Source organism: Primulina tabacum, chromosome 5 (assembly GCF_025594145.1).
Source record: "Primulina tabacum isolate GXHZ01 chromosome 5, ASM2559414v2, whole genome shotgun sequence".
Taxonomy (NCBI): Eukaryota; Viridiplantae; Streptophyta; class Magnoliopsida; order Lamiales; family Gesneriaceae; genus Primulina; species Primulina tabacum.
The window spans coordinates 13,854,478-13,969,557 of NC_134554.1; the positions used below are offsets into that span (position 1 = coordinate 13,854,478).

The following is a 115,080-nucleotide window of genomic DNA, read 5'->3' on the forward strand; positions in this document are numbered from 1 at the left end:
TTTTTTCAAAATTTCTTTTTGAAGTTCCTACGCCTATTTGATAACACTATTTGAAATATTTGATAATTCATCGAAGTATGAAAATTAATAAAATTGTAGTAATACATATCAAATTCTTTTTAAAATTTAATTTCTTAAAAATATAAATTTCACTTTTAATTTCAAATTTAAATCTAAATATCTTGAAAAAATAAATAGCATCCAAAAATTTGAAATCGGTTCCATAACATTATTTAATATATTGGTTCTATCACACGATTCATACCAACGAGGTTGTGCTGAATATAATTTGAATTCAAAAATATATATAAGGTGAGTTTTTGCCTAAAGTACTAAGTTTCCGTCAAAATGATAATTCTAAAAAAAGAAATATATATCGTTAATCTCAAAATAGGTGAACTGCAATAAATGATTGAAATTTGTTAATTTTATGCGATTTTTATTAATATGTTTGTAATAAAGAATTATATATTTTCTTTAAAAAAAATTTCAAATATGAATATTGAAGAAATTTGAAAATATAAACTTCAATTATTACTTGAATTGATTATATAATTTTCCTTTATTAGTTTAAATTTGAATTTAATTTATTTTTATATAAATTTAAATGTAATATATGAATTATATGTTTTTAATATTCTTTATTCAAATTGAAACTGAACTCAATTGAAAACATAAACTATTTTAAACAATTCAAAAATATATTTAGCGCTTAAACTCTGATTAGTTCGTTGATACGATCTATCAGCATATAGAAACAACAGAAAATCAAGTGTAAAATGTATTTTTTATTATTATTTTTTCCATGCATTTTTTTATTTAAGGATATTATTTATATTTATTTTATTTTATATGATTCACACGCACATACACACTGTGGGGACCCGGACGCTAATCAATTCTTAATCGTCATCAGGATCAATTTACTAATCAAGTAATTAGGGTCATAAAATTTATTTTTCTTTTTAATGCGGAATGTAGTGAAATCAAACTAATATACAACTCAGTATAAAATAAAGTACAAGTCCTGTACCGTCTACAAATCAGTAAAAACTAAGGTTCAACATCTACTTATCAAGTGCCAAAACCCTATATACATCAAAGTCCGAAATCTCCACTCTATCACGATCTCTCCTCATCTTCTGGACCATGATCATGTCCCACCTGTTGTCATGTACACATACAAACAAGATAACAGCCAGATAATTTCGGTGAGAATATAATCCCAGTATAAATCAACGAAACATGCAATCATATAAACAAATATAAAGCATGTAACAGATAACAGCAATATGTATCAAAATCTGAAACATAATCAATATCAGACTGTCGACAATACTCGTAACTCTACAATTCAGACTAGACTCAATCCTAGTCTAGGGATCCCGGTTTCCAGAAGTTGGCATTCCATATCGATCACCGGTAATAGAAGAAATTCTGATTCTATCCACATCGATATGGTATCGATCACCAGTAATAGAAGAAGCTCTGATTCTATACACATCGATATAGTATCGATCACAAGTAATAGAAGAAACTTCGATTCTATCCACATCGACATGATATCGATCATCAGTAATAGAAGAAATTCTGATTCTATCCACATCGATATGGTATCGATCACCATGAATAGAAGAATCTCTGATTCTATCCATATCGATATAGTATCGATCACCAGTAATAGAAGAAACTCCGATTCTATCCACATCGACATGATATCGATCATCAGTAATAGAAGAGTTACGATTCTATCCACATCGAAACAGTACCGATCACCAGTAATAGAAGAAGCCACATTTCTATCCACATCGATAGCCAATCATCCGGTGACAGACTTTGGCACTATCGCCAATACACTATCTTGTGACATCGTGCAATGTGCCCGTGGCGATCCCGCCACTATCAGGCACTTCTGTCACAAGATTACTCGTCTAATACCTGCTATCTATAAATCAAGAGAACAAGTACATCAATCACATCAATGCAAATATCAATGCAATAAAGTAAAGTATGTGATTTAGGCAAACTTAAGTCTAAACCGACTCAAGTCGATCTCTCAATACCACATTGACTTATACCTTTCTTTCGTCGGTTTCTGGCTTAGTCAAAGTCCCGAACTCAAAGTCTGTCAATACACAATCTGACAATGACATATCAAATAATCCCGTGTCAATATACCGCTCAAAACGATACCAATCTAATTAATCTGGATTTAACTCAAAATCAACGGCATAACGGGACAATCTTAATATCCCCGTCAATACAACATTACCAGATAACAGTTACAATCCACAACCACTATCCAATAAAATCTGTAATCCAACCATAATTCAAATCTGTCCAATATCAATCAATATACCTCTGAAAAACCATAACAATTCCATAATCGATCTGTTTCTTAATCTGACTTCGATTCTACGATGTCTAGCATGCCAAGAACGTCATATATGAATTCTATTCAATTCTGACAATATCATAATTTCAAGACATGTCAAAACGTAGTAAAACTTACGTCCAGTTGTAGCCTGTGTTGATAGGAACACAGTACCGTAGTCAGATTCAAAATCAGATGGACGGATTCTCGCAAAATCCCACTTTAAAATCAAAATGTGAAGTTGGCTTCAATTTCTCGATTTCCTCTCTTCTTTCCCGTTTCTGAAGCAATGATATACATATATATATACCTTGCATGCATTAAGCGACGTGGCCCTTTCCTTCGCAAAACACGTCTCGCGCATATGCGCGACCCTCCTCCGCGCATATGCGCGAGGCGATAAGCCCTGGCGCGTGTCTACACGGCATCTCGCGCATATGCGCGCCCTTACTCGGCGCATATGCGCGAGACCAATGTTCAAAAATGCCAACTCTCGGGTTATCTCGCGCATATGCGCGAATCTAAGTCGCGCATGTGCGCCCAACTCTCAGGACCTCTCGCGCATGTGCGCGTATTGAGGTCGCGCATGTGCGCCCAACTCTCGGTCTCTCATTATGGCTTCCGCACAGCTCGCGCAGACCTTCGGTCCTCGCACCAACAATTCCCACATAAAATCTCCTTTTGTGTCTCGGTTAGCCCCTCTCATAATCGTCTCGATTAAAATCAATAATCGTAAGTTAACACGATATTAAATCTCGGGCATTACACACACACACATATATACAAAATTTTTTGTCAAAAATAATATGTTATAAAAAAAATTATCATTATTAATATATTCACATATCACATTAATATTTGAAATAAATAGGATATAAATATGTGATTAAATGTGAATTGTTTTCAACTTATTTTTTACAATTCAAATTTAAATTTGATGTTTTTCGAAATTATAAACTATATTTAAGTATATGTATTGATTATATTATTCTATTTAATTTCACTTATGATTTTAAGTTGTGTGTTACTTTTATAGAATTTATGTTTATTATTCTTTATCATACTAAATAAAATACGAAAGCTTTTATATAATATTATGTTTTTCATTTTTTTTAAAGAATATCTGTAAATTGTTGTTATTATTGTTATGTATCTTAATATGTATCTTAATAGAATTTTAAAATATGTATTTTAATAGAAATTTAATATAAATATTTTTAACATGTCCAAAAAATAAATATTTTTTAATCAAAATTTATTCATATAATAAAAGACAAAAATTTTGAAGTTATAAAAAATGTTTATTTATTCTTTAAATTTTTTATAAACAAAATAATATAAGATTTTTAAAATTTTTTTCTATTCTTTTTATTTATAGTCCATTTAACCAAGATAATAAATCAATTTAACGACAAAATATTGTTATCATCATTTGAACGTTATTTCAAATGATATTAATATTTTGATATAATAATTGTTGATAATTATATTTAAATTTTAAATATATTCATTATATTATATCAATAATTTTAAATAATTATTCAAACACTAATACTTACTAATTTTTATCATTAATTACATAAAATAACACTCCGTGCATCGCACGGGTGAAATACTAATTTTTTAAAAAATGAAGTTTTATTAAACTTATCCAAATATCTCGATGATATATTATATTTCATATTTAATTATTTTGGTTCATATAAATTGGTAAAGATAGAAGTGATGGGATAAACAGAGAAATGGTATTGCTAACTATATATAATACAGTTAATTTGTGTTTTGATGGATAAATTATTCGCAAATGATTTGGTCAATGTAATTTATTTAAGTAACATGATTTGTATTGTGGGGACCCGGACGCTAATCATTCCTTAATCGTCTTTAGGAATAATTCAAACATTTATAATAAACATGGTCTAAAATTTTTTTTTTAAAATGCGGAACGTAGTGAAATCAACTAATATACAACTCAGTATAAAATAAAGTACATGTCCTGTACGGTCTACAAATCAGTAAAACTAAGGTTCAACATCTAAATATCAAGTGTCAAAACCCTATATACATCCAAGTCCGAAGTCTCCACTCTATCACGATCTCTCCTCATCTCCTGGACCCTGATCCTGTCTCACCTGTTGTCATGTACACATACAGACAAGACAACAGCCAGATAATTCCGGTGAGAATAAATCCCAGTATAAATCAACGAAACATGCAATCATATAAACAAATATAAAGCATGTAATCAGGTAACAGATATATGTAATCGGACGGACGGATTTCTCACAAAAGGCGTAAGGATTTTCAACACATATACAAGAACCTTTCCTCGATTCTTCTCTTCGTTTTCCGCTGGGAAAGTAAAGTGTATATGTATATATATATCAAGTTGCTCGGTTAATGATACATGTCTATTTTTTCATGAATTTCGGTCGGCGCTTGGGCGGTCGCAAGTTACCGCTCGGGCGCGGAGCCTTCTGCCCGATACATATCTTTGTTAAACACTGGCGCTCGGGCGGTTAAAGATTGCCGCTCGGGCGCCAGACTTTCTGCCCAAACTCCAATCTTGCGATGCATTGGCGCTCGGGCGGTCACAAACTACCGCTCGGGCGCCGCATCCTCTGCCCAAAACATGCTCCTGTTGAACATTGGCACTCGGGTGGTTATTTTCTACCGCTCGGGCGCCAATAGTTCTGTCTAAAAATTGCACCCTTCATATGTTTTGGCCAATCTGGTCTCGTAATAGCCCATCTATAATTATATCAATTCATAATCAATAATCTCATATTAACAGAATCAAAATCTCGGGACATTACATGTATATTGTTATATTAGTTCGGAATTTGTCATTATACATTAAGAGAAGCATAGTTTTATAACTTTTAAGAGAAGCATAATTTTATATATTAGCTATATTTTTGAAGGAGCATATTTTTTTAAAAAAAATTTACTACATCTAATTTGTTTATAATAATTAATAAAAATTAACAAGAGGAACAAATACTTAATTTTGAAAGAAAATAATTGCATTTTTCTGTCCCTGAATATTTACTTATAACATTTTTAGTTCCTAAATATAAAAAAATGTGACATATTTAGTCCCTGTTGTTAACATTAACTAAAAAGTTAATGGCGAAGATTAACTTGTCAAACTTTCAGATTTTATGGACCAAAAGTGCTATATTTAAATTTTATTTTGTCTTTTTTTATTACTATATGCCTACAAACTTTATAATCATGAAATTCTAATATAGGAAAAAATTCATAGTAAATTTTTAAGTCAATCAATCGAGTTTATTTTTTAAAAATAATTTTTCTGAATATTTATAGATTTTATATTAAAAAAATGATTTTAATAGAATGGTATGGATATTCACGCACTTAATTATAAATAAATTTGAATACTTTCAAATCATTTGTGTAAATTTATTTTCAAAATGTGCAATTTTTTTTCATTAATATAGTTATAAAAATAACAAGATAAATAACTCCATAATGTAGAATTATTTTATAATCTCATTCTTGTCATAATATTTTTAGTCTTTGAATATTTTAATGCAGTACTTTAGTAATGTTTTTTGAAGTTTAAGGATCAAATTGTTAAAGTTAAATGTTCAGGTATCGAAAATGTATTGACATGAAAATATGGAGACTAAAATCATCACTTTCCTAACTTTGGCTTTTGTTGAGTCATCTTATTTGACCTCTCCTATGATTTTCTCTCTTTCTTTCTTATAAAGAAAACCTTTTTCTTCGTTTTGTCTTTTCTCAACTGTTTTTTTAAGAACAGTCTCATATTTTAGCTTCTACAACAATCTTTTTTTTTTTCAAATAATAATAATAAGAATGATGTACATTTCATTCATAGCCATGTAACTTTCGTACTACAAATATTTGGAAATATATCAAGTAAGGGTAAATAATATATATATATATATCAAGCTATAATACCAACCAAATGATAAAACAATTGGAGGCGATCATTGTGTTCTGTATGCAAAATAATGATCAAGAGACATCTAAATCCAAAATAAAGAGGAACCCTTACAACAAGGATTCATACTCAGCACACTCGCTCCCTTCACTAACCGTACGAGAAGACGTTTCAGTTTTTTTCTGAACACTGCACTCGAATCAGTACCGACACAGCTCAAGGACAAAAAAAAAAAAAGGGTACCAAACTCGTCTGGTCAACTATACCTCGTCACGAACCAGGATTCAGGCGCCCCAACACAGGAAAAATAGTTACTGATGTCTAAATGAGACCGACAAAAAGTGATGGCAATTAAACTGCGTGTGATTTTGCATTACCAAAACAAAACTCAAAAAAGATGTCTAGAATCAAAGATCAAGTGTTAATATGCCGACAATTTAAGAAACGAAAATAACACAGCAAACCAGTCAAAGAAAATGCTCCACGGAGATCACATGAAAAGACATAAATATACATAGTGCATAAACTTCAATAACATTTTGATACAATAACTCCATTATTTCAAGTTCGAGCTGCATAGAAACGGTGGGGAGCAGACGAATCTTATTTGCCACCTAAGGTAGGGAACTGTCCTTTATCTTCTATTGAAGGTGCTTTAAAGTTGCTCGAGTCACTGGCTCCGCCGTAGCCTCCTCTAGGGCCGCGACCACGCCCTCGTCCACGACCACCAGAACTGTAGTAACTTTGGCCCTCGGGAGGCTTCAAGAACTCGTTGATGCTGACAGACTGAATCATTGCAAATAGTATCAGAATTTGTTGGACCTCGTCACCGAAAATCCAGCTATGATGACAGAACACAAAAATAACGAATGGGAATTAGTGTTACGGATGACCGTGCATTAAAATGCATGCCATTGTCAACACCGCCCTACTCAATCCCCGATCATTTTCATTCTCTTTTCTCATTCTTCTTTTTCGATTTTCTTCTCTGTTTTTCCTTCACCACTCTCAGATCTCTCATTCTTTCCCATCTCATCAAATCACACAATACTACATCGTAGTTTCACTTTCGTGATCAAATGCTGGTATATATATAATTATTGAGTAAGCAATACATACATAGTTTAGTAGAGGGTAAAGATTGTATGTGCAACTAAAAAAGTCGTCGTTGATGTTCTTAAATATTTTAGAAAATGTTAATCAACTATGTATATTAAAAATTTATTGTCAAGTGCCTTATTTCAATTCAATGGATGCTAAGGTCCAAGGCACAAATCAGCATTGAAAAATTAACAAGTTTGGCTCACATACAGAATGCAGTCACAAGAACTACACGGTATACAAACCCTGGCTTCACATACAGAACAAATTAGACAATTAGATACCTTCTTGGCCTTTTCTTCTTTCTCAGCTGACTCTTTTCTCTTATCTTTTTCAGAGCCCTGTAAACATTACTCATCAAATTTTAAACAAGGCCACAAAAGTGGTTTGCCACATCCATGAACTGTGACATTTCAAGAAAAGCAAAAATATATTGAGAAACTGGAAAAAATGAACTCTGGGAGAAGAGTAGGCCAATTCACCAATTTGACAAAAATGTCATCAGAAGTTTTCTTATTTGCAAGCTGCTTCATAGCTTGAAACTCTTTTGCATCAACCTTCCTTTCCTCAGATTTAAGAGCTTGAAGACCCTTCCTTTTCTCCTCCCGAACTTTCTCATACTCTTCAAGAGTCATTTCCTGCAGTTAGAAGGAAAGATTATTTCAAAATCAAGGTACCAAATCTGTGGCCATGTTCATCACGAAATTAACTAAACATTTGAACAAAATTATAAGATTTCCAAAGTGTGTTAACTATTTCTCTGAGTACTGTTACAAAATCAATTAACCATGACTAGAAAGGACCTATAACTGATGTGTTTGCTGTCATGCACAAGCTCGAGTTCACTAACTAAGGTTGTTGTGGATGTCAGGTAAGTCACAGGGCCAACTAATTAGAAACGAGTAGGCTAGCAAGACAAAACGTCACAAAGAGAAATCAACTCTCATATGCGACAAGCCTAATTCATATCAACCAACAAGTATAGTAGTGATTAAATTACCAAAAATCAAAATATCAAATCAAGGCAGGCTAATACAACAGCCCACATGGGATCAAACTGGTCCTTTCACAATGTAGTCTCTAACTCTCAAGGTCAAAGACTAACAGATGATCTTCTATGAGAAAATACCAACGCAAAATGCTTTTAAAAAACACACGTGCAAGAAAGAATCTGTAGTGGATAACAGCATGTGCTTGGTTTGTATGATGGAGCCCAATCAGACAGCTAATATGCTGACACCACTTACTAGAGAAGAAATCGTTGCCATGCGTGATTTCAACATTTCTCATTAAATAACAACAGACAAATATCATAATACACAAGATCACAACAATGTAAAAGAAATAAGTCGGTTATTTATATACACTCTGGGACTGAAATTTTATAGTACATGATGGATAAGAAAAGTAAGGAGCAAGGGAAATCACGATCGAGTCCTGATATGCAGTCTCAATACAAGTGTATATTACGGTTTTTAATCCAGCAGCAAATGTAAGTTTTCAACCACTTAATCATGAACTAAATAGAGTTTCTTTTAGTCTTTTTTTCTAGTTATACCTCGAAGAGCAACCCGATATTTGTTGTTTTCATAATTCCATGTGTAAATTAGATAAGAATCAATTTAATAGGGGAAGTAAGAGACTAGGACAGCACTTTCATGGAGCACAGAAGAATAAACAAAGAACTGAAATCAAAATGATTGAAATCAGTATATTATTGACAGACTTTTTACCTTGTCCTCAGGTTCCTTCTCCTCAACTTCATTTGAGGCAGCTTCCTTGTTTCCATCAGTTGCAGCATTCACCTCTCCTGGGGGCTTTTCAGCGTCCAGAATTTTCTCTCCTTCATTAGGAGCCTCTTCGACCACTCTAAAATAACAGGAAAGAAAACAGCAGAGTTGTACAAAAGTGGATAAAAGATAAGCAAATAAGAAAGCAATGCAAAGTCATCTCATCAGTGGAGACAAAATACTCACGAAACTGGTTCATCAATCTGTGTACCCCAGTTCCCTCGGCCAGATCCCTCACGTTTCAACTCGCCTCTGGCAAAAAATAAGGTCATATTGGAAATTAAAGTAAAAGATCCACAAAGGAACAGCCCAGAAAAAATAAGCCAGAAGACAACAAAAATCAGCATACCCACGCCCAGTTCCACTATGGCGATCAAATGCTCGACGAGGATGGTCGCGTTCACCTTCATCTTCCCCTCCATTGCTGAAACCACCTCGGCGGCCACCTCGAAAAGGGCCACGAGGTCCACCATAGCCACCACGCCTTCCAGAAGAAGCCCTACTATCAGCCTCGTCAGTTGCACCCTGAGCACCCGATATTGCCTTGTTTCCAGGTGAGTTGCTGGTGTTGGTTGCGTCCCCGTTGAACCCACTAACAGCACCACGACCGCGCCCATATCCACGTCCACGGCCACTGCTGCCCCCTCCTCGGCCAGATTCAGATTTTGCCTCTCTGACTGCTCGAGTAGGCAGAAAATAACGGAATAAACAGAGAGAAACTTAAAAAATGAAGTTCAAACTACATCAAGAAGGCTCACCTATTGTTACTTGAAAAAACTTACAGGCACATAAACAATCTTTACAAAACTTTAAATAATCATAACCAGAAAATATTTCAAACTTTATAATCGCAGAATCTCTATATCCTATCTAGTTTAATCCAATGCGCTAGCCTCTACAATCAATATCCATCAATATAGCCAGTAGATAACCAAATAATTTATTCAGGATGTTTCGGATGTGATATGAGTTCTTCTCGAATCAATAAATATTACGAACTGTGCCTCTAGCGTGGACCCAAGGTAGGTGCCATGTCAAAGCATGGACAGTTGAGCCATAAGATTCTAGAACACATCGATGATTCTGTGCAAAGAAATTCAATCGTACAGCATATGTTATACAGTTTAAAATCCACTCACTAGCATAAAAAATTAAAACATTCATTGGTGTACAAACTAATATGAATCGGCTAATTGAAATTCTTGCATTTCAAAGAGGGGCTAGAGCCTTTAGGGTGGGGAACACACACTTCACTCATGAGGTGTCGGGACAGGATACGCCTCAACAAATACAATTAATTGCAAGTAAAACTTTTCAGATTCACCGATGAGAAAATTAAAGATGCTGACATGATAACAAGACCCCAAATAATACGTCCACGTAACGACGCTAGGCTCCAAATGCTTTACTTCTTTTTCTTCCTATTTATCGTATACAAACACCATTAGCTCAAGTAAAACTGATAAAAAGAGACGGATGGAGTGAGCTAACCAGCTTCGGAAGGGGGGAGCGGCTTCGAGGGTAGCTTAGCTGGCGGAGGCACCGGCTTTTCAGGCGGCACAGAGGGTTTCTTCGGCTCGATCTTCTTCTGGTGGGCAGCAATCAACAAAGATGGGTCCTCCGTGTCATCGTCTTCCAGTAAATCAAATGGGTTCAGAGTCGCCATTGCTCCCCCACCCCAACGGAAACAGAAGCACAACTGGGATTTCGGATCTGTTGAGAAGATAAGCCGTTAATCCGACTCTTTATTCATTGCTAGGACTGATAAAGGTAATGGATCCATCCATAAACTTGAACCGAGAAGCGAAGGAAAGAGAGAGAGAGAGATGGAGGATTCGATGAAACCCTAGCCGCAATGGACAGCGTACGAAGAGGAGTGAGACTGGGGAAGATTTATGTAGCGCATACTTTAGGCTTTGTTTGGTATTGGCCCTAAACCCACGATTGGTGCATTTTTTTTACTACTCATTCTTTCCACCGTACCAATGAGCAACTGGTATTAAATGTGGTTAATTAAAATCACCTATATTAAGAAAATCCACATACACATTTTATTCCAAAAATGTCCTTTGTCATATCCAAAAATAAAAAACAATCCCAACTCTTTTTTTTTTATCTACCATGTTATCATCATATATTATATATCCTTATCTATCATTTATTTACTGATCATTCAATAATCATGTCATATTATGTATATATTTATATTGTAAGATATTATTATTATATTGTGATATATTGTATTTAATATATCATGAAATTGTGACAAAATGTATTGATTTTTATGAGGTATGATTTGATATATAAATATTGATTTACATATAGCGTCACTATAACTATAGAGTAGGTCTCTTGTGAGACGGTCTCACGAATTTTTATTTGTGAGACGGGTCAATCATACTGATATTCACAATAAAAAGTAATATTTTTTCATGGATAACCCAAATAAGATATCTGTTTCACAAAATACGACCCGTGAGACCATTTCATACAAATTTTTCCTATAACTATAATTATTATTACATTACAATGAAAAACATATACGTTATCTTATCTCTACCTTTTTTCCTCCCAATAGAAATATTTCAAATGCCTTTATTACTAAATTATCCTTTAAATCCAAAATCACTGTACTACCTAGTGTTTAACTTAAATTTACAACATCTTTTATATTCGATATCTGAAAGTAATTAAAGATGTATGCTTGAATTCTAATATGATGGATCGGAGGAGTCATTGGACCCATAGGTCCAACTTAGGTACATGCAGTCCATTGTCACACTTGAGTCCCAATAGATGTTAAGCCAAAGGTGTTGGTTGGGTTTCTAGTGAGAATAGGCAACCTCCGATCCAGAGTTAACATTGTTTTTTTCCCTAATTCCAAAGCTTTCTACAAAAGCAAGAGGGGAATATTAAATGGCCCACAAAACAAATTGCCAAAAACTTGGGTGAGACGGTCTCACGGGTCGTATTTTGTGAGACAGATATCTTATTTGAGTCATCCATGAAGAAAATATTACTTTTTATGCTTAGAATATTACTTTTTATTGTTAATATTGGTAGGATTGACCCGTCTCACAGATAAAGATTCGTGAGACTGTCTCACAAAAGACCTAATGAAACAAACTAACAGATTATTTTATGGTCAAAACAATAAAATACTTGGCTAATCATTTCAGTCGCTAAATTTATTGTTAGCTGAGTGAGTGAGTGTACCCAGCAGTTTAAAGACGTATGATTCATATATTTTAGTAACATGAATTTTTTAAAATATGTATACATACGAAATTTTCAAGTAATAGCCCTATATAAATTACTTTTGTCTGCGATAAAAACAAATTTTCAGAATCTTTATTTTTAATTTTTTTAAAAAAGGAAATATAAAATCTTAAAATAGAGATAAAATCACATGTAATGGTCCCTACACTATATCCCCATCTCCTTTCTGCTATTGCCACTCCGGCGCTACTTTTGACTTCCAAACTGTTATTATTAGTGTTTTGCTTTTTTTCTTACGGTCAATTTAAATTTTCAAAAATATTTTATATTTAGTGCCATCGCTTCATAATAAAATTTTATTCATTATTATTTGACATTCAACTCAAATATTTTAATAATTATATTATATTATACAAATTTTAATCATATGCAAAATAAACGCACCATTAATCTTTCGAAACAAGCCAGATAGTCTCCACTTACCCTTTGGTGTGGCCATAGCCAGTTCTATCTGTCCCCTTCTCCTTTTTCTCACGGTGAACACATGAATAAAGCCTCTTCGAACGAAGCAATAGAAATAATACGGAAAAAGAAATTCTGAAAAAGCAAAAGCGATAGCGATAGCGATAGCTGCAATCACCCTTCTGTACGAATACCCATTTTTTCCTACTATTATTAATCTCTTTTCCCTGCGATATTTCAAAATTCCAAGAAACTGCTCGACCTGTCGTCTACTTTTTTTTTCCTTTTCGCATGCTGCGTTTTCTCGAGCTCATTCTTTAGCAATTATTGGACATTTGTTTCCCTTCTGTGTTTCACTGTGATCGATTACTGTGTAGTGAGACCCAACGAGGAAGGTAAATACTTGCGTATGACTGCAGTTTGTTTGTTTAACGGGTTTTCTCAATTTCCACTTGTTAATGCTCTATTTGCTCGTGTTTTGCTTTTGGGCATTACTGCTGTTCTTTTTTAATATGGGTTTCTCGATTTTTCATAAAGAATGAAATTCCCAGATTTTGATGCTATGTTCTGATTCTTTTGGTTGTTTATTTATTGGGTTATGTTTCCAAACCGTTATGTTTACGTGGAATCTAAGTTATATCTATTCTTGCCTATGTGTAATTTTCTATTTTAAGGTATCGAAGCTTGATTTATGATTTATTATTAGAGTATGACAACGTAATGCGCAAGAAAGTTTAAAGTTCTGGTGATCGAGCTTGGGATCTTTTGTAATTTGTTTTGTCATTTTAAGCTGGTGAGTTTCTCGAGGATTCTGTCTATCGATTGCTTGTATATTTTTTTTCTACATAAAATTACTTACCTGTGGATATTTCATTTAATTTGGGTTTTAGAAGTGATATTTGTGTAAGTTGATTTTCTCCCAATTACAAGTTAATATCTACACCTGTTTCTTGTAGCTAGGCTTGGCACTCATTGTGGATTTTCTGCCTTTCTTTTTTATTATTCACAAGACCTTCAAAGTATTTGATAGTTGATTTTATAGATTTTCAAGGAGTATTTTGTTGATTGAAAATACCATTGCTTTATTAAGCTCCGTTCTCCATAATGTTAAGTATTTTATTTCTTAGTAGTTTAGTCAGTATTAGTTATTTTGATGAATAAACAAACCAATAGTAGATTTTACGGGAGTTTAATCCGTGAAGTGATTTCAGTACTATCGTTTCTTGTTTTGGCAGAGTAAATTAATGTAGAGATTCTTGTGATGATATATGCTTATCTGATATGGAAAGGATACCCGAATCCCTACAACTTCCCAGGCAGCTGCCTTTTGCGGCGAAGGTGAAGAGTCACCCCAATTTGTCCGGAAGAGACGAGGTTCAAAAACCTTCCCTGATGGTGGAATTTTCTGAGTTGGATTCACCTACTCCTGCCAAAGCAATGAAAGGGAAAATCTATTTGCAAGAGGATCAAGAACACATTCCAGGCATTCTTTCGTTTAACATCAGCGGCGATGCATTTGAAGATATCGGCTCTACTTCATTTCATGGTGTAAGTCATCCTCCTGAACCAGTCGACACTGATTTGATGAGACCTGTCTATTTACCAATTGGTCAGAACAATGGGGATGGAAAATATGTAGTTGAAAGTATGTCTGTAAAGGGCCCTTCTATGGAAGATTTTTCAATCAAGGTGTCGGGTACTAAACCGATCCCGCCTTCACCCACGGAGGTTGTAAGCAAAGAAGCTATCTATTTAGCTGCTGTATCGTACCCATTTTCAGTTCAACGTCTATCCCGAAATACCGAAGCAAACCCCCTCAGGTGTTCAGAGGATAAGGAATGTGTATGGGACACGTCATTACCTCCAAGTGGGAATGTTAGTCCACATAGTAGCGTTGATAGTTTCGGTGTTGCTACGGCTATGAGTATGGGAAATAGCTGCACTAGAACGTGTCAGAGCGATGGGATAATGAGTGATGGTATGCTTAGTGTGGACAGGAACTATGAGAGTACGAAAGAGAGCATTCTTGGGGATTCGCTCGAGAGTACTAAATCTAGCCTTAGTCGAGCAAGTGATAGCAGCGGACTAAGCGATGATAGTAACTGGAGTAACATTACGGGCAGCGCAAATAAGCCTCACAAGGGAAATGATCCTAGGTGGAAGGCTATCCTTGCTATTCGATCACGTGATGGTATTTTAGGCATGAGCCATTTCAGGTTAATGAAAAGACTCGGATGCGGGGATATTGGAAGTGTGTATCTTTCCGAGTTGAGTACAACTCAGTGTTTCTTTGCAATGAAGGTAATGGATAAGGCATCCCTTGCTAGCAGGAAGAAGTTGACAAGAGGCCAGACGGAACGAGAAATCTTGCAGTTACTTGATCATCCGTTCTTGCCAACATTGTACACACATTTTGAAACAGATAGATTTTCATGTTTGGTCATGGAATATTGTCCTGGAGGAGATCTTCATACCCTGAGGCAGAAACAACCTGGGAAACATTTTTCAGAATATGCTGCAAGGTAATCATTATGCGTTTAACCTCATAAAGTTGATAGTTTGTTCTCCTGTGAAATTTCTTTGCCATATGAGACACTGTGCATTTTGTTTCCTTTTTCTGAAATCTGCTGAACCAATGGGAATTGCAGACATGCTATGATTAGTGGTGACTGGTGAGCTCAATAACCAGGACCGGGACCAAGATTTCTGTTGTACCCAAATAAAACTTGAAAAATTATGGGCTCAAAGTTTCATTGTCTCGAGAATATTTTACTTCTCTTTTCATTTGAAGGGCGACTTGATAATTGCTCTTCTTTCGATAATGGTCCATCCATGCAGACTAACTGATTTTTTAGTTTTTATTTTTTGAATGAAGCGATGATATGAGATTAATTTATGATTCAAGTTTTGAGGTTTGCTAATTTTTTAATGTCAGCCCGTGTCAGCATAGATCACAAAGTTAAGATTCTTGGAACTGCTAGATATTACTTGTCTGGCTGTTCAAATCACCTTAAGTTATTCGAAGTCCAACTAAACTAGTTTTAAACATTTAAATTATTTAGATTTTACCAAGTCCTATTTCTGGAGTTTCTTAACATTTGAGAAACATGAAACCTACCCTATCGATTACGGTAATGAATTATTCATTCTTGGATCTCTTGATACACTCTCACTATGTAGGAATATCTTAACCTCAATTTAATGGATGCAGGTTTTATGCTGCAGAAGTTCTATTGGCACTCGAGTATCTTCACATGCTTGGAGTTGTCTATAGGGATCTGAAACCAGAAAATGTTCTAGTCCGTGAAGATGGCCACATTATGCTTTCAGATTTTGACCTTTCCCTGCGATGTGCTGTTTCACCAACCCTGATAAGAGCTTCTGCATTTGATTCCGACCCCTCCAAACGAGGGGTTGCGTTCTGTGTACAGCCAGCATGTATTGAGCCCACCTCAGCATGCATTCAGCCTTCATGTTTCCTTCCTCGGATCTTTCCCTCAAAAAATAAGAAAAGGTTTGGAAGGCCCCCAGCCGAGCCTGGGAAGACTTCTGGTACACTCCCCGAGCTAGTTGCAGAACCTACTGCTGCACGTTCCATGTCATTTGTTGGGACTCATGAGTACTTAGCACCCGAAATCATCAAGGGCGAGGGCCATGGCAGTGCAGTAGACTGGTGGACTTTCGGTGTGTTCTTACATGAACTACTCTATGGTAAAACACCATTCAAGGGTTCCGGAAATCGAGCCACTCTTTTCAATGTTGTAGGGCAGCAGCTCAAATTCACTGATTCGCCAGCTACCAGTTATGCAAGCCGGGATCTTATAAGAGGATTACTAGTTAAAGAACCGCAGCATAGGCTCGGTGTGAAAAGAGGAGCAACAGAAATAAAGCAGCACCCTTTCTTTGAAGGCATAAATTGGGCTCTGATACGTTGCAGCACGCCGCCAGAGGTGCCAAGACCAGTCGAGCCGGAGCATCCGGTGATGTCTGGGCAATTCCAGCCTGTCGATGTGGGCACTGGCAGCAAAACGATTGTAGGTGCAACAGAGATGAAATCTGGGGGTAAATTTCTGGATTTTGAGTTCTTTTAATTTATAAGTATAGGATTCTTGTTCTGTGTTTTTCTCTGTCAACTTGAGTTGTAAACCTCGAGATATTTGGTGATATATCTCAACCAATTAGGTGTGAAATTCAACGTTATTATATTCTTGATTTAGTAAACGATTGTGGAAATTGATTTTTGCATTTGGGAGACTGGCAACGGGGTTGTTGCACATAGAAAAATCAATTTATTAACATATGAATTTATCAAGAAAATAAGCAATAGAAACATATTTGTGCTGTATAACTCTTTTACTAGCAACCATTTTCATCAAAATTTTAAAAGTAGTGATTTAGTATATTTTGATACTATATAATATTATGATATTTGATTTTCATTTTTTTTATCAAATATAATTCCACTCCACTATAGTTAGACACAACTTCAGGCTTGACTTGTGGATGTCATAACAATGAGAAGTCAATATATTTTATTAGGTAATGGTTTATGACACAATTTTTTTCCTAGAATCTTTGCCAAACATTGGACAAAATAAGAATGTCTAATGAATTAATGTTTTATTTTCTGCGCCAAACGGTGTCTTAAAGTTGTATTATTTTGTCCCTTCAAATTATTAAAAAAAATTACACATTCAAACCACTGATATTAAAATTGGGTTATTTGCATGTACTTCCCAATATTTTATGCCTTATCACATGTATAGGGAAATGAATATCAAATACATGGAATCGAGGGGAGTTGGATGCAAGTTACTCATTAAAAATCGCATCAATTTGCACCGGTTCACTATATGTAGTTATTATTGATTTTACCAATTATTCAATTACTCCAAAAAAACAAAGGCAAAAACTTGTGTGAGACGATCTCACGAGTCGTATTTTGTGTGACAGATATCTTATTTGGATCATTCATAAAAAAATATTATTTTTTATGCTAAGAGTACTAGTTTTTATTGTGAATATCAGTAAGGTTGACCCATCTCACAGATAAATATTCGTGAGACTGTCTCACAAGATACCTACTCAAAAATAAACTTAAAGATCCAATATTTTAATATTGTTTGAAATTAATTATAAAACTAATACTTTATTTTACGAGTAAAATTCTAAAACAATATGTATGTTAAATTGTTGAAAATATAAGTTGATCACAAAAAAAAATCTGAAACTCAAATACTTAGTCATTTGATTTTAAAAATGTTTCAAGTTTTTTGTCATATAGTTTTTACAAACATAATTTAAAAGTATCAATGAATTAATATTATTATGATAACACTTATAAGATATTTTGAGTTAACATTTAAAACCTATCAGCTCGTTTAAATAAACGACGAAGTGTTCGAGTTTATATTTTCTAAATAAAATATTGCATAAATATTTGTTCATAGTCATAGCAATATTTTCTATATTAAAATTTAATTTATGTGTCAAGATGTACCAGTTTAAATTAAATAATATATGTATTTTTTGACATAATAATATATGCATTAGTGGTACACACTTGCATTGATAATGGACGGATAAAGAGGGGATATTTTTAAATAAATAAATAAATTTTTTTTAGATATTAACACTGATAATTAGTTCTATTAAATTTATCGAAAATAATTTGTGGAGAAAAAATCGAAAATAAAAAACTTCTTTCAGATATTAATACTAATAATTATTTTTATTAAATGTATCGAAAAATAATTTAATAAAAAATTTATTTTAGATATTAATTAATACTAATAATTATTTCTATTAAATTTATCGAGAGATAATTTTGGGGGGGGTGGGGGGGGGGGGAATCCAAAATCCCTGGAGGGGACTTCGATTTAACTGTTGTTTTAATTGAGTTCAAGATTCTCTGTCTTTTGCCAAACAACCATATTGAACTTGTGAGGTTTGTTTCTGGGACACAAATTTTCTCTAATTCTCTTTTTATGTTTTTTTTTTTTTTTTTTGTAATTTCAATTCTTGATCATTCTTTTACGCTGTTCTTTTATTTCACAAGCTGTTTGTGAATATGCCCAAGAGATTATCTGTGAACTCTATTTAATTTTTTTCCTCGTTTCGAATTATTGGAAAGCAGCTGTAGGATTTTGCAATGGATTAAGCTCAACTTCCTTTATGTTTGGATGCTAATATTTTAGCACTGTTTGATCTCTCTACTTTTCCTTAGCTGATCGTTTTTAAGAATTATTTTGAAGTGCGTGTACGAAGATTGCATTTTGTTTGATCACTTGAAATGCCTTGTTGGATTTTGAGAATTATGGGCGTTCTTCACAAACTATGGGTAGTGGCCAAAAAGGGATCTTGCTCAGGTGAACTTAGATAGAAAGTAAATAATTTTATGTGTAATATTTTAAAAGGTTCAAGCTTACTCTCGACATGATCATATTGCTTCCAACTTTCACCCATTGATTCTCTTCCTTGAGGTTGCTACATGTTTCCCAAAAGATTTTATATTTTGAGACTGTTATTACAGACGTTTTGCACTCCACGTAAGAATTTTCTTGCTGCGGGGGAAGTGGTAAAAACTTGAAGCAACAATTGGTATATCGTGTTTATTTTATGTTTTTTTTATTTATTGCCCAGTATTAATTTCCAGTGTATCATGGATCGCTGGAGTGGAGTCTTGAAAGTTCAGTTGTATCCAAATAGCAGTACTTTCTACCGAATTGCAGCATCGCTCGGCCTCTCTTCTTCACCCAAAAACCTCGCTGTAAGTTCTTATAAGTTACAGGACAATGACTTTCGTTAACTTGTCCATATGACCAAACATAGTATTTTGGAGAGCTCAAAGTGGACCATAGAATGTGATTCTTATAAGTTGCATTCTTACTTGAGAGGCAAAACTAAAAATATTTAGACTTCTATATGGTGATATTGATTTTTTAACATGAGATAGGTACCTACTGGAAATGCGATATTCTTTAGTGGAGATCGAGTGGACTGGACTGGAAATCCAGTGATTGAGAGATTATCCGATCCTCTGAAAATTGCTGAAATTTTGGTTTCAAAGTTTGGGGGATCCATTAATGCTTATGTTGTCGAGGCATCCATTTTCAATGGCCCTTTCGCAGTTTTTAAGGATTTTATCCCGTCTGTTAATGAGAATGGAGAGCCAAAAACATATGATGCTACTGGATTCCCAGCTTCTACATCGCTGGTCCTGCTTTTGTCAAAGTTTCTTGGAGAGGTAGGGCTTGCAAGATTGCTTGAGATTTCATTTATCAAGAATTTCATATATTTACCTTTTGAAGTTATTGCTTGCGTCCATAATGAATGATCGCAAGATTATGACTTTAAGCCAATGATTCTTTCATTGGAAAGGGTTGATGAGTTTCTTGACTTTGTGGACGATCATGGTTGGAAATTCCTTTTTTTTATTAACTACCTCTTTTTGGTCCCAAACTTGGAGGAAGTAGGAGAGTGAAACCTAATAAGCTATATTTTGCATACCTCGATCTGTTTCTTCAGCTACACTGATTGGGTATTGCCACATGCCAAATTGTCTAAAATGCTTATTGGGGGATTGTATTTGTGATGTATCTCTTGATAATAAACTGTTAGTGTCGCAGATAATGTACTCCCTAGTGTTGTTAATTATATGGATAACATCAATACACCTACTATGCAACGAAACTACAAGAACTGTGTATATCTTTATCTCACTTCGTCAGCAATCATATCATAAGATTCATGTTTCCTATCATCGCAGGCAAAGAATGCAATCTTGGGGAAACAGAAAGAGCCTTACCAGTCAGAAGCTTCTTCGTCATCTTCACACAAACCTGAGACAGCAATTCTTGGATTCAGCAAAGGAGGCATCATACTGAACCAGCTTTTAACCGAGTTTAGTTTTTATGAGACCCAAAAAAATACTGTGAGTGGAGGAGTAACTACCCAAGAAGACAGCTCTGTCATACCCACCTCAAAAGAAAGCCTCTTAAGCAGCATATCTGAGATTCATTATGTGGACGTCGGCTTAAACTCTAATGGAGCATATCTCACAGATAAAGATGTGATCGATAGAATTTCTGAATGTCTTTCTCGTAGAGCAACTGGAATCCGGTTTCTTTTTCATGGAACACCTAGACAATGGTCTGATGAGAGGAGGATTTGGATTCGAAAGGAGAAGGATGCGCTAAGTTCGTCTACTCAAAAGGGCAGCTGCTGCAAGGAAGGATATAGATAAGTTACTAATTCGCGAGAGATTATATTTTCCTAATAAGCTTCCTAATCTGCAAATGCATTTTGAAATAATTGAAGTTATGGATGTTAGTTGACTATAATGATGCACGTGAAAACATTTATGAATCGGCTTAACTACATGTTATATAATTGCTAGTTATATTTCAGATTTTACACTTCAGTTTTTGAAAAATCAATAATCCGAAAATCATAAAATCGCACACGTGTTCGTGAAAATCTTCGGACTCAAGAACTATGTCAAGCGTTTCTTGGTGATAACATTAAAAGAAGGAGAATTGAGCACATTGTGCAACCCTCCTTATCTTTCTCAAAACTGTAGTCAAAGCAAAGCCAAGAATCAAGCATTAGTAAGTACGTATATATAAATCGATTCTTTGTCCCCTCAATTTTCAACATCTCAAAATATAAATTTATTTTTTATTAATTGATTCCTTGCTTGAGTCAACAACCTTAAACGTCATAAGACACTCCAAATGTTTTTGCTTTCACTCGTCTTCCCAATACACACGTCTATTTCATAGCTCTTTTTTTAATCCGTTGACATATTCACCATGGGATTGTTCTTGAGCTTCATGGGAAAAGGGTAGAATTTGATTTCCTTAATTCTTTGTTAATCATTTATTTTCAGGGATGGAACAGATATGGGAGGATAAAAAAAACTCGATGAATTTCAAAAAATAAAACGTCATTTATCTGTATAATGTTATCTTAAATCAGAAATTCAAGTTTATCCTTGATTGGTTTTTTACGGCAATACTACTATATGTACTTAATGAAGAGAAAATTAATTTAAGCTGCAATGGAAAAAATTACATGTATTACAATAAATTTGAAAATGTACATAATTCAAGTCCGGTTGGATGTTACGACCCAATAACCATTACCTTTTTCGATTCAATGATTTTAGGTTTGCCAACAACACATATGCTAAGTTTGGTGATGGGAACACTCCACAAACAACTCATACAGAAAGATAAAAAGAATTTTGAGGAGTTCCATTTGGAAATTCTTGACATTTTCAAGTAAATTTTTTTTACAATAAACTTTTTTTAAAATGAATCAGCGGTAATATCAATTATCAAATATTAATGTTAAAGCCCTTTAAATTTTCAAATATTTTTTGAAATTTTGGTGGCAACATAAACGAAATATGTCCAACATTTCTTGAGTTGGCCTTGAATGCCTTTCAGCATCGTGAATGCAGCATTGCCAGGCAAACATTACGACGTTCCTTGACCAGACGAAGTTGAGGTCCATCTCTCCCCCCTGATCTCTATGTTTCTGTACATACGCTCAATCCAAGCTAGGCTTGAACTTGGATTTTACTGAAGTTGAGTCGAGCTCGAGTACCTTCTACTCAGACTCAAGCATTCATCAAACCACTTGAACACGAGCAATGATTATCTATTTTTTAACGCTTAGTTTATTTACTATTCTCTTTAAATCTTTAAGAAATTGCATATCTAAATAACCAACATTTGTGTTAGTTACCCTTGTTCTAAATGGATAGCAACTCCACCTGTTCAAACGCAGGCATGTTATGATGAATGGAAAGGAGCAGAAAACAAGTCAGAAAAAGGGATTTTCATCAAATTTATGAAGAATGTGAATATTGCAGCTGGACTTCTAAAGCCTCCGGCAACCATGGCAGCCAAGAAAGCAGGGGAGAGCCTCCCTCAGGTCAAACTGATCAAGGCCATACCTAATGTCATCTTTGTGCCCTCAGCCACAGTGCTGGCGCTTGTTTCCGTCAAGTTATCCAGGAAGATGTTTCTTGGTAAAATGGATGACATGAAATAGATAGCTTTTCGCACTCTTCTCACGATCTGTGACAACACTTGCAGAAATTTGAGCTCCGATACTTGCAGAAACATAACTGATTTAAGTGGAAATACATTCCAAGTGATCCGCGTGGCACATATTTACAAAACATGAATATCTTGGAAACAAGGGTACTACAGATTATAAATATCAACAATATTAAAAAATTATTGGGCACTTTACATTATAAAATTATGTTGAAGAAAATTATACACGATTATCATACTTCTTAAAATGATGGTGACTAAAGTGTTTTATATAAACATAAGGATGCTGCATTTGTTCTCCATTTAACTTTAAATCTGATACCATCCTCAAATTTCATGCGCAAATTGTCATTTTTCATGCAAGTTGCGTAGCTTCCGATTTCTACTTCGTTTCCATCCTCGAAACTACTAGCGATTTCATATTCCCGCACATCGGATCATTACAGTAAAATAACTGAGAAACACAACAGCTCAATCACACACAACATCGGAATAAAACCCTATGGTCCTCCTCGTGCAATCTTTAATGCTCAATAACTCAACATCAAAAACTTCGAACTGTTTGGAGCTAAAGAAAGTGGAAGGCCCCACCTGTTAATGTTTTCTCATCAGTAATATAAATGTCAATGTATGAAGAAAAAATGAATGGTTTTAGCTTTTTGCTAACAAGAACTTGTTCCAAGTATGATATTAGTAGCTACTAGTGTTGGTACTCACAGGTGGTCCTAGTTCTGGAGGAACTATCAGTCTTCGTTTACCCCCAGGCTTCATGTCCTGTATTCCTTCCTCAAATCCTGTACAAAAATTTGCCAACACCTTGGTTACGTCATCATACTATGGAGCCAGAGACGCAGCATATTCCTGTTATTGAGCTTCACACAGCTGGGGTGATTCCGAGAATACCAGGGAGGGGATGAGATGGGAGGGGTAGGCGCTCAACAGGATTTAGAGGGAGAAGATAAATTTTTAGAAAAACTACCACTGAAGTTTTTTAATTCTTTTGCCCTGAACAGAGAGAAAGTCATTCATGTACTATTGGCTCAGTTCCGCCCCTGATGAACAATATATTCAATGGCTCATACTGCTCATGTGCACATGAGTGCAGCATTAGATAAGCATTGATAAGTATGTTCTAAAACCTAATTATAACTTTCTCATGTTTTGTTACCTGGAATTAAGGCCTTAGTACCCAGTCGAACTTTTGCAGGCGAACCTTGTAAGTAGGTACTATCTATACGCCGGCCAGATTCATTGTAACCAATGTAATGAAAAGTCACCTTTCAAAAAAAACAAAAGAACGGAAATTATCCTCTTGTTAGAGGATATACTTCTGTAAAATGGAGATTAAAAAAACAAGCTATTGCAGAGAAGTTTACAGTATTCAAGACAACACCTATTGGTAGTATCGACTAAACTCATCTTGGATAAGGTTATTTCAACAAATAGCTGGAGTAATACAACTTAATATAAATAAATGGATCTAATTCTAAGCAATTAACTGGACTCATGATTCTCATTTTATATAATCAATTATCGATTTCAGAAAAGCAACACAAGGCATTCCCAAGCGAAACGAAGGCAAACCTGTTGGCCAGCCTTTGGACAATCACCTTTACCAACTTCAACGTCCCGAAAAATGAGACCTGAATCTCGCTTAACATAATCATCTGATGTCACTACTCTCACCGTAAAGCCTGAATTTACGGTTGTGATATGATTGTGTGAATAAAACTCAAATGGGAAAAGAGGAGTCAATGAGACAAGCAAGAATAAACCTTCTCTAACAAAATTAGGGAACTCATCGGGTACACCGTTCTCTTTCTGTATCCGCCTGTTCTGCTCTAAAAGGCGCCTCTCATCATATGGGTTTTGTTTCTTTGTCTTTCCACAAGACGGCAGCGCAGGAAATATACCGGAACCGACCAAGAGAACAAGGAGAAGCCTCCGCTTAGTATTCTCCTCAAATTTGAACGAGCTTTTAGTCTGTTCTCTAGCCATGTAGAGTTGACATAAGCAAGCAACCATGGCAATGAAGCATATTAATAATAGAGAAATATGGTTGCACTTGCGTAATTTCAAAATTGTCATTACCCGTTTCCCTGTAGATTACGGCGAGAACAAGAAACCAACAAGAGTCTCTTCTGAATGGAAAATGATCCGAGTGCTGGATAGATGGAAAAAGTAATGCCTGAATATTTTACTAACGCTGGATTTGACAAATGAGGGGCATATAAATGAAGTTCACGGAGAAATGGAAATGGATGGTCGCATTATTCTTTCATCAGTAGTCCAAGGAATTCCAGCAAGAGGATGTGAGAGTTGAATTTTCAGAAAAGTAACAAAAAAAATTCAACTATTTTCACATTCTAGCTCGTTGTGTCGACCACTCTCCAGAGGCAGTACCAGCTACAAAATTTCACGTATTTGCACAATTTTTGGTGTGAGATTTAGAGTTTTATGTTATTCTAACACCACTGTTTCTCATATATTTCAAGTGCCGCCGTTATCAGGATATCAGTAACCAACAAATCTTCAAATTTGAACAATGAGAGAAATTCTGTTCATTCGGTTTCAGAGCTTTACTATTTGCCAGCAAAAACCACAGAAAAATAACTCAAATTCACTTCGATTCATAAGATATAAAGAGTGACATCCTTACACAAATTTGATACACGGTCGAATAACTATACAATAACTCTCAAACGGCAACCAAATTACTTGCATAAATCCCAAAATTCCAACTTAAGCCATAGAAAACAAAAATAGACTTACACGAGAGATGGCTCCCAGAGGAAAGAATGGGAAACGAGAGGAAAAGCATGATCTATCTATTTTTCCTCACAAAATTTCAACATTTTGCAAGTGCAGCTTCAGCTTTATCCTTTTCAACATAAATGGACTACCATTTATACCCTTATCTTTCTTCCAGTATTTGACGTCTTTTTTTTCCTCAGAGTGCAATTTTAGTGCAAAATCTATTCAGGACTACGGTGTAAAAAATCAGAAATTTTTACTACATATGTTTCATTTGCTGGTTTATTGATGCTTTAATGTCTCAAAATAAATATTTATGTGCCAGTTGTAAGAATTTGATGAAATGTACTCTTTGATACAGTTTACTTTAAAGCAAAAACTTGTGTGAGACGGTCTCACGGGTCGTATTTTGTGAAACATATCACTTATTTGAGTCATTCATGGAAATTTATTACTTTTTATGCTAAGAGTATTACTTTTTATTGTGAATATCGGTAGGGTTGACCTGTCTCACAGATAAAGATTCGTGAGATCGTCTCACAAGAACGCTACTCATAATTTGATGGATGAGATAGTCAAAATAGATATCTTTAGGTATAATTTTAATATGCAAGATTAATTTTATATTTTTCAAGATAATGACCAATTATTATTTAAAATTACCTTCTTCTTTTTTACTAGATTAAGTTTAGAAGATAGGCGTGGATGACAGTCATTGTTGTTCTTTTGCAAATTCATTCACTTTCGTTTTTCCCCCTCAATCACCTTGAATAACATCTATTTTGTGTTTGAAGTGAAATTTATTTTATCTTTGTCTTGAATTATTTCCGTTTTCCCGATTAATTAATCTGTCGACAGAATCTTATACATACTTTAATTCTTGAAAATTATTAATTTGATACATGTTTTATATTTTTGCCATAAATCAAGGTTCTAAAGTTCGCCAGACGTTAGTCGGGCGTCATACCAGCGCCTAGCGCCTAGGCGGAGATTAGGCGCAGCTAATCGGATTCTACGGTATCAACATAATATCTCACATGCTAGAACTTCAACACAACAACATCAAATTTAAAATGTGTTCAACATATTCCCTATATAATCTATTGTGTCATCTCAATAAAATAAAAAAGAATTCACATGGATTGTTTGTCATTGTTACTCTCCAAATCTGTTTGATTCCAAGAAGCAAAATAAAGAGAAAAAATTATGTATTAAGAGCCCTAATATATTAAGAGCCATATAGTAGTACTGCATAATTAGTAGTGCCCAACATCCACATATACATTAAAGAGCCATAACATATTATGCATGATTAGTACTGCCCAACATCCACCAAGTTTTTTAGATGATGGATATGACTTATGAGAAACACATATAGAGAATCAGTACGAGATCCTACATAGTACATACACACAGGAACAATAGCCAAGAAAAACCACAATTTACCACTGACAGCAGAGATGTAATTTAGAAACAATGATTCAGAATTGAATAGAATAAGTTAAGTTTTAAACTTAGCATTTCCAAAGATAGCATCAGGGGAAGGAAAATACGATAAGGAAAAATACCAATGCTAAATAATTGAATAGAATAAATTAAGGTTTAAACTTAACTTAGCCGAGAAGGGAAAAATGAGAAGGAAATTATCAATGCTAATACTACATGCTTTTCAGAAAATACCAAGGACTTTCACACTCATCTGAAACGAGGAGATTGAGATAACGATAAAACCAGAGTAAGTTGCTTAATAAAATGGTACCAGAATCAGTGATGAAAATTCTTCAAATCTTTTTCATGTACTTGAGGTAGCAAAAATAGATATATCAAGAAATGCAAGAAAGCGAAAGAAAAAAGAGGTAGAAGAAAGACATCATTGCTGCTCACAAGACGGGAGATATAAATATTTCCCATCAGGCTTCTCGATTTATTTGGTGATGCGTTATATTTAGGACAGCCTCTTTTCAACTTTTAATTGGGCTTTAAAATATTAAAACTCCAAACAATTTTTTTCACAACAAATCAGGCCTATTTAAGGGCGTCCAGGCCAGCCCAAGAGCGCCTAGGCACGCCTAGCACCTTATCGGTGCGGTAGGTCGCCGTCTAGCGCCTCCTAGGCGCCTAGGGCGCATTTTAGAATATTGCCATAAATATTTATGCATTACATTTTATGTGATTTTTGAAGAATATATAATAATTAATTAAAAATTCAGAAATAACTGGTAAAGTTTTAACAACACTCAGTTTAGCAAGAAAATTTGAAAAGGACATTACCCATACACCAAACCATTGGACACTTGCCAAATCCAGTTATGAATATTTTACTAAACTTGCAAAGGAGTGAACCAGAAACTCGACCAAAAGGGACAAAATGGAGTAATTTAAATGATTTTGTAAGGCCAAATTTGCATTTTAAAAGAAAATGCATATAAATTCATGCCCCTTTTGCTCCCTATTGGACCCGTAGGCAACCGCAGACGAAAACACACAAAATGGGAAAGAAGAACTGTCTTATTCGCTTGAGAAAAAAGGTAGGAAGGTAGTGACAAAAACTTTGCCTCAATAAACATGTACATCAATTCCCATACTACCAATCTGACTGCTCCCCACCGAGCTTCCCATTTTCTTTCTCGTCACCTTTTGCTCCGAGTGGGTACGAAGCCACAGGCATGAAAGCCTTGCTATTGCTGCCTGACTAGCAAACTGTACTCTACAGGCGAGGTTCACCTCAGCCATCATGTTCCGTCCCCCTTTATTAGTGTTATTATTTTCTTCGTATCCATCAAGGTCTGATTCATCAACTACCACAATCGAACCATAGTCAAGATCCTCAGGGTCCATATTTAAAGGGAAAATTAAACTTCTACTTTGTGAATTATCCGTGCAGGTTTTGACTTCCCGCTTCTTGAGTCTGATATAATAATCTAGAACCGCCTGGATTTTGTCATAGTCAAATGACAGCCATTATTCAAAGAATAAGTTTTAAAAATCAACAAGACAGTAAAAACAAGTCACGGGAAATTAATCACACCTGCCACTGGGAAGAGGCCAACAGAACTCTCGGCCTGATTGACCTCACATACTGAAATGCAGCATCGGGGGTCATCTTCTTGTGTTTGACCTATATTAATGCCATAAAATTTGAACCAAGAATCTCAAATAAAAAGCCTCTAGTGTGCTTATTTACATACATAAAGTCTCAAGTGTGCTTATTTACACACATACCAGGTAACAGAGAACAATTGTAGTGCTACGGCCACGGCCAGCCTTGCAGTGAACATAAGTAATTTTGTCACAAAGTGTATTGCCTGAAAAAAAAATAAAAAATTAACATGACACTATTAAGGTAATAAAGTCAAGTTATAAATACCATTTAAATAGATGTAAAAAACATATAATAATTTATGAGGTAAGAACGAATTTTACTGTGAATGAATTCTACAGCTTGGCAAATATCCCCATACACGGGAGCAAAAAGATAATCTCTTGTAGGTATGACTAAGTGCTCAATGTCATAATCCTACAAAGAAGGCAAATATTGATCAGGTATAATTAATAAACAAACGAGTATCTCAAGTTTTCTTGTACTGGAGTTAACAAATATGACCCAATGTGTAAAAATTGAGGGGCATTCGCAAGCCATGAAATGTAAAGTATGTAGGAATTAAATAATATATCAATGTTTCGTGATTAAGAAAGCTGTGAGGTGTCCATGAAAAGTGTAACAAATGTTTCAAATAATAAGCTTGAAGACATACATGATACAGGGAAGTTGGAACTAAAGTTTCATATGGTTCGTTCAAGGTAACCACACCACCTACACCAAGAGCTTTCAGGCGCGGAACATCATTGGGAAATGGTACAGCACCTAGCAAAATAAACTAGCCAAACGAAAGCAGCTTTAGAAATTTGATAATAATAAGAACAAAGGGAGGCGTCAAGAAACAATTATTAGAGGTAATCATGTCCATGTGAGTACTGCAAAATGCCAGTCAATGACCATGCAAAAAAATTTCCAACGAGAGAATTGAAAAGACGTAGAAGGATCAGCAAGAAATATCCCCAAGCTATACATTCAAGACATAGAAATCGCAATCAACGAGAAAGATCTCACCAGGATTGGTCCTAGAAAATCAAGTTCACGGAGGATCTAATGCATATGGAAGGGGTAACACATGAGAAATTGCAAATATCATAATTTCATACAAAAAAAAAAATTCATGTACCCAGTATAATGCATGTGCTCGTCCATGCTAAGGAAATTTGGTATGCATCCACCGGAAAAATACTAAAAATCGTATGCATCCACCGGAAATTTGGTATGCATCCACCGGAAATTTACTAAATTTGACCCCAATTAAATGTATTCCTTTTTCTCATCCTTTTGATTAAGTTATACTGAGATTTTGACTTAAAAAGGGAATCGGAAACTGTCAAATCTACACTAGAAAGCAAACCATATCATCAGACCATATGCACCTTCAATAACAATAGTCCACCAATAAAATTACAATCTGTGTTGCCAATATCAACTATCAAAGTCAAATCTAAGGCACGAACTAGAATTATAATCAGCAATAAAAAATGTGCAAATTTTATACAATAGATTGTAACTCATGTAGCCAAATTAAGCAAGAAACATTGAAACAATGTGTCGTAAATTTTATGTCTACCTCGTCGACCATATCCCACCACCGAAACTCAGACTGAATCTTATTTCTAACAACATTGTACAGCAACGTGGGATAGAAAAGAGCACGAGCCCCAGCTCCAACCAACGCTCGTTTCGCATCCCAAACAACAATAGCCCCTTCAGCAACACCACTGTAGACTTGCTGCTCCTCATTCTCACAACCTTCCTCACTCAGTTCCTCAATATACATTTCTCAAATCCAATAAACAGATCACCAACTGAAAATTGAACTAAATTTTGAAAAGCCCTATCTAGAAACGTCAAATTAATTATAAGAAGCGAAAGACCGATTCAAAATCAACACAACCCTCCCTGATTACCAAACCAAGATTTGATCTTGCCACCAAATGATAAATTTCAAAAGCTGCCCACAGACAAAACTTTCTAAAAAAAACCCCTCAAAATGAAAAAAAAAAAAAAAAAAACAAATCAAGAACACCGCAAATAAAATAAAGTCCCACCTTTTCACATCAAACAACAACAAACTCTCCTATTTCTCATTATTGTACAGAAAACCCGTAAATTCCAAGAAAAGAGAAGGAAATTAAAATCAAGAATTAACAAGTTCTTGATCATGATTGAAGTTTCAACTCAATTCCCACCAAAAGGGATGTGAAAAATGATACGCTTAAAAATCAAGGAAAGGAACCTATTCGGAAGAATCTGAAACGCCAAGGAAACCTTTGAAGAGTTGTTGGGTGTAGTTTTCTTGCACAAAATCAAGAAATCTTGGAGAGAGCTCTCTCTGCCTTTCTTTTCTCACAAATAAACATTGCTCGAAACGGAATTAACGTTTTATCCTATCTCGATAATGAAATAAACAGTGCGTATTTCTTTTTTCGGTAATTATAGTGCATATTTATTTATGGGAAACGTTAGTTATTCTGTAAAATCTCCATTAATTTCGGATCTGCAATATAATAATGATGAATAAAAGTTGGTGGAAAATGTATAGCATTTTTCGGAAAAATATTTATATTTTTACTATTAAAATACTTTCGATGGTGAAGTATTTTAACTTAACAATTTTGATTAGTAAATTTTCAAAGTCATCAAAAATTAATTTTCAGATATATTTATGATTAAAAATACAGCAGACACTAATTTCACATATTTTTCAAAATTGGGAACTAAAAACTTTAGGTTAAAATATTATCATGAAAAAAGATCGTTGAGATAAAGATAAGATCACATTTATAACTTAAATTTATTTATTTAGTTTATATTTTTAAACTCGTTTCGTCTCAATTATATAATCCACGTACTCTTTTTCGTTCGTCTCAAATGTACAACACATTCTCCACACTTAATAAATCATTTTACTAATATAATAGTATTTAATGTATATAATTATATTTTATTTTCATTTATCAATGTCATTAAATAAGATTGTATTAGAAAATTTATCTATATAATTTGTATTTATAATAATATTTTTACTTTTGTGGAAAAAAATGAATTACGTAATTGAGATGGATATAGTAATTAAATGAGACAAAACAGGTAATAATTTTCATATAAAAGTTTTAACACGTTTAAAAAATCTCCTGACGAGATGTAACATTAATTCAAAATTATATTGAATTATTTATCTGGTATATTATTTTAAAATACATAAATTATAACTACTGGTCAAAGGTCATAAAAAATTTCTAATTGAAGTTCTAAAATTCGTTAGAATGAGTTACTAAAATTTTCTAATTACTGTTCTAAAATTCGTTATAACTACTGGTCAATTTTAATTTTGCCTTTAATATAAAATATAAAGATGTTAAAATTTTCAAATTCGTAAAATGAGGAACTCCTTGTTAAAATAAAGTAATCAAGTATATTTTTTTCTACAAATAAATTAATCATTATAATTTAGATTTTTTAGATACAAAATGAACGTATGAATTTTCAAACATAAATTAAGGAGACTAACAGAAAAGACAATGGAATATAAGAGAACAGTGGATAATTTTGATTTTAAAAAAAAAATGGAATATTTTAATTCGTGTCGATGGGAAATCTTTGAATTATATCCAGAAACTTCATGTTATAAGGTTTTTTACTTTATGTTGGGGACGGTTTAGGCTTTATAAATAAACTAGGTGGGCGAACCTCAATATTTGAGGTGTTTACCCAGATATGTTGTGCAATATTTTGATGTTTTTTTTTGGTTGCATATTGACTGACATACTGTGATTGAAAAGAAAATGTTGGTCGGATAAAGTATAGCTACAGAGTAGAAGTAAAGTGTAGATATTATAACAATATGATAATTTGTACATATACTATGGTTTTTTCGTGAGTAGCACGTACTTAGAAAACATAAAAAGTTTAGTTATTTTCGCAGTATTACGCGCTGGTTTCATGCTTGGTCTTCAGCTGTTGCACTGGACCTGCAAAAAAAACCCGATAATAAAGTTAGTTAATTTGTAACATTTTGGCTGAGATCCAATTATAAAAAGTTAAATAAATGCGAACGATATTGTTTAGAAACTTTAAGTATATCATGTTAAAGATCTGAGAATGAAATAATTTGGGAGAACAAATCATTTAACTTGTTTAAATTTTTACTATCGTTGCAAACATAACTATTTGAACGTATTTGCGTCTAAATATTAACATATTTTGAAAACTAATATTATTTATTGTTTTTTTGAATATATCTATATAGCAAATCTTGTAAATAGTAGGATATGGTCAAAACTAAGAACGAGCTAGACATATCGTGCATTAGGTAATTGTGAGTAATATCGTTAATTTATTTACATACTTAAATAGTTGAGAATAGATATATCAGGGAGAAAATACAACATGTTAGTGACATGAACAAAATCTAGTTATGCACTGGAAAAAAATAACTTAAACTGAAGTAAAGAAGTGATGTAAAAATAAGTATTATAAGTAAATGTTTTATTGAATTTTATTCAGAGTTTTTAGCAACCCCATATTAATTTTTTTGCAAATGAACTATTATCATTACATAAGATAAATGTTTAACTATTTACTCAATGTACATACTGAGATTGGCGGATAATGTTGAGATTCAGTTCTGTCTCGATATCGGCTGCATAGTCTATTAGAAGAGAAAGCTTTGACTCCATATTAAGTGCTCTTCGGAAGATAATGGCCCATACTGAGTTCGAGAAAAGCCTTTTCATCAGTTCCTCGACTTCTTTTTCAAATAGAAAATTGTAGTAGCATTGGCTACAGTCGATACATTCACAATAGCGGTTGTTTTCCATTAGAGTTGGATTTAAAAAAGTAATTCTAAACTTTGAGGAGAAAGTGTAGGGATTTTTGGATATTTAACCGTAATGTAAAAGAAGGCAAATGATGTTATATAAAGTGTATGCGTTAGGGTGAGTCATAGATAAACTATGACACATGTGGTGCTTATTTTGAGCCACCTCAGTAAAAATAGATTAACTCTGTTTAACAATTGACAAGTGTCAGGGGCTGAGTTAGGTGTGTATAATGTGGTGTCGAAGGTATGTTTTTTTTGTAATGGTAATTTTTTTTGTTTTTTTGATTTGTTTGAGTTGACTAAACATTGTAGCAAAAATAATACAATAATAACAAATACTCAAATATCATGAACGTTTTGCACTATAAATCTGTTTTGCAACATCTGTTATTTTGCTTTAGCGTCTATTGTTCTGACATTTGGAAAATCAGGTGTTAGCATGTTTGTTACCAAAGCTTTATCCGAAAATAAATGATTTGATGAACCGCAAAAAATAGAATTTGACGACATTTTTGTTTTCATTGGCTGAATTTATAAATTTCGTGGTTTAAACCCATATCACTTGGGTTTAATGGTGGTGATTGAGGGCTTATTCGTTTTATATAAATGTAAGTTGTTTTATTTTGATGGTTCAGTTAATTTATTCCAATTCTAATATAGTGTGAGATTTATATGTTTTTCCTTAATTTCCCACCCTCAATGTGCATATGAAAATTTTAGAGATGGTTTTAGGGTATAATTTATCGTTTTTTTACTGAAATGTAAATTCATTTGAGCATCTTTATAAGCATTATACAACATAAAAAATAACAAAATTCAAGGAAAATTAATAAACATGAAGACACTGACGCACATGTGTGATGCCCAGTTGAGTGATCTTGATGTCAAGAGGATTCCTTAATTTCTTTATGTATGTTGAAACCATTTTTCCTCCGAAGATATTTAATCTTAATATTAAATTTCATGATGTCTTGGAAAGTACAAGGAAATAGAAACTTGCACAACTCCCTTCCCAGAGGTCAAAAGAGACAATCAAGTAGCTGGAGGGGAGTTGAAGCGGTTTCCGGCCAGGCTTTTTGATGTGCCACCTCGAATAAAAAATGGGGATGTTCCTGGAGTTACATCCGAATTGTATAAAGAGGATAATAAGCTTTGGGAAAAACATGTCAACGAGTACAAAAGAATTGATAGGTTACTTGGCACCGCAAGATATCGAAACATCATGGATATGAATGCAGGTCTCGGAGGTTTTGTAGCATCATTGGAATCTCTGAAACTATGGGTGATGAATGTTGTGCCTAATGTTGCTCAGAATACTCTAGGTGTCATATACGAGCGAGGCTTGATTGGCATATATCATGATTGGTACACTGTCTACTTTTCCACATTCAACAAACAGACCTTAACATGCATATCCAACCAGTAAATTTTTGGAAATTCCTAGATTTGGAGCTAAGTTGTATTGTTCTCGATTATTTCAGGTGTGAAGGGTTCTCCACTTACCCAAGGACCTACGATTTCATTCATGCTAATGGCATATTCAAGTTATATCTGGACAAGTAAGCAACAATTACTTGGCCCAACTACTTGACAATTCACGTTTGATTTTATTGTTTAGAAGTTTGTAGTTTCTGAAATTTTTTCAACTGGAATGTTCAGAATTATTATTGTTATTGCTATTAATTTCTTGAATATCTGGTTTTAAAAAGTGGAAGATAACAGATGAATCTGCTATTGCCGCTCAATACATATTTTTTAACCAAAAAAGGGGGCAATACAGCGAAGGATTTATCCAGCTATTAGATTGACATGCAACTCATATTGTTCGTGAAACATCAGGAAAGTCGAAATCCAAAAACAGTAGATCAAGCTAAAAGACAAAACAGGCGACCTAAAACTAATATATGAACGACAAAGAGGGGGAAAAACGCAAGTCACTGACAGCAAGCAAAAACCAAAAAAAAAAAAAAACCCGGCTCCCTTGTATTATGCCCCTGTCATTGGGAAGCTAACCTCGAAGCAAACTCATTGACAAAGTCGGTTTATTGTAGGAGAAAGCCAACTACATAATTAGCTCAGTTATTTTTTTAATCACTCACCAACAGAAAGGAGAGCAATAAGGCAAAAACATAAAAGTTAAAACCCATAAACAAAACAGAGGATAACATATAAGCATAAAATCTCAAATAAATACAACAACGAAGGCAAAAAATTTTAAGGAAAACGTATGGCACGTAAGGGAAGTAACACAAACAGGCTGCCAAACCAAACCATATACAAAAGAAGCTCATTTTAGGAACAAGACAATAGCAGGAACAGCTCACCTATTTCTCGCGTATTCTTCCTGGCAAAGTGACCGTCGGTGCTTCGGAGGCCTAAAATTAAAAAAAATTAGTAGCGCAGAAGAAAACATATAAACACAGTAGCTCCACCTTGCACGAAGCTGAGGTAAAAAAAACAAGGGGAAGAACGCGTCGAATAGGGAATGAACCGCAAGGAAAAAAACATATTCAAGCAAATCCAAAGAAAGCACATACCCAAATATCGTTTTGCGAAGCGAAGAAGAGCAAACGGGAGTAAATAAGCAGAATGGAGACCGCTGTTTTAAAACCCTAGCCATAAAAAACCGTTATTAGAGCAGAAGAAGGCATGTAAGCATGAACGCTCGAATTTACACAACGCAAAGACATAAAAAATCGAAAGAGACAACGCATCCGGTAGGGGGGAACCACGAGCAAAAAACCCGAATCAAACAAAGCCAAAGGAAATACGAACCGAAATATGGCTTTCCGAGGCGAGGGAAAATAGAAGAAGAGTTGAAGACGCGCGCAAGGCAGCAAAAAAAGATGGGGGTAAGATGGATGCTAGCTGGGAAGAAGCCCAACAGCGTACGAGCCGGGCAACGAAAGGAGTGTGAGAAGAATGGTTGGAAAGAGATGGGAAAAAGACCGAAGGGGAGAGAGCACCGGACACCACACCTCTGAGGCAGGAACTATTCTCTTGACAGCACAGCCTCTTTGCTTAGTGGAGAGCCTAACGTAAAACACGTGTATTTGAGAGAAACAAGAATGGAACGCGTGGATTTTTAGTGACTGAAAACCGGGCAAAAACAGGCCCATCACAATTTATTCAGGCTTTCGTATATGTAAATATATTTAAACATCATTCAAAAATATTTATTTAAGTTATCGGTACGACAATTGAGTTGGTTGGTTTACTTAATATTATTCTTTATTTCCACCTTTTTGGAATCAACTCTAATTTAGTTTTGTTCTTTTTACAATAATTCAGGGTTTGAAATCTTCCATATTTTGGGAAGAACTCTAATTTGGTTTGAAAAAAGTCAAGGACCAGACAAGAGAGAAGAAATCTTCATAGCAAGCTCAATTACATGTAAGATTCGATCGAGAATAGAATATAAAATACAAGAAACAAATGTAGTTGTTCGCAAAATAAATTTTATAATATCCTCGTAACATAATCAACAATATTAGACATAGTATGTCGAGTATCAAAATAAAACAAAGTAAATAGATAATAAGTTGAATAAGTTTATCTCTGAATTGACGAACATCACACTCTAAATAGAGTTTGTATGTCAAAACTGCAACACCAACAGACAAATTTGTTGTAACGTAAAATAAAATATTATTCCTACTGGCAACATAAATATAAACTGGCAAAATAAATTTGTAACGAAATAATGAAACAAACAAACTTGTGTTTGTAATAAATATAATTTCCTTAAAACATATTTATCTCATCTACGAGGTGCTAGATGATCAACATTTATGGACGTCTGTTTCTTATGATACAACGGTTGAATCAGTAGCAAATTAAGCACAAATTCACTACTCCGACGAACTCAAATCGTACATGCACTTTATCATCAAAATTTAACAGATGCCAAATGAAGAGTTAGATAATACTTGAGTGAGGCCTTGAATATGTTTTTAAAAAATGTATATGGATTTAGGAAATTGACACATAATTTATAAGCTCTATAATGCACACCAAAAGTGACACAATATTAATTAAATCAATTGATCTTGCAATTTAACTCAAGAATATGAAGAGTCAAAAGTCTCCAATTAAATCACAAATATGAGAAGTCAAAAAACACTCTCACAATCATGAATCACAACTAACTCAAGAATATAAAGAATAAAAGACACTCTTACATTCATGAGTCATAATTTTCATTCAAACCTTAAATTTAATTCAAATTCCAACATTGGTTCGATAAAATTCTACATATGATATAATTTTATTCCAATTTATATATATAATTAATATAAAACACATTTGAAAAAATTTTATATATATATATATATAATATAAAACACATTTGAAAACTTTCACTCACAAATTGTGTTTGTCGAGCTTGAGGTTGGATAGGATGTTTTATCCTACTCAACCTTTCAATTGGCATTATTTATTTAAGGAGTAGGTCTCTTGTGACACGGTGTCACAAATATTTATCTGTGAGACGGGTCAACCCTACCGATATTCACAATAAAAAATAATACTCTTAGCATAAAAAGTAATATTTTTTCACGGATGATCCAAATAAAAGATTTGTATCACAAAATACGACACGTGAGATCGTCTCACACAAACTTTTAACTTATTTAAGACATGTAATTTTTTATCCACCAATTACATGATCACTCGCTACATTTTATCTACCTACTTTGTTTTTAAACGTGTAGTAATCGTTATGCTGTCGCGTCACAAAAATTTGAATAAACCAAAGTCAACTAAAATAAATTTTAATATCAAACATTGCATACCCATGCATATTAGGTATATGCTCACCATATAATTTTGTGCAAAACCACAAATCTGACTGCTAGTTTCATTGGAAATAATCCACGATACCTTTTTGACAATCCATAGACAAACAACGAAAAGGTTAAGAAAAGAGTAATAAATCACAGATTTATGCATCTCTCACCTCGTGATACTTTACCAATTTTTCTTTCGTTTCTTGTTGTCGAGGGAAATTGATATAATTTCGAAATATTGATTATGGATGAATTGATGTTATAATTGTAAATTACAATACAATTAATAATAAAATAAAATATATTTAATATAATATTTGAATCAATGTCTATCTCAATCTCGCAGATATAAGGTTATATTTCAGATTCCTTAAATCATAGTATTCTCCTACTTACATGCTCCAAAATTCATTTTGGGCGTTGAGTATTAACATCGATTACGAACATCGTGACACATTTGACATGCAACAATTTAATACAAAATCTTATACAAACGAACTAAACAGTACTTGAACATTATCACGATTTATAATAAATAGCAATGCAAGAAGTCGAGAGAAAAATAAAAAAATTGGAAAGTTTTTTATTCGAAAATGAGGAAGATATGTATATTAAAAAAATAAATTGACACTGTTATTGGACCATTTAAAAAATATAAAAGGTAATTTAACATTTCGGAAAATGTTATTTGAGATTTCAGTAAAAAATTATTAATTAGGAAATCAAAGCTCGTTTGAATTTTCAGAAAATCAAAAGATCAATTGAAACTCGCTTTATATATACATATCATTTAATTAAAACTGATATGCTCCAAAATAAACTACACGAACTAATTAATTTTTCACTCACTTGGTAAAATAAAAAAATTTTAAAAAGTTCCAACGCTTGTTGACTATCTCGGATCCGAAACTAATAAACCAACTGGTAGTACTACTCTGTACCGTCACATAAACTAAATCGACACACTTTCAATTCATCTATTCTTTACAAAACGCCCATATCTACATGCACATTCCTCGATCACGATTTGGGACGACTGGTCTCGACAGGTTGGCGGCTGGGGGCAGCACGGGTTGCTGCAGCCACATGCTCGCACCGGGGGCACATTGTCAGCGTGGTTGGAGGGTAAAATTGCGGGGAGAGCTTCAGAGCCCGAAGGTCGTTCACTTCCTTTTGCAATCGCCTGTTTTCCTCCGTCAAATTCTCGCAACGGCGTCTCAAGTACTCGCAATCTACCTCTGTTTGCTTCAACTTTGTCCTGCACCATCCACACATTCAATACACAAATTGAGATCAAGGATACTATCTAGCATATCTTTGTGGGTACCTACCAGATGGAAAGTTCCGTCGAGTTCCACTCAAATAAAGAAATTTTCAACAAATAAAACAAAATATAAAATTACATAAAATTTGGTTTCAACCTGACTAATTGATTATCATAATCTGGTCTTCGTTTTTTTTCTTTTTTTTTTCAATCTAAATCAATACAAATTTTATAAAATTTCGTATTTGGTCAATCTCATTATCTCGTAAAAGATCCGTACAGTTATTACCAACCTTGCCCTTCTGTTCTGAAACCACACCTCGACCTGCCGAGGCCTCAGATTTAGCTGTTTCGCTAGTCCCATTTTTTGCTTCTGAGAAATTTGAAAAAAATAATAAAGAAAGCAATTTATTTTTTATAATTAGTGCTAAATAAATTGGAAACTTATTCGCAGAAACATCCATAACTCCAGGGATATTTTAGTAAAAGACCACTACTCACCGGATTCAGAGTGCTGTGCTCCTTGAAAGTCACTTCCAGCACCGCCGCCTGTTCCTTGGACAGGCGGAGCTTCTTTCTCGACGCCGCGTCGCCTCCGTCTTCCTCTATCTCCATGGAGCTGCTCGCCGCTTTCTCTCCGTCGTTCACTTCCCTATCACTTCTCTTACCGCTTATGCTTGAAACTGTGCTGTTTGGGGATGTAACAATCACTTCTTCATCTTCATCGCATTCTACTACAGTTAATGTTCGATTTATATCGATCCCACCAGGAAATGTTCTGGGCTCCGCCTGGAGAGCTGAAATTTTCAAGATTGAAAAGATCTCCTTTTAGATTTTGAGGATAGATGAAAAGACTAACTTTAAATGAGACACTAACAACTATACTATCCATGCAAAATATGTCATTGTTAACTAGTAACAGAGGATAACAATTACCACTTAATTTTAGGGATATGCGTTAAGTAATTTGGCTAAATAACAATCAAATTTTATATAAATTCAGCTCAGATTTGAACAAAAATCCACATGCAAAGATTTGGTAAAATAAAAAAAATACCAATTTCTAAACCAATTCAGATACCTGCGACAGTTTGAAATGCATCAGTTCTTGAATTTTTTTGCAGCTGCATAAAAGGTGAAGGAGATCTAAACAGATTCAACGGCAAGGGGGCCGGCGGAGGAAGAGGGTCAGGATTCAGATTCTCCGGGCATCTCAAGCTCAAACTCAACCCTAAACAATCATCTTTTTTTGCCATCTCCCCCTTTTTTCCCTCTCTCCCCCTTTTCTTCTCACGATTCAAAAGAAAAGATATCAAACCAACTTTTGTTCCTCTCTTTTGGAGATAATAATTTTATATAGAGTTTGTTCGAATCCAAGAGAACAAGAGAGACTTGTGAAATGGGCTAATTTATTTATTTATTTTTCAAGAAAAGGTTACAGCTTTTTCATAATGGTGATTATTGCAAAAAATATTGATTACCGTGAAAATTTAAATGACATAGGTCAGAACCTACGCACACGCGTATATATATATACCGCACATATATGTATGTGTATGTACATGAGGTGTATAGAGATACAAGAGAGATGTTTAATGATCCCCGTGTCAGAGATGTGTGTTGGGTCAATCATGATGATAGGATTTGGCTTTGATTTTTTGAGTTTCGTTTTGCAGTTTTGCATGGGATTTGACTTGACTAGTGCCTACATCTATTCAATGTTCAATCTTGGGGTTTTAGTCCTTGTTTGGGACAAACGAATTGCGAATTTACTTCAATAAAAGTGGTGCAAGCGTTAGTCTACAACTGAAATATTTATCAAAATTCGGATCGGTAAATCTTATGGTGGGGCATTCAACAAGAAAACTTATAATGAGATCTCTCTCCAAACATGTCCCAACGACTTGTTCGAGTTACCAAAAAGCTAACCATGGTTAAGTCAAATCTTGCTTTTATGCGAGACTCCCCATTTAAAAGGGCTTTTACCGGAACGGTCTCACTTTATAAATTTCTTTTTCTTGACTTGAAACTAATATATTATTAAATTATAAGTCAAATTTGAATTTATTGGTGAAAGAACCCCGGTCAGATATAAAACACACAGTAAAAAAAAAGAAAAAGACAAAATCTTGTTATAATATTGATATCTCATGGATGATCTCGTTATCTCTGGCCTATTCCTAGTCCAAATAGAAAATAGGTCCATCAAGGGTCAGATATTCTCTTATAAATATTATGTTTGAGCGTATGATAATTCATTCACTGTATTATTTTCAGCAGCACCCTTAGCTGCTCTCCACTTATATCCTCAGTTTCTGAGCGTCAAAGAGACTACACCAGGACACCCTGCTGGCTCCCTTCTAACGGTCTTATTTGTGATTTCGGGCTCGGGATCATTTTGAAACCTGCGTCTAGACTAATGAAACTCGCTGGAATCGAACTTTAATTTCTCCGTGAGTATCAAATATAATTAATTTTTTCTAAACAAATTTTTTTTACACGGCACCATCGGATGGAACCCACAAGCGTGTAAGAAACGTGAAGTGCGGTTTGGTTTTGTCTCTTTGAGGTTTAATGCTTAAATTTATTAAACAATTTATGAGACTGATTAAAACAATTAATTAATGATGTACAAATACTACGTTACGAGATGGTCCTCTAACTCGGAAACCGGTTTCTGTCGTGTTAATTGCTAGCAAGGTGTGACAAAGTAATAAATTCAATCAAATTAAATATATTATTATTATTTCAAATCAGAGTCAAACATTTTAATAATCTCATTTTTTTTGTCATAACGTAATGTCATCCATCCAAATAAACTGGACTCAAATATAAAACTTGCGGAACAACTGAAAATGATGTGATATTAATTTTGATTATTTATAATTCATGTGACATCTTTCTCAAATTTGATATAATATTTCACGTTCAAGATCTAATTATAACAATCTCATTTTCGTTCTCAAAAATAATAATGATGTGATTATATATAATTCGTGTAGCTCCATTTTCGGAGATATTTATATTTTAGTCCTCGTTTTAAAAAATATCACAACTACAAATTTATCAATTTGAAAGCTCGTATTTCCTCCTTTGTTTTTTGAGATTTCTAAGTAATAACCATGCATTTTCTTACACGCGCATCCTTCTATATATTTATAAGGAAAAATCACAATTTTTCGTTGTTTATATTTTTTTATTTATTTACTATTTTAATCATTTATAATATCAAATTTCACTCTTAATATATATTCACTTTTGATCATTTTAGTTATTTTTATATCAGAGTATTGATGTATCATTACATGTAACATTATCGTATTGATGTCACACTAATGTTACAGGCTGAAAAAAATACTACAATTTGGGAACAAAACAAAGAAAATTAATTAATATAGAATTTGACAATATAAGTGATTAATCACAAATAAACAAATATAAATAATCAAATTATAATTTTCAAAAAATGTTTATATAAAATATATATTTTTTTTTTACGATAAAATTATTCTTTTTTAGTATGAATAGATGGTTAGGGTTGATGTTATTGGTATGGATATTCTTATCAAAAATTTTAAAACATGCTCCATGGGTTAGAGGATATTGGTATGGATATTTCTAAGTAATAACCATGCACTTTCGTTACAATCTCATACAATGCTATGTCTGAATTTTGACAAATTTTGTGTCATTAATTTGTTGAACATATCACTTCTTTTGAAAATACTCCTCCTCCACAAAGTCGTAATTTTTATAAACAACCAAATATTTATCCAGAATATAACAAAATCTTTTATATCGATTTTGACTTATGTTTGCCCTTTAGTGATTCATTAAATCTTATAATTTCTTTGAACTTTTATTGATAAAATCAACATCAATTGATTATCCCGGTTCTATATCACAAGATTATGTTCAATCTTTTAAACAATAATAATAATAAATGGAGGTAATTGTTTTTTTTTTAAAAGAAAATACTGTAATAAAAAATATTTTTATACATGAAAAAGAAAAGCATATAAGGGGGGATTTGGATGCGAAGGGATATCGGTTTACTGGGGAAAGTAGTAGTCGGTGAGGTTGAATCACGTGGGGAAACAACATAGTTCACGTGCGATGGGGTCGACACGTGGCAACAGGTGGGACCACGTGAAAAGTCTCGTGCATTGCACCATGCCTCTCTCAAGCCCGACACCCACTTTGCTTACAATCATTGGATACTCCCTCTTTATGTCATCGTCACCATTCCTCATCTATTCTTATCCACGCTCCTACGAAGACCCTTGTTCGCACGCGCCATTCTACAACTCATGTGATAGCTATGTCACATTTTTTTAATTAATACGGCCAAATGAACTGTTTTATCATATTCAAGAAACAACTGAATTTTAAAAATGTTGTGTTTTAACCATTAAAATTTTATCGAGTGTCGTATGATTTAAACTATGAATACCACGTTCAGATTTTATTTATCTTTGTGTTTAAAAATGTTGTACACCAAACCAATTTGCGATTAACATAGTTGGTCATTTTTGTAAATACATACGAACGATATACTGGAATCAATCACCTTCTTCAATCTCCTAAATCAGGTCCACGATTTGAAACTGAATTTTTCAGTATAGATTGCACTGAAGATCTAAACGAAGTTTGTTTGGATAATAAATTGTCGGAATTTAAAATTCCGAAAGGCGACGACGGCAATCGGCTTTAGTACGAAGGAGATGCAGTGGAAGGTGTTGTCCGAATCCTTAGAAGGAGGTGACCGATTTTTTTTGTGTGAGAGAAAAGATACATTTTTTTGAGACAAAAACTTGTGTTCAAAATTATGTTATTTAATATAAAATCCTTAGGGAAATATTTATAAATTTTAATTCATGATCTAACCAAGGCTCTTTTTGAATCAAGATATTGTATTTTCATTATTAAAAAACTCTCACGTATGTATTCCTCATTCTTGAAAATATCAGGGTAAGAGCGTCTAGAGCTAGAGATGGCAATGAAACGGGGCCGGGGCGGGGACAGTTTTATCATCCCCATCCACATTCCCGAATTCAATCTTCACCCCCATACCCACCTCGATCCCCAGTTTTTTCAGGTTCGGGGATCAACTTCCCATCTCCGCCCTCATTCCCATTTCAAAAATATTAATATGGTGAGACGATGCCGGATACGAAAATTTTCACATACTAAAACTTATTATTATCTATTATTATTAGTGATATTATTAATATTTTAAAAAATAATATAATTATTATATAATAATACTATTATTATATTATTGATGTTATTTTCGTGGAGCGTTCGGGGATGAAGATAGTAATTCTATATCCGCCCCGAACTATATCAGGGTTTTAAAAAATCCCAGAACCCGAACCTAAACCCGAAAAAATCGTGGATCCCTATCCCCGTTTCGGGTTTTCTCTTGCGAGGCTCCAAACCCGTGGGAAAAGTTGAAATCCCTATCTAGAGCATTTTCTCATGATCTCATGAGTATCATCGATAGTTGAATGCAAGAACTTTGAATTATAGTTAATGTACAGTACGATATCTTCGACTCATACCCGATAAAATATGCAATCCTTAATATATCGAGAGTTGCAAATGAATTCCATAACGATGTGAATGTATTTTTTGAGTAATAACAATGATATGATATGTGCAAATGAGGAAACCCCTTTTCCAAAGCATAATTTTACTATGGTTAGAGACTTTTTGCACTATTAACTCATCAGATCACAAGAGGTATCTACACTAACGTGTGAGCGGTGAGTCCCTGACTACAATGCATTGAGTCATATTTATTTCGAAACTACATCCAACCTTGCCACTTAATGACCCTCAATGAACTAGGTAAATGTGTCAAAGTGCAAACTAATACGTAGAACTTCTACGTTGTCCCAAGTTAAAAGACTAATGATTTACATCTATATCAGACATGGTTGATAATATATATGCTCCACTAGTAATTACGACATATATGCTCCACTAGTAATTTCGACACGCAAACTTCGTGTTTGGATTATATTATTCTATTTTTGAAATATTTTTCCACTACCATTTTATCGAAATTAAGTCTAGGGTCATTTTCGAAATTGGAATTAAGTTTAGGATTAATTTTCAAATCTACAATTGAACTTCGAATGATCCATTTATAATTTTTCAAATCCATTTATAGGACTTAAATGAAATCTTGTCATATATTTGGACATCCAAATAGGATGCTATATAGGGAGAGATACATAGCGATAAATACATTATCGCTATGACATATATTTGGACATCCAAATAGGATGCTATATAGGGAGAGATACATAGCGATAAATACATTATTATATTTAAATACGTATTATTCAAAAGTTTTTTTTTAAAAAAAAAAAACTCAGAAATTTTTTTGTTTCTTCAGTTGTTTTTTTCGAGCAAAACAATTTTGTTGTGGTGGGTGGGGGAGGGGGGGGGGGGGGGGTAATCACGTGTTCACGTGGGGGTGGTGTGGTTCAATATTAAAAAAAGTGGGAAAAAGGAGTCCACGTGCAGTTCTGTGGCACCCTTGTTGCTTTAATAAGTCGCAGATTCTATTTATTTATGATTCTATATTTATTCTCCATTATTTAAATGAATTCAATTTTTTTTTAAAAAAATAGTAATATTTTCATTCTATCCCAAATATTATCTATACTGAGACAGGTACCATCTTTATTCAATACGTATGCTTTGCTGATCGTTGAGAAATTTAAAAAAATCTAATCTCCAATATAATTTTATATAATATTTATATATTATATTTTTCTTGAATTTTTAATCTTGATAAATGTTGATTGTAAGTTCTCTTGAACTTCACCACATGTATCCGATATCAGTGTTCTGGGAAAAAAATGTAAGTAGAAACCTACTGAAAAAACAAAGGAGAAACCATTGGGTTATTGGGAAATGATGATAGATTGAGATATGCAATAATTGTTTATTTATTAATTTCAAAAAAGGTACAAACAATATGCAATCATTGCACTTTGGATTGTGCATTATCTTTCTTTGTCGGAATATAATAATTCAGCATTTGAAAATTAAAGTCACGTACTATTTTCTCCCGTTTTTTTTAAAAATAATATATTTTTAAAACTTATTTATTAAAATATAACAAATTCTAAACCATTACTGAAAATATGACAATCCGGAGTTTGAAGTTCCGGATTCATTGTCCCGGTCAGAATCCGGGACAGACTGACATGTATTCTAAGAATCCGATTTTAATTTTTTTTTTAAAAAAAAGAAATCGGCGACGGTTTAACCAAAACCGTCGCAATCCGCAACGGTTTAACAAATCGTCGCCGTTTGCGACGATTTTACCAAAAACCGTCGCTGATTTGCAAAATTTTTTAAAAAAATTTTAAGAAATGTTCTTTCCTAAACAATAATAAAATAACTTTATTTCCCAAACAATATTTCATACTATTGAATCAAAAAATTTATTATTGTTTGTGAATCTTAATTGTTTTGGGATTTAGAAGTTGCGGTAACTTTTTTTAACTGTTGCTATTTGCGACGGTTTAACCAAAAACCGTCGTTAATTCCCAAAATTTTAAAAAAAAATTAAGAAATGTTCTTTCCTAAACAGTAATAAAATAACGTTATTTTCCAAATAAAATTTGCATACTATTGAATCAAAGAATTTATTATTGTTTGGGAATCTTAATTGTTTTTGGATTTAGAAGTTGCGTTAACTTTTTTTAACATTGTTGGAATTAAACAAATTAAGATTTCCATGTTACTCTTAAAATATGAAAACAATTATTTATAGCTAGAAAAGAATTTACAATTTTTTAAACATTTTTTAAACATTTCATTGTTAAGTTACGGTAAATTTAAACAATTACATTATTTATACTAATGACAGTAATTTAAATATATTTATTTATAGTAATTAAATTTAGATAATAATAGTATTAATTGTGTACTAATTTTTGCATCCATGTTTAAACAAATTTTTAATTCAACATAGAATATAAATATATTATGATATTAATTATTTAACTAATCGTTTATATTGAGATTAATATTTGGAGTATTAGTATAATCAAAATATTTGTAGTTATTCATATTACAAACATTATCAGAAATAATATACAAAAAACAATTCAATATAGAAAGAAAAACAGAGATTCGAATTAGACTCGGCGCAATTCTCCCAAATTCTGATACTCAACGCAATTCTCAAAAATCAAATTTCGAATTACTGAGACTCGGCGCAATTCCCTCAAATTCTGTTATGCGACAGAAAAATATCAAATCAAATTAAGAATTCCGTTAAGCACACGATCGACGCAATTTATAAGGGAAAGAGAATCACTGAATTTTTATAACAAAAAAAAAAACACGGACCGAAGAAAAAAAAACTGCTCAAGAAGAATGCCGAAACCGAAAAGTTGAGTTGAAGGATGAGATGAATTCGCCAAATACTCGGTGCAATTTATAGGCATGAAATTGTGTCACGCATTCAAATGAATATGTGACGCGTTCCTGTTAGAATGGCAGAAAATCCGTGCCGTAACGACGGTTTTTTGTTCAACCGTCGCTATTTAAAAACCGTCGACGATTTCCCTTTTTAAAAAAAATTTAAAATCGGATTCTTAGAATCCGTGTCAGTCTGTCCCGGATTCTGACCGGGACAGTGAATCCGGAACTTCAAACTCCGGATTGTCATATTTTCATAATGTTTTAGAATCTGTTATATTTTAATAAATAAGTTTTAAAAATATATTATTTTTTAAAAAAACCCCTATTTTCTCTCCTAATTTTACTATAATTTGTTAATTCTATATATAAATTCGATAATTATTACATAAGAAATATTTTATTGTGAGGGTAAAACACGGGACAACGAGGAGGTGAAATGAAAATTTGGGCTCTAAAAAAATTTGGTGTTGTTCATATTTTATAAGAGAATTTTATTTACAAATCTAATCATATTAGAACGTGTCAAGAAGTACCCGGTACTACGATCATCGGAAGAACAATACCAAATCCAGAAGATGCTCCATAATCATTTCGATTGCTTGTTCGAGAACTATGATCTTTAGTTCTGAAATTGAATCATTTCCTTCTATATGAGCAAAACTTCCAAATACATGTGTTTTATATTAAAAAATGTAGAGAATAAATTATTTTTTAATTTTAAACTGAAAGTTTTTAAATTTTGAAATCGAAATTATATGAAAAATAGAATGCGAAGAAAAATATGATATAAATAGTTGGATGGCTAGAAGTATTTTGAGAATAAAAAGAACTTCACCACTATACTAAATGATTTAACTTTAATAAATATTATAGATATATCATAGCGATATTTATTATTATTGTTATAATTTTATTTTGAACGTGCAATTTTACGGTATTCGAGATTTGGGGTACCTAAAATCCGAGTCAAAAGTGAATAAAAACATGCTCCTTAGATTGTGCGCGCGGTTTAGTTTCTTCACTAACGTGATATTGTTAAAAGCTTAAAAGATGAGCCACTTCCAAAAACACACTGTCTATAACAACAATGAGAAGAGTTCAGGGTAAGATTTGAATTTTATATAAAATAAAAATATTTATTGTCATAAATTTTTTAAAATAAAAACAAGTGTGCTTAAATGATAAAAAATGGTAAGAGTTAGCACGTGGAAGACATTCACCAATAAAAATATTGTATAAAAAAAATACAGAAAGCGAGAAATAACTTTAAATGATTTAGTTTCTTCTAAAAAAAAGATAAAATTAGAGTATACGATGTAAAAAAACACGTATTACCGCCGATGACTTAAATCAAAATATTTAATTAATTATTTTATAAAATTACTAAAAAACTCATACGTATCGCGTGTACATTTGGCACTAGTATTTATAATGCTTACAAATATGGAACTGAACTATTATAAAATGACATCACAATTAAAGTGTATTTTTTTAAAAAATGTTTAATAGACTTTTTTTTTTTTTTTATTTAGATTTCATTGAGGGTCGATATAAAATTGAACTTATTTTGATGGACGAATTTCTTTATTCACATTCAAGGCATGACTCACATAGTTAATCACAAAACTTTAAAATAATTTTCAATTACATTATTACACCATTTAAACCGAATTTTTTTTTCCAATTTTCAATGAAAAGTTTTACAGATTTTATAAGTAAAAACATTACCAATAAGGTTTTTTAATATTTAAATAAAATATAAGGTTTTATTGGGCTAAGTGGGCTTTACTGGGTGGGCTAGACTGCAGGATCCTAATTCGATTTAAGCAGAAAAGGGTATTTCAAATTTTAGATCCAAGCCCCAATTTTGAACAATCTAATTTGATTGGTCCATCGAAATTAAGTATTGTTTTTTTCACCAATCAATATATGATTTATTTTTAAAAAAATTTGGAATTCTAACCACAGAGCATTTAAATCATTTTTTTTTTAAAAAGAAAATTCGATAAATCATGGTTTAGTGGTTCCGGAGGAGGGCAATTCCGTACTCTCAGAATTCCCCCCTAAGGTTGAGAATGTGGGCTAATTAGTGGGGACTATTAGATATATAACCTTCTTTCTCATTTTCTTTTGATTTCTGACCTTCTTTACCTTAATCTTTGATAATTAACCTTCAATTAAAAATCTAATCCTAATTTTTCTAAATTTGCCCTGGCCTTCTAAAGCCCAACTAACCTAACCCAAAATCTTAATTTTTTCCTCCTTCCCACCCCACTCCATTAATCGTGTTTTCATATCTTCCTACAATATTTAATCATTCTCCTCTGTATTCAAAAAAAAGTTTGTTATCAAAATCCTTCTCTATAAGTGCTACTCTAAATCATGTTCATCTTTTCTTCTACTTCTTGTTTCCGCAGCATCGACGCCTTCGCTTTTATGTCTCTACTATGTATTGTTTTTGGCAATCTATTTTTCCCGCCATTTCTTTTATTCATTAATCACATGAAAAGGAAACACATAAGTTTTAAAAAAGGAGATTAAACATTTATAAATGATAATGCATGGATTTAGGAATTTGGATGCAAAAGACAAATTAAAGTAAATAATTGAAATCAATATAATTCCCTTTAAATGAATACTTCTTAACACATGCATATAGGGGTAGACTCGTTTTGGTAATGATGTTAAAGTTCGTAAAGTCATAACAAAGATAATATTTTTACTTTTGGATGTTGCTGGTTATTTTTAGGATTTTGGTAATATTTTTTTGAGTTGGAGAAGAGATTTATTATAACTGAGTCTCAAACTCGAAACTTAGTCTCAAACTTGGGGATGATAAGTTTTGATATATATTATTGTTTACTGATAAATTCTAAATATTATGATGCAGTAAGTATTGACATTGTCCTTTTATTTTAAATGCATGGTCCACACTAAGAAAATATTGAATTCATAACTCAAGACAAGACATCTTTTGTATTGTGTATATTTTTCAAAGTAATTAAATAAATTAATAATTCATTGAAAAAAGAAAGAAACAGACCTCACGTCTGTAGACTGTAAAGAAGAAAATGTACATATTAGTCTACAACGTTGTGTTATTGGTGAATGGTTGGGAAGGCTGCAGTGTTAGAGAAAGTTGGAAATTTTGTTTCTACGAAAAATGATATTTGTTGACAATTTATGATTTAGATGAATCGAAGATATATTGGTTAAAGAAAAGTTGTTTTAAAAGGGTAAAATAGTAAAAAATATATGTATTAAAATGAGAAGGTTATATTTCAAATCAGGAGTCAAATGGAGGTTAATTAATTAAATCTTCCCCATCAAATACCTCACATAAATTCTGAAACTTTCTTATAAATCATTAAATAAATTGCACATAGCACGCAAATAAACATAAGAAATCAAAACATAATATGATTTCATTCATACGTCAAACAAACGAAATCATTTACCTAAGATACCCCGAACACGATCGAAATTCGATGAAACTAATAAAATTTTGGCCTCCTTTGGGACAGGCGATCGAGTTCCCTTCTCCTCTCTCTCTTGAGTTTCTTACGGGAAAAGGGTTTTTGGAGGGGAGGGTTTTCTTTTTATTTTTCATTTCATAATATAAAAGTGCTAAAACCAACATTTGAAAGTAGTGCTACTAGTTTAGACTTAAAAGTTACTGAAAATTAACCCATAAAGTAAGAAAAATCAATTATTTTCTTTCTTTTAAAAATAAATAAAAAGTTCGATTTTCTTAAGGAACTTTCCTCGTAAAAATTTTAATTTTAAAAAATTAAAATTGAGTTGCATTATTTCTGTTAAGCTTTTAAAGTGTGTGGGGGACAATTTAATAATTTTAGGGGGTCATGTGAAGTTAACCATTTATTTTCCCTACAACAATTGAGGGCTGTGGACGCCTTATTTGTAATGAACACACATGTCCTTTTCATCTGGCTAGCTTAAAAGACACAAAACTTATTGTTCTAAAACGCTATATTAAAATTCATTTGAGTGAATAAATTTATTTAATACTTTTATGTTATTTAGAACTTGAAAATTTTAATCATTTACTTTAATATTAATATGGTAATCATCTCATTTTATTTATTATTTGATTTAAAATATTAAAAATATAATAAAACTGAAAGAGTTTTTTAACGTTTAACCTCGTACTAATCTCTGATCTCAAATACTTGAAGACTTTTAAGCTACATTCATTGCATGTACATTTTTGTTTGTTAATGTAAATTCATAAACTCAACTACAAAGTTATGTGTGTCCGTCTATATGCGTTGTATGCATGATTTTCTCGTTGAAATCAAGGAATTTATGCCGGACAAACGGGTAGTTTAATATAACATTAAAATAAATTTTGCTCGAAAACTAATACTTCAAAATGCTGAAATAATATCAAAACGTACGGTCGATTCAATTTATTTTTGAGCTAGAAAATAAAAATTAATTAAGTCCATGACAACTTGCTCGATCTCAACTTGCTCGATCGGTTGAGATATTTAACGATTATTCCAATTTGTTCCAAAGTCGTTATATAAATTATATATCAACAAGGGGACATCTTGTCGTACGCACTTCCATAGTAACAGTGGAACACTTTTGATGTTGGAGAATGTCAAAGTAAAGGCCCCTTGTTAATTGATTGATATTTATTGATGTCTCTGACAAATTTAAACAAGAGTTACCACTGCTTTTAATTTTTTTTTAAAAAAAATGTTGTAAATTTTGTCAGTACGAAATAATATAAATCATTTCGCATTAATGAACAAGGCGTATAAATTTTTAAACCATTTGAAAAGTCGGACCGTCTTCCAATAAATTACGGGATAATTCCGTTATGGATTTCCTTTGAAAAGAATAGCGACTAAATATATTTTGCTGGAGTAAAATTTTCACCTTTTGAAAGAAAAATAATACAATCCGTCTTCTAAATTTATCTATTTTGGGTTGTGTTTCTTGCGTATGATTTAGCAATTTTTGGTTTTCAATCCTATTTGATTGTAGTGTTGATATGACGTTCAAAAAATTTAAGTAATATCAAGAAAAGTTGACGTCGATTTGACTTTCACGTATGTAATATAACATCAGCAGTTTCGATAAATGTCAGTATTTTCGATTAAAAAAAACTTATTAAAATTATCAAAAATTGAAATACACGTAACAAGACTCTATTTTGACAAAACAAAAAAATAAAAAACGAAAATTACAATTTTCTCAAGATATACGTACATTGATTTTTTTTGTGTGAATATATTCTTTCCTCCATTTCCTTGGAATATAGTAGGTGTATGTATACGTGTTGATTACCATATTGAGTCTAACTACAAGACATCAAGAATGATACATGTTGTCATTCTATATTATATTATATTATATTATATTATATTGTATGAATAAACAACTACCTAACACTCCATCAGGTCAAAAGAACAGAATAGAAGTACCAGCATCTATAAATTTCTCATCAAGCTGCTCACAGGTCCAAGCCTCCTCGAGCCACCCATCTCCAACTCTCAAATATTTTTTGCTTACAAGACTGATTATAACGCAAAAAGGAAATTCGAAGTTTTCGATGTTAACGTTCTTACATTTCGAATGACGCCTTCAAGACATCATAGTAGCTTACCATGAGAAAGTTATTGCCTTGATTAATTATATGACGTTTTCAATTTAAAAGTGGAAGGAAACATTCACGTTTGAAATTTCTGAAATCTACAAGTATGTAACGATCTTTGTTTCTAATATTCGATCCTGATGTGGTGAAGTTATATATAGTTGCTAGTTTGTCCTGATGTTGTAGGAAACAGCAAGTAGTTCTGAATGTTCCGAACCCTGATCCGGCGGGTAAATAAACCATTGTTTTGAATGTTTCAGACCCCAGTACGATGGGTAAACCGTTGTTCTAACCTATATGATCTAGTATGGTTAGATAAATATGACTGATATCAGTTAACCACGGGAGATCTAAATATTTTAGTGCATCGATCCACGTGGTATTTTTCTGTTCCATAAGCTATATTCTGATCAATTTGGCTATAGCGCATATCAGTTCTCTGTTGCAAGAATAAGACTTGATATTAACATCCTAGAATGTCACGAGGTTTCAAAACAAAGGACAAAATATAGTAGCAACTCGGTTGATAAACTAACCAAAAGATGCAAGAACATGTGTTATTACCTACTTGGTCAGCGGATCGCCTACATTGTTGCACGAATGGTTTTTTTTTTTATACTTCGAGGTTTGTGTTCTCGAGCATTTATACGAAGATCGGGGCAAAGGCGGAGCCATCCTTGACACTGTTGGTTATATAGTAGCATAAGTCATAAGTCGTGTTTTGTAATTCGTGAGGTTTACTAATAGTGAGGTTAGTGAACTTGAGCTTGTATATATAGCTTTCTGTCTGTAACAATAAAGAGCTTGCTTGACTCTGAAATTCTTCAATAAGAAAGGACCGTAGTTCCTTCATTTTCAGTTCAATTTTACATGGTATCAGAGCTACAGATCTAGGGCATTGGATCTGAATTTGTATATGAGATCTCTTTTCTTCAAGAATCGGAGATCACTTCAGCTCTAATTTGCTGTATTTCGGCAATTTACTGATTAATTTCGACTCATCCACGGAATTTGCTGTTGCTCGAAGTTTTTTTTTTTTGTGAGTTCATCTCGGTTGGTTATAATCCATGGCGACTTTCAACAACTTCAGTGATCCTCTTTCGATTCAATCTTCTGATACTCCAGGAATGAATCTTATTAATGAGCAGTTGACTGGTGTGGAGAATTATCGAGTATGGAGTCGAGCTATGTTAATCGCGTTGCGTGCGAAAAACAAATTGGCATTCATTGATGGCACTTGCCAACGTCCAGCTGCTGGAAATCTTACGCTTCATCAGTGGGAGCGGTGTAATGCACTGGTGTTGTCATGGATTATGAACACGGTTTCGAAAGAGATATTTGGGGGAATTGTGTATTCTACTGATGCATCAGCTGTTTGGAAGGATTTGAAGGAACAATTTGATAAAATCAATGGTTCTCGTATTTTTGCCATCCACAGAGAGATCGGCGGATTACGTCAAGGTAATCTTTCCATCTCTACATATTATTGTAAACTCAAACAACTATGGGATGAATATGCCTCGTTCATTACCCTTCCCTCATGTACGTGTGATACTGCTCGTAATATGTTGATCATGACCATCAACAAAAGCTTCTCCAGTTCTTGCTTGGGTTAAATGATAGTTATGCCCCTATTGGAAGCCAGATTTTGATGATGGATCCGCTGCCAACTGTTGGACAAGTTTTTTCCATTGTATCTCAAGAGGAATCGACTAGATCGTTGTTGGTCGTTGAACCTCCTACGTCAGTCTTTTATTCCTCCCAGAACAGGGTGGATGAATGTAAAACAGATGTGATTACCTGTGAGTATTGTCATTTGGTTGGTCATTCTAAAGCCAATTGCTATAAAATTGTTGGTTATCCACCGGGCCATCGTCTGTATAGACCTCCACAATTTCGAGGCCCTAGAAAGCCACCTAAAGATAACACTAAACAGCGGAGAGGTCATGATGTGCACATGGCTGCTGAAACGCGTGTGGAGAAAGCAAATTCAGAGATAACCAACATTGAAGCTACTCCAGTTTTCACCCCTGCTCAATATGCAGAGATATTGAAGCTGTTGGGAAGTTCTGCGGGACAATCTTCTACTGAGTCGGCTGCACATATGGCAGGTAATCTCGATACCCTCTGTGGCACCAATTGGATAGTTGACACAGGGGCAACTGAACACATGACTGGTAACTCCGTGTTGTTGCAAGGACCTAAGTCATTGCCTACCTCTACTAGTTCAGTTAGGCTGCCAAATGGTAACCACATTCATGCCACCAAGTTGGGCTCTGTAGCCTTATCCACATCCATTACCCTCCCTCATGTTTTATATATTCCTCAATTCCAATTCAATTTACTGTCCATATCTCAATTCACCAAAACTCATAATTGTTCAGTCATTTTTTACCCACATCTTTGCTTTTTTCAGGACCTCAAGAGTGGGAGAATCATGGGGATTGGTAGAGAGAAACATGGCCTTTATCATCTTACCAGTGTAGCCTCTACACCAGTTGGTTCGGGTTCTTCACCTTCCTTGTTAACACACTGTAATAAATTTTCTATTCCACAAACTGTTGTTTCTTGTATAACCATTAGCAATGAACTTTGGCATAAGCGACTTGGCCATATGTCCCTTACTAGAATGAATATGTTGCCTTTTATGTTGCCAAATTCAGTTTTAAAGATTTGTCCCATATGTCCTCAAGCTAAACAAACCAGATTGAAATTCCCACAACAGAGTTTCTCTACATCTTCATGTCTTTTTCAGTTGTTACATATGGATATTTGGGGTCCATTTAGAGTGCCCACCTACAATGGTGAACGTTATTTTGTCACTATCGTTGATGATTTTTCTCGAGGAACTTGGGTATATCTCATGCATTCAAAGCTGGATATACTCCGCATCCTTCAACAATTTTTTGCTATGGTGCAGAATCAATTCTCCAAAAATATTAAAGCTATTCGCACCGATAATGCCTCTGATTTTTTCAAATCTGAGTGTAGCTCTTTTTTCTCTTCTCTTGGAGTCATACACCAAAGCTCTTGTCCATATACACCACAACAAAATGGTGTGGTTGAACGAAAACATCGCCATATTCTTGACATTGCAAGATCTTTGTGTTTCCAAGCTTCACTTCCACTAAAATATGGGGGTGATTGTGTTTTAACTGCGGTTTATCTTATTAACCGCACTCCTAGTCCTCTTATTGGGAATCAAACACGACTTATGACTTATGCTACTATATAACCAACACAAATTTGCTAGTGTCATGGTTGAGGCAGGATTTCGACAGTCACAATATGATCATTCTCTGTTTTTGCAGCATGATTCTAATTGTATTACCCTTTTAATTGTTTATGTGGATGATATAGTCATCACAGGTAGTAGTGAAGTTGCCATCGCTCATCTCAAGCAATTTTTACACTCTAAGTTGCAACTTCGAGATCTGGGGACTCTACTGGTACTTCTTGGGACTTGAAATTGCTCGATCTAAGGAGGGAATTTATCTTAATCAAAGAAAGTATGCTTTAGAACTCATTTCTGAAGCTGGTCTTTCGGGGGCAAAGCCATTTGACACACCGTTTGAACAACATAAACAGTTAACCAGCTTGGATCTAGATTTGATCATGAAACAGGACACTTCAAATGATTATGTCCTTTCCACTCCTGACTCTTATACTCATTTGGTTGGGAAGCTGATTTATCTTACAATCACAAGACCTGACTTGTCTTATGTTGTTCAGCACTTAAGTCAGTTTATGAGCTCCCCCAAACAATCTCACATGGATGCAGCCCTTCGAGTGGTGAAATATATTAAGAAGTCGCCTGGTCTTGGTATTATGCTTCCTGTCAACAGTGGCCTAACTCTTACTGCTCACTGTGATTCGGATTGGGCAGCTTGCCCCATGACGCGGCGGTCACTTACGGGTTACTGTATCAAATTGGGAAGGTCTTTGTTGTCCTGGCGAACAAAAAAGCAAAGCACCGTGTCGAGGTCTTCCGCGGAAGCTGAATATAGAGCCATGGCCACGACCACGTGTGAAGTAGTCTGGATCACTGGTTTGCTCTCAGACATGGGCGTGCATTTGCAAGGCCCTGCCATCCTATATTGTGATAATAAAGCAGCCCTACATATTGCGGCAAATCCGATGTATCATGAGCGTACCAAACACATCGAAATTGATTGTCATTTGGTGCGTGAAAAGATCAAGGCAGGCTTGATAAAAACGGAGCACATTTCTACATCTCAACAACTAGCGGATATATTCACCAAGGGATTAAGCAAAGAGCAACATAGTTTTTTGTTATCCAAGCTTGGTGTTCGTGACCTATACCAAGCTTGAGGGGGGTGTGTTGGTTATATAGTAGCATAAGTCATAAGTCGTGTTTTGTAATTCGTGAGGTTTACTAATAGTGAGGTTAGTGAACTTGAGCTTGTATATATAGCTTTCTGTCTGTAACAATAACGAGCTTGCTTGACTCTGAAATTCTTCAATAAGAAAGGACCGTAGTTCCTTCATTTTCAGTTCAATTTTACAGACACGTCCATTTCTTTTGATATTTCTCCATTGCTCTTTCTCTCTTCCTGTTTCTCGTTACCCATATATATCTTCTAGAAACAGATACAGAGCAACACTCATCTTTTCTCATATTGAACGGAAGCGAGCACTTTTAGTTATGAAACTTGTTAAAACAGTTCTTTGGATCAAAATGGAAGAAGAGTTTTTAGCATATTCAATGGTCAAAACTTGTTATATCCATATTGTCCATTACATTAATGTTGTCATATCGAATATTTTTACTTTGTTGGAATTATTTTATGGGCTCACATAATTTAATTAATTGTACATGAACAAGTTATATAATAAATGACTCAATAAAGTGATCTAATTAATTATGTATTTTCAAAGTATTAAATAAATTGATATGGTCTTCGAGGCACAGAAAAAAAACACATAATATATACGACGTGCATACTCTAGATCTCTCGCATTCTCTCATCAAAGGCAAGAATAAGGTGATCGATTATCTGTTGCCTTGAAAGATCCATAACTCTAACGCTAGATCAATCAATATATTCGGGTACGTGTTTACTGTTATTCATATTTTCTGATAATTCGCATGAATTCCTGACGTGTTGTGATATATAGATTAAATCACATGATTTATAAATTTGTTTTATTAAATCTCCAACAGTTATAACTTTATATTGATGGAGATATCGTAAATATTCATATTTACGTAACATATTCACGATAGCTTATTTTGTATTTTTGATTTCATTTCTCATTCAAAATCTTATTATAACATTTCATCTCTCTATCGTTACATCGTGCAAATTTCTGAAAATAGATTTATGAATATAGCCATAATTTTGTTCAAAACATTATTAATGTGTCGCACCACACAATGCCACCAGCAAATTCTGTTAATTAAATCAAGAAAGAAAATTACAGATTTCAGGCATCCTAATAAAATTATTCACACCCATTATCGAAAATTTTTAAATCTCAAATTAAATACCATAAATACTTGCAAACATGTATTCCAAGACCCACTATATAAACACCCAAACTTCACGTATATTTTCATCATTTCATCGAGCAGATCGACTCCACAACAAATTAACACAAACTCGTCCCAGAAAACCTTCTCCGACCACGAAATAAACATGTCGGCTAATGCTAGGTCGTCGAACGAGGTTGGATGCTCGAATGTGTGTCTACTTAATGTATTTGCCCAACCATATATACCGTTGTCTCTTCAACAAGGAACAAGGATTCAGAAGTCTTTATTCGTGACATTTTCTACTGGTTTTCCCATCTCTTCAGGAGAAATCTACGAGCACTTCACGCAGTTAAGTCCATAAAATTACATTTCTTTCTTCTTCTTTTTTATGTTCGAATTTAATTTCAGGTGTTTAATTTTAATCTCTCTTTTTTGTGTTTTTATCATATGTAAAATGCATATATATATACATCTTAATTTTCTTTATAATTTTTTGTGCATGAAGGGCATACGGAAACTGTATCGAGTTCGTGTACATACACAGACAGGAGGGTAAAGTTCCGGAGTTTGGACGAATCATGTTTGTGTCGGCCGATTTGGCCGCTAAGATCTTAGGGAATCGGAGTGTTGTGAAGATGTTCATCCGGGGCAAGCCTATGTGGCTAAAGAAATATGTCTCCAGGCATAGAAATTAGGAATTTCTTAATTATAGATTTATAAATAATAAATTAATTCATTGTATTAATCGATAATAAGAAAAATCATGGTTGTTATATATACAGAAATACGAATATAATCCATTATATTTAATTCATGCAACATATTTGTCATGTTGAAATAATAATCGTGGTAATTATATAAGATTTTTCAATTTATCCCCATTGTTAAACATCATAATTAATCTTATTGCTATAATATTATCGAGTACACAAAATTTTTTGTTTTTTTATAAGATTACAAAAAATTATTATCGCGATTCAACGTGGTTATTCAAATTTTATTTTAAGATTTTGAAAGGTCTAAGCTTCAAAAGGTATGTTCAAAATCAATGTGTTGCACCATATGATACTATACATTAAATTTTCTTAAAATGTTCGCAATTTAGGAAATCTAGTAAAAACTTGCATGGTTGGCACCGATTGGTTTTCCGAAAAAGCCAACATTATAAGATATTTTAATTTGTAAATCTCATATTTTTATATGATAATCTCAAATTAGACAAACATTTGTCCGTATATAAATCCATAAAATGGACAAACAATCATACAATTTGAATAATGGATCAAAATTTTTGGCTCCTCCTAATTCTATTAATACCATGTAGCCCTCATAGTTCATACATTTATTATTATCAATCAACATTATTTGTATCGCAACTTTAAATTTTGTCTCAGTGCTTACTTAAGTATAAGAGAGGATATGCTGGAAAGATCTGTCCGACTAGCATCATACCACGTAGAAAACTTCGCTCACCAGATCGGACCTGATATACAATTACCATGCAGTTACATCAGTGTTATATATAAATAATAATTTTTTGGTTTAATTTATTGAGATAAGATGATAAATTATAATGTTGTCTTTTTTCAATAATTAATTAATATAAATACAAAAAGTGACTTTTTAGAGCTTAGGATTGTGAAGTGGAATGAAATTAGGGTTATGTTCATCGTTTAATTTGGAGCGTAGCAGTCACGGATCTATATAAGTGAGACAGTTCGATCCTATCAATAAAACAATATTTTAATATAAAATTTTTTTTTGACTCAAATCAATATGTATCATATAATATTTATTCATAAAAATAATACTTAAAATATAAAAACAAAATTTTTCTGATCATGCTAATCTAAAATCCATGTCACAAAGCTACATACCCACGTGAGTTTTTGTATCGAGGACAAAGAATGAATCCCTGGTCCTCACGTGCGTTACGTTCAGGATATCCGGGACATGAACAAAGATTCAGAGTACATAGCTAGCGGAGGCTGCCACTTGTCCTCCTGCCACATTAATGGCCGTATTCCACTGCTGTTTATCCCAGAACTCGACGCCTCTCCTCCTCAACAACTCCGAGAAGCCATTTCCAATCATGGGCTCCTCCGAAATAGATCCTTAAACGTCGTCGTTATGCGGCACGGCGACAGGGTAGACTACATCGACCCGCTCTGGACCGCGTCTGCTACGAGGCCCTGGGACCCGCCGCTGATTGATGCTGGGAAGGCCCGGGCTTTCCGCACGGGTTGGAAGATCAGGAAGCAAATCAGGATTCCGATTTATCGGGTTTTGTCTCTTTATTTCTCCGGTGCCTGCAGACAACGTGTGGAGCGGTGATGGCGCTCTCCGCGGTGGAATATAAGTTCGACGAGCTCGATGGTTTTGACTTCAACGGTGTTGTTCTTGATCACTCGAAAATCAAGGGTTGTTTTTTTTATATATGAATTTACTGTTTTTTTGTATCTTCAAGTTGTCTGTAAATTGTAGCATAAGGAATACTTGGCGAATATGAGTGTCTGCGTTTTGCTTCTCAAAGTATGGAAATGGAAGAAGTTGCGTTGTTGGGTATGTGTGAGCTTTATTCTCAAAATAAAATAAAATTGACTGCTGACAGAGATTATTTCCAATTTACACTGACTTTTGTCTAAATTGTTTCATGGATAAACCGATTTCTTGAGCATTATATCTGCCATTTGTCGTCGAATACGTTAATTATTTTGCGTAGGTGTGTAAGATGATTCAAAATCCTTTAATGGGACCAACTTTTTTTGTGTAAGAAACCACTTGATTTTTTGCTGCATTTTCTTTTGTGACCTTGAAAATTGAAGTGTATTATCTTCTGACCTCGCATATTTGTCTCGTCTCCGAAAATATTCCATTGTCATCGTAATGGTTTTAAATTTTTTTCTCAGGTCTCAGTTGAATATGGATTGTGCGAGATGTTGAATTCCCGAGCCATCAAACCTAATGTGGCTCCCAAAGACGAAATTTTTAGTTTCGACATCTCAAATTGTGAAGCAGAATTGACTGATGGCTCGGTGGATAATAGTGTCGAACAAATTTATAAACAGGTATTTATTTCATAAAACTACTTCATAAAATTTTTAAATGTCATGTACTAGTTCCTCTTGTGATCAAAGTGGCTTCGCTTATAAAATGTAGCTACCAAAATGGCAAGAAACAGCAGAAGGTACTTGGTCTCGGTATCTTGATGTGATCAAGGCTCTTGCCGATAAATATCCTTCTGAGAGCTTATTGGTTGAGACACATGGTAAGCTCTTCCATTTCCAGTTTCTTAACTTATTTTCAAGTCTTGATTTGATGCGGATATCGATTATAATGACATTGGTGTCAGGGGAAGGAGTGGCATCTTCTGTTTACAGATTCGTGAAAGACGTAGATATGATCTGTGAAGTTGAGTATTGTGCTTATTCACACTTGAGCAGACCTATCTTTTTTGGTGAATACAATTCTTTTACAGCTGGAGACTTGGTTGGTTCACCCGAAGGTCAAGTTGGCATAACATATCTTTTGTTTAACAAAGAATCAAGCAATCCCAAGCAGAACTCCAACTAAAATCAGCATTTCATTCTATATTTCTTTTTTGGTAATGGCCAGTTTTAGCCATATGTTGAAGCATCACCTCTATTTTTAATAACATGTTGAACCTGCTAACTTGATTTATAGGATACATTGTTCTGGATACATCATTAGCATATGTTAGATCGTGATTTAAAGTTAATGTTTCATTTTAAGTTTAAGGGGGCCGACTGCAAGTACACTCAGTGAACTCAATCATGCTGCTATATGAATTACTTAAATGTGCAAAGTACAAGAGGAAAAATACGCATCTGCTACGAAGAAACAACAACAAAAGCCAATGAGAACCTAACTACTGCATGGCTAAAGAAACCCTTCATGACCATTCTGAAGGGCTTGGAAGTGGTTCAATCTGATCAAACATGTCCATTGGAGGGAAGTCTTCAACAAAAGTATCGGGCATAATCTTGGCACTACCAGAAACTTGAGAGCCACTCGTAGGTCCAAAACATGAAGGCACGATAGGAAGCTTGGCAGTGCCTAACATGGACCCGCTAGCATGTCCGAACACATCCAAGAAAGTAGGATCTCCAAACCTAGACACAAATTCTTGGCTTTCTACTGGTACAGATAAATCTGGTTGAAATTGTGGAATCTGATAGAAGGGGAGGTGCAACTGTGGCTCGAGAAATGGTTTCTTTTCCAGATCATAGTAAAGCTGAAAAAGGCTCGAATCATAATAGAGTGAACTTGGGTAGGTTATATCCGGCAGTGGCTCCATCTTGATTGTCTTCTCGGTGTCACGAATCCTCGATGATGAGTAGGACTGGGATTTGGTCACTGATGCTTCCTCTGTTGATGAACTGAACTTAGGAGCCTGGAATTATGATACAAGATCATAAGTATCAGAATTCCACATATTTGTGCCTTATTGTGGAGGAAAAAATGAATTTGATTCTTACTTCTACAGAGGTAACATCATGGAAGACAGGGGCCTGGAATTCCTTGATACTACTCTTGTGTGATCTGCTGGATGATGGTGCAGATGTCTGCAGGATTCTTGCGAGCCTCTTCTGCCTGCTGCTCCAGAAATTCTTGACATCATTGTCCGTTCGTCCGGCCAAATACGTGGCAATGCGAGCCCATTTGTTCCCAAATTGTGCTTGCAGATCAATCACTGTTCTCTCCTCCTCTGCTGTAAATTTCACCCCACTATAGAAAACAAAAATACTGATAAATAACAGAGAGGAAAATACAAGTGAGTGATAAAAAAACTAAAAACAAAAAATAATCAACCAATTATCACAAATTGTCAATATCTAAATTTAGCACATTAGAATCGACGAATGCAAATTTAAAGCCCTTTAGCAGAGAATTCCTTCCGTACGCAAATGCAAATTACAGTAAAATGCACGCCAAAAAAAAAACACGAGGGTAACCTCAAAAAGTACACTACCAAAAATTCTTAACTTAAAGCACAAAAATTGCGTACTTCTTCAAGTCAGGTCGGAGTTTATTGACCCATCGGAGGCGGCACGACTTTCCGGTACGCTGCAACAGTCCTTTGGATCGAATGGAGCTCCAATCTCTCGGCCCATACTTTTTTACGTGATTCATCAACACTCGATCTTCTTCTTCCTTCCATGGCCCTTTCTGAATCTCTTCCATTTCGTCGTAAATCATTCTGCTCTTCCCTTCCATTATTCTATTCAGCAACAGTTTTAAAACTATTTCGATCAATTCAGCACCAAACCTTACAGGGAAAGGCAATTCACGAAGAAATCTCCATGCGTAAATGGTGACCTTTGACAAGAGTTCTTCAGCGGACTTTTGGTTTCGATTCGTGAAGTGAGATATTGTGTTTTTTCAGTGTGTGTATTTGGGGGACACTGACGGTTAAGGCGGTTATGGCCACTATCTGCCCACTAATTAGGGGAAGATTTAATTAATTAACCTCCATTTGACTCCTGATTTGAAATATAACCTCCTCATTTTAATACATATATTTTTTACTATTTTACCCTTTTAAAACAACTTTTCTTTAACCAATATATCTTCAATTCATCTAAATCATAAATTGTCAACAAATATCATTTTTCGTAGAAACAAAATTTCCAACTTTCTCTAACACTGCAGCCTTCCCAACCATTCACCAATAACACAACGTTGTAGACTAATATGTATATTTTCTTCTTTACAGTCTACAGACGTGAGGTCTGTTTCTTTCTTTTTTCAATGAATTATTAATTTATTTAATTACTTTGAAAAATATACACAATACAAAAGATGTCTTGTCTTGAGTTATGAATTCAATATTTTCTTAGTGTGGACCATGCATTTAAAATAAAAGGACAATGTCAATACTTACTGCATCATAATATTTAAAATTTATCAGTAAACAATAATATATATCAAAACTTATCATCCCCAAGTTTGAGACTAAGTTTCGAGTTTGAGACTCAGTTATAATAAATCTCTTCTCCAACTCAAAAAAATATTACCAAAATCCTAAAAATAACCAGCAACATCCAAAACTAAAAATATTATCTTTGTTATGACTTTACGAACTTTAACATCATTACCAAAACGAGTCTACCCCTATATGCATGTGTTAAGAAGTATTCATTTAAAGGGAATTATATTGATTTCAATTATTTACTTTAATTTGTCTCTTGCATCCAAATTCCTAAATCCATGCATTATCATTTATAAATGTTTAATCTCCTTTTTTAAAACTTATTTGTTTCCTTTTCATGTGATTAATGAATAAAAGAAATTGCGGGAAAAATAGATTGCCAAAAACAATACATAGTAGAGACATAAAAGCGAGGCGTCGATGCTGCGGAAACAAGAAGTAGAAGAAAAGATGAACATGATTTAGAGTAGCACTTATAGAGAAGGATTTTGATAACAAACTTTTTTTTGAATACAGAGGAGAATGATTAAATATTGTAGGAAGATATGAAAACACGATTAATGGAGTGGGGTGGGAAGGAGGAAAAAATTAAGATTTTGGGTTAGGTTAGTTGGGCTTTAGAAGGCCAGGGCAAATTTGGAAAAATTAGGATTAGATTTTTAATTGAAGGTTAATTATCAAATATTAAGGTAAAGAAGGTCAAAAATCAAAGAAAATGAGAAAGAAGGTTATATATCTAATAGTCCCGTATTTGATGCTATATCTACAGCGTACGATTCGAGGGTTTACGAGTTTGTGCGCGCGCGCGTCTATATGCTGTGTGAGAGCAGGCCCTGCATGCATATACGCGTAAACTGTAAGACGCGTGGTGAGGGATCGTCCGATTTTCTGTCTCGAAATTCAGTATCATTCTATTTCTATAGGTGCTGGCTTGCTAGTTTTGGGCGTTGTCTCGCCAAAATTCCTGTCGTGGTTTTCAATTTTCTCCGTTCATTCCATTCCTCAGTTCTTCTTCCATTTCTTTCAACTCTTTTCCATGCCATTTTCATTCCACGATATATTTTTATGGTGCATGACGAGGGTGTGAGATTTTACAAAGAAAAATTTGTTATTTATAGGTGCTGTAATTTTTTTTAAAAAGGGGGAGTTTTATGGGCAGCCCATGATGTACGCGAATTATTAATGAAATTTTTAAAGATTTTTTATGATTTGTAGCAAAGTTATGAATGATTACATGTTTTGGTTTTAGATCTAGAGTCAGGATATCTCTACCAACTTGACTGATTACAGGTTTTGGGTTTCAACTTTCGAGTCGAGGCATCTCTATCAACTTGACTGATTATGGGCTTTGGGTGTCGGTCTTTGGGTCGGGACGGGACACTTCTGCCAACCTGGATCTATGGTATATCATGTTTGAAAAAGCTATTAGGATCAAACGTTTATCATTAGGACAAAAATTATAGTTGTTAGTGTTAGGATCGAGAGATTGCTTCGAAATGAGGTTAAATAAAAAAATCTCACAAAAAACTCAAACTAACTAGGTTGGGTCAGCAAAACTGAATTATAATTCTTTTCGGTTAATTTTTAGTAAACTAACAGTAAGACACTGTGCAAAAATAAACTCACTAAATAGGTTTAAATAATAAAAATGACTAAGCTAAAGATTCGTTAGCGTATCAAACTAAAAGTAAATATAAGTGCACAAATAATTGTGCATTAATGTTTGGAGATTTGAATAACTATTACGTCACCATTTCTTTCACTTAGAAAAGATTTCAGTTTAAGACTTTGATGATTACAACAACTTGCCATAACTCACTTCAACAGAGCTTATCACTTGTCTACTGAAACTCCTAGTTATATCACAACTCTATCAATCTGATCATTAATACTCTAACTATCAGTTTTAAGTATTCCAGGACAAAATACACTTAACACAAATGATCCTCAATGATCGAATATGAATAATTAAGCGTGTGCTGAAATAAACACTTGATCAGTTGAGTTCTGAAAACTTTGACTGTAGAATAAACAAGATAGATAATGCTCAATTGTAAATAACGGATTGTAATATCTGAATGTTCACTTGACTGATCTACTTATAAGATTCCATTAACTGTCGACCTTTTGAATCTGATAGTCATCTCAAATATAGTAATCTTCGTGTCACGATCATCTTCCTTTCTGACAAATCTTTCATTCTGATAGTGTACATAAAAACTGACATTCTAACGGTTCAAAAAGACTGTTAAGGAACGAAAGATTTTATCCGACATATTAGCTGGACTCTGATTCTTGAAAAAAGTTATGAAAGTAATCTACAAAGAGTGTTTGCTGAAAATGCCTGAGTGATACAGTTTGATAGAATAATTAATAAGCCTTGAATAAGTGACCTTAGATAATCAGTTGGTTTTCGATAATCAGTTATGTTCAAATTTAGTTGCTTTAAAGTTCAGTTTGGCTTGAGAAGATTTTTACACATGAATATTCATTTTTACCACTATGAATTCAGTCTGTCTTGGCTCTTATAAATGTTCACACTCAATAAGTAGGCTTTTGTTAAATCAACGAAATTTAATTGATCAACAGTTAGCAGAGACGTAATTTTATTTCCTTATAGTCAGCCCATAGTGCACATACACGAGTGCTAATGTGAGAGGCCTAACGACCAAACGCTCAACACTAGTGGTAAGAACTTGATCCTAATACTAATGTTTATTATTGACGACTGAAAGGAAATTCTGAGAGGTTTTACGAATGAAATTTTAATGATTTTTTTAAAAATGCTTATGCGAAGATATACTTTATATGTTAAAGGATTTGAGGAAAAAGTTAATGCATGTCTTTTTTTGTTATATGGTATCATGTTATTTTCAGAACAGCTTGTTGAACCCCTTAACTTACCAATATTCATTGATGCAGTTGAGGAGGGGACTGAAGTGGTGTTGACTGGCAAGCGTAAGAGGTCTGGGTCAATAGAACTTATCCGAACTTTTTTATCTCCCCGCAAAACAGAAATTTATTTAGTTATTGGTTGAGAGGATTATTTCTTGCCGAAGTTTTATTTGTTCATTGTTGTCAAATTTTGAAGATGAATTGAGGTTTATTTTTGTTTTGACTGGTGAATGGGGAGGTGTTTATTTTTATGTTAGAGCATCCGCATTGGTGGGTGTTACCCACCACCTCATCAAAAATCTAGGGTCCACATGCCACATACACATTACATTAACACATATATTCTCCCACATTCATTTTAACATTCAAACTCATTATTTGTAGGTCCCGCTGTCCACTCATTCATCTTATTCTTACTTTAAATTAAATAAATTCAATTTCAAATTTTTTAAGAAATTTAAATTATTATTATTTTATAATAATAATAATAATATGTTTTTATATATTTAGTACGTAAAATAATTTAATTTTATGAGTGTCACTTATTTAAAATTAAAAATTAATTATAAACCTAAAATAAAACGGTACAACATATAATAATAAATAATAATTGCATAAAAATAAAAGAAAATAAATTAAACTTAAGAGAAGATGCAAAATACTAATTCAAGGATTGTTGTTGTATTGTGACCAAATATGTTCAACTAAGTCGGCACGAAGTTGGTGATGCACATGAGTGTCACGTATTTCGGAATTTGTTCGGAGATATTCATGAAATCCTCGCAGCATCGTCCCTTTGCTGAAAATACGGTGAACGATCCTCAAGTGCATTCACTATTCGAAAGAATAACTCTCTTCGCATGCGAAATCGTCTTCGAAATATTTGATCTGGATACACCGGGTTTGTAGAAATCTGTCGCAAATAGCGACGGTTTTGAAAAATAACCGGAAAGAGGGGCGTTCATAAAATATAAAATATAATTAAAATAATTCAAAACACGTGAGGCTCGCGTATCAGCAAATCAGCAACGATTTGTCCAATTTTTTTTAAAAAATAAATTAACACATGGGCGTTCAAAGAATTGAACGCCCCATACCCTCTCTCCTGTGAGTGAGCGTTATAACGCCCACTCACAATGGAGAGGGGTGTTAAATGGGTGTTAGAGATGAAAGTTTTCAAAATTTATTTTGCAGAGTTTTATGTTTTTGAATGGATATTTCAGCCCTTTGAGTTGTGGCCACTTATATATATATATATATATATATATATTAAAAAATTTAGATGTTGCACATACCCACATATTCTTTTTTCAGCATATAAACCACTCTATATAATGGATATATCTAACACAGATAAATTATACCGTATAAACTCATATATCACCGGTGGTCTGATAAAGTGTTGATAGAGGGAATCAAATTTATGATCATTGACCAAACACTCACTTACGTACTTATCAACTCGTACACTCTGAGGCTTGATCGAATTTACTATGCTATGACATCGAATTTCTTCCAATTTTCATTTGAAATTTTCTAATAAAGTATTAGAGTTTGAAGGATTTATGAGTATAACATAGTGCCGTTAACAAGTGGGCAAAAAACATGTGTTTTTTTTCCTAATCTTGATTTCGAATAATATAATATACAGCACCTTTTCGGGGTTTTCCCTATCAATTCATAGTCAAGTTTCAAATGATCGAAACACATAGTGGAACAATTATCAATGTAAAAATATTAATTTTCTATTTGCACACTAATTGGATTGAGTAAGTCTTTTCAGAGACGGTCTCACGAATCTTTATCTGTGAGACATGCCAACCATACTGATATTCACAATAAAAAATAATACTCTTAGCATAAAAAGTAGTAATACTTTTTCATGGATGACCCAAATAAGATATATGTCTCACAAAATATGATCCGTGAGACCGTCTCACACAAGTTTTATCATTTGGATTATATTTTAATTGGAGATGGTATATTCTCAGGATGTGTTATTATATATGGTGATCCAAACATTAAGAAATTAACTCGAGAATTTTAAAAATTTATATGAAAAAAAAAGATTGGAAAAATGAGACCCACCTAATTCAAATTAATGAATGCAATAAATGAACAAAACCTAATGGTAATAAATGGTTACACAGTTAACCAAGTTACGTACGTTCGATTCCATATATGCCGCATGTTAAACGATACTTCAGAAATCAGTGAAGCGAATCGTTTATTACCCTACCTAGACCCCTACTCACTCTTTCATGTTACGTACATTTATCGTATGTGTGGACCATTTGTTACTTGGTTATTATCATGAAAACTAGTATTTAACCCGTGCGATGCACGCGATGATATTATTAAAAATTAATTATTATAAAAAAATAATAGATATTTAAATTGTAAAAAAATAATATAATTATAAAAAAATAAAAATAAGAAACTATTTTTTCGCTAATTTTGAAAAAAATTCTTAAATATAAATGTATGTCGACTAATTGTGTTACCCTAAGGCAATGACATAGTTATTATCGTGTTTAAAATATTAATGTCGACCATCAACCTAAATACATATTTAATTCTTTAATTTTTGAGAAACTATATATATTATTATTTTTTAACATTTGATAAATAAATATTTTTAAATCAAATTTAATAAAACTAATAAGAAGTACTTTTTTCAAATCATATCACGAATTAAATTGATTGATATAATCAATGCAAAAGTTTTAATGTAGTTTATGTTTTTAATAGAGTTTAGTTTCATTTTGAATAAAAAATAATAAAATACATATAATACATAAAGTATATTTGAATTAATATAAAAATGAATTAAATTCAAATTTGAACTAAATGAATTGATATAATCAATGCAAACAATAAATGAAACTATCATTTATTGCAGTACACATATTTCAATATTCATGATATATATATCTTTCTTTTTTTAGAATTGTCATTTTGGCGGGAACTTACTATTTTTGGCAAAAACTCAGCTTTTATATATATATATAGATTACCACACGATTTTATGAGTACGTACGTACGCATCTAATAAGTACAAACAGAAGAAAACTTGCCATTTTTGTTTTCTGTATTCATTTTTTTTAAAATCTGGAATTGCTGATGTAAAATTGTATACATGAGCATCCCTTTGGTGTCGTAAAAAAGATTGCCAACTAAAACTAAATACATAGCAAATGGTAAAAATATTAGAATGAATGGTTGGTTCTAGTTATATAAACATGGTCTAAATATATACTGATTATATCATGCTTTAATGAAGTTGAGGTATCTCAATTCTCAAAGCATATGCGCACAATGCATAAATTATTAAAATATTCCAAAGGGTAAAAGATATACAGGTGGACTGTTGTCGTAGACTCGCAAGTTTATTTGCATCTATTTTCCTATTGCTTTGTACGAACAAATTAAGTCGGAGGACATAAAACCCCATCTTTTTGTACTCTTCTTTAGTTTTCTTTACAGCTTGGAGACACATTTCTATGATGGAATCAAAGATTATACTCGAAAGTATAAATCGAGCAGGCAAATTTTGTTCGGGTGGTCCGAATAATTCTACGCCATCATCAAGCCTCAATCAAAAAAACGAGACTAAAGCTGAAAAATGACGGCCACAGCCATCCGACGTACCGTGGTGTGCGTATGCGCAACTGGGGCAAATGGGTGTGTGAAATTCGAGTTCCCAGGAAGAAATCAAGAATATGGCTGGGATCGTATCCCACGGCTGAAATGGCAGCTCGAGCACATGATGTAGCGGCTCTGGCCATCAAAGGCCCCTCGGCACACCTCAATTTCCCTCACATAGCACACGAGCTTCCCCTCCCCGCCTCTACTTCGTCTAAGGACATCCAAGCCGCGGCTGCCAAAGCCGCCGCAGCAACGTCTCTCAACGAAATAAGCCATGTCAAGCCGTCTTCTTCGCCATCTTCCTCAGGTTTAGAACTGGACAACTTGCAAGAATCATCAAATTCTGATTCGACGATTCTCGATGGCGACGATACATTTTTCGACTTGCCGGATTTATCCCCGGATAACACATATCATTCTTCATCGCAGATGGCTGGCGCGGATATCGGATTGATATTCCGGCTCGAGGATGCATTTTCTTGGGAGTGGTAGCCAGAAGCCCCGCAAACTAAGCGATACTTTTGGTACAAAAGTGTGTGATCGAATATTGGTTACATATGATCAGATATTATATAACTACTTATATGGACATTGAGGCTGCGATTAGTATCAATAAATTTGGCATTTCATGTTTATGTTTGTCTGAAATGGTTCACTGCCATGTTGCCCCTTCTTGTGTATCTTGTTACCATGTTTTTAATAAATTGGTACGGGGTTGATCCTATCTAATTCCCTTTTTGTTTTGTCACTTCACCAAGTTCCGATCTTTTGTATTTACATAAAACAGAAGTTAAACAAGAAAGTTTGTAAGGGCAATGTGATCAAGTACTCAATTAGCTAAGGCGAGCCTTGCCTGTGTGGAGTACGTAGAGTACTGATCTTAATTAATGTTATACTTGTACAACAAGTGTATTATACAATGATCTTGTATTTTGTCGTCTCAAGAAAAAATATAGCCAAGTAAGTAGCATTTGTTTAGTTGGCCATTTGATCGCGAATTGACAGAACCTGTCAATGCATGGCCATTTAATGACAAGCAAAAATGGAATTGACGCAACATTTTGAGTGGTCGGTTAAAAATAAAAAATAACGTCAAACTCTTATGTCAAATTCGTGACTTAATGGGTCATCTGAAAATATGATCTCAAGTTAAAAAGACGAGGTGTCATGTTCGAGAATCAATTGTAACAAACGTCTCCTCCAAAAAAATAAAAATAAAAATAAAAATAAATTTAATTTCGAAATCACCCTTTTACTTGATTGAAAGTGAAAAGTACTCTACAGTCTCTCCTCTCTTCGTGGTTCTCCCTGCCTCTCGGATTATTTCGTCGAATAATAACCAACCTCATGTTTTGAAGTATCACATATTTCCTTTTCAACTTTATGTATTTGGCATGATATCTTCGTCATGTCGTCCCTTTTCTTAATATATAATGTATATAATTTTATCTTGGAGGGATATAAGGTATTCGAATTTAATTCCAAGAATGATTTTTGTTATATTTTCCTCAAAATTTATAGTGGATTCGTTCCAGCGATTTCTTAGTATATCTCTATTGTTTTTTAGATCTAATCTAACGAATTTCTAATCATGTAACGTTTTTGGGACTACGTACGCCCTTTAGCTTCATTACAGTTTACACACACACACACACACACACACACACTCTCTCTCTCTCTCTCATGATTTTACAATTGTTACATTTAATATATTAACCTTTTTCATATGTATTTTATGAACTCCATCGACTGTAGATTAGACTAAGTCTGTTAGAATTAATAGATTGCAAGCCAAATTGATATGTTCTCTAGCTAGCATTGTTTGAGTTATTTCTCAACCAAAAAAAAAAAAAAAAGAGAAGAAGAAAAAGAAATTCAAGATTTTTTTCCACAAGAAAACGCATTCGACTTTATTTAAATTTCAATATCACGACCTAGCAATTCCAATAATAAATGCATTCACATTGTTTTCACGGGGAATTATAAATTTTAAATATGAATGCGATACTTAATTTCGGGTTAGAGATGACAATTGCGGGGCGGGGCGGGGCGGGGCGGGGCGGGGCGGATTTGCCATCCCGGTCCTTGAATTCTATCCCCACCCCATATCCGTCTCGATCTCCGTTTTTTTGGGTTCAGAGAATCCCCAAACCCGAAACTTTTTGATCAACTTCCCATCTTCACCCTCATCCCCGTTCCAAAAATATTAATATGCCAAGACGACGACGGATTCGAAAATTTTCTCAAATCAAAACTTATTATTATCTATTATTATTCGTTATAATATTAATATTAATATCAATATTAATAATAATATTATTATTAAAATAATAATATTATTATTATATTATTAATACTAATAATATTATTATTTTATTATTGATATTATTTTCGGGACGGGTTCGGGGATGCATGGGGATAGTAATCTTATACTCGCCCCGAACTACATCGGGGTTTTAAAAAATCCCCGAACCCGAACTTAAACCCGAAAAAATTGAGGATCCTCATCCCGTTTCGGGTTTTTCCCGCAGGGCTATAAACCCGTGGAAAAAAACTGTCATCCCTATTTCGGGTCCATAATGCACACAAATTGAGCTCCGCACTTGAAGTTTTGAAATTCCAATATGTTTTCTGCTAAAATAAATAATAAATAATAAAAAAAACTTACCATGTGGTCGTCTTCAATCGAACGAGCAAGGTCGACATAATGCTACCAATCCCATAATTAATATGTCTCCAAACAGAATAAATAAGCGGAATAAAATTATTTTTGCCAAGAAACTGAGTTATCTCAATTTAAATCCAGCTGAGATGTTGCTAAATGAAACAAATGAAATAAATAATTCCAAGTGAAACTGAATTATTTAGATTTACAATGATAATGTCTTAAAATATTTCAAAAACTAACATAAATAAAAATAGTTGTGTCCTTTTTTGTTTTAACTTTTATTATATATATATATATATATACTATATATATACTAAGGTTGTGTTTGGATTGATGAATTTTAAATCCATGAATGTCAAATGTATTCAAATATATTTTTGTATTTTTCAAAAAACAAGACCTGAAAATTTCAAATTCACTCCTTGGATATATATAATACTAATGTTAATTGTGATATATTTCAAATTCATCCAACAATTGAGATATATGAAATATGTTCTATTTTCGTGCAACTAATATATAAATAAGTAAGATATGAATTTAATATTTTATTTATTATTTATTGTTAATATTAAAGTATAATCGAAATTCATAAATCTCGTATGTATCCATATCCTTATAATTTTTTTAATGGTTGTAGTACATAGCTAGTGTTGAAAAATATATTTAAAATGTGTGTATTGAATATTTGAATGTTGAATATTTGAATGTTGAAAATAAGAGTTGTAAATCTTGAAAATTAGTGTGTGATGATGTAGGTAATGATGTATTTTATTTTTGGATTATTTGTAAAGATTTCATATAAATAGATCTCTCATTTGTGAAGAAAATCACAATTGAGTAGAGAGAAAAATATTATAAAGTGTGTAGTTTGGTAAATTTTGAGAGTTTGAGATTTTTACATTTTACCATAAATTTTTACTTTTTCACAACACGTTATCAGCACGAAGCTCTAAAAATCCTACATCCTTTTCCAAGCTCCAAACAGAAGAAAAATGTAACAAAAGTAATAATATTTATTTTACTGTTATTTATTTATTGTGTATATATTTAATATATAATATAATGTTATTATTAACAATAAAAATAAATTTTTCAAAAACTTGTTATAAATCCTGGGACACTCCCGGTAAGGGATACGACAAGTATAAAAGCCTATAAGATTTTTAAATAAAATATCTTATGACACATTATTATAATAATATGATATGATATACATAATTATTTAAATATGTCTAATATTATATACACCATATTATTACCATAAAATTATACAAATACATACCTTTATTTTTTTATACACCAACGGTCATAAACGGTAACAAAACGGCTAGTTTTTGCCCTATAAATATGATTTCATAAACACATTCAATCACTCCAACTTTCTCTTCTTCTCTAAAAATTATTCTTCACTAAATTTTCGAAGAAAAAAGAAGATGGCTTTCTCAAGGTTATTTTTAATTATTTTGGTTATCATACTCACGAGTCTTTTATTTATCGGAGAATATCCTCCTCGTGTGTTTTCTTTATTTTTACAAATGCTTGTACTTGTTGTTTATCCATTACTTTGTATTGCAATATTCATTAACTAATAACATGCATCGTAATTTTTTTAGTACCACCATGTCAAATTTGACAAAGCTCGAATTTGTTGCGCTCGACATCACGGGAAAAAATTATATGCCATGGACTCTCGATGTAGAAATGCATCTTGAGTCATTGGGTCTAAGTGAGACAATAAAAGAAAATGGCATATCGACATCACAAGAAAAGGCAAAAGCCATTATATTTTTGCGTCGACATCTCGACGAGGGATTGAAATGTGAATATTTAATTGAAAAAGATCTCATGGCTTTGTGGAAAGGATTGAAAGAAAGATTTGAACATATAAGGGAAGTTATACTTCCGACCGCCCGTGATGAATGGAATATGTTAAGATTCCAAGATCTTAAGAAAGTCAGTGATTATAATTCAAGCGATGTATCAAATAATCTCGCAGCTAAAATTTTGTGGACATGAGGTCACATAATCTGAAATGCTTGAAAAAACATTTTCCACGTTTCATGCATCAAATATTACTCTACAGCAACAATATAGAGTACGTGGATTTGCGAGATATTCTGAACTCATCGCCTGTCTTCTTGTGGCGGAAAAGAACAACGAGCTATTAATGAGAAATCATCAGTCCCGACCCACTGGATCAACAGCATTTCCAGAAGTAAATGCTGTAAGTAAAAATGAATTTAAACCTCGAAACCAAAATCAAATTCAAAGACAAGATTTTGGTCGAGGTCGAGGTCGAGGTCGTGGACGTGGACGTGGACGTGGAATTGGCCGTGGTCGTGGTCGAGGCCGTGGTTTTGAAAACAATAGAGATAGTTATTTTTATAATTCATCTCAAAAGAGCGTCCCAAACCATCCACTGAAAAGGCATCATGAGAATACAAGTGTTAATGAGAATCACTCAAAAAGATATGAAAGTTCTTGTTTCAGATGTGGTACTCCAGGACATTGGTCCAAAATTTGTCGAGCCCCTGAACACCTTTGTAAACTTTAAAAAGAATCATTAAAGGGGAAAGAAAAGGAGACCAACTTCACTGAACGCAGTGACCATTTGAGTGATTCAACTCATTTTGATGCTGGTGATTTTATGAATGATTTCTCTGGAAATGATCAATATGTTGGTGGGATAGAAATGAACAATATTGATGCTGCAGATTTTCTCAATGATTTCTCTTAAAATGAACAATATAGTGGTAGAATATAAAAGTACAATAATTTATTTTTCATGTATCCATATAATGTTTTATTGTATAATTATGATATGCGTTATATTTAAATATATATTGTCAGTAATTTTATTTCATTGCATATTTTTTTGAAGTTCAAAAAATGGAAAATGCAATGAGCAAAGCTGAAGTTTGCATACCCGATAGTGGTACAACGCACACTATCCTCCGAGATAAAAGATATTTCTTGGAACTAAAACCAACAAAAACAACGATGAATACAATATCAGGTCCTGTAGACTTGATTAAAGGATGTGGTAAAGCACAATTTTTGTTACCTAATGGTACAAAATTTTTGATCAATGATGCTTTATATTCACCACAATCGAAAAGAAATTTGTTGAGTTTTAATGATATATATTCCCATGGGTATGATACTCAAACAATGAATGAAGGGAATAAGAAATATATGTGTCTTATCACATATAAATCAGGAAAGAAATATGTGATTGAAAAACTACCAATGCTCCATACTGGATTGCATTATACACATATAAGTCCGATTGAATCAAACATGGTAGTTGATAATTCTTCAATATTAACCAATTGGCATGATCGATTGGGACATCCTGGTTCAACAATGATGCGAAGAATTATAGAAAATACACATGGTCATCTGCTGAAAGACCAGAAGATCTTTCAGAATAATAAGTTTCAATGTAAAGCATGTTCTCTTAGAAAACTTATTATAAGACCATCACCAGCCAAAATCCAAACTGAATCACCAATGTTTCTTGAACGTATTCAGGGTGATATTTGTGGACCAATCCATCCACCATGTGGACCATTCAGATACTTTATGGTATTGATTGATGCCTCCAGCAGATGGTCACATGTATGTTTATTGTCAACTCGAAATGTTGCATTTGCAAGATTACTTGCTCAAATAATAAAATTGAGGAATCAATTTCCCGATTATACAATCAAGAAAATTAGACTTGATAATGCTGGTGAATTTACTTCCCAAACTTTCAATGATTATTGTATGTCTATGGGAATCATTGTTGAGCATCTTGTTGCTCATGTACATACACAGAATGGATTGGCTGAATCATTGATTAAACGTCTGCAAATGATTGCTAGACCAATGATTATGAAAACAAAGCTCCCTATTTCTATATGGGGACATGCAATTTTACACGCTGCTTCATTAATTCGCATCAGACCAAGTGCATATCATAAATACTCCCCATTGCAGCTTGCATTTGGTAAAGAACCAGACATTTCTCATCTGAGAATTTTTGGATGTATGGTGTATGTGCCTATTGCACCACCGCAACGAAAGAAAATGGGACCTCAAAGAAATGATGGAATTTATATCGGTTATGATAGTCCATCAATCATTCGATATCTTGAACCTCATACAGGCGACGTGTTCACAGCACGTTTTGCTGATTGTCATTTTAATGAGAAAATCTTCCCAATGTTAGGGGGAGAACAGAAACATACCGAAAAAGAAATTACATGGCATGTATCATCATTGTTACATCTGGATCCAAGAACAAAACAATGTGAAAAAGATGTACAATAAACTGTACACTTGCAAAGAATAGCCAATCAAATACCAGATGCATTTGCTGACACAAAAGGGGTAACTAAATCATATATACATGCTGCAAATGCCCCTGCTCGAATTGAAATTCCAAAGAAACAAATTGAAGATACTCATGATGTCATTAAACGCCTGAAGCGTGGAAGGCCAGTCGGTTCCAAGGATAAAAATCCTCGAAAAAGAAAATTTATAGAGAAACACGATGATCACAAAATAAAGAATGATGTTCCTGAAGAAACACATGATGATCACAAAATAGAGAATGGTGTTCCTGAAGAAACACATGATGATGAAAATATTCTGTCAGAACCACAAACTGACGAGAATCATGAAATCTCTATCAATTACATTAATACTGGAAAAATATGGAATCGAAAAGATATAGAAGAAATTGATGATATATTTTCTTATAATGTGGCAATCGACATCATAAATGATAATGAAGATCATGAACCAAAATCTTTTGGTGAATGTAAAAATCGACAGGATTGGATAAAATGGAAAGAAGCCATCCAGGTTGAATTGGATTCGCTAAATAAACGTAATGTTTTTGGACCTATAGTCCTTACACCTGAAGGTGTAAAACCTGTTGGATACAAATGGGTTTTTATTCGAAAGCGAAATGAGAAAAATGAAATAGTGAGATATAAAGCTCGACTTGTTGCACAAGGTTTTTCTCAAAGGCCTGGAATTGATTATGAAGAAACGTATTCTCCCGTGATGGATGCAATTACGTTTCGGTATTTGATTAGCTTGGCGGTATCTGAAAATTTAGAAATGCGTCTTATGGATGTTGTTACAGCTTACTTATATGGATCACTTGATAGTAATATATATATGAAAATCCCTGAAGGATTTAAGATGCCTGAAGCACAAAGTTTAAAACCCAGAGAATGTTATTCTGTGAAATTACAAAGATCATTATATGGGTTAAAGCAATCTGGTCGAATGTGGTATAATCGACTATGTGATCACTTGATGAAAAAGGGATATGTAAATAATTCAATATGCCCTTGTGTTTTCATTAAGAAAACAACATCCGGATGCGTAATTATTGCTGTATATGTTGATGATTTAAACATCATTGGAACGAATAAGGAAATTCAAGAAGTTGTGTCATACTTGAAGGAAGAATTTGAAATGAAGGATCTTGAAAAAACCAAGTATTGTCTTGGTTTACAAATTGAACAAAAAGAATGTGGAATGTTTGTTCACCAGACAAATTATACAGAAAAGATCCTTAAACGTTTTAATATGGATAAATCAAATCCTTTAAGTACTCCAATGGTTGTTAGATCATTAAACATAGAAAATGATCCATTCCGACCATGTGAAGAAGATGAAGATATTCTTGGTCCAGAAGTACCATATCTAAGTGCTATCGGTGCTCTTATGTATCTTACAAATTGTACAAGGCTTGATATATCTTTTGCCGTAAATTTGTTGGCAAGATTTAGCACAAATCCAACAAAGAGACACTGGAACGGAATTAAACATATATTCCGTTATCTACGAAGAACGACAGACTTGAGACTTTTGTATTCAAAAGATGCTAATCCAAGTATAATTGGTTATGCCGATGCTGGATACTTATCTGATCCACACAAGGCACGTTCCCAAACTGGATATGTTTTTACTCGTGGAGGCACTGCAATTTCTTGGCGTTCACAGAAACAAACGCTCGTAACAACTTCATCAAATCATGCCGAGATTATTGCACTACATGAAGCAAGTCGTGAATGTGTGTGGTTAAAATCAATGACCCAACATATCCAAATCTCATGCGGATTATCATTCGACGAGAAGCCTGTGATACTATATGAAGATAATGCTGCATGTGTTGCTCAAATGAAAGAAGGATACATAAAAAGCGACAGAACTAAACATATTCCTCCTAAGTTCTTCGCATTCACCAAGGAGCTTGAGAAGAATAAATGTATTGATGTTCGTCACATTCAATCAAGTGAAAACTCATCAGATCTCTTCACAAAGGCGCTTCCTACGTCAATATTCAGAAAGCATATATATAATATTGGGATGCGCAATCTACGAAATTTGTGAAGAATTGTTCGTGTCAACATGAGGGGGAGTTTACGTGACTGCACTTTTTTTCCCTTGCTATGGTTTTTATCCCAATGGGTTTTTCTTAGTAAGGTTTTTAACGAGGCAATATAAAAACACGTAATGAAGACAATCATTATGATCATCATCACAAGGGGGAGTGTTGAAAAATATATTTAAAATGTGTGTATTGAATATTTGAATGTTGAATATTTGAATGTTGAAAATAAGAGTTGTAAATCTTGAAAATTAGTGTGTGATGATGCAGGTAATGATGTATTTTATTTTTGGATTATTTGTAAAGATTTCCTATAATAGATCTCTCATTTGTGAAGAAAATCACAATTGAGTAGAGAGAAAAATATTATAAAGTGTGTAGTTTGGTAAATTTTGAGAGTTTGAGATTTTCACTTTTTACCATAAATTTTTACTTTTTCACAAGCAGCTAGCATAATTTGGTCCATTTTGGTCCATATATTTTTTGGAGTAATTTTTGGTCCATACTTTCGTGTCCATAAACATGGACATGAAAATTGTTGTACTAGATTATGTACAATCATTAATCATTAATAAATTATGCCAACGACATGACAGGACAGCTCACCAAAGTAGGATCCCAAATCGTAAAAAAAATTGTATTCTTAATTAATATAAATTCTGAAAATTAGTTCCCTATTTTATTTTGCGTTTCGGTAGTTAAATTTTCCTTTTTCTAGCCTAACTTATCTTGCGTCAAAGAGAGACGGAATTCTATGCAATATTTGGTGATCCAAACGTGCTACATTTTGCTCAAACAGGTTCTATTTACACAAATTATTAAAAATTAAACACTACTTGATGAACAAAATACAATAAATCATTGATAAAATATTTTATTCATCTATGTTTTTAATTAAAAAAATCATCAATATTTTCTTTTAATAATTTATTGTGCTTAGAATATCGATTTCTTTTTTAAAATAGATTAATTGAATTTTTTAATCAATGATTAATTGTATTTTGTTCATCCATGGTGTTTAGTGAATTTAATTTTTAATAATTTATACAAATGAAACTTATTTGAGTAAAATGTACCACTGTTTGGGGTGTCAAATATAGCAGACGATTTCGTCCCGATCGACTTCAAGGACGAAACTCACCGATATAAGGTATTAATTAAACATAAACTTTAATATATCTTTTTATATTGTTAATCGATATTGTATCATACAAAAATTATATTTTTTAATTATTGATGCATCTTGTAAAAATTTTTATAGTACATAAATCTACGATTTATCGTTTTCTTTTTCTAAGCATATATTATAGAAGAAATTCGAAAGGTGAATTTCATCTCGGGGAATAGAAAATCTGAAATTTGGAGTTTAGAGAAAAAAATTTAATAACGGTTACGGGCGAAAATGTAGAATTAAACGAAATTCTTGAGGAATTTTTTTTAAATATTTTAGTGAAAATTATAAAAGTAACACCACATGAAGAAAAATGCGATAAAATAAATATCTTGCAAAATAAGATAATATAATTATCTAATGATTCTGATAATAATAAAAAAAATTACTTAAAGTAATAATTATGGGGAGTGATATGATAGAAGAAAGGATAATGCTAAAGATACAACTAATATATCGTTACATCGATATTTACAAGCATTATACTGCGAGATTTTACTGTTATATCGTGAGATTTTGCATTCAATATATAGTGAGATTTTGACAAATTGAATTTTTTATGTTGAACAAATTGATGTAAAAAATCGATGTACATGTAGCATCACTCGGGAAAATATACTTAAAAGGAAAATGAATATAAATGATAGTGTTGGTTCTTATTTGTTTTTTAAAAACATTTTGAGGAAGTGTTGGTTCTTATTTTAGAGGATGGAAAAATGTTTTCAGAAAACATGAACGCAGAAAGGCTTTTTTTATATTGTTTATACATATTTATGTAACTGAAATTTTCCTATCACTACAAGAAATTTCAGAATTCAACAACACACATACGACAACGGTTTTAGTTATAGATCAAGATTTAGATTGATATCCTCATTAAAACTATTTATTTTATTCTTTCTTCGCTTTCTTTCAGCGAATAAAATCTAAATCACGCGAGCAGCCGTTTTTAAGAAACATCCCGGTATATATTTTATATAATAGAATTCGCTACATATATAATAAATTAGAATAATTTAGTTGTTAACTTAGATATTTAATTTAAATTAGGGTTCTTTATACTTTAATATTAGTTATTAGTTTGAATTGAAATTTGTTTTAACAAAATCTTAATTAAAGGAAAGAAGTCTATTTTGTACTCTAATCCCTTATTTTATCCTTAAAAAAAATATTAATCAAGAACGCTTAGAAGAGATATAATAAAATGGCTATTTCCACAAAGCACAGGAATGAGCTATTTTTTTATTTGGCTGATGAGGCTACCAAATAATTAATATACCAAATATCTATAGTTAGCGCCGGTTTTGTACTCGCTATATTTAGCGACGGTGTAACAAACAGTCGCTATTTTGCGACGGAATTCATATATAAACCGTCGTAAATTGTAGCTACGGTAAGTTGAACTCAATCGACATCTTTTACGATTCTTGTAGTGTATTATTTCTTTCTAATACTCTAAGGATAAGTTGAACTCAATCGACATCTTTTACGATTTTGAACCCATTAGTCGCATATTATAAACATATACTTTATTTTATTCATCATAGATAAAATATCCCAGTCGATTTAGACACATTCATCAGAAATTCAGACCACTCGAATATATTAAAATCATACAAGTACTTAGAATATGTAGGGAACCAACGCTTTGACATCCTTGGGGAAATCTTCAAATTTCGACTCATACCATTTCTTCGTGGCGTAACTCCTCCCCATCAAGTAAAAGCTCAATCCCGAGGTCCAAGAACACGAATAAAGAGTTTGTGAAATGCAAGATATTCCAAGAAACCCGACGATCTCGAAAAGATAGTGAGGGCATATCACTTTGTCGAAGAGGCCTCCCCGAGGGATTTTGTATTGCTTTTCACCCTCACTTCTTAGTTTGGATAGAAGGTAATGGTGGTAAAGATTACCACAAATCCCCAGTAGAAACATTAAAAGTCCAACGTATTTTAGGTCAAATTCTGGTTCAGGGAGCCCTTGTGTCAAATGTTGCGCGTAAATCAATGTTGTTGAAGATAGGAAGTAACTTAGGGAAATGGTGATGGCGGCTTCAATATCGATCCACCCACTAAACTTGTGAATCAAGAGTACCTGCTGCGTATAACAGATTAAACTCTAGTTTCATATATGTAAATTACTATTCGATCGATTCTAGTTTTCATTCTTGTTACCCACGAGTCTGATCGAACTAAGTCGGCGAAGGATGATTATAATGCAAGATCACAAAACCACGTCCAATGCAAGGGAAAAAATGGAATCCATGTATAATGATTAACTGACAAACATAGAATACACAATGCATATATATAACTAATGTTTTTTGTGGGAAATTATAAGGATCTTTTATTGGAAAAAAGCAATCAAACCCTCCATGACAAGAGACAGGCCAGCTGCACTATGATCATGGATTTGCAATAGCCCCCACTTTGCATTTATTCATCGTAAATGCATGTACTCAGATCAAAAGATAAATTAAATAACAATTTTGTATGGTCCAATTTCACCTCAAATTTTAGTTAGTTGAAGACAATACACGTCAAACAATTTTATTTTTATTAATATTGATATTCTGGAGACTAAGTTATAGCTTGGAGGTCTATAAGGGTAAAAGCTATGTGTAAGGGTGTTTTTTATCCGTGTAACATCCACAAGACATTCGGCATGTAGTCCACACAAAAATGGTCCAGATCCACTGGTGAAACTCGAAGTCTCTGTGGGCCGCGGGTTTCTATGAACAGAAGGTACGTGGCCCTAAAGCATTTTAAAACTTTTGCTGCATTGCCACAAATTAATGACACCACATGTTATTGCTCACAAGTCACACCGAAACAGAAATAGTGATTCATCCAGTCATTCGTATTTACACGTAAACAGTAAAAATTGACTTAAATAATATGATGCGCAAACAAATTCGGACCTCACAGTTTTAATAGAACGTTGATGTTTCTTACCTCAAGAACCCTCTTGAAGAAATGAGTGGTGACGCAGAATCGAAGCAGAGTGAACCTGAAATTCTCATCGAGGAAAAGAAACAGAGAAGCAAGACTGGCAAGAAACGCCGGGGCGTAGACTATAAACATTCCCTTTTTACTTGGGATTTTAGGCTGCTCCTCCGGCTGTGACCATAGCTTTGAATACTTCATGTGCTTCCCTTTAGTCTCCATGTATCCCGCGTTGCTCATCGACAGAAAACTTATCGCTGTCATGGCCGTGACCACCGTGCTCGGCGGCGGCGCGTATATGAATTTCAGTAGAACAGACAAAACCATTATGTACGTAGTGGAATACCTTTACTATTTGAAATTTTTTATATTAATATTTATACTTATCGAAAATAAAATATAATAATAATAAAAATAACTAATTAAAAAATTATGTAACAGGTCAAGGTTCTATAATCTTCCCTTCTGTACCCAAAAATATATATTCTAAAATCATAATAATTTATTAATTTTTACTTTTCAATGAGATCTATGAGATGATAAAGGCGTCGTTTCAAGTCCATATATATGTAATCTCTTGATAATTTATTTATTTTATTTATATTTATTTTGTCTTATTATTTATCAATTTATTAATTATTTATCTTATATTAATCAAATCATTGAATTTAAATTATAATATTAGCATTAATAAATAATATTATTAATATTTTATTAATTATTAAAAAGACAAAATATAATTTATCATCATATCTCAAATTTAACCAATCAAATCAAACACAATATTATTTATTAACCAAATCAAATATTATATTAACTATCATTATTTATTGACTTATTTATTATATTATATTATTTATCTATATATTATTGTCGTACCTAAAATGAATATTTATACTTCAATAAAACATAATTAAAAATTTAAATCTAAATCATAAGAGGAATAGAGGTAGCTAGCTAGTTCATCTAACGTGAGAATAGCATTAATTAGGGGGAGGGATGTAAGAGAAATAAGCATTTGAAAGAAACAATTAATAAATAAAATAGCCGGAAGATTTAATTGAAGCACAAAAACTTGCGTGCGTGTCTTAGGAAATTCTCAATAATGTTGATCAGTAATATTGAGCTAGGTGTTGCACAGTGCTGCAAACCCTTAAAAAAATGCCGATAAGCAATGTGCGGATGGGGGCAACACATTTAATTTATAGTAACCATATAGATGTACTCTTTAGTGTATACTTTACTTTATATTTTTTCCTATGAATTACAAAATTATTATTCGTTAACAAATTTTTTTATCTATTGGATATACAATTTTGATATGCTTCATTGTATCCGGAATGTGTGTCACGCCCCGAGCCCGGGCTCGCGCCTGCGTGACTGCACAATGAGCCTCTATAACAACTATTTTGTATTCGTCCTCACTTATACGAAAAATGATTAACCCAAGTTGATATAGAAGTTCATTGTAAGCCCATTATAAACTCATTTTAAATTTTTAATTTTTAAAATGTGGGACAAGGGTATCACATGTGAGTGTCATCTCATTGGTAGATACAAAAGTGGACACGGTTTGTAGACATCACAACAAAACTATGATATATAATTTTGATATATTGCACACCTGCCGTGCACACTTGGTGAATGACATAAGTGTGTGTGTGTCTATATGTATAGACACACACACACACATTACAACAAAACTAGGATATATAATTTTGATAAGTTCCGTACCTGTCGTGCACACCTATGTGAATGACACACTACAACAAAAACACCAAACGACAACGGTTTTAAACTGTTGTAACTGAGCGTGTTGTTGAAAGTGTCTTCAACAACAACGGTGTTAAACCGTTGTACTTTCTACCAACGACAACGGTTTTGCAACGGTGTTAAACCGTTGTAATTTCTACCAACGACAACGGTTTTGCAAGGGTTTTAAACCGTTGTCTTTTATACCAACTACAACGGTTTTGCAATGGGTTTAAACCGTTGTATTCTCTACCAACGACAATACTTTCGCAGCAGTTTTAAACCATTGTTATTTAGCACTATTGACAATAGTTTTGCTAACGGTTTTAATATGGTGGTGAAAAAAATAGCGACAGTCAAACCGTCGCAAAAACCGTCGCTAAAAGTTTGTAGCGACGGTTATATGCTAACCGTCGCTAATTTAGCGACGGTCACAAATACACCGCCGCTATATTAAGCGTCGGTTTATCACACCGTCGCTAAAATAAGCGACGGCTTTAAAACCGTCGCTAGATATAGCGACAGTATTTTAATAACCGTCGCTATTGTAAGCAACGATATAACAAAAACCGCCGCTATATTAATCGGCGGATTTTTGAAATTCGTAATTGATGTGTGCGAAAATATTAAATTTACGCAAATATTAAAATCAGATATTAAATTTAAAAAAAAACTACAACGCAAAAATTAAAATCAGATATTAAATTTTTTGTAAAAAAATAGCTTTAAAACCTGATGTTGCACGAAAACATGTAGTTCCACGTAACGCAGGTAAATCACACCGAGTAGCAAATCTACAAAATAAATACGAAATAGTTTGTTCAAAATAAAAACCGAAACTTCGAAAAATTTATAAAAATTCGTTACTACCAGATATAGGCGAAAATCGTTTACGAGAAATGTTTGCGAATCTCTGTATATATAGAGCTAGAGCGACGGGCTACAATAATACCGTCGCTGGTTGCGACGGCTATTTAAACACGGTCGCCGATCTGCATCGGCGACGGTTCATATAAACCGTCGCATCCAGATCGGCGACGGGTTTTTAAAACCGTCGCTAATCCATATCAGCGACGGTTTATGTATATTCGTCGTCGTATATTGCGACGGGCCGTGTTATACCGTCGCACATGGCGACAGGTACAAATTCTTCGCCTAATATTAGCGACAGTTGTCCAAAAAACTGTCGTTGCAGTAGCGACGGTTGACTACAAACAGCGACGGTTCTTAGAACCCCGTCGCTTATTTTGATATGTGGATAAAACGTCGCAATATTAGCGACAATTTACGTTAAAACGTCGCTAGAGTAGCGACGGTTGTCGTTAAACCGTCGCCAAAGAAGGGACGGTTTTTTGTAAACTGTCGCTACACAAGGGACGGTTTTTTTTAAACCGTCGCTTATTTTACATAGCGACGGTTTTATTAAAAATCGTCGCAGTAAATTGCGACAGTTTATTAAACCGTCGCAATAATTACGACATTTTCGTACTTACAGAGCTGGATTCCAAAATGGCGATTCCTTATCCAGCAATATTCGAATCAAACCTATTTGAGTAGATTCGTCACCCACCCAACATCTGGATTCGGATTTAGATCAAGGAGATTCTCCTTGCATAGTTTCTCGAGCATCTTGGCCCTTAAATCCTTAACAGATTCGACCCTCTGCATCACCGGAACTGCTTCCTCCCATGCGTCAAAATAGCTAATCTCAGTTTGGGTCAAGATCTCGGTTGGAGTCGTTGGGAGGCTGAAGTCAACATCATTAATAGTCAACATATGAGTGTTTTATTCACTGAATTAAATTTGACATAAAAACAAAATATTAACTTAAATTAATTACAAAAAAAAGTAGTGCTGATGCACTAGTTATTTATATAGCCTAATTAAAGATAATAAAATTATATAACATTACAAATTTTTTTTAAAAAAAATTCTACCACAACGGTTTTTGTAAACCTGTTGTTGTTAACCGTATAAAACCACTAAGAAAAGACAACGTTTTAAAAAACTGTTGTTGTAGCTCTAATAAAACCAGCTGAAAGACAACGGTTTTTAAAAACCGTTGTCGTAGACATATCAATGACAACAGTTTTTAAGAAACTGTTATCTATGAGCGGGTTTTTTGAGCCTACGACAACGGTTTTTCTTGAAACCGTTGTTGAAAGACAAAGCACAACGGTTTTTATAGTCTTTGATGTGTTGTTGAATTAAGATTTTCTTGTAGTGACATCTCGTTGATGTTCACGTAAGTGTACGTGCACAACAATGTACATCAATTAAACACAACAGAATCAAAGGAAAGAACACAAGGATTTATATAGTGGTTCCCCGCTCGTTAGCCTACATCCACTTGAGGGACTCGAGCAAGTCCGTAAATTCACTGAACAAGTTTGAGAGAGTTTTTGCAATGCATAATGATCAAATATCACACACACTGGCATAATATATTGGCACACTTTCTATAGCTATTGTGACTGCCTATTTCTTGATACCAATTACCTCCGTTACGAGTAGTATTTCCAGGCTTCAAGTTCAACCTCTCCACCCTTTTACGTAAAGTGATGAATATGTGATGTCAAGGTTGACCAGTCTTTGACAAATCTCCTCCCAACCAAACATCATCACTCCTTGCTCTCGTCCTTGTTCGGTTCTACTCCTTATCAGGGAGGTCTGCCCACCCTTAGTAGTGCCAAGCAATGTAAGAAATTGGCAGTAGAAACTACCTTATTAAACATGTCCGCAGGATGTTCGTCCGTGGCAGGGAAGGATCTAGGAATATGAGTTGGGAGGGGATTGAACTCAATATGATAAATTATATATTATTAAAAAAATTACATTATATTGTTCAACGAAGTTGTGCCCTACGAGATTTTAATACATAAAATTCATCAATAATAGAATTTACATCTATATGTTATCAAATATTAATGAAGGAGTAAAAAAATTCATATAACAAGAAATATGTTATCAAATGAAAAAATAGAATTGAAAATTCATGAAATATTCACGCAATAATCTAACTTTTAATTGAAAATTTTAGGAGAAAGCTCAACTTTTATTTATCATCATAAATAATAAAATAACCATAATAATTTCAAGTTTCACATCATAATTCAAAATTATCTTTTATCTCTAAGACTAGAATTGTCGCTTGATCTTTGAAATTTTGCGTGAGAAGAATTTAATTGGCAAATTTAGTAGTTTACTTAATGAATAACGAGTGTTATAAATAAATGAATGATAAATAACAAGAATTATTAGGAAGAATAAGCAATTATTATATATTTATGTGCCGAATCTTAGGAAGAACAATTCTCAATGAAGACTGAACAATTCTTAATTTCTTGTATGTGCCGAATCTTGTGTTCGTCAATTCCTGATGGACCGAATCTTAGGAAGAACAAGCAATTATATTGTGGGCTCCTTAGCTCCTAATCGTTATTACAATGCAATCTGATTAGGGTTAATTAATTAAATCGGAAAACGAGTTTAAATTTTCTTTACAATGAGCCCAAATCATTTTATTTGAATACTAAAAATAGTATTTAATCTCACGTCATAAACATGCCCACACGAAATCAAAATCTATCATATACAACCAACTCACATTCTCGGGACATGCCCCGGTATATAGATACATATACATATATACTGGGAACAAGACAAAACATAAAACTTCAGCCCAAGCTGTGGCTCCCTCCAGAAGTACCCCCTCTCCGGTCTCCTGATATCCTGGAGTACCTGCCATTGTCCACACACAAAGACAACAACAGCCTCCCTTGGGGTGAGCAAAGCTCCGTATGGAACAACCAATCATATATACCACAGATATCTAAGCAATGATATATGGTATGCAATGCATGTATGTCGTGGAGGTATCGGGTCAAATGCCCATCCACTGAGCACATGTCAGAATCAATCGAATCGCTATCAAATCAATGCTCGAGCTGGCACACCGGCCAATATGTGATACTCGTATGATAGCGTCGGCAAAGCGCCATCAAGTCCCAAATCTCATATCCAATCATATGGGGCCACAATTGTCTATGCTTTACGGGTCATATAATACCGGCATAGCGATTGTGTTCACAAACCCCGGAAGCCAATCAAATCATATCAGGGTATCCAAGGATCATAGCTCAACGTGCATGTCATGTATCGATGTGTGCATAAAATGATGTGTGTTAACAAAACATTTATTTTATACATCGATATCTCAATCTCAATGTCATGTATGCCACATAAATCAACAAATAAGGCATATAGACACATAATCTCATTCCAATCAATCAAATCAATCCGACATATATCATATAATACAGATACCTGTCTTATGTTACCCGGTCGCAACATACCTCAATTCTTCGTTTCCAGTTGATGTAGCCTGAAGATATTGATATTACACTTTATCTACATCAATAACATACTCATTCCAATCAATAACATATTCCAAAATCATTAATATGAGTTTCAAATATCATTTGAAACTTCAAAAATTCATATCAAATCAAATTCATATCATAATTCAATTCCGACTTTGAATACAAGTTTCTTGTCGGTTATTCTACTACATATCAGAAATTCAACTTCAAATACATGCTATTCCAGCACTTTGATATTTCGAGCTGCTGGAACTAGAAGAAAATTACCTCAGTCAGAAGCTCTCGACGCGACGATCACAAATATATAATTTGTTTCGCGTTTAGACAGCGTTTTGAAGTCGATTTGGACGAAAGAAATTTAAATTCCCTCGTATTCTCTCGAAGTCTCTGAAATGAAATGAAGAAAATGAATGAAAGAATTGTTCTTATCAACTCACCGCTTCGGCGCTCGGGCGGTAGAATTCTCGCGCCCGAGCGCGAGAGGTTCTGCCCCCGAGTTTCAAATGCACCGCGCTCGGGCGGTCAAAAATTACCGCTCGGGCGCGGCATGTTCTGTCCAAATGTCACTTGCTCCGCGCTCGGGCGGTCACAAACTACCGCTCGGGCGCGAAGTGTTCTGCCCGAACACTCAAAATTTCTACCTTGGCGCTCGGGCGGTCATTTTCTACCGTCCGGGCGCCACTCGTTCTGTGCAATTATTTATGTTTGTACTAAATTGGCGTCCGGCCTCTCCAATCGAGCTCTTACAACGTCAATTCATATTCAATATTAATTTTCTCAATTTCCTTGTCATAATATACATCAAATACATAATCACATATCAATTTCATGAATTATCGATAATCACACATGATTTACGATAACACGATACACGGTCCTTACATATATATTTATATGTCGTGCCATCAATTAATTACATACACTAACACGCAAGAACACAGTGTGGTGAAAAAATTTGAAGCTAAAATAATAATAGTTACAATTCGAGTCTCGAGACGACACATGCCTTGAATTATTCATCCCTCTTCTACCTGAAAAATCAGCTAACAAATTATTGCAATCTATTGCATGAAAAACCCATGGAATTAGAAATGAAAAACGATGAGAGATGAAGAAATCTCACAACGGTGAGCTTGTCTGGAAAACCTTAAATTTGGTCTCACCCGTGGAAATGGGCTGGGCTAGATTAGGACATTAATAGATGGGCTGAAATTTTATCTTAAGTATACAAAAAAAAAAGTGGACTGGGCTATAGCCCAGTATAACCCTAACATACATCCGTCTCTGGTCCGTGGAAATTTTACCAATCTTGACCATTCATTGTGACATCACATCTCTTATGAAATGGATTTTTACATCAATGTGTTTGGTCCTTTCATGATTCACCGGATTCTGGATCAATCGCACTACTCTTTTGGCTATCACTCCATACGATCACCTTGATCTTAATTCCTTGCAGTTCTTCGACTAGTCCTTTGATCCATATTGAAGAAGTGAGATTTCGGCAAGGAAAATTCTCTGATTTTTTTTTTTATTGATTTTGAAGACCTATTTATACAACCAACAAAACAAAAGGAATACCAAAAACTAGACGGCTGTTTGAAATTTTTAGTTAACCAAACATCTTTCAAATTACTTAAATCAGGTGGGTTCAATCCGGGTTGGCCCGTAAAAAAAAATAATTTATTTTTATTCAATAAAAAATTTAAAAATTAATTAACCATTAAATTTATATTAATCATATTCATGACGAAAACAATATTATCACAAGTTAAAATATATCGACTTGTATTCAATTAATAAAAAAAAATTATAATGATATATTTTCATATCAAACATATAATAATAAAATAAAATAATTTCATCTAAAAATTTTATAAACTCAAATTATAGATAATGTATTAATTATTTAGTATAAATAATATAATTATACAATTAATAACATATATATCTTATATTTTAAATATATAACATATTTTGACGGACATGTTTGACCAAACCGAGGACCCGCACGGATATGCTTTTAGACCCGCTAGGCTGGTCTAAACTCGTGCTGCCGGGACAGATTTAATATGAAGTCGTGTTTAGATCTTACTCATTGTCATCTCTAGTGAAATTTTGGTAAGTCGGGATAAGTTTAATATGAAGACGTGTTTAGATCGAATCCATTGCCATCCCTAGTAAAATTTTGGCAAGGAAAATTTATTGATTTTGAATCCAATATCATGAGTTCCCTCGAGGTACCTCAACACGCATTTAACAGCTTGCGAATAATCTAACCTGGGTTGGGCCATAAATATAGTGCCCACAAAAGTAGGATATCATTCAACTTTCTGCATATCACAATGTATTTCCATCCCTAAAATCCGTGATGCTTGGCCCACTTCTTTCATCACAAATTCAGAAACCGATTTGATTGAGATGAAATATTTTTTTAGTACAAATTATATATATATATGTATATGATTTGATTGAGATAAAATATTTTTTTAGTATAAAAAATAAATATATATATATAATTTAATATGTTATTCTGATCGGATATGGATATGATTCTTTAAAAACCGCCTTCACCCATGTCTGAAAATTTCCATATTCGATTACTCATTTATTTAATCGGGGAAAAAAGTCTAACTAATACCTTTCTCCATTCAGAGAAAATTGTCAACCCTAATAAATAGTGTTTAGCTTAATTGTAGTATATAAGCAGTTAAAAAATATGTAATGTCTTTTAGCAGAAATACATATAGTGGATAAAAAAAATTGAAATATATCCTCAGAAATGAATAATAAATTATAAAGGTATCAAGCATAAATAATTTTCTTCATGAACTTGGGATTTCGAATTTTTATCGTGTTTAATGAAAAACATTGAGGGACGTGAATATTTATATATATAGCAAATAAAATCCGCCATTCAGTTCTGTCCCCGAAACATGCCAAAATAATTACACGAAAAATAAAAAAAACATGCAATAAACGAGTTCAGCATTTCAAACTTGAAATTATACATTTATTTACATAATATAAATGCCGAAAATATAAACTACTTTTTCAACTCACTCGTTAACAATTGGCCTCAACGCTTTTAAAATTTAGATTTTTTTTGAAAAAAAAGAAACTTTAGATTTTGATATATTAGTTTGAAAATGGAAACAGAAGAGCAACTGCTCTCATTATTTCGGGAAAATAATAATAATAATAATAATTTGTTTGTTTCATATTGTTTTGTCCATGCATAATTATTTATTCTTATGCCGGTACTTGTATATATATATTTTCGTAATGTGTTAGAAAACCTGCAGCATTTCTCTTAACTTTATTTTTCTTTATAGTAATTCATCAAATATATATAAATATATTTTTATATAGACAATATTATGGAATCAAATATTATCGTTAATAGTCTCCCTGGAGGCCATTTTCGTTCCACCATTTCCGCCGTGGCAATTTCCGCTGGTTCGACTTTGCACAAGGATAGATCCTCTCCCTCCGATACTTCTTCAAAATTTTCGACCAATGTACACGACATAAAGAGATCTGTACAGGTCCTCGAAACTCAAAAAAGCATTGCAAATGTTCATATTGAGAAAAAAAGTGGTAAAGAGGATAAACATCCAAGATACCGCGGAGTGCGCAAGCGTCAATGGGGCAAATGGGTGAGTGAAATTCGGGAGCCGAGGAAAAAATCAAGAATATGGCTGGGGTCTTATTGCACGCCTGAAATGGCAGCTCGAGCGCATGATGTGGCGGCTTTAGCCATCAAAGGAGCCTCGGCTCACCTCAACTTCCCTCACTTAGCTTGTAAGCTCCCCCAGGCTGCATCGGCTTCTGCTAAGGACATTCAAGCCGCAGCTGCCAAAGCTGCTGCAGCCACGTTTCTTGACGAGCCGAGCCAAGACAAGCTGTTTGCCGCTGCTACTTACTCCTCAAATTTAAGGTTGGATAGCAGGGAAGAATCATTAAATTCTGGTTGAAGTATCAGTGAAGACGACATTTATCTCGACTTGCCGGATTTACTCCTGGATAGCCCATCTCACAGTACGTGATGCATATAGTTACTATGAATCTGGATGGGAGCTGGCTGGAGCAGATATTACATTGGCGCTTGAAGATAAGTTTGAACGGGGGCGTACTTTTATATGCATCGAATGTGCTCTACTTATAAATGGTTAATGGGAAACTTAGTCGTGTTTATAATATATATTGGTGCTATAATTTGTTTATGTATGTATAATATGTTTGGAATATTTTTTTTCCTGATTAATTGTAGAGAAAATTTTTGAAATATTGATCTTATATTTTGAGTTTTAGGTCTTTTAACTTCAAAATAATACAATTTCTGCACCTACCATTTTATTTACAACTATTCACAAAATTTATAAAAATACACACATTTCAATTTTAAATATTAATAATTTAAATGTTAAAAAAAAAACGTCTGCCTTGGAGATGCTCTAACCATCTAAGGATTTGCTTTCCAACAGGTCCCCCTTTGATAGCCACCAAATTTAATTTCTTGCGCCAAATTAGGTGCAAAAGCCTTTTTTTAACTGCTTTTATTTATTTTTAAATTATTATAATTAATTTTTTATTATTTTTAATAACTAACGAATGGTGATTTAGTGAGTAAATAATATAATTTTTAAATATGTAATTTATACAAATTTTATAGTGCTAAAATATTTAGTGCAACGACACAATTGTTAACTTAAATTTTAAACACGTAATTGAAATACAAATATATATTTAAAAAAAACAATTTGGATGAAATTACAATGAAAATATAAATTGCACTATTTAATTATGCGGTAAAATAGTTTTTTGGATTGAAGATGACCTAAGCAGTCAAAATTAGATATCGATAGTGTGAGTTAGTTGGCTTTCGGTATACATTCACCGGAATGTCGACACGATGTTAGTATAACCAATAATATTTTTTGATGTCACGTCTTAATTTCAGGTATAATGTCACCATTTTTCAACGTGACAGATATTAGTGCTAAAATTAAATGAGACTATTTTTTTTAAAAAAAGAAAACTACTAAACGAAGACTCAATTTCGATTAAATAAAGGACCAAATTAGACCAAAATATGTAAAATTAGAGGATGATTTTGACGGTTTTTCCACAAGTTTTATATTTGTTTTTACTTGAGAAGAATATTGTAGCGTGTTTTATATATTAGACATAATAGTCAGATAGATCTTTCGCTTAGTAAAATATAATCATAAAATAATATAGATATATTAAAAAGGTGTGTTCATAAATATTTGTATGAAAAAAAGGTACAATGACTTGTAAAATGTGGATGCGTTTGGAAGCTTCAAAGTTACGAAGCACAATATATATCGGACGTACAAGGAACACCTGCATAATTCAGTTATATATGTGCCAAACTTCAATAATTTTTTATGTTAAATACAAAATTCATTCCTCTTAAATTGAAAATATTTGAAAATTTACATGCCATATCCAAAATCTATTCGAATCCACGCATCTCCCTTATTCGATTAGGTTTATACCATGTATGATCTAAAGGATATTGGCCATACTGCGAGGGATTTGAGTTTGCTTGAACGCTTGCCACTTTATCAAAATATGTAGATAGTGGTAACAGTACAATTCAAATATTTTAAATCGCACATCTCAAGCACCTAGTTTCGATTCTCATGTAGATTATATTTATCCAGTTATCAAGTAACAAAATGCAAATTATTTTCCAAATATGATAATTGAAGATGCACTACAAAACCAAATAAATAATCCCCTTTCGGACCAAAGTAATAATCTACTTTATTGATGTTCCAAAAAACGTATAATTTGTCTATATTTAATTCTTTCAATAAACAATGAATATAATATCGGGCCAGACAAATTGATCACTGTGGATCGATGCCTACCGAAATTATATGTCCCCATTATTATTCTGTTTTTTCTGTTCTTTTCCTTGGAAATTGTCAGGTGAAGAACTAGGAAAAGGACCTCGAAGAAATTCGACTCCAATTTGTTTTGATCTGGAATAGGTCTCTTGTGAGACAGTCTCACGAATCTTTATCTGTGAGACGAGTCAATCCTACCGATATTCACAATAAAAAGTAATACTCTTAGCATAAAAAATAATAATTTTTCATGGATAACCTAAGTAAAAGATACGTTTCATAAAATACGACCCGTGAAATCGTCTCACACAAATTTTTGCCTTTGATTTGAGATAATTTTGATCCACGACTAAATTAAAATAAACCCAAAAAAATTATATACTTGATCGATCATCAAAGGGCCAAAATTTCAAAAAAATATCTAGTCGGTTGTCACTACTTGTTATCTTAACTTGGTCGATTTTTAATTTTATATCGCACAGTTACCTAATCAGGATTTCAGATAGACAAAAAACTAATTAAATAAAATTTTCTATTAGAAAAAAATATCCTACTTTTAATTAATATTATTTTAAAATATCTCTGTTACGAAGTTCTCATTTACTTGTCACGATACTACAAAGAAGGAGGGCTCTATAATACGAGCGGACCAGAAATTTAGGTTTTAATTATAATCCAAATGATTATTAAATTACACTCCAAAAAAAAGGATTCAACTATCCACACCATGCTTTGAACAAACACAACGAACAAAAGGAACTTGACAAGGCCTCTAAATATTTTCTCCCATCTCTCCCTTTTAGGTTTCAGTTTCTTCTGAATAGATTATTAATCTTCTTCGTATCGTTCCAAGGTACGCGGATCTGTATCGATTTACCTGTATATATAAAATTTGAAATTTTTACAATTTAATTTAGTTTTTCCTTTTTTTTAAATATTCTTATGAATACCATCATTATGATTCATGCATGTGTGTGTATATATTTGTTGATAGGTCAATTGGTGATGACCAGAGATGGCGGAGGGATCATATGTAAAACTGACCAAAGATCAGGCTTCTTTGCAAAATATTACTCCTGGTGAACTTAACCAGCCCATTGACATTGAAAAGGTCTCGATTTACAATCACACAAATATTATACTCTACGTTTCTCTCAAATTGATTATATAAGCTATACATAATTTTAAAATTTATCAGAAGAAGGTTCAATTTTAGTTATGAAGCTTTCAATTTTCAACAAGTTTTGTCATTTTTCATTGGGTCTATCAATGTGGTACTTTACACGTTAGTGACGTATGAGCATCACGTCGGAAAAATGATTACAATTGCAAAAATAAATAAATAAAAAACAAAAATAGTAGACTAAGACTTAAATGTAACAACATAGATAGAGTCAAAAAATATACAAAATACAATTTATAATAATAAAAAAAAGTGCAAATCATTGATCAAATGTGACAATTTTATTTAATGTTATGACTTAATATAATATGTTATTGTGGATAAAATTGGTGACAATTATTGGTCACAGCTGACTGCTCGTAGATGCGAACAATGTGGACAACCTTTACCTCAAAGCTACACACCACCGGCAGATGAAGATTGGACTACTGGCATTTTCGGCTGTGCTGAAGATAACGAGAGTTGTAAGCTTCATTTTTGCAACAATTTAAGTGTATAAAATGTTTAAGATTCGGTCACGCCAGTGAAATTTGTGGCATTTTTACGTGATGAACATGAATCAATTCCCAACATATGTATAAATCATCTCCTAATGTTATATCATAGGTATGACGGGTCTGTTCTGCCCTTGCGTGTTGTTCGGGAGAAACGTTGCTACCATGAACGACGAATTCTCTCAGCAAGGCGCTTGTATCGGGCACATGATATGTGTCGAAGGGGGCATCACCCTTGCTGCAATCACCGCGGCATGTAGTGGCATCGACCCGGACACAGTGTGCCTTCTGACTGAGGGTTTGTTGTTTGCTTGGTGGGTGTGTGGTATCTACACAGGAATGGGTCGACAACTGTTGCAACGGAAGTATCACTTGAAGGTATGCATGTTCTTTTGAGTTCTCTACTTATTATGGAATTTAAAATTGGATTATCGGGCTCTTCTTTTCGTAAGTAAATGATATATAAAATATGCTAAAATTACATTCTATATATAATGATTTTAAATATATCTATACTATTTTATCAAGGTTGAGACGCTTAGAGTAACTAACTTTGGTGTCATGGTCTGTTTTAATAATTATATATATTAATAAAATGTTAAAATTTTAATGTAAATTATATGTAGTTCAGCGGATAGAGTCAATGTTTTTTGAAGTTTAGGTTATATGTTCAATTCTTACTAAGATCATTTTTTTATTCTTTTATTTTTTAATTTATATATCAAAATTACAGTGTAGTCCATCGCTATTTCTTATAATTATATTTTGATCCTCGTTTAAATATAAATTAAATGAATTATAAAAAATATTATACAAGCACGTTGCGTGCGTCGGTGCACTAGTATATATAAAGAAAGATATGGCAATATAGATTAAATATCTATAGTGAGTTTGTAGGATTCGCCCTGTGATCCATGCCTAGTGCACTGCTGCCTACACTGGTGTGCTATATGCCAGGAGTACAGGGAGATGAGGAACCATTTATCGGAAGGCAATCCGTCGTCGGAAACTACGGTCGTAAATCCTCCTGAGCTTCAGGAAATGAATGTAGCCCAGAAACGAGGATCTGCAGCATCTTCTTCTCACGAAGATAGTGGACATGACAACTTGCAGTTGCAGCCTCTGTGAATCATGCATTGATAAAAAAAATCTAGAGTACCCTGAAAACTTTGTATCTAGATTGCATTTGAAGCACAAAATGTAAATTTTGTTGTTTATCCTTGGGCCCAGATAGATATATACAAGCCCAAGGCCCAAAGATGATTTTTGAACCCAAATATCAACTTCCATTCTAATTCAGATATAAAAATCATAAAAAATATACTCACTGAAAATTTAAGATCTGGTTCCAGTAAGTGACATTAGTCCAGACACAAGTTTCGAATTTGACTTGAGCCTGAAATCACGAAGGAGACCATTAGAAGTGGGCCGGGAGGGTGTCCCGGCATAGCCTCTCGGACTCTCAAGTCAGAAACTGATGATATAAAGGGGAGCAGCTAAGGGTGCTGATGAAAAATAATATATTGAATGAATCAGTTGTACACCCGAACCTGATATTTATAGGAAAATACATTGACTCGTGCTAGGCCTATCTTCCATTTGTCTATACATGAGCCAGGAGTATTGGCCCATTAATGGGTATCAAAAACTATACATATAATTTACAAATTACAATATCTGAAAGTTTATTAGATATACAAATTCGGTTATTATGTAATTTAATTATATCATAATACAAGCTCAATGCATAGTTTATTCATCTAATTTCAAATAGTTCAGTTTCACATAAAATAATATATTTTTATATATATTATTATAAAAATAATATTTTTTTTTACGAGTCATTCAAATGAAATTGTGAGATCATATGATATAAATGGTTCAAAAATTTCCAGAAAGATTTGAAAAATTTGTTTGGAAGTTTTTATGAATTCCAAATTTGACATTAATGTAGTATGTGTTAACGTAACTCTCATCATCGGATAGTACAGTCGCAGGGTTTTATCCTAAAACCCTCGGAAAATGGCACGCTCCGCCCGATCCTCTGCGACGCGCCTACTCTACACCCTCTGCACATCTTCTTCCGAGTTCGGACTCACGCCGAGCACCCCTGCCGGTGCTCTGCTCACGGGGAATTTTCAGCTCCGCCAATTCTCTGCCGGGAGTGCTGCTGTCGCGCGGCAAAGGGAGGAGACGAATGCTTGGTGGAAAGAGTCCCTGCAGAAGCTCCGTAACATTGGGATATCGGCACATATTGATTCGGGCAAAACGACGCTCACAGAGCGTGTATTGTATTACACGGGTCGAATCCACGAGATTCATGAGGTCAGAGGGAAGGATGGGGTTGGTGCGAAGATGGATTCCATGGACTTGGAGAGAGAGAAAGGGATTACTATACAGTCTGCTGCCACTTATTGTAGCTGGAAAGATTATCAGGTTTTTTTTTCTTTGGATTTAATTATACTTTATTGCCTTAGACCGAAAGTAGAACTGTGATGTATTATTACCTCAGACCCAAAGAGTTGATGAGTAAAGAAAAAAAGAAGCTAAACTATGATGTATTGCCTCAGACCCAAAGACTTCTGGTTTCCTTTTTTTGCTTTTTTCTAAAAATGTGATTTTGTCCCCTAAATTATATTATACTGTCCAGATTAGCATCCATGAGAAAATTTTATCGAAGTGGATGAAATGTCAGTTGACAGGCTGTTTTTTTTTTTAATCAGTTAACATCACGCCTTTGATGTTACGAACGAGTTGAGACTCCTCAATGGCAATGTTGGGATTTTTCAAATATTGTTTAAAATTTTCTGCAAAAGATGTTGAAATATTCTTTGAAAATTAGCCTCTTGACCACATCCAAGCAAAGGAGCGTGAAATGGAAATTTGGTGTTTCCAATTCATGGTCACACATTATTGATGGGGAATAATAATGCATAATCTGTTTTTTATTGGTTGTATGAGCTGAATCCACACAGGATGTAGATAACTTTTCGACCTTGTTTACTAAACTAATTTGATTCTACCATTTTTTGGGTTTCAGTGTATGAAATAACAGAAAGTATGCATGCTTGGGACCTTCTTAATTTTCTGATCTTTCTATTTTTTTTCCCTCTTTTTTGTTGCAGGTTAACATAATTGACACCCCAGGTCACGTTGATTTTACTATCGAAGTTGAAAGAGCTTTACGTGTGCTAGATGGCGCCATTCTTGTTCTATGCAGTGTTGGAGGTGTACAGAGTCAGTCAATTACTGTTGATAGGCAGATGAGAAGATATGAAGTTCCGCGACTTGCATTTATAAACAAGCTGGATCGAATGGGGGCTGATCCATGGAAAGTTCTTAATCAGGTTATTTTGGGTATTTTTTTTACTGCTCGCACTTAAGTAATTGAATTCTAACGAAAGCAACAGAAGCCTGTAGTGTTAAGATTTTTAGAATATTGAAATTTCTTGAATGTGGTTGCCATTGTTCGAAATTGGTATGACTATTGTTTGAATATAGATTAATGGCTATCTCATAACACTTCTCGAAAAGCATTGAGACTGAAGGGTCGTATCCTTAACTTGTCGTACTTGACACTATTGCTGCAGGATGATTATGCCCATAGTAGTTGAAATTTTAATGTTCTGCTGCATTTCAGTCACTTATTTTCCTGGATTTTGGGAAAGAGAGATTCTTTATGGAAAACTAGATACAAAGGCAGTTGGTTTATGGAAAGTATGGTCATCTCCTGTTTGTTTTTTATCCTATCATTTTCTGTTACCTTGTTTTTCCCCTTCAGTTATAACTGTCCTTACATTTTCTTTTATCTTATGTGAATTGTGATTAAGTATCCGGTAGTATCCCTCTTGTTTTGTAGGTCATGCTTCAAGTTTTCCTCACTGGATTTAGTTGAGTTTCACCAGTTGAAAACCCCAGTTGAACAAATACAGTTTATTAAGTATGAGACTTATTAGCTGAATCATATTCTCTTTCTCCCCATAGGCGAGATCCAAACTTCGGCACCACAGTGCTGCTATGCAACTCCCAATTGGTTTAGAGGATGATTTCAAGGGCCTTGTCGACCTTGTCACTTTGAAAGCTTATTATTTTCATGGTTCCAACGGGTCCGTCTAATAACTTATGGTGTAGCATTGGTTGGTAATACAAATGTTCCCCTTTGTTTTTTAATTATTTTGCCTATTGCAGTGAAAATGTTGTGACTGAAGATATTCCTGCTAATGTTAAAGAATTGGCTCTGGAAAAACGGCATGAGCTGGTTGAGGTCGTCTCTGAAGTTGACGATAAGCTTGCTGAACAATTTCTCAGTGATGAGCCTATAACAGCTACTGATCTTGAGGTAATGCAATGTGGAACCTGTGGGATTCCCAATAAAGGACATATGATTTACGTTAAGTTTGTAGCCTTTTTAGCTTTGAGTGACTTCTTTAAGTATCTTAGACCATTATCGTTGTATATCTCTTTAAGTTTTAGGACATGTTGAGCAGTACGGTGTTTAGAATGTTGATACCATAAATCCAAAAAAAATTAAAAATCTGAGAAGTTTGGTTCAGTTGCAAATTGATGCTGCAAAATTTGGCCAGTACGCTGTTTGAAATTCTGATCTGTTGAGTGAATTGAAGCCGAACCATATACCTTTGTTTAGTAGGTTCGATTGACTTGTGCTAGATGTTATGTTAAAATTATCTCATTTTTAATTTGATGTTTTGTATTTAAGGACTTGGTATGGATATCTTAAATTGGATCTTTTTAAGTTATTTTTAACAAACACTATATTATTACAGGCTTAAGGCTTTATATTCTTGTACTTTATTATACGACATATTGTTTGTTATCCCACCATATTTAAGAAAATGTGGTAACCTTATATTGAGTTAGAAAATTCACATAAACTGAAGTAAAATTGTCAAAACTAGAAATCTGGAATGAAGGAAAACTATGCAATTTAAACTGGAAAAAGGGGCAAAAACATAAATCATGCTTTTGGTACTTACGAAACCTAAGCCACCTAAACTAAATCTCTGTATTAGTGTATCTCAGGTTTAAAACATCAGACGCAGAAGAAAGATAATAATTGTCCAAGTTAAGGGAAAACATAGGGTCTTATTACAGTAGGGTTCTTTAGCATGGTTTTCTATCTGGTTTTCATTTTAAAAATCTGATTAAGTTCTTGACTTCCATATTCGTTCAAAAGGGAAGTTTTGTATCTGACATATTCGTCAGTGTGTGTTTTTCGTTGATCTGAAAAGATCCCAAATATACTTTTATAATTCTTTTCTTCTCATTTTTTGTCAAATATTCTGTCTTTTTTTTGGCATTTGCTCTTTTCTATTCATTTATGATTATTTGTGGTGGCTGGTAGTGAATTTCAAGATATGGTTTTGTAACTTAAACCCGGAAATATATATTGATTCACTTAGGTTACTGAAGCCATTTTGTTTTTATCATATCTGATCAAATCAGATTTTGCCGTACTTGGAAACTGAAAGACAAAGTGAAATATAAGGGTGGAGAAGTGTAAGATACATGAGAAAGCTTAGGCATTTTCTTGTGCTCTTGTTTGTTGGTGTTTCTTAACTACAGACTACTGATCTTTCAGAAGTATCGAGCTCTGAATTTTCTCTTCCCTGTCTTAACTGTAGGGTCTTTTGTTGCGTTGCTTTCCTATAAGGCTGCTATTGACCGGAACTTTCTACTTTTTCACAGGAAGCAATTAGAAGAGCCACTACAGCACGGAAATTTGTGCCCGTGTTTATGGGTAGTGCATTCAAGAATAAGGTGGGGTTTCACATTTTTTTTGTTATATAAACAATATATAGGGTTATTAATATTATATCAAAAGTTCAATTCCAAAGTCTACCCAGATTGCATATTTTCTCGTTGCTTCTGAATGGTTCATATACTGCATTTATTGCGTCATGCAATTTCCTTGTCAAGGTACAACTTGGATGTACAAGGTTTTTTAGCATTTCCAACTTTGTTGGGTCTATATTCTTGTTTTGTAAGATGACTTAGAATTATATTGTTGTAAATTTCTCGATTTTAATGTATCTTTCTCTACTGTCATGCAACAGTTGTTAACTTTGTCTACTTGGTGGTTGCAGGGTGTTCAGCCATTGCTAGATGGTGTCCTCAGTTATTTGCCTAATCCAACTGAAGTTAGCAGTTATGCTCTTGATCAGAGCAAGAATGAGGAGAAGGTTTGTTGGACTATTTGTTAAACCGTTTACCTTAGCCTGAAATTGATTTGTGGACTTCTATTATTGCAGGTCAAATTGTCTGGAAGTCCAGCTGGTCCTCTTGTTGCCTTAGCTTTTAAATTGGAAGAAGGGCGATTTGGTCAGCTAACATATCTGAGGTAGTAAGGATTTGGTAATTGGTTCAACTATATTGTAGTCCATGTGCCATTGTATTACTGCACAAATGGCACATCCTGTAAAACTTAATCACCTGCAGCGACCATTAATTTGGTTCTTGACCTCTTTTCTTGTTGTAGAATATATGAAGGCATCATCAAGAAGGGTGATTTTATAATGAATGTTAACACTGGCAAGAAGGTTAAGGTGAGCTTGAGGACATAACAATATGATAGAATCAATCTGAATTTTTTATCTACTACGTCGCTGGAATTGTCTGATATAGCCTCAAATTTTGAAATAATTGTTTATTTCATTTTCTGACTGTATAAGGATTGCAATCAGATGTGTCGATTTAGTCTTTGATTTCATTGAGGAGAAAAGGAAAGAGCCACAAGTCACTAATTGTTGTATTGAGCAGCTTGTTGCCTTTTTGTTGTTTCTCTGCTTCTCTTGCTAATATACTGGATGAAGCATGCATTCATTGGGTTCTTTACTTAGTTCTAAAATATGGTCCAGATTATAGATACATTACGAAGTCAAAATTTATGTGAAAATCGAAGCTTTTAGCTTCTTTGAATTGCTTGCTCATATCTAATTCTATTTGAACGGCATTATAGGTTCCTCGCTTGGTTCGGATGCATTCGAATGAAATGGAGGTTAGTCGTCTGCAAAACTGGCTGGTGTGTTTTTGTTGTGATTGTTGTTGCTCAAAATCTATGTGGATGTGATTCATGATTATTTTTGAAATCGCACTAGCTGAACTATTTCTATTTGCCACACTCATTTCATTTCAAGCATAAGTGCACCAATCAACATGTAGAAATATTTGAGTGGCAGTTCATGCTTTTCTTGATATCATTTTCTTCCGACTCTCATGACATATTAATTCCTTGAGGTTACTTCCATTGTTTGAAAAATATTTTTCCTTTGTTTTTGTGGTGGTTTTGTCTCTGATTTGATTGATTTCAAGCTTCTTGTTTAACAGGACATTCAGCAGGCACATGCTGGGCAGATTGTTGCTGTATTTGGTGTAGATTGTGCTTCAGGTACCACATGCTGTCATAGGTGGCTGTATTTGGTGTAGATTGTGCTTCTGGGAAATGCACCCTAACAAAAGGGTAAATCTTTGTTGATGTGTGTGTAACTAGGTGATACATTTACTGATGGATCAGTTAGATATACCATGACGTCAATGAGCATACCTGAGCCGGTGATGTCATTAGCCATTTCAGCTGTTTCTAAAGACTCGGGGGGGAATGTGAGTGCTCCAATGATGTTTCTTCTGTGTATGAATTAGTGCTATAATCATGAATTTTGGTGTTAGTTTTCTAAATAACTCCGATCTGTGTCCTTGATTGACAGTTTTCCAAAGCTCTGAACCGTTTCCAGAAGGAGGATCCTACTTTCCGCGTTGGCCTAGACCCTGAAAGTGGACAAGTGTGACTTTCTTTTACGTATTTGCTATTTTCTTGTGCCAAAACTGCAGCTTGATAACCGTGTTAGTTTGAAGTAAACAACTTTCACATGGTTTTTCCAATGGTTTCTGAACAGACAATTATATCTGGAATGGGGGAGCTCCACTTGGCCATATATGTTGAGCGCATGCGAAGGGAGTACAAGGTGTTGCTTTCTTCCTTTGATTATTACAAGGTTTCGTCTATTATTGAAAACATGATACTATTTTCATTTTCATTTGCTTTTTGTTAGGTTGATGCAAGTGTTGGAAAGCCACGTGTCAACTTTAGAGAGACGATAACACAGCGTACTGAATTTGATTATCTGCATAAGAAGCAGAGTGGAGGACAGGGTCAATATGGAAGGGTCATTGGGTAAGTGTACGTTGGCTTACTGATGGCAAGTCCGTCATATTCTCTCTATCCATTGTGCTTTTACTGGTAGGCCCATTCTTTTTCTCGGAACAACATTCCTTTGTTGTCATGAGCATTTTCAGTTTCTTTGTTTTGGAGCAACTGCCATAAATTTGTGCCATGACCTACAACTGTTTTGGCATTGTTCCTAGCTGCAGTTGTCTAATGCCGTACTTGGATTAATAATGTATTATTTATGTTTATTACCAGTTGAAATTCTGTTTATCTTGTATGATTGTTTGATGCGCCTTCTTGTTTGAGACAACTGTGCTGTAATTTGACTGTACAATAAAGGACTATTATGACATTCTCAACAGTAGCTCTGTTTTATAGTTCAGTAAAGCTAACTGGCCTGAAATGCAAAAATGCTTAACTAATGTTGTACAAGTGTTGCTCGCCAATGCTATTTTTTATCGCTCATGTTCTTGCAATATTGTTAGTCAAGCATCAAAAACCATGTAAACCCACAATACCATTGTTCACATGTTCTAACAATGTTCCAGGAAAGCATCTTTATGGGTTGAATGCTACATGTTCATCGTTAATGTTTTATCCTCTGCCTTTTGTTATCATTGAATTGTCATCTTACTATCTCTATCTGACAGGTACATGGAACCACTTCCTCTGGGATCACCTACAAAGTTCGAATTTGAAAACATGCTTGTAGGACAAGCAATACCATCCAATTTCGTACCGGCTATTGAAAAGGGTTTTAAAGAAGCTGCTAACTCGTACGCATTGAATATTCTTTTCTTGTTTCAGATTTGACTATTTTATTGTTATCACCCCTAAGAGGACTATCTAAAGATAAGTTGTCCTGTTGCCCTGAGGCTAGTCAATGAACTTCTTTGAGAGAATGAGTTGGAGTCCGAAAAATTGTGGCCCTTATCTTGTTGCCATTAGGCTAGTCAATGAACTTCTTTGAGAGATACCAACTTCATCAAAGCATTGTGGAGAAATGGAAGGCCATTTGTTCATAAATTCTGGGGAATTGTAGTTATGATTTAGAGAAATGTTGCCTGCATTAATGTTTGAGTTGAGCTGTCAATTTATATCTTCGTTGTGGGTCTAAAACTTGTTTCTTCCTTGAGTTAGTCCAATGGATGTGTGCATGTATGATGATGCTATGAATGCTCTGTCAATTGAATATGGACTTACTTTCCATGCAGGGGGTCACTTATTGGCCATCCAGTTGAAAATATTCGCATCGTTTTGACTGATGGTGCAGCCCATACTGTGGATTCAAGTGAGCTTGCTTTCAAGTTGGCCGCTATTTATGCCTTCAGACAGGTTCTTTTTCCATGCTTTATAACTTTTAATATTCAGTCGTCTTTACTTTTCTTAGGCATTTGATTTCTTCCCTGGAATCCCATTGAGGGTTTTCTAGTGTTCTTTCAATAATCTAACACAATTCATTTTCATTTGGTTTTTTTATTTATTGTTATTATTTTACTAAACAGTGTTACACAACTGCAAAACCTGTTATATTGGAGCCTGTGATGTTGGTGGAGTTACGAGTCCCTACAGAATTTCAGGGAACTGTAACTGGTGATATCAACAAGTCAGTATCTTCCTTTTTTTCATTTTTTAGAACATAATAAAAATTCATTGTCGGGTAAATATTTTCACGATATTTCAAAATGCAATATAAGTTAAATTACAAATTTACTGATTTTCTGAATCTCGTGAATACTTAAAAGGCGGAAAGGCATGATCGTTGGTAACGACCAGGAAGGAGATGATTCTGTAATCACTGCTCATGTATGTATCATATCGTGTAAATCAATGTTGTTCCTCTATGTTCGACTGACGGCCCTCATTAAACAACATTGTTTATATCATATAATTTACATCAGCAAGCTCTTCTGTTTTACGTTTTGAGTTAGATTCATTCATTGCTCTCTTTTCAGGTGCCGCTTAACAATATGTTCGAGTACTCAACATCCCTTCGTTCAATGACACAGGTGAAACATCTGAGTACTGTCCACAGCGTTCCAACAACAATAAAATACAGCTCAATATGTGTATTTGATATGTGTCTTTCTTCTTTCTAGGGGAAAGGAGAGTTCACAATGGAGTATTTAGAGCACTCTCAAGTTTCTCAAGACGTGCAGATGCAGCTTGTGAATGCATACAAGGCAACAAAGACTTCTGACTAGCAGGCTATGTTTTTGGAGCACGATACACTACTCAATTGTATTGTTAATTGTTATTGATTTTTTTACTTTAGGGTGAGAGATCTTCTTCTTTTTTTTTTCTGAGAACTGGTCGTTCAGTGTTGAAAACTTAAAATAAAAAATATATATAATATACCTTTTAATTTGTTACGATTGGAGTCTTGGACTAATAAAGCCTTTGTATTTATTATATGGTGAAAAAATATATGGTTAGGAGGTTTTTTCACGTCTCATTCTGTAGCAAATTAATCGGCATTAAAATAAGTCATGACAATTACATACTGCACATGCTTTGCTTTGAATATTCAAAACTTGTACTTTTGTTTTGTTTTGTTTTGGCTAAGAGACATTGAATCAGACCGCTCGTACATTAGCTAAAAGCGTCCTTTCTGTTACCGATCTGGAAGGTTTGGTTGTTCCTTCGTTTCTTTGATTTTTGATGTAATTCTGTCCGACCTGGTTTAATATAATAACACGATTGTTTCAAAAAAATAAATTTAAAAATCAGGAAAACGCCATTGGTTGATGCAAAGTTGCCTGAGAGAATATATGTTGATGCCCCATGGACCCAAAAATTTTAATATATTTCTTTAAATGCAAAATTTTAATTTTAATTTTTTTTTTCAAAATTGGTATTGATTACCTCCACGTAAATCGAAGGGTACGGGCTTGGGGGGGAGGGGTCCTCGCTTAGTTTTCCCAATACTGAAATCAATGTAATTGTACGATGACATTGTTTTTCATGATTAAGGTAATTAGATGTGACTGTACGAAGCATGTAGTTGTTGCTTTGCTCTAACTATTTTATTGCTGAAAAGGAAACTCAGAATCGAGCAATCAATGAATCTCCCCACCCCAAAATATTTACCACCTTCTCACCCAATATCTGGCAGGAGTTTAATGTTTCTTTTTTATTTTCGTATTATTTTAAAAATATGATACATCAAATGCAACACTCAATTCATATTACATACATTTTACAAAAATATCATGATAAGAAGGAAATAATATTTCTTGAATTGTTATAGGATATGCAAAAGATGATTTTATACGTAATGGATGCATGATCTAATAGGCCGGCATCTTTACAATTAGTTATATATCTATACTTATATATTGTATTATTAAGCGTGAAACTCTTAGAGTAACTATCTTTTGGTGTCATTTAATGTTTTAATAATTATATATATTAATAAAATGTTAAAACTTTAATGCAAGTCACATGTAGTTTAGCAGATAGAGCTTTTGTTTTCTAAACTTCAAGTTGTAGGTTTAATTCCTACTTTTTTCTCTTTTTTCTATTTTTTTAAATTTATTTTTTAATTCATATACCAAAATTACAGTGTAGGCTCTCGCTATTTCTTATGATTACATTTTGATATTAATTAAAATATAAATCAAATGAATTATAAAAATATTGTACAAGCACGTAACGCGTGCATCGGTGTACTTATATGATTATGATGTCGTGTTTTATAAAACAGTTGAAAATATTTATTGATGTGATTCCAAATACATGAAAAAGTTTATACACCTTTGTATATACCTATCGATATGTATATATCCACATTTCAAATTATAAGGAATAATTATCCTAATATATTTATTTGTAGAAAATTTATCATCGCCTCATCAAAAGTTTCCTTCCTAAGTTGTTCATCATAAAATAATCTTAGATTGTGTTTGGAGCATTACATATTTACAAGCAATATGAATTCATGCCTAATTTAAAGGTCTTTTTAATTCGATTTTGGTCAAATCTACTGGGTTCTATTTAATTTTGACATATTTGTCCAACTCAATTTAAATATACAATTAATATATATGGAACACATTTAATTTGTGCATACGTACAAAGTCAATGCATGTGGGTGTGGGTGTGTGTGATTTTAAATTTCTTGTGGCGTTTGTTCAATTCTTTTATATTTTTGTTATTGAAAAATCAAAATATTACTTTTTAAAACATTATAAACGTTATTATTATTTTTCATCGACCTAAGTTTTTAATGATGAGTAGTTTCAGGTGTGTTTATTTCACGTGAATCTTATGTGAGATCCAATACGTATAAAATGTGTAATAAAATAATATTATATACGATAATAAATGCACTCTTTGACTTGTAGTATAAATTTAGTTTGCTTTTGTAACAAATATTGTAAGTAAATTAACTACGAGCGCATATAATAATATATTATAGAGAATATAACATTTTTGTCTCTATAATTACAATTCAATACATATATAATATCCACTCTTGTAGGTTCCAAAAAAACATTTTTATTTTAATTGTAGAAACGCAAAATATACATAAAACACGAAAATATTATAAGATTCAAATATAATTTTCGACATTAAATTATAATGAATAGAAAATATTAAGAGTAGGTATCTTGTGAGACGGTCTCATGAATCTTTATCTGTGAGACGGATCAACCCTGCCAATATTCACAATAAAAAATAAGCAAAAACTTGTGTGAGATGGTCTCACGTGTCGTATTTTATGAGACAGATCTCTTATTTGGCTCATCCATGAAAAAATATTACTTTTTATGCTAAGAGTATTACTTTTTATTGTGAATAACGATATGGTTGACCCGTCTCACAGATAAAGATTCGTGAGACCGTCTGACAAGAGATCTACTCTAAAAAATAATACTATTAGCATAAAAAATAATATTTTTTCATGGATAATCCAAATAATAGATCTGTCTCACAAAATACGATCCATGAGACCGTCTCACACAAATTTTTGTCAAATATTAATAATGCGATTAGTGAAGTAAATTTCTGATTTATGGACGAGACTTTGACGAAATTTAAAAAATAGGAATGAAGTGTGTAAAATTATGTACCACACAACATTTGGTGACTTTTTCAGTCGTTCCCCAAACCAACAGACAGCGCCCTCACCTTATTTTAGAACGTGGTCACCTCGCCGCCTCTTATATATATTTTATTATTAAAATCTGTCATTTAAAAAAAATCAAATGAATTTTCTTTTTTTTAAAAAAAAACAATTATTAAAATAATTAAATAATGTAGATTGCAGTTTTAAATCATGTGAATTATTATTATTATTATTATTATTATTATTATTATTATTGTAATGAATAAAAAAAGAGAATATTACTTTTTGGTGGAGGTTCCGTACAAAAAAGAGTCAACGTCGGTGTCAGGATTTTTCCCACCAAATGCCTTTGCCACCACATTCTCCTTTATTTCATATCTTTGTTTCCTCGTCCAATCAACATCATGTCTCCTTACCCAAACTTCAATGCATCCAACCCCCAACATCTTTCACAAATTACATTAATCATCATATTCATAATTTTTGTATACGTATAATATTTTATGAATTAATCAAAATATATTGAATCATTTGTGTACATATAATATTTAAGCATTAATCAAAATAGATTGAATCAGTATTTCCATCCAATTACCTCGGGTTGGCTATTTCTTCGATCTTATGTATACGTGCATTTTCGCGTTCATATTTCCTATTATTCGTGTAAAAGAAGAATTTTTTCTTGAAGTAAATCTGAGTACATGTAAGCGAATTGAATTCGGAAAAAAATCTTGTATATATGTCTGGTTTTTGAGCCTGGAAACTTTGGTTTCCTTTTAAGTACAAGGGGGAGAATTAATTTTGATGAATAATGATAAAGAGACATCAAATATATGATATATTGATATCTACATCAATTATATCATTATATTTGTCGGCAAATGTCATTTAATGATGGGGTCGGCAAATTGGAAAAAATCGGCAGACAAGTATGAAATCATTGCGAGGAAAAGTCAGGCTTTGCAAATTGAAGAAAATTTCCTACACGCTGTTTCACACTTACATGAAGGTCTATAAATAGTGCTTCTTCCATTCATTCTGAAACCATCCATTCTTCGAGTTTTATATCATCTTATAGCATTTAAGTGCTTAATTCTATAATATTTATGAGATGTTTTGTTCTCATGTATTAAGAGAATGTGTATTCTCTTTGGAAACACAGTGAGTGAGTTGTACACCATAAAATATTATATTGAAATTCTTTTCATCTTGCCCGTGGTTTTTACCCTAATAATTTTTAGGGGTTTTCCACGTAAATCTCGATGTCCAATTTATTCTCTGTTTTCATATTTATTGTATCAAATTGCTGCATGTGGAACCAACAATATTTTGCTATTATATCGTGATATTTTTATTCAATATATCGTTAGATTTTGTTATTATATCGTGATATTTTTTTATTCAATATGTTATGATATTTTGACAAATTGTATTTTTGTATTGATTTTTTTTAGATGTAAGATTTGATGCATAAATATTAATATACATGTAGCATAACTTAATTTCGATTGATTATGAGATCTTGTACTTATTACCCAGTGTTAAATATCACTTGTGGGTTAATACATATTATTGACTTGTTATAGCATATGTAGCCTCAATTTTTTGAATTTATAACCATTGAAATACGCATTGTCTAGACGGACAAACGGGCCATGTCGGCCCACAATTTGTCACAATTCATCATTAAATTTGTCTGACGTGTCTAACTTGTTTTGACATCTCTAGCTAAACATATGAAAACTCGACGAGATGATTTAAAATAGATATATTTTAACGACCACTGCTCTTATTCATCAAGCAAGGAAAGACATATACCATCTAGAGTCATACGATGATCAATGGGCTAGCTATTTAGATGTAATAACATATACATGGTTGATTATAACAGTTTTTTTTATATATTTGTTAAACACAAAACTTCTTGTGAGACGGTTTTACTGGTCAATTTTGTGATTAGATTTTTATTTGAGTCATCAATGAAAAATATTACTTTTTATTATAAATATGAATATAATTGACGCATCTCACAAATAAAAATACCCAAAACTATCTCTCGAGATACCTCATTTTGCTAAAAGTATCATATTATTATTGTTTTTTTAAAAAAAAACAAAAAAAATTGTCTCAAGTCGTTAATGCGCTTTCCTTCCTGTGATTGGTAGGTGTCGATCCCCATCTCAAGTGTACGACTAATCCCTCCAATAAACGACGTCGTACTCTAGCTGATACGATCGGGATTCCCTCCAATAAACGACGTCTACTCTAGCCGATACGATCGGGATTCCCTTTTGTTCTTTCCTGTTCTTCATTCGCTAGTTGGTACATGTGTACATTAAAATTTGTTACTCAAACTTAATGTCAAATGTTGTCTCTATCCACAGATTTTCGCAACTTTTGAATCGACGAGTCAATAATTTCATTACTTTAATAGTTTTTCATTATTTAAATTGTATTGTCTTAGACAAAATATATGGATATAAGATGACCCGATCGAGTTCCAACCCCTCCCCAGCCCGAGTTATCGGATGACCTATTTACCGGAGCACCAATTCGTTATTGTAAAATTATCAAAATTTTATGTGTGAATCGGATTAGATCTTCAAAAGGTAATATATGATAATGCACCCGTGACTTTATAAAAATTATGTTGAACGGAAGTAAACGACCAAATTGACGATTAGATTATGTTATTTTGATAAATTGTAACTTGGAAAATATTAATTGGTTGAGTTTCATTTAACTAATTTTCTAAAACAAAAAAAAAATATCCGAAGGAACAATATATTTTCTTTTGCACATGTTCATTTAATTCAAAAATAAGTTCTATTAATTTCTTCTCTCTGTTTTTTTTGGTTATTTCTCGGATCTATGATCGATAATGTTAGTGATGAAATATGAACACTCTCGTCAATCATGTTATCATAGTAAGGGGACACATGAAAATAGCATCATATATAATTTTTTTTTAAAAAAAAATTACCATATGAACAAGTTCACGTCAATCTCGCTTATTACACCACGCCCCAAATTTGGCAAAAAGAAAATAAAAACAAACAATATTGTGAAAAAATATGTCGACCTCAAACTGAAGATACCCCTTTGAAGACGTGAAATTCGCTAGATTTTAAATTTTTTTATGTTTTTTTTTTAAAAAATTATGTATTACTTATGGAAGTTTTAATGTTAACTTGTTG

The 115,080-nt window shown here is 33.4% G+C and overlaps 14 protein-coding genes, 1 long non-coding RNA gene and 1 pseudogene across 24 annotated transcripts; 9 read left to right on the forward strand and 7 right to left on the reverse strand.

Moving 5' to 3' along the window:
• Nucleotides 1-6,653: 6,653 nt before the first annotated feature.
• Nucleotides 6,654-11,124, reverse strand: LOC142546845 (RGG repeats nuclear RNA binding protein A-like). 2 transcript variants are annotated; one of them, XM_075654798.1, is made up of 7 exons: nucleotides 10,691-11,122; nucleotides 9,549-9,876; nucleotides 9,386-9,451; nucleotides 9,143-9,278; nucleotides 7,892-8,047; nucleotides 7,694-7,750; nucleotides 6,654-7,094 (listed from the first exon to the last, which is right to left on the reverse strand). In XM_075654798.1, exons 1-7 carry the CDS (start codon nucleotides 10,863-10,865, stop codon nucleotides 6,912-6,914), a joined length of 1,101 nt encoding a protein of 366 aa, XP_075510913.1. In that variant the 5' UTR covers nucleotides 10,866-11,122; the 3' UTR covers nucleotides 6,654-6,911. The 2 variants fall into 2 exon arrangements, with proteins under 2 accessions (XP_075510913.1, XP_075510914.1); XM_075654799.1 differs by having other exon boundaries at nucleotides 6,879-7,149; nucleotides 10,691-11,124.
• A 1,812-nt stretch (nucleotides 11,125-12,936) lies between these two features.
• LOC142546847 (serine/threonine-protein kinase D6PKL1-like) lies at nucleotides 12,937-17,101 on the forward strand. Of its 3 annotated transcripts, none has more exons than XM_075654802.1 (4): nucleotides 12,937-13,275; nucleotides 13,587-13,673; nucleotides 14,116-15,402; nucleotides 16,092-17,101. In XM_075654802.1, the coding sequence occupies exons 3-4, from the start codon at nucleotides 14,162-14,164 to the stop codon at nucleotides 16,969-16,971; spliced, it is 2,121 nt and encodes a 706-aa protein (XP_075510917.1). In that variant the 5' UTR covers nucleotides 12,937-13,275; nucleotides 13,587-13,673; nucleotides 14,116-14,161; the 3' UTR covers nucleotides 16,972-17,101. The 3 variants fall into 3 exon arrangements, with proteins under 3 accessions (XP_075510917.1, XP_075510916.1, XP_075510915.1); XM_075654801.1 differs by lacking the exon at nucleotides 13,587-13,673 and having other exon boundaries at nucleotides 16,092-16,996; nucleotides 17,063-17,101; XM_075654800.1 differs by lacking the exon at nucleotides 13,587-13,673.
• Nucleotides 17,102-18,728: 1,627 nt separating this feature from the next.
• Nucleotides 18,729-21,288, forward strand: LOC142546849 (uncharacterized). Its single transcript, XM_075654805.1, is given in 5 exon segments — nucleotides 18,729-18,827; nucleotides 19,523-19,649; nucleotides 19,836-20,126; nucleotides 20,649-21,077; nucleotides 21,079-21,288. Coding segments are annotated over 4 exon segments (966 nt in total). The 5' UTR covers nucleotides 18,729-18,827; nucleotides 19,523-19,541; the 3' UTR covers nucleotides 21,217-21,288.
• Nucleotides 21,289-23,147: 1,859 nt separating this feature from the next.
• On the reverse strand, nucleotides 23,148-25,881 carry LOC142546848 (peptidyl-prolyl cis-trans isomerase FKBP20-2, chloroplastic-like). Its single transcript, XM_075654804.1, has 7 exons — nucleotides 25,723-25,881; nucleotides 25,042-25,114; nucleotides 24,726-24,940; nucleotides 24,535-24,644; nucleotides 24,119-24,227; nucleotides 23,668-23,744; nucleotides 23,148-23,541 (listed from the first exon to the last, which is right to left on the reverse strand). Exons 1-7 carry the CDS (start codon nucleotides 25,769-25,771, stop codon nucleotides 23,422-23,424), a joined length of 753 nt encoding a protein of 250 aa, XP_075510919.1. The 5' UTR covers nucleotides 25,772-25,881; the 3' UTR covers nucleotides 23,148-23,421.
• A 2,011-nt stretch (nucleotides 25,882-27,892) lies between these two features.
• Nucleotides 27,893-31,209, reverse strand: LOC142546850 (phosphatidylglycerophosphate phosphatase PTPMT2-like). The gene is made up of 6 exons (XM_075654806.1): nucleotides 30,375-31,209; nucleotides 29,460-29,582; nucleotides 29,128-29,221; nucleotides 28,927-29,009; nucleotides 28,733-28,822; nucleotides 27,893-28,635 (listed from the first exon to the last, which is right to left on the reverse strand). Exons 1-6 carry the CDS (start codon nucleotides 30,582-30,584, stop codon nucleotides 28,261-28,263), a joined length of 975 nt encoding a protein of 324 aa, XP_075510921.1. The 5' UTR covers nucleotides 30,585-31,209; the 3' UTR covers nucleotides 27,893-28,260.
• A 1,395-nt stretch (nucleotides 31,210-32,604) lies between these two features.
• LOC142544817 (uncharacterized) lies at nucleotides 32,605-36,633 on the reverse strand. The gene is made up of 4 exons (XR_012820109.1): nucleotides 36,405-36,633; nucleotides 36,167-36,241; nucleotides 35,954-36,004; nucleotides 32,605-32,778 (listed from the first exon to the last, which is right to left on the reverse strand). It is a non-coding gene; the product is annotated as an uncharacterized LOC142544817 (long non-coding RNA).
• Nucleotides 36,634-39,248: 2,615 nt separating this feature from the next.
• On the reverse strand, nucleotides 39,249-41,174 carry LOC142546851 (homeobox-leucine zipper protein HAT4-like). Its single transcript, XM_075654807.1, has 4 exons — nucleotides 40,762-41,174; nucleotides 40,182-40,477; nucleotides 39,974-40,053; nucleotides 39,249-39,674 (listed from the first exon to the last, which is right to left on the reverse strand). Exons 1-4 carry the CDS (start codon nucleotides 40,934-40,936, stop codon nucleotides 39,437-39,439), a joined length of 789 nt encoding a protein of 262 aa, XP_075510922.1. The 5' UTR covers nucleotides 40,937-41,174; the 3' UTR covers nucleotides 39,249-39,436.
• A 13,450-nt stretch (nucleotides 41,175-54,624) lies between these two features.
• LOC142544818 (uncharacterized) lies at nucleotides 54,625-56,963 on the forward strand. The gene is made up of 2 exons (XM_075651854.1): nucleotides 54,625-55,871; nucleotides 56,177-56,963. Exons 1-2 carry the CDS (start codon nucleotides 55,412-55,414, stop codon nucleotides 56,209-56,211), a joined length of 495 nt encoding a protein of 164 aa, XP_075507969.1. The 5' UTR covers nucleotides 54,625-55,411; the 3' UTR covers nucleotides 56,212-56,963.
• Nucleotides 54,828-55,376, forward strand: LOC142544148 (uncharacterized). The gene has a single exon (XM_075651220.1). The coding sequence runs from the start codon at nucleotides 54,828-54,830 to the stop codon at nucleotides 55,374-55,376; it is 549 nt and encodes a 182-aa protein (XP_075507335.1).
• Nucleotides 56,964-61,401: 4,438 nt separating the features above from the next.
• Nucleotides 61,402-62,830, forward strand: LOC142546853 (uncharacterized). 6 transcript variants are annotated; one of them, XM_075654812.1, is made up of 4 exons: nucleotides 61,614-61,819; nucleotides 62,167-62,325; nucleotides 62,417-62,525; nucleotides 62,610-62,830. In XM_075654812.1, exons 1-4 carry the CDS (start codon nucleotides 61,763-61,765, stop codon nucleotides 62,828-62,830), a joined length of 546 nt encoding a protein of 181 aa, XP_075510927.1. In that variant the 5' UTR covers nucleotides 61,614-61,762. The 6 variants fall into 6 exon arrangements, with proteins under 6 accessions (XP_075510925.1, XP_075510927.1, XP_075510928.1 ...); XM_075654813.1 differs by having other exon boundaries at nucleotides 62,616-62,830; XM_075654814.1 differs by having other exon boundaries at nucleotides 62,638-62,743.
• A 340-nt stretch (nucleotides 62,831-63,170) lies between these two features.
• On the reverse strand, nucleotides 63,171-64,672 carry LOC142546852 (transcription factor DUO1-like). The gene is made up of 3 exons (XM_075654808.1): nucleotides 64,287-64,672; nucleotides 63,757-64,006; nucleotides 63,171-63,671 (listed from the first exon to the last, which is right to left on the reverse strand). The coding sequence occupies exons 1-3, from the start codon at nucleotides 64,493-64,495 to the stop codon at nucleotides 63,171-63,173; spliced, it is 960 nt and encodes a 319-aa protein (XP_075510923.1). The 5' UTR covers nucleotides 64,496-64,672.
• Nucleotides 64,673-68,074: 3,402 nt separating this feature from the next.
• LOC142544150 (ethylene-responsive transcription factor ERF034-like) lies at nucleotides 68,075-72,511 on the forward strand. Its single transcript, XM_075651221.1, has 3 exons — nucleotides 68,075-68,168; nucleotides 68,302-68,375; nucleotides 71,652-72,511. The coding sequence occupies exons 1-3, from the start codon at nucleotides 68,075-68,077 to the stop codon at nucleotides 72,243-72,245; spliced, it is 762 nt and encodes a 253-aa protein (XP_075507336.1). The 3' UTR covers nucleotides 72,246-72,511.
• Nucleotides 72,512-83,504: 10,993 nt separating this feature from the next.
• Nucleotides 83,505-85,297, reverse strand: LOC142544819 (uncharacterized). Of its 2 annotated transcripts, none has more exons than XM_075651856.1 (2): nucleotides 84,947-85,297; nucleotides 83,505-84,086 (listed from the first exon to the last, which is right to left on the reverse strand). In XM_075651856.1, exons 1-2 carry the CDS (start codon nucleotides 85,262-85,264, stop codon nucleotides 83,616-83,618), a joined length of 789 nt encoding a protein of 262 aa, XP_075507971.1. In that variant the 5' UTR covers nucleotides 85,265-85,297; the 3' UTR covers nucleotides 83,505-83,615. The 2 variants fall into 2 exon arrangements, with proteins under 2 accessions (XP_075507971.1, XP_075507970.1); XM_075651855.1 differs by having other exon boundaries at nucleotides 83,505-84,089.
• Nucleotides 85,298-94,378: 9,081 nt separating this feature from the next.
• On the forward strand, nucleotides 94,379-95,257 carry LOC142544820 (ethylene-responsive transcription factor ERF034-like; annotated as a pseudogene).
• Nucleotides 95,258-97,655: 2,398 nt separating this feature from the next.
• LOC142544821 (cell number regulator 6-like) lies at nucleotides 97,656-99,904 on the forward strand. The gene is made up of 5 exons (XM_075651857.1): nucleotides 97,656-97,806; nucleotides 97,948-98,064; nucleotides 98,486-98,600; nucleotides 98,743-99,008; nucleotides 99,528-99,904. Exons 2-5 carry the CDS (start codon nucleotides 97,969-97,971, stop codon nucleotides 99,756-99,758), a joined length of 708 nt encoding a protein of 235 aa, XP_075507972.1. The 5' UTR covers nucleotides 97,656-97,806; nucleotides 97,948-97,968; the 3' UTR covers nucleotides 99,759-99,904.
• A 639-nt stretch (nucleotides 99,905-100,543) lies between these two features.
• On the forward strand, nucleotides 100,544-109,224 carry LOC142546855 (elongation factor G-2, mitochondrial-like). The gene is made up of 20 exons (XM_075654815.1): nucleotides 100,544-101,066; nucleotides 101,756-101,977; nucleotides 102,615-102,736; nucleotides 102,819-102,969; nucleotides 104,337-104,408; nucleotides 104,735-104,830; nucleotides 104,900-104,988; nucleotides 105,127-105,193; nucleotides 105,607-105,645; nucleotides 105,975-106,035; nucleotides 106,138-106,247; nucleotides 106,352-106,426; nucleotides 106,541-106,609; nucleotides 106,697-106,818; nucleotides 107,463-107,588; nucleotides 108,027-108,147; nucleotides 108,318-108,418; nucleotides 108,558-108,618; nucleotides 108,768-108,821; nucleotides 108,912-109,224. The coding sequence occupies exons 1-20, from the start codon at nucleotides 100,653-100,655 to the stop codon at nucleotides 109,014-109,016; spliced, it is 2,277 nt and encodes a 758-aa protein (XP_075510930.1). The 5' UTR covers nucleotides 100,544-100,652; the 3' UTR covers nucleotides 109,017-109,224.
• The last annotated feature ends 5,856 nt before the right edge of the window (nucleotides 109,225-115,080 follow it).

Excerpts from the sequence above, each read along its gene's own strand:
- LOC142546853 (XM_075654809.1), top strand. The coding sequence starts at position 61,763 with ATGAGTGTCTGCGTTTTGCTTCTCAAAGTATGGAAATGGAAGAAGTTG. Across the intron at positions 61,820-62,166 it reads GGAAGAAGTTGCGTTGTTGG|GTCTCAGTTGAATATGGATT; the intron begins GTATGTGTGAGC and ends TTTTTTTCTCAG. Across the intron at positions 62,326-62,416 it reads TCGAACAAATTTATAAACAG|CTACCAAAATGGCAAGAAAC; the intron begins GTATTTATTTCA and ends TATAAAATGTAG.
- LOC142546855 (XM_075654815.1), top strand. The coding sequence starts at position 100,653 with ATGGCACGCTCCGCCCGATCCTCTGCGACGCGCCTACTCTACACCCTC. Across the intron at positions 106,819-107,462 it reads CAATATGGAAGGGTCATTGG|GTACATGGAACCACTTCCTC; the intron begins GTAAGTGTACGT and ends TCTATCTGACAG. Across the intron at positions 108,148-108,317 it reads CTATTTATGCCTTCAGACAG|TGTTACACAACTGCAAAACC; the intron begins GTTCTTTTTCCA and ends TTTACTAAACAG.
- LOC142544821 (XM_075651857.1), top strand. The coding sequence starts at position 97,969 with ATGGCGGAGGGATCATATGTAAAACTGACCAAAGATCAGGCTTCTTTG. Across the intron at positions 98,065-98,485 it reads AGCCCATTGACATTGAAAAG|CTGACTGCTCGTAGATGCGA; the intron begins GTCTCGATTTAC and ends TATTGGTCACAG. Across the intron at positions 98,601-98,742 it reads TGCTGAAGATAACGAGAGTT|GTATGACGGGTCTGTTCTGC; the intron begins GTAAGCTTCATT and ends GTTATATCATAG.
- LOC142544818 (XM_075651854.1), top strand. The coding sequence starts at position 55,412 with ATGATGGATCCGCTGCCAACTGTTGGACAAGTTTTTTCCATTGTATCT. Across the intron at positions 55,872-56,176 it reads GTCGGCTGCACATATGGCAG|GACCTCAAGAGTGGGAGAAT; the intron begins GTAATCTCGATA and ends TGCTTTTTTCAG.
- LOC142546845 (XM_075654798.1), bottom strand. The coding sequence starts at position 10,865 with ATGGCGACTCTGAACCCATTTGATTTACTGGAAGACGATGACACGGAG. Across the intron at positions 9,877-10,690 it reads GCTCCCCCCTTCCGAAGCTG|TCAGAGAGGCAAAATCTGAA; the intron begins GTTAGCTCACTC and ends CTACTCGAGCAG. Across the intron at positions 9,279-9,385 it reads CAGATTGATGAACCAGTTTC|AGTGGTCGAAGAGGCTCCTA; the intron begins GTGAGTATTTTG and ends CTGTTATTTTAG.
- LOC142544148 (XM_075651220.1), top strand. The coding sequence starts at position 54,828 with ATGGCGACTTTCAACAACTTCAGTGATCCTCTTTCGATTCAATCTTCT.
- LOC142546851 (XM_075654807.1), bottom strand. The coding sequence starts at position 40,936 with ATGGCAAAAAAAGATGATTGTTTAGGGTTGAGTTTGAGCTTGAGATGC. Across the intron at positions 40,478-40,761 it reads TGCATTTCAAACTGTCGCAG|CTCTCCAGGCGGAGCCCAGA; the intron begins GTATCTGAATTG and ends TGAAAATTTCAG. Across the intron at positions 40,054-40,181 it reads AGCACAGCACTCTGAATCCG|AAGCAAAAAATGGGACTAGC; the intron begins GTGAGTAGTGGT and ends CAAATTTCTCAG.
- LOC142546852 (XM_075654808.1), bottom strand. The coding sequence starts at position 64,495 with ATGGAAGGGAAGAGCAGAATGATTTACGACGAAATGGAAGAGATTCAG. Across the intron at positions 64,007-64,286 it reads CTCCGACCTGACTTGAAGAA|TGGGGTGAAATTTACAGCAG; the intron begins GTACGCAATTTT and ends TGTTTTCTATAG. Across the intron at positions 63,672-63,756 it reads ATGATGTTACCTCTGTAGAA|GCTCCTAAGTTCAGTTCATC; the intron begins GTAAGAATCAAA and ends TCATAATTCCAG.
- LOC142546848 (XM_075654804.1), bottom strand. The coding sequence starts at position 25,771 with ATGCTTTTCCTCTCGTTTCCCATTCTTTCCTCTGGGAGCCATCTCTCG. Across the intron at positions 23,745-24,118 it reads TACTAAGGCCTTAATTCCAG|GATTTGAGGAAGGAATACAG; the intron begins GTAACAAAACAT and ends ATTTTTGTACAG. Across the intron at positions 23,542-23,667 it reads CTCCAGAACTAGGACCACCT|GTGGGGCCTTCCACTTTCTT; the intron begins GTGAGTACCAAC and ends AAACATTAACAG.
- LOC142544819 (XM_075651855.1), bottom strand. The coding sequence starts at position 85,264 with ATGGTTTTGTCTGTTCTACTGAAATTCATATACGCGCCGCCGCCGAGC. Across the intron at positions 84,090-84,946 it reads TCTTCAAGAGGGTTCTTGAG|CAGGTACTCTTGATTCACAA; the intron begins GTAAGAAACATC and ends TGTTATACGCAG.
- LOC142546847 (XM_075654802.1), top strand. The coding sequence starts at position 14,162 with ATGGAAAGGATACCCGAATCCCTACAACTTCCCAGGCAGCTGCCTTTT. Across the intron at positions 15,403-16,091 it reads TTTTCAGAATATGCTGCAAG|GTTTTATGCTGCAGAAGTTC; the intron begins GTAATCATTATG and ends TAATGGATGCAG.
- LOC142546850 (XM_075654806.1), bottom strand. The coding sequence starts at position 30,584 with ATGTATATTGAGGAACTGAGTGAGGAAGGTTGTGAGAATGAGGAGCAG. Across the intron at positions 29,583-30,374 it reads GGTGGGATATGGTCGACGAG|TTTATTTTGCTAGGTGCTGT; the intron begins GTAGACATAAAA and ends TCGTTTGGCTAG. Across the intron at positions 29,222-29,459 it reads TTCCAACTTCCCTGTATCAT|GATTATGACATTGAGCACTT; the intron begins GTATGTCTTCAA and ends CCTTCTTTGTAG.
- LOC142544150 (XM_075651221.1), top strand. The coding sequence starts at position 68,075 with ATGTTATTTTCAGAACAGCTTGTTGAACCCCTTAACTTACCAATATTC. Across the intron at positions 68,169-68,301 it reads AGTGGTGTTGACTGGCAAGC|ATGAATTGAGGTTTATTTTT; the intron begins GTAAGAGGTCTG and ends CAAATTTTGAAG. Across the intron at positions 68,376-71,651 it reads ATGTTAGAGCATCCGCATTG|GCAAATTTTGTTCGGGTGGT; the intron begins GTGGGTGTTACC and ends TAAATCGAGCAG.